This window comes from Phoenix dactylifera, chromosome 14 (genome assembly GCF_009389715.1).
Source record: "Phoenix dactylifera cultivar Barhee BC4 chromosome 14, palm_55x_up_171113_PBpolish2nd_filt_p, whole genome shotgun sequence".
Taxonomy (NCBI): domain Eukaryota; kingdom Viridiplantae; phylum Streptophyta; class Magnoliopsida; order Arecales; family Arecaceae; genus Phoenix; species Phoenix dactylifera.
Window position 1 is genome coordinate 14,182,973 of NC_052405.1, and position 101,508 is coordinate 14,284,480.

A 101,508-nucleotide genomic window follows, 5' to 3' on the forward strand; every position below is an offset into this window, starting at 1 on the left:
AATAATTGATACATTCTTAATATATAACTTTACAAACTCTAATTTTAGTTGAATAAATAATTAATAAACAGGAGATCATTCTGAATAAGATTCATCAAAACAACAAATGAATGCTTAAATACAATAAAGCGATATTCCTATATAATACATATATCATAATGACAAATGATGTAGATACTCCCGACCCAAAAAGATGAAAATTGTTACATCTAAATCAAAAGTGGTTGCCATGATTTTGGTTACTGGCAGTTCTTGTTGCAGTTTATGAAGACAATGCAACCGATCCGTCTACAACAGTGCATGCTTATCGAGTAGAAGTTGGGTTTGTATTGTCATCATCAGCATTTGAATCTTCAGATTCCATGTTTCTGCATCAGATCTTTACATTCCATCTCATGGGTAGCTGTGAGCCATCCTTTGTGTAGATCCTCCTTTAATGGTGATATTTTCAGTGGCTTTAAAATTACAGTCACTTTTATGATAAAAAAGACATCCTTTGGTGACCATCTCTGAAGAAAGTATGGAAAAAAAAGACCAACAGAAGAGAGTGCGTTGTATTGTTGTTGGTTTATACTAGGAGAAAGACTAGAGGCAAAATTTAAAAGAACAAGAGCATTACTTGGAATCCAGAAAGCAAGAACATTCTCTTTTCCATTTAAATCTTACTTTCTGAAGTTTTCATGTCCTAAGCCCCATCAAAAGGCACAAATTCCACATTTTTGCTGTGTTTGGAATCTCTCCTAGCTGAACTATTACCAGATATGAAACTTCTGATAAAGCATTTAAATTATAACACACTGTGTTCCAAATTTTGTATATGCATACATACAGAATGGCTACCCTAATGGTTTTTACAAAATTGCAGATGATTTGAAGTCTCTCAACCAACATGGACTAGCGAAAGAACACTAAGTTTCCTACTCATGTCACATTAAATATTTCACCATGTACGGTCCTTCAAGTTCATAGCCCAATTTTCTGTAGTAATGACGGGTCCCAACACCTGAAATTACAGCTAATTTTGTAGACCGGTGCTCCCTTCTAGCAATTCTCTCTGCTTCTTCCATCAGAAGTGTGCCATAACCCTGCATGACGAGAAACAAGCAAACTCACTTTGTAAGCAGACATCATAAAGCACGTGCCGTCATGTAAAAGCTTAATTTCTGTCTGTGAGGCGGTTACATACTTCAACTAAATTATAGATATGGTAGTTCAACTCTTGGCACAAAAGATTGCTACTGAAGTGTGATAGAAACCAATGAAAATGGATTGTGGAGGCAAGAAGTTGATTCTGCATGTGGTCAAGGAATGCCTGAATTCACTTCTCGAGGGTCATTCTGATGATATTAGCTATCTTTCTTCTATTAGTCTTTCCTATTTTTACTGCTCAAATAATTTCTCCCCAATGACAGACCAATTAAACCATTGATTATTTGAGTTATTCAAATTAGAATCTTCCATAACTCTATGGAAATATTTCCTCTAAAGATTCTCCTCTCTCACTCTCTACCCCCCCTCCCCACTCTCAAAAATCCATTTAATATAATTCTTATTCAAATACATTATTTTTCTATAATTTGCATGGAATGCAATTTTTTTTTTTTAAAAAATTATAATCATAAAGTCTCCCCTCAAATGTGCATTGCAAGTGCCCGTTTGTTATTAATTCTAGAATATACAGCATGAATCAAACATTGCAGTCACCTGGTGCTGCAGTTTGTCAGCATCACGTCCATGCACAGGAACTGCAGTTCCATATACATGAAGTTCACGAACAATTGAGCACCTCCCCATAAGTTCAGGGCATGTTGTGTTGTGGCCACATTTACGCAAGCGTAGAAGTCCAACAAGAATATCCTGTTACCGATGCAAAGATTTATTAGATACATTGCAGTCCAAACCCATATTTCTCAGAACTTAAGTAACACAAGGATAAAAGCAACTAGACCTCAACCATAAATATAAGTAAACATAATTTACCAGCCAGAAAGATATTAGCACGCCTCAGAGTAATGTAACTCCAAGAATGAAAGCCCCCCCCCCACACACACAGGTGAAACTTCTCATCAGAAATCTAATACAAATCATTATCCATATGTCTATCATACCCAAGCCTACTAACAATATTGCACTAAGAACAAGATCATATTTAGCTTCAGGCCGTAGGATCTGTGTGAACAAAAATTGAGTTTTGATGCCTTCAATATAGAAAAGACAGTGTAAAAGGAGAACATGTAGATAGACAATGAGAAAAAGAAAATCTATCAACTTACAGCTAATTTTCTTAAGTTTTCATATTATCAACTCCATATATTTTGCATAAAACGATATGGTATTTCAACATAGCCAATCCAGTCTATTTCATTCCTTTCATCACAGCTTATGTTAGTGACCCGATGATTGACAGTCCTTGTAATCCAATGACTTTAATGGATGTGCATGAAGCATGGCCATGCCAGTGTCTAGCATGCTTGGTTAACATGTGTCCATGTCGTATAGCAACGCTATGACACTTAGATACTTATATATATCTATACATACCTAAGTAATCCTACAAGATTTGCTGGACATGCGCTAAACAGTGCCCATGTTGCAGTGTCTTGCACAATTACTTAAAACGTATCCATATTGCAGTGCCTAGTGTGCCTGTTTAACATGCGTCAATGCCATACAACAACACTACAGCACTAGCATTAGTCTATATCTGTGCATATGGACATATAGACCCTCCCCATGTCACCATATTTGGGGCATGAGCTCAACCTAGATGAACAACTTTTCCTTGTCACAGATGATAGTAGCATATATGTCAACAATATCATTCTCTCCAAAGCATGGTTTAAGTTTCAGACAAATTATTTCTTAATTTCAAAAAGACCAATCGGAAGCAGACACCAGAATAAATGACCTTGTTTTTAATTTTTTAAGTTCATTTTTGTTAGATGTTTATTGTTTCCATAATAAAATAGATCAAAACATGACATTATTTGCCTAAACAGATTCTCAATCCAATCATGATACTTTGGCAAATTGCATAAGATTATGAAATATGCAATTGCTCACTTGCTCCATTTTTTAGATAATCTAAATAAATTTATTATGGTTGTTATTTTTTTGACTTTCATTCATTATTATGATACTTTTTGTCAAGTCACCTAACCCCAAAAACAAGCACACTCTCTCGAAGATCTTTCATATTGCATATTAACGCTTTGATTCTCTAAATTGGTACATGAATCCTAATCCCTGAAATTACATTAGTCTTTGCATATAAGTCCCTCGGGTTTGCTTAGCCAGAGGTGAAAAAAATATTCTATTCATATAACAGTGTTGATTTACCAAAAGTTTCTATTAGCTTGATCATTTTGCCCTTAGTAGGATAGCTCAATAGGTTTTATGCTTTCTGATCTTCATTCTCCCTCACTGGTTGCTGATCTCCCAATTTTGAACCTCCCCCCAATTGTCAAAAATATTACAGTTGGGAGTAATTTCATCTCCCAACCTTCTCCAATGTTCCATCATGTAGTTATTTGAGCAAGTTAAAGGCCAATTTGAGAAGAGCAAGGCCGTCAAATCGCCTTGGCAGTCCTACTTGTTGGCCCTTTTAAAGGATTAGGAGGAATGACTAGGAGGCCAAGCAGGCACTTAAGTTTCAAAAAAAAAAGGCTAAAAAATTAGCATAAATTGTACGTTTTTGTTCAGAATGGATGTATAGTTCATAGAAAGCACATCAAGGATCATATTATTAAACAGTAACACTGTACACTACTTTATTTATTTAAGAATGATTTGACCTATTTACTCTAGTTTACTTAATAACATTTTGTGAAGTGATTTAAAGTATTTAAACCTTCTTACAAGCACAACATGCTCAAGCATCAATTAGTATCTAACGGACCAGATCATAGACGGAATCGACTTCTCTCCCTTGAACTAAATATTTAAGGAGAAAACTCGTTAAAAAATTTTATGCCTTCAACAAATCAATGAGCCAGGTGCCAGCCTGAGACAAAGGTGGCCCTAGGTGGTGAGGTGCCCCACCAAACAAGGCACTTGGGTGACCATCTTGTTCGAAGGCTTGGAAAGCACCAAAGGCCTAGGCGGTGGCTGTCCAAGCACCCAGGCGGGATCCCTAGGCGGCCACCTGTGACAACCTTGGAGGAGAGAGTGACTTTTATCTCCTTAGGTGAAACCCCCATGTTAGTTCTACCGAGGAGCAGAGAAATTGGTAAACTTTCTCTTGCTTCATAGTTAGTGTTCTTTGGGTTTTCACTTCTTTGAGCTTTGCATTTTTATTTGTGTTTTCCTTCTTTTACGAATTGAATCTTAAAAAACTTGTTTGGATTGAAATCACAACTCTCATGTGAAGTGACAAACATGATGCAGACCTTGGTGGTGCAACCCCTAGAGCCGCACAACTCCAAGCTCAAGGTGGACAACAGGATGGAGAGTAATAGAGCAAATGAGAAGGAGAAGAAGAGACTTTAAAAAACCCTAGATCCCTTATCTCTGATAGCTTTAGCCCACTTAAACGGCGTTTTTGTCTTGCAAAATTTGTAACCCTTTAACGGTTTAACCACACTTTGGCCGACAAAACAAGCATAATGACTTATATGCATAATGGAGTAGATTTCAAGGATTAATATGCAAATTCAGAGAATTGAGGGATTAATATGCAATATTTCAAGAACTAATAGAAAATATAAAATAAAACCCTCGTTTCAGTTGCTGCACCAACCTTAAGCATAACTTTTAGCGCCCACGCCCCTTCCATTATGCGAGAGTGGGGGTGGTTTATGCAACTTGTTTCCCCACATATGTCAACTCTTAAAGATAGATCATGAATCTAAAGCTTGTTAATTCATTTGGACAAGATTAACAGAATCATTGAAAAGAAAGAAGGGGAAAAGAACAAATCAAGGCTCACCTATTTACAATTTTAAAGAGAATTTATTTTTACTACTTTCACATAATGAACATCCAAACTGCCACTGACATTCCCACTAAAGTTAAAGGATTAACTGAAAGACAAGTGTTTATTAAACTACTTAGGCTCGTTATTCTTCTTTTGAGCTACAGAGATTTGCTGAAGACATCTCTAGAATTTATAGAATGGCGTCCGCTACAATTGTAAGAACTCACAACATCCTTGAAGAAGCCAACTCGAACTATCTCAAGCCAACATCTCAAAATTCCATGTGCAACAGGAGGTAAAACTTAATGGCACCAATTGTCGAATAAGGGCCTGTTTCGATATTCCTACAGGGTTGGACTGAAAATCCTGTAGGAATCCGGCTTGCTGGCCCATTTAGCTTTCATTTTCTAAGAACCTGTCTAAACCCAGCCCATATCCTACCATTTAGCATCCATTGTCTCTTTGTCTTTCTAAAGATCACAACTCATCCTTCTAAAGATCACAACTCATCCTTCTCCTCTTCCACTTCTACCATTTATGTTGCCTCTTGAGAAGATAATATTAAGAAATTTAGAAATTATGTGGTAGGTTGCAAAGGAAAAAATTGAATAACTATAAAAGGAAGTCTCAAAGAAGCTAAAACATCGTACATAAAGGTAGTTCAGTTAATTATTTGATATTCTTTTGCAACTAGGACAGATTTAGGAAAGTTTCCATCAACTTTTGCTGTCTTGAAATTTTACTGTCACATAAAAGCCATCCAATGTAGGAACTTACCATCAGCTTCATCTCATTCCTACTTAGACATCCTAATTTAATTTACATCTAACTAAATCAAATCAGCCACCAACCTGACCTGCCACAACCAAAACCCACCAAACTCAAGCCAAAGTAGATCATGCTCCTCATACCGATAGTCGTCTACCTTTGTTGCTCCGTCTGTGTCTGCAACCCCAGCCTAAAGTCTACCACCACCACTATAGCAGGTTTCTCGGCCAGGGAAAGGAATGGAAGTTGGGAGGGGGGATTTGTGGGATAAGAACGAGGATTCGGATTAAATGACTCCTGCAATTTTTTTTTAGTATTAATCATATTTTAAAATAGTTTATACGACCAAGCATATTTATTTGAACATTTCACCTTGAACATGTCAGTCTTCTAATAAGTTGTCAGCATAAAAAAGCTTTGTTGAGTAGTAGACATGATTTCATACCAAAAAATGGTGAAGCAATTTATGTTATATAATTTCCTTCTTTCAACCAGGTTGGAGAAATATCAGAACCAAAAGGTATTTGATTCGAAAACTTCAATTAAATGGTCCAGATGCTTGGCATTCAAACACATTCATAAACTCTTTCCACATCCATTAAAGGGCATATAAAGTGCTCATTTCATACAGTTCCTGACACTCTTGCACATGAAACTTTTCTTCAGAATGCTATTTCCGTTCATTGTTAGATTCTTATCTTCTTTTTTGTTCAATATATAAAATGCTTCCAAACATCACATGATCCTTTGATTGTTTGCTTCATGAGAACTGCTAGTTTAAGCAAAAAAATATTAGCAATTTTATGCTACTTGTAATTGTAGCAGTATGTTAAGCAATTATATTTGCATCATGCAGATAGCGGTTGTTGGCATAGTGATGAGCATAAAGTATCATATTAGATAACTATATTTTTTAATAACTTCTTCCAGTTAGTAAATCATTAAGGATGCTGAACATGCCATACAGTGATTATTGAAATCCATGGTCTCGCAACTTCAGCTTGTATAACTCCCCTATTTTCTCACCATACACACTTCTATAGTCTGTCAATGTATCATCTTAACAACATATATCTAGCTTTCTACAAACAAACATGCATCTAGTTGCCAAACCTCAAGTTAATAATGATAGTATGATTTCTATTTCAAAACCTAAAGCATGATAAATTACTACTAGTTCCTTCTTGACAAAGTGTTATAATGTCAAAAGCAAGGTCTATGTAACTGACCAGAACTGCTCAATTTGGGACATATCATACCGAATTGGCATGGAATCGGGTCAATTTTGCATGGGCAAATCCAGAACCAGTCAAAAGTGTCGGTCCAAACTGACTGGTTCAACCGCTCAACCAATTTCAGGTAGGGTATTGACCCAATTCGCCTGTGCCTACCTAGTGCCACATCTTAAAACTCCCCTCCCTTCTTTTGTCTTAATCCCAATACCTTAGCCTATCCCATTTCTCTCATCTCTCTCTCCCTCTCCTCGAATTCCCCAAATGCAACTTGAATCCGATAGCTCCACAGCAAGCCTCACCATTGACGAACACCTTGCCTCGATGCCCTTTGACAGCTTAGAACACCAGTAACAACCCCCACTGAACTTGCCTCTGCATCCCTAGTCGCACTCGACGCCCTTGATCTCCTAATCCTAGCAATCGGTAGCATGCCAACCTCATTGCCTCTTTCCCCCTCTCTCTTGGTAAAACCTCTCTCTTAAAATTTGTGTGAAACCCTAGACAGGTGAAGCCAATACCTGACTAACACCTTGTGGCATACCATTGTCAGTACGATACGTTACCCTACCAACCCGATACGTAACATTATGGGTTAGGTACCACAAAAAATAAAAACTATAACCATAAGAATTTGGGAAAAACAATTACCATATATCCAACCATTTCAAAGTACTAAAAACATGATAGACTACATGAAGCATTTTGGAAGGCTTAAGGTTTACTAATGATAGAGATCTAATATTCAAAGGTTCAAGAATCATTTTACAAATAAAATAATTGTACAATGATTAGCACCATGACAAAGCACCATAAAGTTCATATAACCAAATGTCAGTCAAGTCGAAACTCCAGTATATAATATGCTGCAAAAATGCTTGAATTTTCAAAAATAAATAATATAAATTCAAGTTTATGTAGCTAAAATAGAAAAATGCTCCGACTTTTTTTGATATAAACAATGCCTTGGCTTAGTAGTTCATACTTTAAGAGAAATCTACGCAAAAATAAAATTTCATTGTACTATTTAAGCTCCTACCTGACGTGTATCTTCGTATGAGAGAAAGGTCTCCCAACCCTCATTTGCTACATAGTCACGCCGCACTAGCTCTACCTCTTCTGGCTTGATTTTATGGTGAATGTCCTGAAAATAGTTCACAAAGGAAAGAGAAAAAATCAAACGAGGTATAGAGCTCATATCTTCAGCAATAACAGCAAGAGATGATTAACATCTAAAGACCTGAATCCCAGCTTCACGTGTTCTAACATCACGACATTTTAAGCCTAAATCTTCCATGCGAGCCAAAGCAAGCTCACGGAGATTTCCCTTTTCAACTCCTGAAGTAACGAGGGGCATAGGAATATCCCTTTGGACTCTATAAACACGTGTCCATGGTGGTACCATGGAAAGAATCCTGGCAACAATGTCTACCAAGAGCTCTGGTGGGTAATTTCTATACCTGCAACAAATAAGCAAGTATATTAGTCGAATATTATTGCTAGATAGTTTACAAAGTGACTAGTTCAATCAAGGTTTTAAAAATTGTAGGGACAAGAGCTGCCCCTATTTTCCATGGAACTTGGACACCATGCATCCCAACACTCAAGATGGTGGATGTCGCATCCCAACATTCAAGATGGTGGATGTCGCATCCCATCCTGGTCCACTGCTAACTCATCCCATCCCAAAACTCGAGCAGTGCCTAGTCTTGACACTAGGGATGGTGGGATGACAATTACCAAGAATGGACATGCTCCTTGGAAGAAAATTACCTTTTTTCTAATACTAAATAAAAATCACTATCAAAAGTCAAAAGAAAAATAAACCACAAGTCAACATGCAACAATGATCCCTAGTTCAATTTGCGCTCAATTTGCAGGACAAATAACTACAACAGAGAAGACTTGGACAATTTGCATGCATTTCTATGAAAGTATGGAATTTGGCAAGACATTCCAACATAAATTGTACCTGCCAGTTTTCCACAACTCGTAAAGACCAGTTCCACGGATAACGAGTGTTGGGTAGATTTTAAGGCCATCTGCCCTAAAAGCAGGGTTTTCAAAGAATTCTCGAAAACTTTCCAAATCTCTTTCAACTCCAACATTTGGAAGATCAGGCATCATGTGTGCAACAACCTAGAATATGAGCAAGGCAATTAATGAAAAAGGGAAAAAGAATTTAAAAAGCATCATATATTCAGCATGATATTATACAATGACATAAAAATATCTAATTCACAAGTTTTAAGTACCAGATATCCATAAAAACAATAGCAATTGATATAGAAGTAATGATTATCTATGTAAAAATAGGTAAAATGAGTTCCCAAAATATATATCAGGCCTATCTTACAGCCAATGCTCACAAATAATACTAAAAATTGCAATTAATATAAAAAAATCTCTCAGTGGTAAGGAATACCTCCTATTTTTCTCCTCAAAATAGCATTCCTATCAAGTGCTTTTGAGGACTCCCAGCTTTTGACCCAACATCTATCCAAAACATACATGTAGTTCGTGTTGCCTTCATCTAACATGCTACTTTTACTACTAGAAAACATGCTCCATGTAGCTTTACTATTCAGCTCACTCATAGACTACCATGTTACTGACACCATATCTCCATGTTTCTTAGTTATCTTGGTCCTGCCTGATGCTCAAGACCTCTAGACATGTTTGGATGTCTACAAACTTCATCACCGACAACTTTCAGACTTGAATTATGGCAACCACTTATCTAATATTTCACATACTACTATTTCAAAAATAATGAACTTGCCTTTTTCCTTAGTTGATGTGTGTATTATATACCTAATAGTCAAAACATCTTTGTCTTCAAAGGAGTATGATCCGTAGTATGATCCAGAGTCTGAAGTAGGAATTAGACAAGGCGTTAAACTTCAAAATTGTAGATTTGTATGAAATGCATTGTATATTTCTAAGAAATATATGTGATGAACAAGCTGTCTCTTATGCTTTTCCATCTTCCCTACAAGTATGGTCATGAGTTCAGTATTAGAGACACAATGTGTACATGCAACAATTATCCTGTTATTTTTCAAACCCAACTTTAGTTTGAGGTCAATGTTAGTCCAAGTGCAATAATCCTCTTTCAAGCAAGCATACGTCTTAAGTGCATGTGCTATGAAAACTTCATGTAAAATGTGTTTTAACATGTCTCCTTTAATCCTTCTACAAGCATGTACATGCTGACATGAATGATATATGGAAGCATCAATATGGCATCTTTCTTTAGGCAGCGAATCCATATGAGATTTATACTTGGCCCTTGACCATGTAAAATTCATCTAGTCCAACTATACTCCTCAAATTCTAGAATTGAAACGAAAAACAAAGATGGATATGCCATGTGCTCCTATCAAATAAGATCTAGAAAGCCCTAAAAAATGCACCAACAAAAGCTACATGACAAACCAAAATAAATGCATCATTAGTTAGAAGTACTAAACCTTTAGCTGAAGTGTTTTACCCTCCTACTATCATATTGGATGTTATACTTTCTAGAAATTGTCATAAAGTGCTAAGTATCTTCCAATAAAATCTGCTTTTATCTTATAGATTCTCATCAGATAAACACTTCCACAACCAGACTTGTAAGATTTTGTCGTCCTATTTTGATGCTTTGGTAACTATTTTACATGAGCTACTCTCCTTATCACCATTGAATATGCAAATCATTATAGTCTGATATAATAATTTACCAACCTGATTAGTAGAGCCTCCAATCTGATCATGTGATCTAGCTCTGCATTACATATTAGGATATATAGTAGTGCTTCAAATAAGCAGTCAAAAGCAACAGTGCAAAATAGATTCTTACTGGCAGATGTAGGGATTGTTCCCTCTCTTACCATGGAGATGGTGTCTCAACTATCGCACACCTTATGTATGAAATATAAGTATTCTATGTACTTCCTAGCAAGGATACTAATACTTGATATCCCTGGCTATTCAAGATTTGAGTGTGTCTCTGTGTCTGTGTAATTGGTATGATCTTACAAACAAAAGGGAAAGCCAATGATTGGTTTTAGGTAAAATGTTACATGAGTGCCCTTTCCTTTCTCCTGAAGTGCTTCCTGAAATGAGCATTTCCAGTGAATAGTCATTTGAATTTATTTCTATAATGTTTCTGCTTCCGACATATTATGTCGGATAATTACCAATATAAAATTGACAGTAAACAGAATGATGCAGCAACATGCTTCTGTTAGAGCTTAGGTGGAGCCAGCGAAATGGACACTTAATATACTTTTGACGAAATTATTATTTTTATCCATTCACTCATCAAAAAACAAATCAACTTTAAGGTCTATCCACGGAAGGCAAGTATAATAATATACAAGATCAAGGTAAAACAGAGTTACTATTTTATTACTTTTGAAAAATAACAGCAGAATATAAAAGCTCAGGTCTATCTCATAGCACTAAACCATCATTGGTTTAAAATAAAATGGTAGCGTAGAATAGTGTATTATTAAAGAACACTTTGCCACAATCCAATTGATATGTAAGATAAAACAGTTTGCACCTTAAAACCAGCATCTTTTGCTAAACAAAAGCAATCAGCTACAGCAGCTACTGTGTGACCTCTGTTTGTGTCACGAGCAACATCTTCATATGTGCTCTGAACTCCTATCTCCAGTCGGGTACAACCATATGACAGCATCTGACGTAAATGAGGCCCTAGACAGTAATCAGGTCTCCTGATTGTCAACAAGCAAACAGTAGCTTTAGCTGATTCACAGAAAGCTTACAAAAACAGCTTGAAATTTTAGCAATGTTAAATGAAGTCACAAAACAAAGTGATCTTATAGTGGTTCTATTTATTAAAATATTTATAAGAGACATTTCTATTTCATCTTTGAATTTACTTCAGCATTTCTAAAAAGGAATATGCAGAACCTGCAAATTTAGATGGTCACTCACGTTTCAATTGTCATGCCAATACATTTGATTGCACTGTGCTCCGAATAACAGACAGCCTCCTCAACATTTGCAGAAGTGTGTCCTGATAGAGCATCATGAAGATTTCTTATAAAGTAATCTCGATAATCAGCTGGCAAAGACATGAATGTTCCCCCCATTAGGATGAACTCAACCTGCAAAGAGTTTGGAAGTTACAATATGAACATAACTCCTAAAGGATATAGACGATCTCAACAGATCAAGATCAAGAGCCTAATGATATAAATATTGACTGCAATGTAATCGCAAACCTTATCCACACTATGACCTAGCCTTTTCAGTTGATCTATACGGCTTCTAGCTTGGACATATGGGTTATATCTGAAATGATTAAATACATTAAAGAATTAGTACATTAGTGGCAGAATAGATATAGGAAATTCACAAAATTGGGGTAAAGAGAGAACACATGGCATAGTATTCTAAATGCACATGCTCATATATCAAAGAGCCAATTAACTGCAAACATTTCACAAAGCCATAACATTCAAGACATAACAACTGGCTGTATTTTGAGTATGTCAAAACAAATTTCCCTTTTTTAACCTAAACAGAGATGATAAGGTTCACACGGATATGGATGACAGGCATTCAGACCACAATAGTGGTATTAAAAGATCAGACATGCAATGCCATAGCACATCCCAAACAAATGAAATTCATGGACATTGCTCAATCTTCTAAGATGCACATTCAGGGGCCCTGACTTTGCAAATCCATCAGCTTATTTCATTGCTGGAGTTTTCCAATGATGAGAAGGCATATTTTGTTCATCTTCATTTTGTCTTAAGAAGGTTAAGCTTGCAGAAATCTTATATGGAAAGAAAGAGGTAATCAATGTTTCATAATTAAAGTTACTAAGAGATGGAATCTTGAAGGCATTGCATATTGTATGCATATCAACCTTGATAAATAGCGTTAAGGAGGCAGGAGGGTTACATGCTTATTTTATTAGAAAAAAGTATACTAAAAGAATCAGATTTAGAATTCAGTGATGGTGTATCAGGTAGTTATCTGCAGCTTTTACTAGCTTCAGTGGTATCAGAGATGTATAACTATAGCTAGATATTATAAATGTGTCAATAATGATAATATGGTCGTCACCATAAGGGCAGTTATTAAAGTGTATAAACATATGTTAATGCCTATAATTAAAGGGCAATGACTTTGTTTATAACTATTCTTCATTATGCATAAAATTCAGCAGCTTCACTTCTCAAACTGAACCAAATTTGAGGTCATGTCTCCACAAACTGGCAGCGAACAATTGCACATGTTTAATTTTATTAAAGAGCACATATATCACATGCTTCAAAAATGTCATTTTTGCCCGTAATTCATCAAAAAAAGACTTCATTTTTCATGAATGAAGGGTTTCCAGCCAACAAACAGTTTCCAAATCAAAAGAAGACAAGAACTAAACTCAAGAACCACAAACAGAAAATTTCTCAAGTAAAAAAAAAAAACGAGCAAAAGAATGACCTAGCTCGGATGGCTCTCATGCTGGTGGGCTCGTAGCCGGTGTACGACTGAGTACTGTACTCGAAATCGGAATCGGGCCCACCAGGGCAATAGACGCAGATGTTCCCGGTGGTGGCGATGTGAGGGCAGCGGTGGGGCTTGGACATGACGGCGACGACGGCGATGCCGGAGGCGGTGCGGACGGGCTTGGCGCGGAGCTTGGGGAGGAGAGCGTCGCGGTCGGACTCGGGGACGGCGGCAATCATCTCGACGAGTTTGGGGGCGCGGGAGAGGCCGTACTTGCGGCAGGCGGCGGACTTGAGGGCGTTGAGGTCGACGGTCTCGCCGCGGCGGGAGCGCTCGGCCATGGCGGAGACGATCTCGGCGATGGCGCGGACGCGGGCCTCCTCGTCGGAGAGGCCCGGCGGGATCGCCACCCCACCCCGGCCGGGCGTCGGCTTCTTCCGGGGCTCCGCCGCGGCCATCGGCGGCGGCGAAAGCAAGACAGGGGGAGAGAGCTGGGTAGAGATTAGAGAATAAAGGAGAGAGGGTTTTCGAGAGCAATTGCAACTTGCAACAGGAACTGGAAACCGAAATTGAAGTTGGCACAGCCAGTGGCATGTATACCGTATCTGGGTTATGACTCAACGACTCACGAGCTATATCCGGGTTTTGCTTTCGAGTGATTGGCACGTGCGAGACAGAATGCGCGTGGGCTGACCCATCTCATCAGGCCAGTTTTATATATATATATATATATATATATATATATATATGGATTTTTTTTTATGTATATCTTTCAAAATATATATAATTATCTAAATATTTTGGGTGTACATCCTTCTTTTACTTTTTTTTTTTTTTATGTACCATTCTATCTAACGTCGTTAAAAAAAATAAACAATTTAAAATTGAAATCACTGAAATATCCTTACAAGTAGATATGTAAAAAAAAAAAAAACTTTATATGAATATACATACAAATAACAACTTTGTGAGGGTATTCATATAATTACGCATATTTAAGAGGGTATACACTTAAAAAGAATCCAATAAAAAAGATCAAAATCCAGTAAAGTTAATTTATTAATTAAAAAAGATAATAAAAAATTAAATTATCACTTATAGAATAAAACATGTTGACTTACGGGAATGGCGATGCGGCTAGTTGGTGGAGTCATTTGCCATAGAGTATCTCAAAGGCGTCAATTGGTGGAGTCCTTGGTGACAATGGAGCCTTATTAGTAACAAGGCAAGAAGCTACTAGTTATTCCTTTCCTGTCTTTTAATTTATGCATTTAGATCACTTTGCCTTTTAGTTTTTAAATTGATGATTGCTTTCAAAATTCTAAGCTTAGATTTACCTTCTTGCATGGGCTGTTTTAGTTTTACATTAGGTAACTCTGAAGCTCGTCTAGGCTTTGCAGCCTGCTTCAAAGGGTATGGGAGTGATGTTTTTGATGGATTACTTTAGCTATGTTACACCCTTTTGTAACATCCATGAAGCAATCATCAACCTTGCATTCAGTTGGAAAATGAGGAACCAATTTGTCAAGGTTTGATTAATCACATCGTGAGATGAGTTCCAGTTTCAACAATTTCAGAAGTTCTCACTATCTGGTTCTTTGTATTAACCAAAATAAAAGTACTAGAAATGTCAAAAGTAGGTAATATCATACTTAAATGTCTTTTATTGTTTGAAAGGGGTTTGTTCTTTGATACTTAGAAACTGTCAAATATTTCAACTAAAAAGGAAGAAAAGAAGAAGAAAAAAAAATCTTGTTTCACATGATTTTAGATGCATTTAATTTTGACAATCTAACACATGATGGTAAACATGTCACAAGATTTAAACTTTAGAATAACCAAATATAAATCTAGTTACGATTGCATCTGCTGTGACCTAATTTGCTCATTTTTTACGTCTCATTATCTACGAGGTGGCTAATCATCATTATCTATACTGCTCTTTGATTGCTCGAGCAAGTGATCTAGGTATTAAGGATTGGTTCTTGGTAGGGCCGGCTCGAGCCTTAGGCGACTGTGGCGGTCGCTTAAGGCTCCGGCTCAAGGAAGGCCCCGTTTTGCCACCTGCACAGCTACAGCTTTCACATTCGAAAGCTAGGAGTAGGAGGATGTCTGTCCCGCCTGGCAATGTCGCTATAGTGGGTTTCCGTCGACAGACTACAGCTATAGGTGAGTCAGTGACTGAGGTTAGCTACGAGCCTACAACAAGAACCACCAACGGACATTTCCTCCCCCCTTCTATTCTCTCCCCCCCCTCTTCTCTCCTAGTGCTTTTTTTTTGTTTTCTGAGCCTTCTAGGCTTCTTTAGTTTCTTAGAATCTCAGTGACTCAGTCCTCTCTGGCTCTACCCCCCAGACTCCAGTTCTTCTCCAGTTTCTCGACGACTTGACCGTCGACGGCTTCTTCAGTTCTTGGGCCGCCGGCCGCCCCTGCTCAGAGTCCGGACCTCCTCTCTAGCTCTTCTCGGCTCCTCCGACCTCTGGCCTCTGCTCTAATCCTCCTCGGCTCCTCGCCGCTGGCCACCCCTGCTCCGGAGTCCAAAGACCGGAGTCTGGATGACTGGACCTCCTCTCCAGACTCCAGCTCTCCTCGGCTCCTCCGGCCTCCGCTCCTCGCCTTCCTCGGCTCCTCGCTGTCCTCGGCTTCTCGCCATCCTCATTAGTGGTGAGCGGTCCACTGTCCACGGTCCACCGACCACCATCCTCTGTCTCCAAGAGGTAGGAACTTAAGGTTCGTTTGCCAAAGTCCACCGTCCACGGCCCCTTACTTTTTAACTAGCTTTAGGAAGACATCAGACATGTTAGCATAATGTTTTTTTTCTTCTTTCGAATAAATTATGTTTTTATTTTTTTTTAAGTAGGTTTTCACTAACGGGTAACAAATCTATGATGTTTTATACATTCATCTCAATCAAAAAGTGGCACATAACATAGTATTCCTGAATAAGATAGTGTTTTGCAGACTATAGTTATCTTTCATTATTTTTCATCAAATGTACTTCATCAAAAAAGAAAACTATGATTAATGTACTTCATCAAATGGTATATACTGATTAGTGATTACTGAACAAAGGGATTTTTGGTCCAATTGTAGGTTGGTTGTGACTTCGGCGGTTTGGCCTCTTCTCGATAGAATTAAGTTCAACACTACTAGTCGGGACCTGAGTTTGTTTTTCTTGCCACAATCAAGTTTTATCATTTTTAATTTTTTTAATATTTGATTTGGTGTTTTTTTAATTGCTTTGTTTGATAATATTATTTTTAGATTAAAATGTTCAATAGAAAATATGACTGTGGGTATGAAAAACTCAAAAAGAAAAAAAAAAAATCGATAAACTCATTCAATCTCAAAAAGAAGCTCTGGCTAGATTTGTTGTCACGAATAAACAAAATACCACATCAAATTTAACTTAGGAATTAACAATAGAACATGCACCCAAAGTAGAGTTAGAAAATGAGATTGCTAGTGAAACAATATCTAGTGAAGAGCACAATGAAGAATCATATGGAGATAGGATAAACAAGAAAAAAGATTGTAAAACTAGTTCTATTCCTACAAATTTATTTGATCATGGTCAATGAAAAAAGATTGATACAAAGTTTAGAGATCTAATAGTGGAAAGAGGTCCAATTAGAGATTATGATTTTCATTTTCCTAAGGATGAAAACAATAGACACTTCTCTACGATATATTACATTCGTAAGTTACCTAATGGTGAAAAACATGATAGAAAATGGTTAGTGTATTCGAAAGATTTGGATAGGGTGTATTATTTTTTGTAAATTATTTGATTCAAAGCCTAGCAGTCAATTAGTCAATGAAGGAAGCAGGGATTGGAAAAATCTAGGTATCAAGCTCAAAAGTCATGAAACAACAATGAACATATTATTAGCATGAATAGATGGATTGATTTAGAAGTGAGATTGCTAAAAAATAAGACAATTGATAAAAGTCTCCAAGAACAAATAAACCAAGAGAAGGATCATTAGAAAAAAGTTCTATTGAGAATTATTGCTGTCGTAAAAAATCTTGCAAAAAATAATTTAGCATTTCGAGAAAAGAATGAAAAGATCTATTAAAGTATTAACGGAAATTTTCTAAGTTTTATTGAAATGATTGCAGAATTTGGTCCAGTAATGTAAGAACATGTTCGACGCATTCAACAATGGTGAAATTCACAATCATTATTTAGGTCATAATATTCAAAATGAATTGATTCAAATTTTAGCATCTGAAATTAAAGCTACAATAATTAAAAAGATTAAAGAAGCAAAATACTTTTCTGTAATACTTGATTGCACTCCTGATGTAAGCCATTAGGAACAAATGACCCCAGTTTTAAGATGTGTAGATACTTCAACAAGTCCATTAAAAGTAGAAGAATTTTTTTTAGAATTTTTAGAAGTAGATGATACCTCTGGAAAAGGCCTTTTTAGTGAACTTATAAATATAATAGAAAAATATAAACTTGAGATTAACGATATATGAGGATGATAATGTTATTTTGATGATTAACACAACCATTGAGGCCATATCAAATTAGAAATGCAAATTAACTCAATACATCATTGATAAATGGCACACCCTTGATACACTCATGATACATTAGGACTATATGGTCAAAACCACTCTCAAGAATTGATAAACGAGATAAAATTTGTAATAGAAAATGGTAGAAAGCTCAAGAATCCATTTTGGCAAAGTTTCACGTTAAAAATACCTAAAAGGGCAATTCGGTAATTTCAACTGTTAAGGGTATGAAACTCTATTATGCCATGCATCGTAATTTGCTTGGAATATCATATTGTTGTTTCAATGTGCATAACTAACCTTCAAAGTGCAGAAAAACATGGTTAGAGTCGACCCCAATTAGTTTGGAGTCGACCCCGATACATTTGGCACGCCTTGGAACGAAGTGGCACGCCTTTGGAACACTTGGCACAGAGTAGGAGTCGACCCTAGAAGAGATGGAGTCGACCCTAGCACGTTTTAGAAACATTCTAGCACATTGTAGCACTTATGGCATGGATGAACAGCACTTGGGTCGACCCAAGTGAAAGTTGGGTCGACCCAAGTGAAAGTTGAGTCGACCCCATCTTCAAGCTTCAAGAAAACAAGTCTCTGGAATCTCTGAGAGGGTCGACCCCAATGGAACTTGAGTCGACCCCACCTTGAGTCGACCCAACCTTGAGTCGACCCAACTTTGAGTCGACCCAAACAGAGTTGAGTCGACCCAAGTGAAAGAAGGTTGAAATACAAGGTTCTGTATTTTCTGAGAGGGCCGACCCAAGAAAAGCTTGAGCTGACCCAAGTCTGATGAACAGTGGTTTGGGTCGACCCAAGAAAAGTTTGGGTCGACCCAAGCACGGGCAGAAGCATAACGGCTAGTTGTGCAGAAGTGGTTTTTGGACTCCCAACGGCTATAAACGGCTAGTTTCTTCAATCCAACGGTCAGGAAGAATTATTTGGAGGTTGGAGAAGTATTTAAGAGGGAGTATTCATCAGAGGAAGCAAGCTTTGGAAAAGACATCAAGTGCATTCAAGAAAAAACCCTAGCAAGGCAAGCTTCATTCAATTGCTTCATTCAAAGAGCCAAAAGGAAGTGGTTGAGCAGATTCCAAAAGACATTAAGAGCTCCACCAACCCTTGAAGAGTGAAGCAATCTTGACAAGGAAGAGAAGAGCCTTATTAAAGGGATAACTATATTCTAAACTCTTCTTTGTAGCTCATAATTGTTTTATTTGCTCATTTAGGAGCTTTAGTTCCTTGTTATTTATTCTTGTTGTAAGGTTTGTTAGTAAGCCCGTAAAACCAATAGTTAGGTTTGTTGGTGATCCCGAAAAACCAATTATAAAGGTTTTGGATTGTGAGCCCGGAAAACAATCCTACTGTAATCCGAAGGGTTATAGTAAAATTCCCAAGGAAACGCTTGGGGAGTGGACGTAGGTGCCTTGGGGTGCACCGAACCACTATATATCGTTGTGTTTGTGTTGTGCTCGTTCTTATGCTTATTCTTGCATTATCTTTCATCTTTGCTCTAGTTTAATTCATTCAAATAATTTAAGAAAGCATCCACCGCACTTAACTAAGAAAACTTTTAAAACACCAAAAATTTAGAATAACCCAATTCACCCCCCCTCTTGGGTTGTCACCTTGGGCAACAAGTGGTATCAGAGCAGGTGCTCTCTTGTCATTTATAGTCTTAACCGACTAGAGCCAATGATCATGGCAACCCCGCATAATATGTTATTCACCAAGGGACTTTCCATAAACAGACCTCCACTGTTTGATGAAAATAACTATATCCAATGGAAAGCTAGAATGAAAATCTTTGTTCAATCACAAAACTATGAGTTATGGAATGTCATAACAAATGGCCCTCACTCACTCTCTCACACTATTAATGAAAAAGACTTAGCACAATTGAATGCTAATGCTATGAACATACTATATTGTGCTATCCATGAACTGAATTTAATAAAATCTCTGCATGCTTATCTGCTAAGGAAATCTGGGATACTTTAGAAAATATTTATGACAAAATTCAGATTAGCTCACATGTGCTTCAATTACATACTAACAGTGAGCCTGCAGAAAAAGATGTTGAATCTCCCAATTCGGAAGAAAGAACAACAAATGAAGAATTCGGTGATGAAAACAAGGATCCATATCCAAACACCGAAAAATTCAAAAGCTTCCTAAAGACAAAGAAGAAGAGGAAGCAAGAAGAAAGGAAGAAAGAGATAAAAAGCAAGAAAGCCTTGACCAAAGAAGAGTCAAGCAAAAAAATGAAAGTTAGGAGCAATAATAATGATACTAGCTCCAAAGAACTACAAGAGGTAACTAACTTATGCTTTATGGCACAAGAAGATAAGGTAAAATTTGAATCTGATTTTACACCTAATGAATTTCAAGAAGAATTCTCTTATGATGAACTATTAAATGCTTTTCATGATTTGTATGGTGAATGTAGAAAATTAGCTACGAAAAATAAAAATCTTAAAAAGCTAAATCTGAAAATGTCAGAAGAAAGAAATTCTTCCGCTGAAATGAAAGACAAATTAAATTCTGAGAATGAACGCTTAAGATTAAATTCAGAAGAATTGATTCAGAAAAATCAGAATTTAATTAAAGAAAATCAAAACTTAAGTGAAGAAGTTAACCAATTGAAATCTTTTATTAACAAATTCACTGTAAGTTCAGAAAGATTAAAAACGATGTTTGAAAGCCAATATGCTGTTTTTGATAAATCAAGAGTTGGCTGGATTCCTTTGCTCAACAATAAACTCCTAAAGAAAAAGGTTATCAATTCGCCAAGCAAACCATCAAATAAGATAACTTATTTCAAACATAAAAAGATTGGGCATAAAAACTTTACCTATGGTTCTAATACGAATAAATCAAATGGTAAAGTTATTACGATTAAACAGATTTGGATTCCAAAAGGAACCATATGCACTAACCCTCAAGGACCCAAGCAAGCTTGGGTACCCAAAATGAAAATATGAGGGTGTAGATGTAGGTGTGCCAAGCTATCCATGGAACAAATGAAACTTTCATACAAATGGGTGCGTTGACACATAATTAAAGATAAGTCTCAATTTATTCATTAAATCTAGTATAAGATTTAACATTCTACATCGTGTACCGAAATTATCTTTTTATGAAATTACGATACTCTCTGCATCAAAGTTTTTAAATGCCTCATATGTTAAATCTTATCTCAACGATTTTTGCATGAAACTTTCTAGTGCTTGCATCATGATAAGAAAACAATGAATGGATATATATATATATATATATATATATATATATATATATATATATATATATAACCTTCTTCTTCAAGTTTACAAAATCTAAATTCCCTCTCTAGTATAAATATTTGATGCTGATTTCATGCCTTCATGTTAAAACTTCATTGAGCATAATCAGTGTATTCTTGATTGAATGATTAATACCCTCTCCTAAAATGATCTCAAATTCCACTGATTAATTTTAACTCATCATGTTTAATCTGAGTATAAAAATCTGTTAAAGCATGAATATTAATTTTCTTGAACTATCTCTTATAAGTCAAAAATATTTCTTATTTGTTCTAAAAGAAGATTGCTTGTCTTCCTGAAACAAGAGTATCTGTGTTGAAAGCTAAATCATAATCAGAATTTTGATAGAAACAACTACTTAAGATAATCTGATTAAAATTCAACTTGTATATTTTATTGATAATTATCTTATGCAAATAGAATCTAAGTTAAACTGATTCTGAAAACAAAAAAAATTGATTTAACTTTAATGAATCTTTCTATTGCCTCACATGCTTGTTCTTGAACCATTTTACTTAATGAAGTTATCTCTTTAGTTCAAGTGACTTATGCTTGCTTATATTTAGGCAATCTCTTGAGTAAAGTGACTCAAATTCAATTATTGTCATGTCTCATGTTGAGTCATCTAATTAAGAAATATGTTGTATGAATGTTTTTGTATCCTAGAGAACCTAATGAATTGCCTTCAAGAAAAGAAAAAGATTTTGCTAATGATACAGGATTTATGAGCAAGAAATTTCAACTTGAAGGACACCTCGATGAAAGATACAATAAACATTCCCTTGCAAAAAAAAAAAGAGAGATTTTCTTCAGCCAAGGGTGTAAAGAATCTAAAAGGTATTTGGCTTGAAGAATGCTAAATGCACTGGTAATCTAAACTCTTCTCTTGTGAGTTAGTTGAGCAAAATCAATAGTCTGAAATTATATGGTAGCATGATTAAACCTTTAATTGCTGATCATCTTGATATCATGCTTCATTCTCATGCTAGTGATAATTGTTTCATGGTGTGATTAAATTAAAGTTTACTTTTTCCTATATAATGCATAACCATGAAATACACAAGTTTATGCCTCAAATCTCTAATTCAAAATAATTTGTGATAAGCTATGAATCATTGGGCATAATGAAAATGCTGTTTGCATGATATACATTTATATGCAGCATATTAGATTAATTTTTTATTCTGCTCTTTTATGTAATTACTTGAAAATAACAAAAAGAGAGAGAGATAAAGAAAAAGAAAATGAACATTATTCAAAGGAAGTAAAAGCAAATACTCCAATCTTAAGGAAAAGCAAAACAAGCATAATATATTCGGCACATTTGTGAGACTTGTGTGAGCATTCTTTTGGAAGGGATAAAATCCGTAATTAATTACATTTAAACAGGAGAAGTTTGAAGTGAACATTTTAACCTTTCTATATTGCTCATCACAAGGATGGTGCCAATGGGGAGGCTAGTGGTAGTACCCGGCACTATTTGACCCAACTATTCGGTGTAGGGTATATTAGGGACGGCACAAGAGGGAGGCTAGTGGTAGTACCTCGTGCCCCTTCCAACTCCATCAGATAGGAAGCAAATAGAATATAGAGCATAGAAAAGTTCAACCGAAAAACAAATGAAGATAATCAAAATGTTCATTAAGTGGTTAAAGAAAGAAATTAAAAAAATTAGGCAGAATGAATTGATTATAATTTATCTTTCAACTTGCCTAACATTAGTACATAATGTCCTCCAATTTGTACCAAAACTCAATATGAATTACAAAGATTCTGGATGTGCTCTAAGGTTTTTGAAATATATGTTTTCAATCTTAATAATTTAAGATGAGCTACAATGTAGAAGATGCATATCTCAAATTATAATCCTAAAAGCTTCCTTGAAAATTTTTATGAAATTCAGAATCTGATTTTGTATAAAAGCTTAAACTTAATTTAAAAATGCTTCTATCGTTGCATCGTTGTAACTTTCATTATATGCTTCAATGATTGCATCATTTTGGAGAATAACTCAATATGATTCCTAGATGAAAACTACAGTTTAAGAAAAATAGAATTAATTTTGATGCCTTGATTATTTGCTCCGATACGCATCTGAAACACATCATTTTCTATCTTATAAGCTTATTAAAATTGGCCTAAATGATGTATTTTTCAATAATCTTAATTGCGTACAAATGTTTCTAAACATATGATTTTATTTTGATATTAAAAAGATTTATTGTGCTTCATGTATACATTGCTGAGAAACTATGACTAAGAAATTGAAATTTATAAATATACACTTGAGTGATCTTCTATATATTTTTCTTGCATAGTTAATTGCTTCTATCATTAAAAGAAAAAGCTATTTTTAAGAAGAGAGTAAATGATCCTAAAGCTTGAAATATTTCATCTTACTCAAATAATTTTTAAAGGAAAGAAAATATAATTACTTTTGAAAGAAATTTGAGCTTCAAAAGAATTATTTTCTGATTAATATTTCAGTGTATATTCTCAAAAATTAAGAGGAAGCATAATTTGTTCTTGAAAGTTTAAATGGAGTGATTGCTATATATTTTGAAAAACCCTACATTCTTGATATCACAAAATTTCAGTTTTATTCACGCTTATCATTAAAATCTGAAATTCAATAAAAGAAAAGAATGTTTAAAGAAGAATGCATCTTTTGAGGGGGAGCTTTAGATATTCTACATCTTTGCATGCTGTATCTTATTCAAAAGTCACTTACATTTGATGCATACCTTGAAATGTTTCATATTTGATTCATGATCATTCTTGTTAATTTCTGAATTTAACTGTTTTACTTACAAAGCATGAATTGATATCAAGAGCCTTATATACAAGAAAGAGACATGAATTTCTTAAAGCTAAATCATTAAAGATTACTCTATGTAAATTTGGCAAAGGACTTTTAGCATGCTTTTAATGTCTAATTGGTTTCAAACTGATATCAATTTAAACATATTTTGGTATTAGACTTTGTGCTTCATTGAATATCTTTTGAAAGTTGGATTTTCATCTGTACTTAATTGGTAAATCACTTGTTTTGAAAACTAAGTGAAAAAGATTCCATTTGTCTTAGTATTGAAAATTTACTTTGGAATCTACTAATGAGCTCTTATTGGCTTGCACTTTAGTGTTTCAATCTTGAACCAATTCATTTTAATTGATTTTGATGCTATGATCTTTAAAGGAGTAAAAGAAAGTCGTTAAGAGAGCTTTAAAAGAACTTTCAAAGCCCTGAATTTTATGTATCCTACATTGCATAAATTCATGTTTTGGTATCTATGCCCCAATACTTTTATATCATGAAAAAACTTTAAAGTCATTAAGAATTAAGGATTCAACATAATCTTATGTTTTTCGAGTATATAAGTTTTAATCTTTATCTGCTCTTATACTATACTCTGAAAATTAATTAGATTGCTCTCATGTTGCTATATACTTAATATATTAAAAAAAAAGGGTGTTGGATTTCCATTCGTGCTTTTTTTGAATATTATTCTTGATACTCTTTGAAATAACTTGAAAAAGATTCTATCTACACCTGATTTGAAAACTATCTTTGGAATCTACATTTAGAGATCACTTCTGGCTCACATCCTAAATGTCTCATTCTTAAAGCCAAACTTTTCATCCTTGGTTTTGATGATATCTGTTACCCCTGAAATTGTTTCAGGTTTACTCTTTTTGAAAGAAAGGTAAAAGAACTTTAAAAGAATGTTAAAATCATCAAATTTGATGTGATCTCATCATAATTTTGAAACTATCTTAATTGGCACTGATCTATACTCATTATCTTGTCATGATATTATTGCCTTGAGTTACGTGATTCATATGCTTGCAATAATTTGACATACATTGAATGAAATATTGCCTTGTGCTTAATGTTTCACTATTTTGCAATCTTTTTGATATTGTCAAAAAAAAAAGAAATATCTGAGTATATGCTCATAATGCATCATGTTTTGAATTGAATATCAATCAGCTTAAATTGAAATATGTTCATTATGTTAAAGCTGATTAACTCTAAAGCATTATCATGAAGTATGTTCTTAAAGTATCTCCCAGACTTTGTATTTGTTTTGACTTACATTTGCTCTTTGTGGTAGTTTGTATTTCTTCTCTAAAACATAGTGCTTTTGGCATAGACAATGTTTCTCTTGAGTTATGATCTTTGTGATTGTCATTACAATGCTATCCATTTCATTGTTATTCATTCTTTTTGATGATAACAAAAAGGGGGAGAAAATATAAGGGAGAAACTAGAAGCAAATTCTACAAGAAAAACAGTATAGGGGAGAAAATATAATAGGGGAGAAAATATAAAAGGTATATATTGCATACTTAAGGGGGAGACATGTATTATACACTTAAGGGGGAGACATTTGACAAAGAGAAAATCTGAATCTGGCACATAATCATAGAGATTTTTCTTGCCTCGATACATAGCTTGAAACTCTTGCTTTAAGGGGAAGCAAAGCTAAAATTCATTAGGCATTCTACTTGGATAAGATAGGGGGAGTTTTTGGTTCATTTATACAAACTCTAAATAAGACTATTTTGAAACTCTTGAACCAAAAGTACTTTATGAATGTTAAATCTAACTTTTCATATGAATGCCAATTTGCTTGCACTCAATATTTTGTAATCATCAAAAAGGGGGAGATTGAGGATGATAATGTTATTTTGATGATTAACACAACCATTGAGGCCATATCAAATTAGAAATGCAAATTAACTCAATACATCATTGATAAATGGCACACCCTTGATACACTCATGATACATTAGGACTATATGGTCAAAACCACTCTCAAGAATTGATAAACGAGATAAAATTTGTAATAGAAAATGGTAGAAAGCTCAAGAATCCATTTTGGCAAAGTTTCACGTTAAAAATACCTAAAAGGGCAATTCGGTAATTTCAACTGTTAAGGGTATGAAACTCTATTGTGCCATGCATCGTAATTTGCTTGGAATATCATATTGTTGTTTCAATGTGCATAACTAACCTTCAAAGTGCAGAAAAATATGGTTAGAGTCGACCCCAATTAGTTTGGAGTCGACCCCGATACATTTGGCACGCCTTGGAACGAAGTGGCACGCCTTTGGAACACTTGGCACAGAGTAGGAGTCGACCCTAAAAGAGATGGAGTCGACCCTAGCACGTTTTAGAAACATTCTAGCACATTGTAGCACTTATGGCATGGATGAACAGCACTTGGGTCGACCCAAGTGAAAGTTGGGTCGACCCAAGTGAAAGTTGAGTCGACCCCATCTTCAAGCTTCAAGAAAACAAGTCTCTGGAATCTCTGAGAGGGTCGACCCCAATGGAACTTGAGTCGACCCCACCTTGAGTCGACCCAACCTTGAGTCGACCCAACCTTGAGTCGACCCAAACAGAGTTGAGTCGACCCAAGTGAAGGAAGGTTGAAATACAAGGTTCTGTATTTTCTGAGAGGGCCGACCCAAGAAAAGCTTGAGCTGACCCAAGTCTGATGAACAGTGGTTTGGGTCGACCCAAGAAAAGTTTGGGTCGACCCAAGCACGGGCAGAAGCATAACGACTAGTTGTGCAGAAGTGGTTTTTGGACTCCCAACGGCTATAAACGGCTAGTTTCTTCAATCCAACGGTCAGGAAGAATTATTTGGAGGTTGGAGAAGTATTTAAGAGGGAGTATTCATCAGAGGAAGCAAGCTTTGGAAAAGACATCAAGTGCATTCAAGAGAAAACCCTAGCAAGGCAAGCTTCATTCAATTGCTTCATTCAAAGAGCCAAAAGGAAGTGGTTGAGCAGATTCCAAGAGACATTAAGAGCTCCACCAACCCTTGAAGAGTGAAGCAATCTTGACAAAGAAGAGAAGAGCCTTATTAAAGGGATAACTATATTCTAAACTCTTCTTTGTAGCTCATAATTGTTTTATTTGCTCATTTAGGAGCTTTAGTTCCTTGTTATTTATTCTTGTTGTAAGGTTTGTTAGTAAGCCCGTTAAACCATTAGTTAGGTTTGTTGGTGATCCCGGAAAACCAATTGTAAAGGTTTTGGATTGTGAGCCCGGAAAACAATCCTACTGTAATCCGAGGAGTTATAGTAAAATTCCCAAGGGAACGCTTGGAGAGTGGACGTAGGTGCCTTGGGGTGCACCGAACCACTATATATCGTTGTGTTTGTGTTGTGCTCGTTCTTATGCTTATTCTTGCATTATCTTTCATCTTTGCTCTAGTTTAATTCATTCAAATAATTTAAGAAAGCATCCACCACACTTAACTAAGAAAACTTTTAAAACACCAAAAACTTAGAATAACCCAATTCACCCCCCCTCTTGGGTTGTCACCTTGGGCAACAATATAAAAGGACAAGAGTATGACAACGGATCTAATATGAAAGTAAAACATCAAGATGTACAAAGAAGATTATTAGATATAAATTCTAGAGTGTTTTATACACCATGTGGATGTCATAACTTGAATTTAGTACTATGTGATACTGCTAACTTATGTCCTAAGGCTATAATTTTTTTTAGAGTGATACAACAAATTTATACCTTATTTTCTTCTTCTATAAAATGATGAAAAATTTAATAAAATAATATATCCATATTGACTCTTAAACCCTTGTCACAGACACGTTGAGAAAGTCGCATTGAAAGTGTCAAAGCAATTAAAAACTAAGCTTCTAAATAAGATATGCCTTAGTTAAATTAGCGAAAACTAGTGAAAATCCTAAAATAAAAAGTAAAGCCACATGCTGAGCTACATATGAGATTGAGAATTTTGAATACTTATTAGGCATGAATATTTGGCATGATATATTGTTTGCTGTTAACTCGGTTAGTAAAATTTTACAATCTGAAGACATGCATATTGAAGTTGCTATAGATCAATTAAAATGTCTCTTTCTTATTTGAAAAGTTATAGAAAAAATGGATTCATGAATGCTTTGAATTCATCTAAAGAAATTGCAAATGAAATGAAAATAGAACCTATATTTCGTGAAAAACATGTGATCCGTAGAAAAAAATATTTTGATGAAAATAGTAATGATGAGACAACAAGATCAGCTGAAAATCTTTTAGAATTGATTACTTTTATATATAGTAGATCGAGCTATTTCTTCAATTCAAAATAGGTTTGAATAATTTACCATATATGATAATATTTTTGATTTTTTGTTTAATTTTAGAAAGTTAAAATATTTGAATAAAGATGATTTGAAAAAGTGTTGTTTTAATCTTAAAAACTTTTTAAAGTATGGTGAATATTCTGATATTAATGGTATTAATATGTTTTCAGAGTTAAAAGTTTAAATTTTTTTTTTTATAAATAGAAACTAGTACTCCTATTGATATTTTATGTTTTATAAAAAAACAGATTCTTTTCCAAATGCATATATTGCTTATAGGATATTGTTAATAATATCTGTAACAGTTGCTTCTGCTGAAAGAAGTTTTTCAAAATTAAAGTTGATAAAATCTTATTTGCGGTCAACTATGTCACAAGAAAGATTAAATGGATTAGCTATATTATCGATTGAAAATAGTATCTTAATGGATCTTGAGTATAAAAGTTTAATTAGTAATTTAGCTTCTCAAAAAGCTAGACGAATTATTTTTTAATAAAATTTAAAAGTATTTTATACTTATTAAAATTTTTTTATCATTTAAATAATAATAGAAAAAAGCCTCTTCTAGTGAGTTCGCCTTAGGCCCTCAAATATATTGGGCCGCCCCTGGTTCTTGGATGGTCATCGAGGGAGATCAAAAGCTTATTTAAGATCATGCTATCTTTAATATGATTTTACCCAATTCCTCCTCCCTTTTCTCACTTTTCATATTTCTTCCAAACTGGTAGTTGGTAGTCTTTCCTTTACAGTTGGTAAGGAGGTCCGGTAACAATTACTACTGCCACCATAAACGAGCGACTAGGAATCCTAACTCGAAAATACCATAAACTTAAATTTCTCATATCCATCTGATGTACAGTCACAGACTTATCCACCTGTTTGGTTATTATAAAAGAAAAGGAAGGGAAACAAAAAGGAAATAGTTCCTTATTTTTTGTCACTGAAAAAAGGTAAAAGATATTGAACAATCTTTAAAACTCCTTTGCTATTATGGCAGAAAGCAGATCCGTTATCTTTTATGCTTGGACAACCATGTAGCCTAGAAAGGGTCCATTTAAAGCCTAAGGCCCATTTCTTGGTTCTCTGGAAGCTGGTTGCATCACCTTTGCATTTGATTTTTTCCCCTAGGTATTAGGATTGGCCTTACATAAGCTTTATCTGTCTTAGAAAGTTTTTTGTGTCAATTGTGGTGAGTATGGGACATCTCACTTGGCTACTTGTCAAGTGTGTACTCACTCTCTCATTCACTTCCAGACACACAGAAAATACTGCACACAATTTGACCATAGGATCTAGCTTTACAAATGTCTGCAGAAACATAAGCAATTTGCAAACATTGACAAACACTTCTGGGCCTGTGGCACCAATGAATGTGAAAAACCAAATCAGGGTAATTGCCAAAGACATTTTTCTGGAGTAATCCTACATGCCACCATCCCTGTCTGATATCGAACCTTCTGTTTTGAGGAATCTTTGCAGAAAGTTTGGTGCAATAGCTTAAGAATACGTAGTGTGATGTTACAAGAGACCATGGTTCATTCTCTATAAGAAACTGACCTTTTGGACATTCGAAAGTGCACACAAAATCTTTAGCTGTCTAATTGCTAGATCTTACAGTGTGTTTTTGATAACCTGGTTCTGCCCAATTATTTTACCTTCCTGAATTAGACCTTGGCATTACTTTATTCATCCACTACGATGTACTGTCAGAAATAACATTATTTTATCTTTGTGAAGGATTGCTGATGCTGAAGAAATTCTAGGAGAAAGTGAAGTTTGTGAAGCTCATTTGGCTAAGTCCTTGTTTTACATTTGGATCGGTGATAAGGTATGTCTGTAGTCCTTGTATCAACTTATACTGTCGTATTAGCGAAATTGCTTACATTGAATATTGTTGTTTGCTTACAATCATTTCTCGATGCAGGAGAAAGCATTGGAGCAGCTCAAAATAACTGAAGGGAAAACAGTTGCTGTGGGTCAAAAGATGGACTAGGTGTTCTACACATTAAAGCTCAGATTCTTTTACATGGACAATGATCTCATTTCCAAATCTATTGACAAGGCTAAGAAGTAAGATTGTAATTTAAAAGTTCTATGCTGAAATCTACTCCGCACCATTTTGTCATTGGTGAAGCATGATTGCAAACCTTTCTTTTGTTGTCTGTATGATGATGGCAGCTTGTTTGAGGAGGGAGGTGAGTGGGAGAGGAAGAACTGTTTAAAAGTGCATGAAGGCCTATATTGCATGAACTTTAAGAAAGCAGCAAATTTTTTTTTGGATTCCATATCAACCTTTACAACTTATGAGCTCCTCTTATGTCACATTCATCTTCTATACTGTCCTCTCAAGCATTATATCACTGGATAGAGTCTTACGTAAACAAAAGGTATTCTACCACTTTTTTATATGTATTTGGTTCTTTGAAATTTTGAGTTGAAATACATTTCTGACACAAGATATGACAGGTGGTGGATGCACCAGACTGTAATCAGCAAGATTTCTTATCTGTCCAAGTTTGTTAACTCCCTTTATAGCTGCCAGTACGAGTCATTTTTCTCAGCATTCTGTAAGTATTGAATGTCACTGTGCATATCTTAATTCTGAACTGCAATCCATTCTATTTGTTGGTATTGGCTTAATGCATAAATAACAGCAGTGGATGTCTTACTAGAGGTTGTCATGGATCCTATGGTTTTCCATCATTAACTTCATTTTGGGGCATTTACATCGATTCAACTCTAAGTCATCTTAATTGGTTCTATATCGTTCTATTAGTGATAGCACATGATGAATGCTTCATCTTATTATTCAAGCTTAATCTCTTGGTCCTGCATCAGCTGCTCATTTACCTCAGCATCTTTTTTACTGTAGCATCTACCTCCCATCTTCCGGTATCTTTCTGATTATAAAAATCCAAACAATGATGATAATTCTCAAGAAATTCGCAGTATAGGCCTATCATCTTTTAGTGGTATCATCTATCAAACAGCAACCATTGCACACATCTCCACATAACTCGCCCTGTTCAATTCTTTTGTAAATATCTTCATCCTTCAGCCCCTTTCGGGTCTGTTTACTGGAATGATTTGTTTGATGTCTCTGATTTGGTAGAACCAAATTCCCTTGCATATTTCTTGAACAAAATTGCATGAAAATATTCCTAAAATTCTATATAATATGCTGTTATCAGACATGATGCTGACTGTGGTATTTTCCGCAAAATTCTTCTCAGCTAGCTTGACTGAGTAGATAAAATTAGATTGCTATCTACAACCTCATTCTTGGTACTACATGAGGGAAGTTTTCACTGTAGTTTATTCTCAGTTCCTTGAATTGTAAGTGTAACAATGGAAGTAACAGCAATGGCATTTGGAGTAACTGTGGATTTTAGAGATCTGTAAGTATGTTTGCTGGAGACTTGTATGCCAGAAAAGGGACTTTATGTTAAGCCTTTCTAGGCTCTTCATGTTTTTACCCGTTGCTACTATCTGATAATGCTATGAGAACCTAAAAAAAAGGGAAAAAGTTTCATATCGCAGATGTGCATATCCTCTCCATTGGACTTCTCAAGCTCTCTTCCTGCCAGAAAGTTTCTTATCGGGCGGATAATAACTCCTGGCATCCCGGCAGGGCATATGAGGGAATGATTGCAAAGAGTACGATCATCTCGAAACAAATGATGAAGAAGATTTATCATAATTTTTGTTAAATAATGGGTTCCAAAATGCTGTCTAAGAGCGAGTAAGAAGTGGTCTGAATGTCTAGACTTTGTTCATGTTTCTTAACTCCGAAGGTCAAAACTTGATGCAGGTCAACAGAAAAGATCATAGGTTGTGCAGTCAAGTAAATTTTCCATTATGCAGTGGCATCTGAATCAAGAAATGTGGTCAACAGCTCAGATGCGCTCCTCCAAAGAGCATTCAGGTTGTAGATTAAACTATCAGGAGTCAATTTGTGGAGATCATGCTTATTAGATTAATGTTTCGAGGATACTCCACGACGAGCAGCTAAATGTCCAAGAGGTTAATGAGATTATCAGTGTTGATTATCTTTAACATTGTACTCTCCCTCTTTTTTTTTTGTGGTAGAAAATGACATTCAAATTGCTCTTACATGAGTACAACCTGCCAAATCAGAAGCAACCACATTGTACACTTCCTTTAAGATAGCCCTCAAGGAGGCAAGAAGAAAGATGCCCCTCAAGAGGGGCAGCCCTCAAAGATTTCAGAGTTTTATATGGAGTCCAGAGAAACTAGTGAGATGCTTCTGTTAACAAACTGTGGACCAATGTGCCAAAAGGGCCAGTACAATAGCAAGAGTATAACTCTTAAGTTGCACATGTTTTAAAGAAGATCCGAGCATTTCTTTTTTTCACAAATGCTCCAAATTGCTAAGGCTAATTGGTTGAAAGTTGGCCAAGAAATTTAGGGTAAAATAGATATTTAGGAAGTTGGTAAAGCTGCCTTTACACTTAATTCAGATTTAACTCTTTGCCCATATGAAGTAGATAGTTTACTCCAAACATTAAACCATTTATTCTTGGTCTACTCACCCAACAGCTATTTATTTAGGAATAAAGTCAATGCATTTACTATGGGTCTACTTAGCAACCAAATGCATAGCGTCTATCACAAGGTTCAGACTATAGAGAATTAGTTCAAATAATTTGAGAAAATTCCTCTTTGACTGCATTTTGTTAGAGAAGATGACAAGGCTTTATTGAGAGACAAATATGAATTTTTTCGGAAATGATAGAACGAAAAATGTCTTTGTACACGACAAAAAAATTATCCCATGAAGACCTGTATAATTATTGGGTTTATACCAATGAACAAAAAAAATATAACTCAAGCAATGAATTAATAAGTCAAATAAAAGTTCTAGAAAAAGAAAAAAAAGGAAAGAGATTTTTATTATGTTTATGTTGGAGCACGGTGGGGACAAAGGGCTAAATAGTAAATATGCAAGCCATGGCCACAAATTCTAGTTAGGGAAGCTCTTATGAATCTCAAAGATATAGGCCCTGTTTGGGGGAGCTTTTGGAGGGCCAGAAAGCACTTTCTGGCCCTCCAAAAGTACTTTTAGATGAAAAACTATGTTTGGTAAATTTTTCAAAAAGCTGTTTCAGCTTTTGCGGGAAGCTGAAAACAGCTTTTGGGAGGAAGCTCCAATTTGGAGCTTTTGGGAGGAAGCTGTTTCAGCTTTTTCGGAAAGCTATATTTTTGACAAAAATGCCCATATTAAAATAACATAATTACATAGTTTATCCCTGTATAAACCTAAAAATCTGCTGGAGCCAAGAACCCAAGCCGTCAGACTCCCTTCCGTAAGAAAAGGTATTTTTCTTTTCAATTTTTGTATGCATCTCTTGAACCACATTTTAGAAGAAAAAAAATTTTAATCCTTTTCTATACCTTCCAAAATCAATCTATTGTTTTTTTTTTATCATCAACCTCGCGGCCCACGCTGAGGTCCTCCTCGAGCGTGGACCATGAAGAAGAGCCCCTGGACCGCGAAAAATTATTTTATGAAAAATTATGAAAAATTATTATGAAAAATTATTTTATACTAATAATTATAATATTTTATATCTTTATTTTTGTATTATACTATAAATATAATATCATATTATATTATATCATAATACATTAATATGTTATGTTAAATAATTTAATATTATATTATATTATGAAAAATTAATTTATACTAATAATTATAATATTTTATACCTTTATTTTTGTATTATACTATAAATATAATATCATATTATATTATATCATAATACATTAATATGTTATGTTAAATAATTTAATATTATGTTATATTATGAAAAATTAATTTATACTAATAATTATAATATTTTATACCTTTATTATTGTATTATACTATAAATATTGTATTATATTACATTACATTATAATACATTAATATGTTATTTTAAATAATTTAATATTATGGTATATTATGGAAAATTAATTTATAATATTAATTATAATATTTTATACCTTTATTTTTTATTAAACTATAAATATAATATCATATTATATTATATCATAATACATTAATATGTTATGTTAAATAATTTAATATTATGTTATATTATGAAAAATTAATTTATACTAATAATTATAATATTTTATACCTTTATTTTTGTATTATACCATAAATATAATATCATATTATATTATATCATAATACATTAATATGGTATGTTAAATAATTTAATATTATGTTGTATTATGAAAAATTAATTTATACTAATAATTATAATATTTTATACCTTTATTTTTGTATTATACCATAAATATAATATCATATTATATTATATCATAATACATTAATATGGTATGTTAAATAATTTAATATTATGTTGTATTATGAAAAATTAATTTATACTAATAATTATAATATTTTATACCTTTATTATTGTATTATACTATATATTACATTACATTATAATACATTAATATGTTATTTTAAATAATTTAATATTATGTTATATTATGAAAAATTAATTTATAATATTAATTATAATATTTTATACCTTTATTATTGTATTATACTATAAATATTGTATTATATTACATTACATTATAATACATTAATATGTTATTTTAAATAATTTAATATTATGTTATATTATGAGAAATTAATTTATACTAATAATTATAATATTTTATACTTTTATTATTGTATTATATTATAAATATAATATATATTACATTATATCATAATACATTAATATGTTATGTTAAATAATTTAATATTATGTTATATTATCAAATATTAATTTACTCTAATAATTATATTACTATTATGCTATATTAACATAATATTATTTTATATTACAATAATATTATACTATATCATATATTTATGTATTAATTTATGTTATGTTTTATTATGTTGTGTTGTATAATACTATGCAATGTCCTTTATGGTAATTTTGTTATGTAAAAGTACTTTCTCAGTTTGTTTACCAAACACAAAACAAAGTACCACAGCACTTTACGAATGTAGTTACCAAACAGCAAACAGCTTTTTATAACAGCTCTACTTCAGACAGCTCTACTTCCAACAGCTCTACTTCCAACAGCTCTACTGCCAACAGCTCCCCCAAACAGGGGGGGAGCTTTTGGAGGGCCAGAAAGCACTTTCTGGCCCTCCAAAAGTACTTTTAGATGAAAAACTATGTTTGGTAAATTTTTCAAAAAGCTGTTTCAGCTTTTGCGGGAAGCTGAAAACAGCTTTTGGGAGGAAGCTCCAATTTGGAGCTTTTGGGAGGAAGCTGTTTCAGCTTTTTCGGAAAGTTATATTTTTGACAAAAATGCCCATATTAAAATAACATAATTACATAGTTTATCCCTGTATAAACCTAAAAATCTGCTGGAGCCAAGAACCCAAGCCGTCAGACTCCCTTCCGTAAGAAAAGGTATTTTTCTTTTCAATTTTTGTATGCATCTCTTGAACCACATTTTAGAAGAAAAAAAATTTTAATCCTTTTCTATACCTTCCAAAATCAATCTATTGTTTTTTTTTATCATCAACCTCGCGGCCCACGCTGAGGTCCTCCTCGAGCGTGGACCATGAAGAAGAGCCCCTGGACCGCGAAAAATTATTTTATGAAAAATTATGAAAAATTATTATGAAAAATTATTTTATACTAATAATTATAATATTTTATATCTTTATTTTTGTATTATACTATAAATATAATATCATATTATATTATATCATAATACATTAATATGTTATGTTAAATAATTTAATATTATATTATATTATGAAAAATTAATTTATACTAATAATTATAATATTTTATACCTTTATTTTTGTATTATACTATAAATATAATATCATATTATATTATATCATAATACATTAATATGTTATGTTAAATAATTTAATATTATGTTATATTATGAAAAATTAATTTATACTAATAATTATAATATTTTATACCTTTATTATTGTATTATACTATAAATATTGTATTATATTACATTACATTATAATACATTAATATGTTATTTTAAATAATTTAATATTATGGTATATTATGGAAAATTAATTTATAATATTAATTATAATATTTTATACCTTTATTTTTTATTAAACTATAAATATAATATCATATTATATTATATCATAATACATTAATATGTTATGTTAAATAATTTAATATTATGTTATATTATGAAAAATTAATTTATACTAATAATTATAATATTTTATACCTTTATTTTTGTATTATACCATAAATATAATATCATATTATATTATATCATAATACATTAATATGGTATGTTAAATAATTTAATATTATGTTGTATTATGAAAAATTAATTTATACTAATAATTATAATATTTTATACCTTTATTTTTGTATTATACCATAAATATAATATCATATTATATTATATCATAATACATTAATATGGTATGTTAAATAATTTAATATTATGTTGTATTTACTAATAATTATAATATTTTATACCTTTATTATTGTATTATACTATATATTACATTACATTATAATACATTAATATGTTATTTTAAATAATTTAATATTATGTTATATTATGAAAAATTAATTTATAATATTAATTATAATATTTTATACCTTTATTATTGTATTATACTATAAATATTGTATTATATTACATTACATTATAATACATTAATATGTTATTTTAAATAATTTAATATTATGTTATATTATGAGAAATTAATTTATACTAATAATTATAATATTTTATACTTTTATTATTGTATTATATTATAAATATAATATATATTACATTATATCATAATACATTAATATGTTATGTTAAATAATTTAATATTATGTTATATTATCAAATATTAATTTACTCTAATAATTATATTACTATTATGCTATATTAACATAATATTATTTTATATTACAATAATATTATACTATATCGTATATTTATGTATTAATTTATGTTATGTTTTATTATGTTGTGTTGTATAATACTATGCAATGTCCTTTATGGTAATTTTGTTATGTAAAAGTACTTTCTCAGTTTGTTTACCAAACACAAAACAAAGTACCACAGCACTTTACGAATGTAGTTACCAAACAGCAAACAGCTTTTTATAACAGCTCTACTTCAGACAGCTCTACTTCCAACAGCTCTACTTCCAACAGCTCCCCCAAACAGGGCCATAATAGTTAGCAAACAGATTGACCACTTAATTTATGTTGCTTCATGGTCCTAAGCCAGATCGAGTTCTATGCATTTGCAGAATCTTAGTGAATCAAATGATTCGGCCTAATTTGACTGATCCATGCATGAAGTATGTGAATTACCCAATCCTTACCAACTCAAAATTGAATTAGCCAATTCACATATATTCATTTAATCACATTAATATAATAAAAATTGTAGGTATACCTTTGCAGATACAAATGAGGTTTAGCAACTACATTACATCGGGCAGATGTCGTATCCATATGCAGTCGAGCCATATAGAGAACAAAAATAATTATTTGGTTTAGTATTGTTGAATTAAAAAAAAGATCATTTGCCCCAATAGGGCTGATTCAAGCATGGTGTAATGTGAGATTCAAGTCGTACTTATTCAAAGTCGAAATAGCATTTCTTATCTTTTATTTGATGGCATAAAATTAACAAAAATTAAGTGCATTATTTTAAAATATGGTCTAGGTGGTCATGTGTACCTCAAGATATCTAGATGTGGTCTTCTGATCAAATTGTACTAGGTGTATTCAGTCTCCAAATGCAGCCTAGTCTTGTAGCAGTTTAAAAAATATACGCTTAAATTTTCTTATTTTTATAAATCTTATTTATTTTTATTTTTTACTTATTTTTATTTTTTTTTATGTTTCTTGTATTTTAAAATAAAAATAATATATGTTAATGGCATGTGGAATATGGACCATGCGGTACCCCAAAAACCAGTATGGTATGGCTTCTTTTTAAAAACCTTGTAAGTAGACTAAGTTTGCTGGTCCTTCATTATGTTGCAACAACCTAGCTATAAGGTTTAGAGGTCTGGGATTTCTTAAAATCACTGTGCATTTATTGCTTGGTTGTTCTTTTTTTTTTTCCATCTTTTTTCTTTATGGAAGACTTGATTCCTAAATGTATGACAAAAAAAAATAATTTATCATTTAACAACTGCGCAACTAAACGCATTATAAACTATAAGCAGCCCAGAAGATCGATCTTGATAGGATTCCTTTCCCTTGATTCAATGAAGGAAGGAAAGTTTGCATGTGATTAAACATATGTTAATCCTCTTGCGCGCTTCCACTACGAACCCTAGCATTTGCAAGCCCTTAATTTTAGGCTTGAGAGCTCCTTTTAGTTTAGACTTGGCATTGGTATTGCTATTGTTTATGTTATAGTTTATGCATATACCTGGATGTTATAGTTTATGCATGTTCTTTGTTTTTCAAACAATGTGTATTAAAGATGACTTCCAACCAACATGTTAACCACCAATAGTAGAGGCTGAACTATCAAAGTACAGTGAATCCAGCATTAAACAGCAGCACATATCAATGATTGGTGAGAGAAGATAAGTTTATTCAACAAGATGGAGATTGAGGGGAACAGAGAAGAAAAGAAAGGATTGAGCTATGCACCATTTCTCAGAGAAGAACAAGGAATCAGGAAGAGAAAAAGAAAGGAAAGGATTGAGAAATCCACCCTGAAAGTGATAACTATGAAGTCAAGCAGGAAAGATGATCTGAATTCGGTTCAGCGGTCCATTTCTTTCTCTCTTTTTCTTTTTCCTACATGCATAAAAAAATTCAATCCTAAAGATCTCAAATTTATTTTAATTCATTGACCTTGAACAAATTAGATCTAGAATTGCTTAACAAGAAACTTCGAGCTAATAATGAAGAACACTATTAACAACTACAATAACAACATGTGGATTGTGAAAAATATTCTAATTGCAAACTTACACAATATCAGAAGCAACACACCTACTTGAAAAGAAACACCCCAACACCCTTGAAAAAAGTTGGTAAGCTCTATTTTTTGAAATATAAATGGTTAACCGACATCTGACATACAGTGCTTCTCAAAAGGATGCATATATTGTATATGCCCTCTAGAAAGAAAAGGCATGTCAGATCTCGTCATACACATTCATCTGCCCTCTCCTGTCCAATGTTTTTGAAACTTCAAAATGTTATCGAGGAGAACATTAACTCATAAACCATAGCTTTGGGGATAATTTAGCTTTATAAGTATGTCCTTTTCATTATATTAATATACAAAACTGTAGAATTGAAATTGTTTGGGAAAAGAGAATCTAAAAACATAATTTAAAATGAAAGAAAGGTAAACCACACTCAAACACCTTTTCTTTATAAAATCAATATTTATATAAATAATATTCAAGATCATTAATTTTGTGATAGTTCATAATATCAAACTCCTATGTAGTACACTTAGAGACCGCGGGGGGGTGGTTAAAACTGTTAAATTATATGCTGTTTTTAGAATATATGCAATCTGGTTCTGCAACATCTTCAGCTACTTAGCCATTTATATTAATTAGCAAATTTAACCGACAAATTCTGGTTTTCTCCATCACAGTGGCAGATCTACCTAATGCATTGACATCTATGCCATGCATGATTGTGGATGCCATCATCATATCACAAGTATTTATAGATTAAGACAAATTTGACATTCTGATATTTTTCCATGTGTCTGAACTTGTCGGCACGACGGTGTGAGGATGTATCTGTGCTTGGGGTTTAATTCAAATTTCTTTTTCTTCAATTCAAGTGCGATCATGTATATGTCTGGCATGCAACAATGGTGTCATTATGATTTTAACAAGATATGCCATATTACCAATATGTTAACCACAAAAGCCTTGTAAATGCATAAATACTTCAAAACTATTAAAAGTTTAGATCTTTGATTCATCGTTTTTTGTTTTAATTGCAGTCAAATGTAAAAATTCAGAGAAATCTGTTTTGCATGAATGCTGAGAGTAATGCAAAAAGGAATTTGGACATTGTGATTATATTGCAGGGCCAGATATTACTAAAAGAAAGGAGCAATTTCACATTGTTGAGACTCCTCATCATACAAGATATAGCAGAATTTCCATTGAAATATGTTTCTGTGTATTATTTCCCTTTTCCTCTTCTTCCCTTTTATTGACTAATTACAAGCCTGACATGGACTCTTACATGGAAAAAATGATGGGAATTATGGGAAATTCCCAAATGGAAAGATATCTTCAAGAGGATACAATGCTTCCCATGAAGGAAAAGAATCAGTAGTATCAAACCAGCATAGGTTGGAGCCCCCAAGACTGGAGTCTCTTTGTACAGAAGAAGGGTGGAGAGTGTCATCCATCGAGAATGAGGCGCCGGAGCTGCTCGAAGGGTCGGGCCGAGGCTTCATCTCTTCAATATCCAAGTTTTCCCATGACATCACATCCCCATGCAAAAGAGCTTCAGTGCCATTGGAGTCAAATTGGACCTCCTTTTGTTTCTCATTTTTCACCAGAAGTTCTTCTTGGCTACCAGAGACCACCAAGTCCATAATCTCTATGCTTTTGCCTTGGACTTGTGGGGGATTAGATTCTGAATCAGAGTCACTCTTTAGGCCGCCACCTTTTGCAGGCTGTTTGAGGGGCATGTGGGTCACAGGATCCAATCCCAGGAGCTTCAATCTCTTCTTGATTCGAGTGTTCCAATGGTTCTTGATTTCATTATCGGTGCGGCCTGGGAAATAAGAAGCTATCTTGGACCACCTGCCATGCATATATAGGAGAAAATCTCAAGTCACGCGGAGAAGATTAATGGCTAAAATGCTTCATTCCTTACTGCTATGTTTAATGAAATGATTATTAGCCCCTCAAGGATAATATGATGATTGATCTTGAAGGAGGAGACCTGTTACCGAGGCGCGAATGGAGTTGGATGATTTGGTTCTCTTCATCCTCAGAGAGTGCTCCTCTCTTAAGATCAGGCCGAAGGTAATTTGTCCATCGTAGCCTGCAGCTCTTCCCACATCTCATCAAGCCTCCGTAGAGTGTAGCAACAACAAAAGCATATCCACATCATCTTGTTAGCTAATTCTGAACCAAACTCAACTCAAAATTAAGCTCAGGCTAGGAGAGGTTTGCACATGTATGAAGAATAGTGATCCTAAATCCTCATTTCAGGCATAAAGATTTTCCCGAAAAGGAGAGCTAATTTTTCGAAACAAAAAGCTCCATTCTTCAGGTTCTATAAGCTATATATCTTCTTCAAAATGGAATTAACAAAAAGCAACATCTCACTCATTTTAGTCTCGTGTGGGCTTGCTTTCATAAAACTTAATCTCTAACAAAAAAGAGAGAGAGATACCAGCAAGCTTTGGAACAAGACGCCAACAAGGTATCCCATTATTGACGATGAAGTTGGTGAGCTTCTGATCTTCCTCCATTGTCCATGGACCTCTCTTCAATCCAATCTTATCGCAGCACGGCTGTCTCCCCATATCCAACAAGAGAGAAGAGAGAGAGACAGAGGGAGAGAGAGAAGAGCAAGTAGAACAAGAAGGACACAAGCTTTGGGTGGAAAGCTAGTGCATGAGGACCACCCTATCGAAGGAGTTATAACCCAAGGCCCAAAGATTCTTGCCAGTTCATGCCCGGCTTAAAGAAATGGTTGTGTTTGAGGGCCACATGATTGAAGAAGGGCAGGCACAAGAAGTCGAGTCAGTCCACAGAACTCGCAGGACAAACAGAAATGGAGGACCGTCCAAATTAACAAAAAGTGGCTCGGAGCAAATCACCTTCGAAAATATCGCTGAAAGATTCTTTTGATGAGCATAAAAAATAAAGAAAAGGAGGTGGTTGACGAGCACGCAGACATGCAGCCAGGTCCATTTAATCCCATGCCCTTTCTTTGGAGGAAAAACCCGGACGTGGAGTGGATTCCGTGGTCCCCATGAAGCTTGCCTTGCCTTTTGTCTTCAAGGAGTGGCCTCCCATTTGTGTCCCAAAGTAGGGATGGAGGGAGGGAGGGTTTCCGGAGGCTGTGTCCTCAAAGGACAGCATCCATGATGCTGTTCTTTAGATACTGCTACCCATTTTGAGATTCCATTTGATTGGGTGAGCCAATTGCCAAATTCTTGGTTTGATTTGGTTTGGGTTGGGTTGGTGGTTCTTGAAGCACAAATGCTTTTTTTAATCCCTTTGATGTTCTGAGTGTGAATGCATCTGCTTAATTAAGGTTGGATTGATAGTTTTTCTAATAAGCTAAGATTATGGTATGGATCAACACAAGCAAGTTTATGTCACTCAACTAAATTGGCTGTTGGGTGCGATGATACTAGCACTACCGCATCGGATCCCATCAGAGCTATATGAACTATGTTTGTTTGGCTCTTCCAACCACGTGACATCTTTTTTTGGAATGACATTAGCAGCAGCTGACCTTAGAGATAGGAGCCCCCAAAAGGTTGTGGAGAGGTTCATTTCCTTTAGATTGGCTTGTTCATGCGTAGAGATATAATAGTTGATAAACCAATTGGCTTGGACACATAGAATAACAAACACTGTTATTGCCATCCTCAAACTCAGGCGGGAGTTTAAGGGTTGGCAAGACATTGATTATCAGTTGCAGAAAGGGTGTTCCTCTTCCTCTTGATCGACTCCTCTTCCTCTTTGTCTCGACCGAGTACTCTTCCTCTCGTGGGAGGAGAAGACTTCGCCACTAGCCTGCAGCGGCCGCCGCCGGCTGCGGCCCGGCCCCCACGGCCCAGCCTCCTTTCAGCGTTGATAGCCTTGAGGGAGGAGAAGAAAGGAAAAGAAGGGAAGAAGAGAAGAAAAAAGAAAAGAAAAGAAAAAGGAAAAAAAAAAAGAAAAGAAAAGAAAAGGAAGAAAAGAAAGGAAGAAAAGAAAAAAAAGAAAAAAATAAATAAATAAATATACACACACACACATATATATATATATATATATATATATATATGAATGAACAATAAATAAATAAATAAGATAATAATAAAATATATTGTAATGAAATAAAATAATAAATAAATAAATAAATAAATAAAGCCGTCGCGGTCGCCATGGCCCGGCCCCCTTCTGGCGCCGTTGGCCTCGCGAGAGAAGAAGAAAGAAGAAAGAAAAGAAAAGAAAAGAAAAGAAAAGAAAAGAAAAAAAAAGAAAATAAATAAATAAATAAATGTATATATATATATATGAATGAATGAATGAATAAATAAAAAAAATAATAAATAAATATATTTCAATGAAATAAAATAATAAATAAATAAATAAACAAAAAAGAAAATAATGAGTGAGTGACAAATAATCTGATCTTAATGATATTGATAGGTATAATAGATTTCTCACTATTGAAATTAGTTAAGTAAGTTTGGAACTCAGTTCATATAGCCTCGAATATAGTTAACTCACCATTGTAATTAGGTTAGTAAGCTTGGTACCCAGGTAATACAATATGGCACATATTTAAGTAAGCTTGGCACACAGTTAATCGATGTTGGAACACTTAATCTAGCCCGGCATCTAGTTAAATCTTCTCGGTACACAATTAAGTAAGCTTGGAACACACTTAATTTAGCATGGCATACAATTAAATCATCTCAGAACACAGTTAAATCTTCTTTACACAATTAAGTTAAGATGGCTCAATATTGCAAAAACTTTGAAATCAGTTAACTCTTTTTTGAATAGTTAACTTTTAACTTAACTGTGTACAGAGAAGATTTAACTGTATGCAGAGAACATTTAATTATATACAGAGAAGACTTAAGTGTGTTTCGGGCTAAATTAAGTGTGTTCCAAGATTTCTTAACTTTGTGCCATTCTAGATTAAGTGTGTTCCAAGCTTACTTAACTGTGTGCCGAGTAGACTTAACTGTGTGCTAGGCTAGATTAAGTGTTCAAACATCGATTAATTGCATGCCAAGCTTACTTAAATGTGTGTCATGCTATATTACCCGTGTACCAAGCTTACTAACATAATTATAGAGAAGACTTAACTATGTGCAGAGAAGATTTAAGTGTGTTTCAAGTTAAATTAAGTGTGTTCCAAGATTTTGTGTTATGCTCGATTAAGTGTTTTCCAAGCTTACTTACTGTGTATCTAGAAGACTTAACTGTGTCCCAGGCTAGATTAAGTGTTCAACATTGATTAACTGCATGCCAAGCTTATTTAAATGTGTGCCATGCTATATTACCTGTATACCAACCTTGCTAACCTAATTGCAATGGTGAGTTAACTGTGTTTGAGGCTATATGAACTGAGTTCCAAGCTTACTTAACTAATTGAAATGGTGACAAATCCATTGTACCTATCACTATCATAAAGATCAAATTATTTGCTACTAACTCATTATTTTTCTTTTTATTTATTTATTTATTTATTATTTTATTTCATTGAAATATATTTATTTATGCATTTATTTATTTATTTATTTGTTCATTCATATATATATATATATATATTTATATTTATGCATTTATTTATTTACTTTCTCTTTTCTTTTCTTTTCTTTTCTTCTTTTCTTTCTTTTTCCTTCCTTTTCTTCTTTTTTCTTTCTTTTCTTTTTTTTCTTTTTTTATCTCTTCTTTCCTTCTTCTTCTTTCTCCTTTCTTCTCATTCCGCGAGGCTGGCGGCGCTGGAAAGGGGCTGGGCTGTGGCGACGACGGGAGGGGGCTCGGGAGGGGGCCCAGGAGGGGGCCGGGCCGTGGATGGCGGCGGCTGCAGCGGGATAGCGACAGTCGCACTTCCCCTCCTTTCTTCTCCTCGCGAGGCTGGCGACGCTAGCGGCAGCCGCGACGGCCGTGAAAGAGGGTCAGGCCATGGTCGGTGGCGCCTGCGGCAACTGCGGTGGAAGCGTCCAGCCTCCCTTCTTCTTCTCTTCTTCTTTTCTTCCCATTTTCTCTTTCCTTCACCTGCAACTCAAGGGAGAGCTTTCCTCGTCGGAGTGCCCGGTAGGGGCCGAGCCGTGGCCGGCGGCGACCACAGCCTGGCCGTTGCAACTAACCTCCTTTTTCTTTCTCTTCTTCGGTGGGAATGGGGGGATCAACACCTCCCCATCGTAGGGGCGGGGGCATTTTCGATATTTTTTAAAAAATAAATTGCTCTTGAGGATCGGAAATTAAACTTAGTAAAGTTGTTGGACCGAAGATTTTAGTTATGGTCAATGGAGACTTTTTGTTATACCACGGTCTTTTGGAGGGTGGGAAATTAATTACCCATATATATTATGCCCGCATGTGTTTATGTATGAGAAAATCAAAATAGAGATATAGTACTATATTAGTTTGCTAAGAACCTAGCTAAACTATCTAGCAAGAGATTTGCAAGGAACCTAGTCCATAATTCATGTTAAAGGATGGAATTGAGACCTATTAGTTAGTCATCCGTCATGGTAGCCCAACGTAATTGAGTGGAGATCCCATGAGATAAGACTCAATGTGGATAGTAAATTGATACAGAAAAATCCTTCTTCTATACCTTTTTAGAATATAAATGCCCAATTACAACAATTAGATGAGAAGCATTTATTTTGAATATGTTCAAGTTTTAAAGGCTAGGGCTTATGCTGCTAACACCCTTGGAGAGCATAATTATATTAGCATGGTTATGGAATAGCAATATATGAGAACTAAGGCTTTCTCTAGTCTATTTATGAAATCTAGAATATTAGTGCATGACCATAATGTGTCATCGAGACAAACCTGACTTTAAAACACTGGTACTTTGCACAAGGTTCTAAGTTTAACATTTCATTTACTTTTCAGATGAACATGCGTTGAAGCTTGCTTGTGCTGGATGATTATTCAAGCCCAAAGGACATTTTTCAATACCAAAAGACATATTTCATTGAAAAACACAGTATATAATATTACCTAGTTTTCTATTCTCTAAAATTCTAAAAGCATGGGGCATTGTTAGAAATCCTTCACATTTTTAGTGATTTTATGCAATGTTTTATTAGATATTTCTTTCATGTGTTGTTGAATTATTTGTGTTATTAGGTTAGGTTAGAGACGTAGTGGATATATCTATGATTTGGCATGGCACAAGTGGGCATGTACTCTTTTTATGATATGAAACATATTACTATTTTGCTTCTGTTGCCTTTTAATATTTTAATATATTTATTGCATTGATTCTTCATTTCTTTGTACAATTTTTGCTATATGAGATTCCATTGTATTTGTTGTTTGACTACTATGATTTGATTGGCTCTGTCTTGCTCTCGCTCTCTATAAAAAAGAGAGGTCATGATTGGATTGGCTTAATCAACTAGCTATTTATTCTACATTGGGTATTCATTTTTAATTGAAGAACTAAGATCAAGAAATAATTATAGAAAAAATATTTATTTAAAATGGCCATCACTGAAACCCAATCTATGTTTTTGAGCTATTTTTCTTCTTCTCTACCTCCCTACTATCTTTGAGTTCTACATCCCTTTTTTTTGCGCTAAAACAGGTATTTCATATATTACGAGAACGAATACATCCAGTAGAATCAACAAACAATAAGTTACATAGTGCCCTAGGCAATTCCTCCTCTCCTCCCTACAGAGTGTCTCTTGAGTGGCTCGCCATATACGCTGCCACCCAGTCCGCTGCCCCATTGGCCTCTCGGTACACATGTGGAGCCTGAAAGGCCACTGTATCATACACCATGTCCCAAATGTCTCGAAGTAAGAGGTGTACCCCTCCCTCTCCCTCTCCCTCTCCCTCTCCGTTCGGGTTCTTTTGGACCCAACTGATGACGGTGGCTGAGTCACCCTTCAATATGATCGAGATAGCCTGGAGCGCTCGTCTAGCGTGGCATAATTTGGTCCAGGCCACCCTCAGATCTACTTCCAGCACGGAGGTGTCAATCCATTTATATATCTTGAGTTCTAGTTCTAGTTGTAGGTTGTTTTTCCGTGGTTAAGCAATCCATTTATATTGGCAGGGATAAATCTTTCTTTAAAGGCAATACTCAGAGTATGTCTTGATTAGTAAACTTTTCCTCTCTCTTTTTTGCATTTTTTAATTATGATTCTAGCTAGGCTTTTACTCATGTATCTTGTATTTTTATAACACTTTTTTGAGGATAAATGTTCAGCTTATATGAACAATAAACTATATTTTGTTATTTTATAATATATGATCTTTTTTATTGGTGTTTTGATACTAGTTGGTAAAGCTTTTAGAAGTAATTAAACATATAATATACCTTACGCAATTTAAGTTCTAAAGACATCACTTGTCACTAACTATTTTCTAAAATTTCTACCAATCTAGCTGTGCATGTATTTTTGTCTTTCCATTCCATATATCATCACTGAGACCTACTATCTTAATTTTTATTAAGTGTTTTTCTTTTCTTTAAATATTTACTTCAAGCAATCTTATAAACTTAATATTTGAAGAGCTCACCTGATTTATTACTGGATTTCATATTCCTTTTTTCTAGCTAATTAATTAAAAGGGAATTATAGTGCACAAGACTCCTACCATATAGTGGGATATGGGATGGTCATATGCACGTATGGCCTTATCTCTACGTACAAAAAGGCTATATTCGTATTTTGAACCTGTGATATTTAGGCCATAATGAAGTAATTTTATCTTTACCCCAAGGCCCACTTTTTTTTATGCAGCTAATTTATTAATTACCAAAAATGACAAATGAATTATGATTGACTCTCTTAGAAAAAATAAAGATTCTAATATTTTGCTGCCCGTAACTGTTCTTTTAAAGCTAAATATGTTCGAAGATATGTCTTTTTATGTGTTGGATAAAGAGGATAAAGCTGATGTTATTTCATTGAGGCAATGAAAACAACTATACTAACAAATAACTTAGTGGCTCCAGAGCACCAACATGGCTGTTCAATCAACTCCCTACATACTAAGCAATTTCCATTTCATAGACACAAAGTTCTCTCTCCATTTTGCACGAATAAAGCCTTGAAAGATCATCTCACATAATTACAGCTTCAAGCATTCAATTGACTTTAGTGATGGGGAAAAGAAATGGACATTCCTTTCCCTTGAATCAAATTAATCTCAAACATAGTAGTAAGAGGGGTGAAAAAAAAAACAATCAGCACCCTACCATCTAAACAATTTCCATTTTGTAGATACAAAGGTTCTCCTTTTTGCTTGAATAAAACCTAAAAAGATTGTCTCATAGAATTACAACGTATGCATTTGAAAGACTATCACGTCTCCAACCCGTGATCGCGAGCTGGGGGGTTGTAGCAACCACCACACACTCATAGAAAACTCTTCCCATGAGCATGCAAGGCATCTCAACATGAAGTCATAAATATGCAATAGAATAATTTAAACTAATAATATGCAATCTTTATTTTATCAACTAACTCAACTTACAATGTCTCACAATTCTAATACTAGTCTAAGGTAATACATCAATTTAAATAAATTCTAATCCAAGATAACTTATGCTACAGTTCCTCTAGTTGCTCTTCCATATTGAAAAACTCCAATCGAGCTAATTCTTCGGATCTACGAAAATAGTAAGAAATCATATAAAAGCTATACAACCCACTAAGTAATGGATATCTTAACTAGACAATTCATTTAATAAAAATATTAGCAAGAATTTAATAGATAATTTAATAATAGTCTAAAAAATATTACTCTAATTTATATATCTATTTTTCATTCAAATCACTATCCTGTAAAATTTATAAATCACATATAAATTCATTAACAATTTATTCAATATAAAACTAATATTATATAAATGAAGAATTTAGAAAAGACAGATCATTACTTATCTTGCAAATGCAATCCAACTAATAAATTCAATTAATTTCAATTTTTTTTTCTCATAGCCTAATATTTCAAAATTTTACTTTTTATTAGAATTTCATCATAAAAACCCTAAATTCCAACACCCTCATAGGACTGACCAAGCAAGAGTGCCCGATATCTAGGTCAGCCTGATCAAGATGATTTCATCAAATCATGCTTAGACTAGGGCACATATGGTTTAATAGCGATTAAAACTAATAGTGTATAAAAAGAGGGGCTGGCACACTGTCTGATGACCTTAAATCAGGATCCTTCACCAAGGTTGATCCAGAAATCACTAAGAGTCATATTTGCGGGATTCAATCAACTCTAGAGAAAGAAAGTTTAGGTAGGCAGAGGAGAGAGAAAGAAGAGAGAGATAAAATAGAGGGAGGAGAGAGAACGAGAGAGAAAAGAGAGAAGGGGGAAGAAGAGAGAGAAACCTCTCTCTTCATGAATGGGGAAGTCACCTTCCCCTTCGCTTTTTTCTTTCCCCCCTTTCCCCAGCAGCACCAATGGAGTAGTGGCCATAGTGGCCCAGCCCCCACTCGAAGGCGCCCACAGGTGGCCGCAGCTCCGGCCAAAGCCGGCGGTTGGTGGCGGCAAAATCGCAGGAGAAGATGACCGAATTAGGGCACCCTTTTTTTGGACGATTTCTCGGTGATTTGCTAGCCCAAATCAGGGTGGTTCACGGCTAGGGGTGGCAATCAGGTCGGGCCGGAAATAAACAGATCGGATCAGATGCAGGTCGGATTAGAAAATCATAAACCTGAACCCGACCTATTTATTAAATATGTCACGAATTACAACCTGAACCTATCATATTTAATAAATAGGTAAAACGATCCGACCCGTTTAACCCGTTTAATAAACACAATTTCAAAACGCAATTGCCTAGACCTAGAGAGAAATCTAATTAACAAAAAAAAAGGAGGCAAGAAGAGGTGAACCTGCACTGGACAGGCCAAGATGATAAGCGTCGTGGGCCGCCAACAAATGTCTTTTGTAAGCATGAAATAATGCAAACGACTCGTAGAGCAGAGAGTGGGTTTGACAGATTCCTTTCACCTCCAGCATCTCGAAGAGTCTTTTGAAATCTTGAATCGCGTCACCCTAAACACCAACAAACAGAAGAAATAGAGCTTACATAGTTACATCGAGGAGATGGGAGGAGGGCTTACATAGTTACATCGAGGATTCAGATCTTGAGGAATCTGATGTCGTTGCTGTAGCGCTCGTCATCCGGAAAATTGTTGATGCAGTCTTCTTCCAAGAGATTCTTGAAGTGAGCGGCGGTGGCGCCGTCAGGATCTCTTCTGAAATCATCGAAAGCCTTGCAGATGGACCTGAGATGAGCTAGTTAAACCCATTAATGAGGAGAATGGGAATAGGTGTTGGAGAGAGGGGAAGAGAGGAGGCTCACTGGAGCCAGGCGAGAATGGGATCGGCAAGGGAACGGGCGAAGGAGGAAGGAAGAAGAGCTAGAAGAGTTTAATCTAAGTCACTGAGAAAGTCGAGAAGTCCTAAGGCTGTAACGATGGGCGATGGCCGCTCTGCTGACTGCCGCTCTAGTCCTCTGGATCTCTGGTTATCTGGTAAGCGGATGGAGAAGACCACTTAGACTAGCTATGGTCCTATGGATGATGGACGGGCAGTAGGATCGTGCCAAACAAGTTAAACGGATCAGATATCTAAAATATATGTCCAATCCAATTAATAAACAGGTTAAACAGATTAAGCTATTTACGATCCAAACTTGTTTATGATGGATCGAATATGGATTGAATCATATTTTGCTATCTCTATTCACGGCCGAAAGATCAGAAGAGAGAGAAGAAGGAGACGAAGCCTCAGCTTTCATAGAGATGGTCCAAGTAAGTGGAACCTGCCATGCTTGGGTTGCAAGTTAGTGCTACCTGACTCGGTAATGTGAGACTATACTAATATAGTTGACATTTTTGAACCAGTAGAAAATAATTTTGTAATTGTGAATGTGGGACTATACTAACATAGTTGATATTTTCCAACCAGAGATGTGCTGCTTAGCAAGCAAGCACTCAACCACTGAGCCACAATAATGTTCTTAACTTACATATATAGTTTTTTTGCCTTATTATAGCATTCAAGCCATTAAATAATCATCTTGTATATATTACAATATTTCATATTTTAATTATTATTTTCTATAAAAAATAGATTCTTTTTCTTTGATAAAAATGAAAAATTAAATTTATATATTTTCAAAACTTTATTACTAAAAAATATTTAGAAATATTATTAACTCTATGTACTACTATATTTATATATACTTTTCTTACAAGCCTTCTAAAAAATAAATAATTCATGATTAATTTTTATTCCTACTATAATTAAAGAGTAATAATAATATTTTATACAAAAATATAATATTTTTATATAATATTTTTATTTTAAATACTTTTAATTTTAAAATTTTAATGAGAATTTAGTCAAATGAGTAACTTAGACTCTTGAACAAATCACTCTCCATGTGAGTTTAAGGACCATACCTTAAATCTTTATTTATCTTATATTGCATGCAATTGTATAGTGAATTATGTTACTTCTTATAGAATTATATAATGAATATTAGTTTTCATTATTAAATTTTATAAAAAAATCCGATTTATATCCAAATGATATTCAACTTATATTTATATTTAGATAAAAAAATATGCATGTAACCAATATTAGACTTGTATCAATATTTATACATAACAAATATAGATATGTTTAATATCCGATTTATTTTCATATCCGTTTAGATCAAATATGGATACTAATTTTGGTATCCATTTAATATATGCGTCTATATTGCGTTGAAAAATATGGATACAAATATATATTTGTAGCTGCGAGCCAACTTTATTAATTGCCCACCATTTTGCTGGGCAAAAAAGTAAACCAAGTTCCTGCAAATATGCAATTAGAAAAAAAGGAGATCCAATTAATTAGCCACTAAGTTGCAAGATGGGAAATATAAATATCAGTATATGTATATATATTTAAAATTGAGTTAATTTGATTGAATCCTAAATATTTTTATACTTGGGATTATTTTGTTCTGAATAAAAAATTTAATCAATATTGAAATATGAACTAATTTATTTTTCAATTTGAATTATCCAACTCTTATGATACTCATTGTGAAAAGAGAAATCAAATTTTTTTGAACTTTTCTCATGATATATCATATAGAATAAAATAAAAGACTTTAATTTTTATTTTAATCAAATGGAAGTGGATTTATTTTTACAAAAATAATGATGGAAATGTAAAGTATCCTAGCATAAATCTAACTGTTATTAATTACTTGAACGCATATGAATAAAAAAAATAAACTATTAATATAAAAGTAAAAAATGTCGAAGATCACTGTCTTAGATTTCAGATTTCGAATCCAATCAGATTTGAAAATGGATGCGGTTGGATTATATCTTACCTCGCTGACTTCGCCTGTATTTGACTGTAACTTTTGCCATCCATCCCAACTCAAATGAATTATTTTACTCTTTTTTTATGACTTTCCAATCTCGCAATCATGGCAGATACAGCTTCCAGTCCAAATTTATCAGGTCCCAAATTATAGCCGTTGGAGGCAAATTGATGCCCATTTCAAAATTTCGACCGTTGCTCTTCCTCGAGTTACAGAGAGAGGGGAGGGTTTTCGTGTACTCCCACTAAGCCCTGGGCAAGAAGAAGAGCAAGAATGGCGGCTGAAGAAGACAACAGCCCAAACAATCCACAAAACCCACCCAGAAGATCTCCCCGGGCGACGATGAAAGAGAGCATTCTTAGCCCTGGCTTCCGGTCGGCCGCCGCCATGGCCGGCTGGGACGAGGAAGCCCTCCTGCTCGCCAGTCTCGTCGTCGAAGACACACCCGTGAGAGAATCCAGACGCAGGAAGCGCCCCAGTCCGCAGTACAAGACCCCTCCACCCACCAACTCCAACAGGTAGTAGAACAAGGAGGACGAATACCCATCCCGATCACACGTCCTCTGTCCTTTTCCATTTCTTTCCATCTTTCTTCTTGATTCTTTTGTTCACTTCTGACTTCTTTAAGGTGATAGAAGTCCTAATAAGTCCCTTTTAATGTTGCAGGAAGCGAAGATCTCGTAGGCAATCTCCCAATGCAATCCCCCCTGTTGTTCTTTGTCTCGATGATGATGAAGAACAGACTGTTGCAAAAAAAGGTATTCTTTCTTCAATTCCATCATTTTCCTTTTGTTTCATGCGATTTGAGTCTTCTTCATATTGGGTTTTTGATTCATGTTTGGTGTTTCATCTGCAGATCCTGGCGCTAAAAGGAAAGATCCGGAGATTGTTGTTGCTGCCGAAGAGAAGAAGACAGAGGGAGAAGGAGCTCCGGCTGAAAAGGCCTCGAGCAAAGGCCTTCCCTGCATGGATCGGCTGAGGGAAGAGCTCTCTTGTGCTGTGAGGAGCTATTCCACTACCTATTCTCTTGATTTGGTTTCTGGAATGATCTTTGTTAGAGTTTCCTTAGATTTTTTTTAAATATATATATATATACAAACGTGGTCTCTGTACATTTGCAGATTTGTTTGGACATTTGCTTTGAACCGAGTACAACTCCTTGTGGGCACAGGTAACACCCAAGCTCTAAATTTTTGTTGTTTTCCATTATCTTAATGAATTAGATTAGACTTTTGTCTAATCTCTCTATTTTTTTTAAAAAAAAACTACAAGCTGTAAAATAACTAGTTAATCCAACATTTTTGCTCTAAGGTATACATATATCAGCTTTCAATTGGATTTTATGTAACAACCCAGGACCTCACCCAAAATGGCTAGCCGGAAGGTATTATTTGGGTTCCTTGATCCTGTATAAGTACCCAAGATCTACCCAGCGAATAACCGATGTGGGACTAAACACACGCCCGCACGGATCCTCACATACTCCCCCCGTTCAAGCCCTGACGTCCTCGTCAGGCTAAGGGTTCAAATCCATTCAAATCTAATCATTAACACCACGATCGGTCCGTGGTCAACCCCAATGGATCCGTGCTGCAGTGTCCCCTAGTCCACATAAGTTATGGGCCGGGTCCACTCTGATACCATTAGTAACAACCCAGGACCTCACCCAAAATGGCTAGCCGGAAGGTATTATTTGGGTTCCTTGATCCTGTATAAGTACCCAAGATCTACCCAGCGAATAACCGATGTGGGACTAAACACACGCCCGCACGGATCCTCACATTTTAGGAGGAAAGAAACTGGTGAATTACTGTTACTATTCTCTAAAGTTGCATATCAATAAGGATACATTACCTTTTTTCCTTGACTGGTTCTATAAATCCTGAAAGAGCCTCTAGAATTGTGATTTTAGGAGCCATAAAAGCGTTAAAAGGCCCTCTTAAGGTGTTACCTTATGAAGAGCTTTAACATGGCTTAAAGCATTAGTTTTAATTCCTTGATTTTCCAATCATTGCTCCATCATATTAGTTCTTATATAGTTTTTATGTTTTGCAGCTTTTGTATAAAATGTTTGAAATGTGCTGCTGCTAAATGCGGAAAACGCTGTCCAAAATGCAGACAACTGATCAGGTGATCTTCACCTTCAGTAATAAGTTCTTACAGTTGACATACTATATTTGAGTAACTTTTATTTGCTAGAAAGAGAGGAAGGTCATGGGATCAAATGCAAACTTTTGATTTTGATTGCAGCAATGGGAGATCTTGCACGGTGAATACGGTACTTTGGAACACCATCCAACTCCTATTTCCTGAGGAAGTTGAGGCAAGGAAGAACTCAATTTCTGCGACCTCACGCAGCAGTACTGTCCAAAGTCCTGAAAAAAGCAGCAGTAGTAATATTAGAAATAGCCATGCAAGTAGTAACACTAGAAGCAGTCATCCAAGAAGCTCAACCCGGGTTTCTCAAGTGATGGATAGGGAAAGAATCATCAGACGAAGAGCCATCCCGAGCCAGTCTGAAGATGCTGCATTGGCTCTTAGACTGCAGAGGGAAGAATTTATGGTAGCCTTTCATGACAACCGTGAGCAGCAGAGGAGTACACTTCATTCTGCTCGAGCAAATTTGAGAGCTATGGCCTCCAGAGCTGTTCATTTTCGCACTAGGGGCTCGTCCACATAGCTTCACCAATATTTCTGTTCTTAATTTCCAAATTAAGGATGGACTAGGTCGCTGCACTACGATCTGAACAATGTTATTATCAGCACAATGCTTAAACCGTGGTTTGCTGCAATATATAGAGCAGTCCATTTGGTCTTCTTTCTTATATGTTACTAACATCAGTACCATGCTCTGTGGTCTGTGCTAATTAAAAAATGTTAGTTAAGTTGTTAAGGTGTTTGAGAAATTCATTATATTCTTGTCACTGCCTTATTATGAAATGTATCATGGAAAGGAATGAGTGTTTGTAACTGTTATATCTTTCTGTATATCAAGGTTTTGCAGCCTTGTTTCTCCACTTCTTGTAGAAGACTGCTTCATTTACAATAGAAGATCTTGCTTGCCAAAACTCTCTCCCTGGTATATCTATCAATTATCATGGAATTACAGTAGAAGGTACTGTGAGTATGTTACACCATTTCAACTGGAATCTTTTTCTTCTTTTTTTGAGTAAAATTTCGACTGGAAACTGCTTTAATGGTGCACAAGAGTTCTGCTCTTCACCTTGTGGCCTACTCGCATTATAAAATAGACTGCCTTCATCTTTTTTTTTTTCTTTCAAAGGGAAATAGACAAACTCCATAGTAGTTATAGAACCAGGGGAACAGTAGGGGTATAATATCTATGTTTTGTAGATATGATGACTAGAATTATAATGCTCTCTCCAAATAGACAAGAGCTTCTCTGCTTGGAATATGCATGTGCTGAGTTTTCAGCTATAAAATTTGAGAGGATGTTGTTTGAACTGACAAATTCTCCAGAGTGATTTGCTGATAGACACTAACATGCTTTATGTTGAAAGATCAACCATTGTGCAATAATGATGACCATATAATTTCCATACATGACTTTGTGTCTGTAGCCTTCTTCATAATATTCATTAGGTGGTTAAAAGCATGCATTTTAATTTTATATGTACCGCATGTTAGAATAATTTCAAAATATGAGCTTACACTGATTGCGTATTTTTGTTTTATAAAACGGGTTAGACGTATGGCTCAGAATGGTACTATGGTTAAGCCCAATATGATATGTGATCATTTTCGTTTATGGGTTTTGTGCACCTTGGATGTATAGGATTGAGTCCTATTTAATGTGGTAATTTTGGTATGTAGGCCAGGAAACCCAATTAGGGTTTTGGAGCCTTTAATGGGAAGGCTCCTCTATGTTTCCTATATATAGGCTAGGTCCCCCTCTCCTCTCCATATGGTTGATAGCTTGCCCCATTGACGGCTATCTTTTGTGAGGAGCAAGGAAGGGAAGATCCAGCCGCTATTATTCCAGGTGATTAAAGAACGTATTCAATATGTCTTCCGCAGGTATATTTCTCAAACTTGAATACAGTAATTATGTGATTGTAAATCTTAGCATGTTATTATTTTTACAATTAACAATTGGTATCAGAGCCTCCATGCTAGGATTAGAATCCTTCATATACAATTATTTTTTTTTTATCTGGATTTATGGATTTTATACATTGGTGAATGGATCTTCTGCATAAATCGGTCTTCCATTGATAATCAAATATCTGGTTTGATTTTATTTTAGTTTTGAATGAAATATGATTGTATATGATTTTCGGATTAAAAAAAAAAAAGGTTTTCACTGTTCATCTTCTTCCTTTTCTTTCCCGTGAGCTCTTCTTCCATGAAACAAAAAAAAAAAAAAAAAGGAAGGGGAACACCGAACAGCGGCGGCCAGAGGAAAAAAAAAAAAGTGATTTAGGGTTTTTCCTTTTGATTGGGCTTGGTCCTACTAAGCCTAACCTGAATAGGTCCATAATTGCAAGTTGGGCCCTTTTATTTAGTCAGCCCATGTTTATTTCATTTTGCATTTTAATGGACCAGAATGGGCCCATGGTTGCAGGTTGGGCTCTTTTATAAACCAGCCCAATTTTATTTAATGGACCATAATGGGTTTTGGGCCCGGCCTAAGAGTTAGTAACCCATTTAATTATTGTTTTAAATACTGAATAATTTGAATTCAGCCCTCATGCATATTAATTATTAACTTCTTAAATTTTGGACATTTCTTGCTGTCATATATGCCTTGAATTTTGTGATTAACATTTTTTATTTAAATCACATGTGATTTTGATTATGATTATAGCATGTTTAATGGTTATGATTTTGTCACATAACTATTATTTTGTGATTAAAATTTTTTGGGCATAAAAACAATCCTTATTTTCCCATTAAGAGAATATTTTGAAATTGAAGTGGGTGGTAGCCACCAAAGTAGCACATTCACTGATATTTATCTGATTTTCTCAAAAAAAAAAAGAGGGTAGCATTGCATTTTTCTAGATTATTGCATGCAATATCTTGCCCGAAGGTGTTATTGTGTATGATGATTTAGAAAAATGACATGAAGTGATTAACGGGATTGCATTAGCCTAGAATCATTCTTCTGCCCAAAGGCGATGGTGTTTCGAAAGCTGATGTGACTTTGTTAATTGGCTTCATGATATGTCTTAAGAGTACCTTATAGTGTGTTGTATTGTTAGCCCAAAGGTGACTTTACAATGATGCACCAAGGCTCTTACCGTAATTAGACTTATATGTTTTTCAAGTTGATTACGGACTATCTAATTAATAGCCCAAGTTGATTAGATAGATATGTTATCATCCATTGATTGCATGCATCATATTTGGATGATATTAAATAAAATATGTTGTTTTCGCAGTTTTGAATGCCTCTTCCTATCAAGCCAAATGTTTGCCGTTGAAACCTTGACTGGAAATAATTATGTGAGATGGAAACGAAGCATAGAAATAGCACTGGGTTTTCTTGGGTTTAGATTTTGCTTTAGAGAAGCAGCACCGAGCTACGACCTCTCTGATGCACTAGTAATTTCAGCACCTCTTCACTAATCTGCAGATCCTCTCAAGTCATGAGCTAGGCTTCGGTTTCAATTTTGATAGTCAAGTAATGGTTTAAGTTTTATGTAGGCAAACAGATAGATCCCAAGCTCATCTACTAGGTTTTATTGGGGAATTCTGAAAGTGTCGATAAGCATTAGGCTTTTCTAGGCAGAAGTTAATGAGGGTTTTCAAGTTAAAAAAAAAAAAACAAACAAATGATGATGGGTTTCTGGAATCAAACAACAGTTGAACTAATATGGAAAACAAACCGCCCGCTGATCACAGATCCATACTTAGCAGCAATGGATGGAGTGATGTGAGCAACAGACCAACTTGCTGATAAAAAATCTGCACTTAGTAGTAGACTGGTAACGGTTAGTAAGCTGAGGACTCTATAAGAGCTGAGTATTGAGACAGCATGTTTATAGACAATTAAGAGATTGATTTGAGCATCGGAAAGGGACTATAGGGGCTGCTTTAAAAGCAGACCGAGCCAGTATAATCAAATCTGAGCTAAGTTGGACCAGAAACCCTTATTCAGGCTGGTGGCTACTTCTGATAGTTGAGGCTATATGCATGTAGAACTTGAAGCAGATTTAGACTGGTTGGGTGCAGAAAAAGGGAAAAGAATAGAAAATATTTTGAAGAAAGAAGACTTGCTCCAGACTCCCCATCTTGGTCAAGCCTTTTACTGAAACAATAAAGCCCCTAAGTTGGTTCAAACTTGAAATTAATTTTAAGGAATCAAAACATTAGAGAAAGTAATATATGCATGTAGAACTTGAAGCAGATTTAGGCTGGTTGGGTGCAGAAAAAGGGAAAAGAATAGAAAATATTTTGAAGAAAGAAGACTTGCTCCAGACTCCCCATCTTGGTCAAGCCTTTTACTGAAACAATAAAGCCCCTAAGTTGGTTCAAACTTGAAATTAATTTTAAGGAATCAAAACATTAGAGAAAGTAATATGTGACCTTTCATAACCAATACAAAGGTCAACTCATCTCAATATTTTTGTCAAGATTCATCCAACATCTTTAATATGTCCTGAAATCATGGCAGACTCCATGAGGACTACTACAGCTAATTGATATGTCCTAAATATGTGGCGGACTCCACAGGTCTTACTACAGTTTATTGGCATGCCCTATCTCCTTTGGCAACCATGACATTCAATATGAACCTGCTAGCATGGTCGTTTTATGGTCCAATTTCATGATATAGTCACCTGCAATAAGGCCTGTACTATACCTACTATTAATGGCAAAATGCAATTTCCCCAATTGCTTGGAACGAAAGATCTGGTCATCGAGCCTTTGTTGGTTTTGATGCAACTGACATATTTTAAGCCATCAATAAACATCCATTTTCTGTGTTGTGGCATAAGCATTTATAGCACATTTCAAAGGAGCGAATGGAAAGATTGATGAAAGCTGACATTCTGCCCTCTCTGAATTTTTCAGATATTTACACTTACGTAGATTGTATTAGAAAAAAAAAACTGACTGAAACTATAAGGAAGATATACACTAGGAGCGATGGTTCTTTTGGATCTTTTCATATCGATATTAGTGGACCGTTACTTTCTACTATATGTGGGAACAAATATTTCAAAATCTTCATTGATGATTTCTCGCATTATAGTTATGTTTACTTGAGTAATGATAAATCTCTCGCTCTTGAGAAATTTAAAATATTTAAAATGGAAATAGAAAAGCAATGTGGGAAGAGTATTAAAATTGTAAAATCTGACCGTTGTGGTGAATACTATGGTAAGTATGATGAGTCCGGTCAGAACATGGGTGATTTTGCGAGATTTTTACAAGAATGTGGGATAGTTCCTTAATACATAATGCCAGAAATAGCTGAGCAAAATGGCATTTCTGAAAAGCATGATCAGACTCTGAAGGATAAGGTTAGCAGTATGATTAGTAAAACAAATTTGCCAGAATTCTTATGGGGTGAAGCATTAAAATCTGTCATATACATTTTGAAAAAGGTTCCTGGTAAAGCTGTTGAGAAAACTTCTTTTGAATTGTAGACAAGACGTGAACCCAATTTAGCCCATTTTAGAGTTTGAGGCTGCCCAGTTGAGGTTAGGATTTATAATCCTACTGAAAAAAAATTAGACTCCAAATCTACACCAGAATTTATAGATCAAAGGGCTATAAGTTCTATAGTCCTAATCATGGCACCAGAATTATTGAGTCCATTATGGAAAAATTTCTTTCTTGTACTTGGTACTAGTGGGAGTTCTGTATTAAGGAAAACTTTTACAGAACCGAGTCAAGTTGTGGTTTCAATTTTTTTTGTACAAGAAAGAGTTATTTTTCAACTGATTGCCACAGTTCATGAAGAACGTGGGCATCAAGAAGAGCCTCACGTTCCTCCTTCAACAGTGGTTGAGTTAGTTTTTTGAACCACAGGTTAGGAGACCACAAAAAGAAAGAATGTCTGCCCTGCCTAATGACTATATTGTCTATTTACTAGCGAGTGATTTTAATATTAGGCATAACATTGATTCCGTCCCTTTTAAAGAAGCATTAACAAGACCTGACTCAGATAAATAACTGAATGCCATAGAAGATAAAATGTTTTCTATGAAGAGAAATAGAGTTTGAAAACTTGTTGAGCTTCTACCATATGTTAACACCATAGGTTGCAAATGGGTTTACAAATCCAAGTTAGACTTAAAAGGAAAATTTGGTGTGTAAGTTGAACAAATCTATATATGGGCTCAAGCAAACATCCCGACAATGATATTTGAAATTTGATTAAGTTGTGACTTCTCTTGGTTTTGTTGAAAATACAGTGGACCAATGCATTTATCTCAAGATCAGTGGGAGAAAATTTATTTTTCTTGTTTTGTATGTGGATGATATTTTACTTGCTAGTAGTGACTTAGGGTTACTTCATGAGACAAGGAAAATATCATTGCTAATTTTAAAATGAAAGATCTTGGGGAAGCTTCTTTTATACTGTAAATTGAGATATAGCGTGATAGAGATCATGGCTTGTTGGGACTTTCGCAAAAGACATACATACGACGCATCCTAGAGAGGTTCAAAATGCAAAACTGTGCACCTGGTGATGTACCTATAGTAAAAGGGGATAAGTTTAGCAAAGCCCAGTGTCCAAGAAATGAACTTGAAAGAGAATCTTTGAAAAACATACCCTATGCAAGAGCTGTAAGGAGCCTGATGTATGCTAAGTTTGCACTAGAGCAGACATAGCCTATGCAGTGAGTGTCCTTAGTAGATTTTAATCGAATCTAGGATAAGAGCATTAGAAAGCAGCTAAGAAAGTTTTGAGATTATTGAAAACGACTGAAGGTTATATGCTTACCTTTCAGCATATAGATCATCTTGAGATGGTAGGCTACTCAGATTCTGATTTTGTCGGATGTCAAGATAATCTGAAGTCAACTTCAGGTTATATTTTTATGATGGCTGGTGGTGCTATTTCTTGGAAAAGTATTAAGCAAACTCTAGTGGCTTCTTCTACCATGCAGGCTGAATTTGTGGCATGTTATGGAGCTACAGTTCAAGCCATTTGGTTGAGCAATTTTATTTCAGGACTGAAAGTTATTGATTCCATCTCGAGACCAATTACTATCTATTGTGATAATAGTGTAGCAGTATTCTTTTCAAAGAATAACAAGAGTTCATGTGGCTCTAAGCATATAGATATCAAGTACTTGGTGGTCAGAGATAAAGTTAAAGAAGGGCAGACGAAAAAAAAATAGAGCATATAAATACAAAAACAATGATTGCAGACCCATTGATTAAGGGACTCGCAACGAAAGTCTTTAAGACAAATATTGCTAATATGGGCATTGTGGAAACCTTTGATGTTTTTGGTTAGTGGGAGTTATTTATGTAAAAGAACTATATTTTGGCTTGATCCTTTTTACAGGGTATGTAGGCAACCCATATGCTTCGGGTACAACCTCTTTCAATTATAAAAATATTTATCTTCCTATTTATAATTCTGTATTTTGTGCACAGAAATTATAATTATGTTTGAGCATGCATTGCACATATGTCTTTTATTATGATATCATTTTGATCTCGAGATATAATGCATAAAGACATGATGTGAGTCTCTTTTGAGACATGTGACTTCTTTTGAAGTATTTATGAGGACCAATATGAATTAGCACACCTTTGATCACATTTTGGTGCTAAGTTCATACTACATACTACCACATTGGTTGGAGGATGGGGATCCATGTCGATAAGGATGTTAGCATTTGTAGCTGTGGAGTGGTCTTACATCGATTAAATGGTGTAACGACTTCCATGTTCAATATTGATGTTCTTGTTGGACCGGATCATGTATCCAAGGTGATTATCATTTGAGCTATATATGTGGCCACTTTTGTAGTCTAACCTGAGAGTCGTTTTCAAAACAAAGTTTTTTAAATTAATATGACAATCCGTGTTCGCCCAAGTGGGAGAATGTTAGAATAATTTCAAAATATGAGCTTACACTGATTGCGTATTTTTGTTTTATAAAACGGGTTAGACGTATGGCTCAGAATGGTACTATGGTTAAGCCCAATATGATATGTGATCATTTTCGTTTATGGGCTTTGTGCACCTTGGATGTATAGGATTGAGTCCTATTTAATGTGGTAATTTTGGTATGTAGGCCAGAAAACCCAATTAGGGTTTTGGAGCGTTTAATGGGAAGGCTCCTCTATGTTTCCTATATATAGGCTAGGTCCCCCTCTCCTCTCCATATGGTTGATAGCTTGCCCCATTGACGGCTATCTTTTGTGAGGAGCAAGGAAGGAAGATCCAGCCGCTATTATTCCAGGTGATTAAAGAACGTATTCAATATGTCTTCCGCATGTATATCTCTCAAACTTGAATACAGTAATTATGTGATTCTAAATCTTAGCATGTTATTATTTTTACAATTAACACCGCAAGCAAATGATGTCCACAGTGCTCTCAAACATCCTGGGCTCCTACATTCTATTGAAAGGCCGCATTTGACATTAACATGGAAGAATCTTTCTGCCATACATTGTGCTATTTTCAGACATCATCTATATTAAGTAAGCTGGTTTCACTTGATAATTCATCCACTGCTTGTTTTCTAGATAGCCCACCCTCCTCTTCCTCATGGTCTATGCTATTCTTATGTTATACATTGGCTGCTGGACATACATGAATAAATCTCAAGATAGTGTCTCAAGCTTTATTCAACTATGTCTAATAGGCAGGGACACATACTTGGATGATGTACCCTCAAAGGTGCATTATATCACCCTCTTGTGAATCTTTGATTGCACATGTGAATAATGATAATGGATAATTTATCTGAATTCATTGTGGAATGAAATCATTAAATTGAAAATATGATACACACACATACATGCATATATATCCATTGGAACTACTAATACATGACACAAAAGTAGAGTTGCTATATATACATGTACATGTATATTGGTCTGTAATCAATATTTAATTGTTGGCATATGTATTTCACAATAGCAGTAATTTAGCTTTACTTGAGCAAGTTATATATGTTCGTTAAGAACTTTTAATCTATCTTTTTTGTTGGTGTGTGTGTGGGGAGGGGGGTGGGGGAAGAGAAACCCTCTCTCTTCTCTCTTCACGAATGGGGAAGTCCATCTTCCTTGTCTCCTTTCTCCATTCTCTCTCATCGGTAGCAGGTGGCAGTCGCGGTGGCCCAGCCTCTCACTCGACAAAGGCCATAGGCGGCTGAAACTCCAGCCAAAATTAGTGGTCGACAGTGGAAAAGCTCGATGGAAGAAGATTAAAATAGGGGTGCCCTATTTTGGATGAATTTCGGTAGTTGCCAGCTCAAATCAAAGTGAACGAAGGTCAAAACACCAGAGAAGAAAGGGAAGAAGATGAAGGAATCTTAACTCGGTCCTGCGAGGCGTTCCAACAACTCTTCCTGGCGGAAATTGGAGGAAGAACTTGGAAAGAAGAACTTGAAATTGCGGTGATTTCTTGCCTATTCTTTGATGGATCTCAAAGGAAGAGGATGAGTGGTCTTAAATAGGCGAGATTTGGTCTTTGGATCGCCTTAAAACTTCAGATATTTTGGCGTGACCGTGATCGGGGTGTTTGGAGTCCTCTTTTCCAATCGAATGCTAATGGCCTGGCAAATTTAGGCTGGCCCATTAGCCCCAAAAAGTAGGCTATTGCAACTTTATTACTAGCTTTTAATAGAATATTTTGGCAATCGTAATTTCTCATCTCCTATTATTAAGTAGTTTGATTCATATCATTAGGTCTTGTATACTCTCTTGGGATTACCACAAAGAGCATGTGATTGTGCCATGAACCCAACCAGAGTAGTGGGTTTAGGACGTTATAATAAGTAAAGCAAAGGGCCAACTTGGAATATCCAAGTGCCCAATCTATTCTTCAAACCGTCAATTTCTCCACTTCCATTGCAATTCGGTTTAGTTATTTATATGCTAATAGCTCTCTTTTTTTTTTTTTTTTTTTTCTAAAGAAAAAGGGGTAGGGGGGAGGAAGGGACAAGTCCACCCCCGCGTAGCAGCCCCACTGGGCCCCCGCCCCACCAGGAGAATGTTCGATGCGGGCAGAAATGACTGTGTGTTGGGCACGCCGACCGGTTTTACTCATACCCTCCCCACCCGTAGGCCCGGCTCAGCTACTCCTCTGAGCTCTGGCTCGAGTCCCACGTGTAAGTACGTCACACCCGGCACCACCCTGGCTACTAGCGTTTCAAGAGCGGTCCTACACCACAAGTCCAAGCAGTGGCCAAAGTAGTGAGCTCCGGTCCACAATTTAATCGTCGCCGCAGCGATTCGAATTTGGAACCTTGTGGTTAGAATTGCTGCCCAGTACCACTAGGCTACCACCTTGTGGCATGCTAATAGCTCTCTTCAGATTGGGCGGTGGTCCACCTACTCTTACTCACCTTGAGAAATTATATCCTATGTTTGGTGTACCAGCTTAGGAACATCGAGCCAATCCATTTCTACCATGTGGCCATTCTGGCCACCTCAGCATGAGGGAAGAAAACCCCTCTCGTGAGCAAATGGAACCCTAGCTACCCCCCTCTTCCAAGAGGATGAAAACACGCCGCCTGCATCCTGATCTTGACCCTACCCTCCCACTCGACTTGATTCATGAGCTTGGCGGTGAGGGAGACGCAACGAGCATCGTCCTTGGTGATGGAGCTAGGCCAAGAGGAGTTGCGGTTGGAGAGGAAACCACGAAGGTCGGTGGGTGAGGAGCTATTTGTTGGAGTTGTGAGAGCTGGCGATATTGGTTTTGGAGGAGGAGGAGGTGGAGGTAAAGGCGAGGAGGAGAGTCCTTACCATTGACAACCCCAACGAGAGGTGGGCTGGAAAGAGTTGCCCCTTGTACAATAGCTGCATCAGTGCGTTGGTGCTTCTTTCTTTTTTATTCCTAACAATAAGGTGGCCATAATGGCTACATAGCAAAAATGGATTGGTCCAATGTACCGTTGAACTAGTACTCCAGATGTAGGATATAATTTCTCTACTCGTCCATCCCAAAATCACACGTTAGGAGAGTGCCAGTCTCAAGTGCAGAGGGCTAAAGCCAGGAGGGCTCTGGGGAGGTCACCAATGGTGACGAGGTGACTTGGGGTGGGAGGCTAGTGGCCGATGGCGAGAGTCTGAAAGGACATGGCTGGTGGAGAAACCACATAAAAGGAAGAATAGGAGGGTGGGGAGGGATAGAAAGGAAGAAAGTAGTGCATAACTAAATGATAAGAACGAGCTGTAGCAGCCTTGCTGTGATTTAAACTTTTCTATCCTAGCTCTCTCTATAGTATTCTTTTAACTTTCTTATCTTATCCTCGAGAGAGTGAGAGTGAGAGGGAGGGATTGAAAAAAAAAAAGTAAAAAAAAAAACTCTTTTAAATTTTTGAAAGTAGAAAAACTTCTTTAAAATTAAATTCTATATTTGAATAAAATTACAAGCATGCTATCGAGTGACCTTTGACAGCTAAAATATTTTTTTCTTACTTTATTATTTATTAGCTGGTTAAAAATTTTTAGGTATCAAATCAGTCCTCAAAATTTACGGTCATGCTCTTTTTTTTTTTTTTTTTTGAGTGAAGCTGTTAAAATCTCTTGCAGCTATGGCACGTGGCAAGAGATAAATGGTCTATCTGTGAGAAACAAAAATATATTTTTTTCATATCCACAAACAAAAAATGTCCACATTTTATTTCCTCGCCCAGGTATAAACACGTCCGTGAGTACTCCCTCGCAGCTGATCTGTAGAGAATCCAAATTTGCTATCGAGGCCCAGCGATTGGATCAGAGAGAGAGAGCTGAAAAAAGATAAACAACAGAGGGCTGAGAGCGTGACCGGTCTCCAGACTGTAAGCTTTATCTTCTCCAACGAGCCGAGCTCTCTCTCCTTGTAGAGAGAGAGAGAGAGAGATGGAAGTGGCCATGTCCGTCCGAGGTCTGGCTCGCCTTCCGCTGTCCAATTCCAAAGTAATAGCCCACGAAAATGGCGTCTTTCTGGGGTCGCCTCTCCCTTTGCGAAATCCTACCAGCCGAAGGCAGTCCGAGAAGAAGCGGCAGCTGATGGTGGTGGAGGCCGAGGGGAAGAAAGGGATGATGGGCCGCCAGTTCCAGCGACCTCCCCCTCCGGCTCTCCCCAAGATCGAGGACGACGGCAACCCCCGATTCGTCATCTTCATCCGAACCACAAACGTCTCTCTCTCAATCCCTTCTCTTTTTCTTCATTCTCTCCTTTTATGGGCCCTTTTTTTTTTTTTTTTATGATAAATTCACCTTGTTTTGGTCATTAGTTTCTTCTTTGGGGATTTTTCATGCTTAAACAGTCGTTTTGCGGTTCTTGGTGCCATCTTGAATGATTAAAAATGCGTTGTTATTTATAAATTCTTTGTTTCTTTGTGCCGTTATTTACTTATAAAAATTGTACTCATGGTTGTTTGTGATAATTACTTGATATGATTGCGATAGAATGGTTGGTTCAGTTATAGAAGACAGGGAACTAAATGTGGAGAATGTTGTCCCTGTATCTGGGCGAGTTTGTGATGAGTAAATAGAATGCCATTTTCATGATGATAGTTTTGTGGGATATGTGAAATAAGGGTGGTTCTAAAATGGTTTAGTAACTCATAAACATGTCAGTAAAAAAAAAATGATCAGCTGATGCGGAACTTTTCTCTTATTTCTTTGTTGTTCGGTCCATACGATGCCAGTCTGAGGGGAGGATTAAGGGGACTCACTGGTTGAGTATTTGAGTGACATTTTTGAGTGATATTTCTGAACTATGCTAGCGTTTTTGATGGTGAGGCTTTTTTTATGGGTGATGCTTGTTCAAGGTTGTTTGATGACTATGCATCATAAGAGGACCAATGGTTTTGTTATATATACAACTTGGCAGGAAACAGTGGCATTAGTATAAGCGGTTTGTTAATGAAAAGCCACGTTTTCTTGGACTTGATCAGCTAGCTAAGCATTGGAAGTACAGGATACGGACGAGTGAATGAGATGTCGCGTTTGGAGCTACAATAGCAATGGAAGGCCTCAGAGTGTGAGCCTGCTTGCTGCACTCCTCATGTGCCTTCTAAATGGCCTAGGCATTTGAAAAATAATTACACCACTAATGCAGTGTTGGAAGGATCAAAACATGGTAAAGAAGTGACTATAATCACAACCTCAATAATAGTAGTAGCAATAGACTTTGAACAAGAGATTGGTTGTAGACAAAACAGTTGTTATTTATGTGGCTCAAACTTGGCTGCAGGCACATTTACAACCAATGCATTTGTTGGTGATCCTCAAAGTATGGTCACTAATCAAGGTAGGATGGAGTGACATACAAGCCCATCTATATAACATAGTTCCCATCTATATAAAGTTGCTCACAAATATACTTTAGTTTGTAGAACTCCCTGATTGACTGGACATTCTGTTAAGAGGGCTGAAGATTATGCTTGGGGGCACAAAACCACTCCATTTAAATGTCAGAGAGACATGCCTATTGTTAAGAAGTTGGCAATGTGAGGAATGACAGCTGGAAATGGTTTTGTCAGGTGATCTGATCTCATCTTAAGTTGCACAAAGATGAGGCAAAAATGGAGCTCAATGACTTGGAGGTCAAAGATGAGTTGGCAGATGATGTGGGCTGCAACTCAAAGCCATCAAGTCAATCCCACATGATTTGTTTGTGAAATGTGCACAAGCAATGATGGATCATACCAAGGTACGCCATACTGTACCGAAGCGATATGGAGTGTACCGTACTAGTTCGGTAGTAGTATGTGGTACGGAAGGCGTACCAGCACTCAGTATGCCAAACTGGCTCCTATACCAAGCATACCGACATAGGGTGACGCCAGTACAGGACTCGGTACTGAAATGGCGTACTTGGATATACCATACAATTGTCTGCGCCAATGAGATTGAGATTCATGTTCTAAATTAAACATGCCTTCATGATTGTGGTAAGTAACCATGTATGCAAGAAGCTTCTAATTATATAAAAGGGCTAACCTTGGAAAGAATATGCTCAAAGACATCAACTGTTGAAGTGATAGTTCATGAAGGGGTCTCTCATGGAAGGAAAACTCTTAAAAGAAATGATGACATTTTAAAAAAGTGGAAGGCAAGGTTGCAACAAGCACCCCGTACACGATGAAGTTTCAAAGAGAAAACAAAACAGATTGATGACAAAAAGACTAACAAAATGGGCCAAAAATTTAAGAAATCATATCAAAAGTTACAGAATATCCAGATATTTCAAATGAAGGGTTGAATAGTTCTTGAGGAGGAAAATACAAGATTACTTGAGTATTAGTTAGCAGGTTGTAAATTTAGCAATGGATTTTTGTATGTAATATGCATGCATGGTAGAACTTTAATTAGATGCCTTATCCAGTTACTCTTATTGATTCCCTTCCCCCTTTCTACAGTCATTATGCACTTATATGACATTGTAAAATAAAGTCTGAATGTTTTCTATAAATTAACTATAACATCACACAGTTTTGATGTTCTATTATAAATTATGTATGAATTTGGTGATTTTGCAGGTGTATCTTTGGTACCCTCTTAGTCTAATAACAGGTGGCACAACTGCAAAGATTATGGTTGCTGCTAAAGATAACTTTCTTGGAAAATATATCTATAAAGATACTATTGCCAGAAACCTGGCAGCTGTGATTTACAGAGTAATGCTTTCTCTCGGTACTTTTAAAAGGTTTTGGCTTTTTTTGCTCCTCTATGGTTAGAAGCATGCTTTTATTGATTTTAGTCCATTTAATATATCTAGCATCTCTAGGGCTTGCAAAATTTGTTTGTAATTTTGTAGCAACTCCTAATTAGTCTGAGTAGGTTAGCAGGATTTTATTTACTTAAAGGGTAAAAGTTTGTTTTCTGTTGTAAGGACAACTTCTTATATGTTACCTTGAACTTTTTCTTAACATATATTTGTTTTAATGTTGGGATATTGATGTTGATCTTGCATACTTATTTGTTTATGTTTGTTACATCCATATTTGTATGTTTCTTCACATAAAAAAGTTAAACATGTTCTGAAGAAAAATTTATGATGACTAATGCACTGGAATCAAATCAGCAATGCCAAAAATGTTATGCATGGCATAATCTGCAGTAATGCTAGTGCCTTATTGCACAAGTCTCCGATGCAATGCTGCTGCACACTAATGCTAGACATGCCACTATGCCAGTGCAAGCCAAGAACTGGCACAGCAAGGCAAATTGCTTCTTGTGCTAGTGCTAAGCCGATATCTTACCGACATGAAAATATTTTAATCCTTGTTATCACCAATCTCCAGTAATCTTAGGACAAAAAGGAAAAATTAAAGCAATAATATTTAGAAAAAAGTCAAAAAATTTGAACCTTCATGACAACCCTTGTTTTTTTGTGTGGTGATTTATGGAACGAGCAAGGTTTTAATCTACTAGTTTTTTTAATCAAATATGGCAATTGAAACTGGCTATCATGAATATGATTTGTTACAACAGTAACCATCTAAAAGAAAGATTGCATGGTCATCTCATATCAGCATATGGGCATTTTCTTAAATGTCAATGGCATTATTAGAATTCTTGCCAAATCTTTTCTTCATCATTGCTTTGATTATTTTACCTTGCAAGAAGTTTTTATGAAATTTTCACTTCCACCCTTTCAGAAATCTACCTTAGAGTCAAACATAGTATGACTAATTTACTTCAAGAAGTTTATTACCATCAAAGATAAGCTTTTTCCATTTGTCTTAAAGCCAACCTACTCATATGACCTGTACAGCTGTTAGAGTGGGCGGAACTGTTCAGTTCTTAAAGAAGAGGAGAGATGCAGTAATATTCATTAAATGATGAGTGAATCAAACATTGACTGCAATGGATGAGGACTCTTAAAGTAGCCATTTGATCACAAAAGCTTAATCTGACATAGAATAGGTCAACAATGTATATCAGGCTCCACAACCCCTCCTTCTGGATCATGTATATAGAGGATAAAATAGTCAAGAAACAAGTAAAATGAATCAAGGCGACAACCATGTAAATTAGATAAATAGCTGACCTAGAGGGAATTGGATTTATGATCTCCAACAACATAAAATCTGATACTATGTTAACTAACCGCTTGATGCCAAAAGCTTAATTAGGGAATGAGTTCGATGATGTATATCAAAGTCAACACCACTCCTCTCATATGGTGCAGACAACAAATGTGGAGGGATAAACAAATCAAGACAACAACTCAAGCAATTTAAGGTGACAACTGGGCTATGTTACATGAACTTAGGTTTGTGTGCTGGGTGCAGGTGTGCATCAAAGTATTGGATCCTTTCAATGTCTAAGAATTTCTTTTACTGATCTGTGTCCATGTATCATGACAATTTCCATGCTTAAGTACCAGTTGCAGGTAGTTCGGGCTAAATTGAAGGGTCTGGGTAACGTAGCAACCAGGTTAATTAAATAAATAATTGCTCGATACAATCACAAATTATCTGAATGCGCAGAAAATCCTCACCTGTGCTGTCTTTTTTCCAATTAGGTTTTGTTTCTAGTTTTAGTGGGGAATGGAGGGAGATTTGATTGTTGTCCAAGCACAGAACAGCTAGTGCTTTGAACAATGAATTACTATCATTATCCAAGAGTGCTATGGATGATGATATTGTTGCAAGGTTCACAACATGAGTGGAAAGTCTTGAAGTTATTTGTGACCCTTCTGTCTGAAGTACTTTTTCTTACCTGGACAACACAAACATAATTTTGTAGCTATTCTGAATGCTGTGAGAGTTGCAAATCTGATTCCCATGATATTATTATGTATTTTTCTTCTTGAATTTAATGCTTCAATGATCTGTCTTACTTTTCTCCTGAAAAAATGTATAAGTACAAATATTGACCTATCTCAGTGGATCCTTATTTGTATTTATAAAGGTAAAGCTATCTTACTAGTTAAGCAACTGGTATTTTACATACAAAGATAGTGAGGACTAAAATACTCTGTCGTCTGATAAATAGGACTGGAGAAGATGTACGTACGGTAAAAAATTATCTGATACGGTGATGCTATATTGAAAATTTGGTGTGCCATGATTCATACATGATGATCAGAATGCCATGTCTCGTGAAATTATGCTATGATTATCCGCAAGAAAGACTGTTATAGAAAAAGAATTTCTTTTGCCGTTATTATTTATTATCCCATCTGGATGTGGAATGTTTCATTATTTTGTGCAGTAATTTGTAGAATTATTTTGTGTGCAGCCTCTTTTTTTCAAGTGCAACTAACTTTATCATCCATTGCAAATAAAACAGGATGAGAAGGAGATACAAAAGACAGCATTCAAGCAATATCGTGTGTTGCGCTCTGCTACTGCATTTAGATATGGCTACAAACTTGTTGTAATGTCTCCTTATTCCGACTAGATGAAATTTTGGTGTTGGTGGCCTCAGAGTGAACAGGACATTGTTACCCTTACTTTTACTATTACTATTCTACATTCTTCAGCTTATTTCTTGTCACATGCAGGAAAATAACAATTTGAGAGCTGCCCTTTCTACGAATGATGTTATTGAAGTATGTTTGTCATTTTTATTTTGTCTTAGTTCCTGCACTTTTTTATAAGAATTGTATATATATATATATATATATATATATATATATATATATATATATTTATATTAACTATATGCATTACAAATTTACTTTTGGTCTGTATGATAATCTGTGAACTGCAAATCCAATTTGCTCTCCCCTCCACAGAGAGTAAATGATGGAGCAAGTGTTCCTTCTATTCTCTATCAGGGCTAAGCTGGGTACACATTTATAAAGGTTATGATAAACAGATGGTGAGCATGCCATCCAAAGGGAATAATCCATAATTACAAAATACAATATATAGGTACATCTTACACTGTTACTCAAGCTCAAGGTCAGTCCTACATGTTGAGTCTGGAAAGTTGGGAAGAATGCTGAGCTTTGAACTTTAGTAAGAAGATCAACAGATTGAACCGCAGATGGAATATAGTGAAGAGGTGCTCGGTAAGCTGATGATGTTGAGCAAAGAAAGCATCTATTCAAAAGTGCTTGGTCACTCATGCTTAGTAGGATTGGAGGCAATTTGAAGAGCAATTATATGCTTAAGACACAGAGCTACAATTCTATTAAGAAGCTCAAATAAAGCTGAAACTAAGGTGAAAATAGAATTGTAAAAGTTTAATCTAGCGGCCTAAACCTAGCTCCTTAGAATCAAGGGATGAGAGCAGGAGCAAAATTTCATGTGAAAACTGATATGTTTTATGTTGCTCATGGCCAATGTTACTTGGACATGTGACATGGGTGTCAAGTGCCCAAGTGTTAAAAAGAATCAGACACAGGAATCTTCTAAAAATCAGACATGAGGATATGTCTGCATCTTATATACATATATCTTTATATGTATTGATGTATCATGTAGGCATATAATGAATAAAGAACCAGGTCCATGTTCCTTAAGTTCCAAAAATTTGATAGAATCGTTGGTAAGTATTATCTTAGAAATAAAAACTTTCTTTTTGAAGTGCCACAAGTGGACATATAATGATGATGGCTAAGGAGTGTCATGAAGTGTCCCAAGTGTCCGAGTGTCAGACATGTCAAAACACCCAACGTTTGAAGCGTCCAGATAACACTACTCATGTCTCAAAGTGGCATAAGGAGTAGAAATTAAAGTACAAGAGGTATATGGTTCTTGAAGGCATACTTTCAGTAATTCCTACTGCAATGTTCTGGTAAGGATGTCATGAAGATTAGTACATATGCCAATGATTCCCAAAGCCACTCAACGGAAATGCAAGCACATGCTATCAGTAATGAAGTAAGATGATATTTCTGAATTGTTTGTTTGTCATCATGTGTAGAAAGGTTTCTTTGGATTGGATAGTGCTTTCATGATGAATTAACTGAACATTTTATTAGTCTAGTCTTCTACCAAGGTAACAAAAAATATCCTCTTATTCTTGAAGTAGAAGACATGTGAGATTCAACATGTCAGACTGTATGAGCATTGGCTGAACTCAAGTGAAAAGTGGGATGGTTTGGACTATTTGATGGTCAAGAATTTGAAGAAAGAAAAACTTGTACATTTAAGGATAATGTCACCTTAATATACTTGTCAAATAGGGAGTTTGGTTGCTTATACATATTGATTCTTTAAACACTCCCCTACCTGCCAGTTGGATGTTTTTTGCTTTTATCATACTTGAATATGATACTAAATTGTCATACGATGCGTTCAGCTTTTGCCATATCAGTTTACCATCTGTTCTAAAAGATCCTTTTCCCTCATCACAACTCTACATATTGCATTGTAAATATTGCATCATGCAACTACAATTTCAAAGATTTAAAATGGTCTCATCAAGTTTGATGACAATATCAACTAGAACATTTGAGGTCATTGAGAGAGGGAAGAAAAAAGGTAAGAATTACTCCTTGGATCGGTATAGGAAAAGTGAGATATGGTAGCAAGAACAAAGGAGCAGCCAATGAAGCTTCGCAAATACAAAGAGGATGAATCTTGAAAGGTGGATGAACCTAGAAAAAATTGGTGGCTATTGCCTTGCATAGAAAAGGAGAAAGAAAAAGAGCCTGTTCTTTCATTCAATCATTTACAAGCAAGGAGAATCTGGAAACTCTGGGTGATTTAGCTCAAATAGGTTTGTTAGCTAGTTTTGACCTTTTAATGAGCTCAATTCGCTAGCATAAAATGATATATTTGACATAATTATTGTATTGGTAGGGATGCTAATGAGTGGTGAACGTATGCATAAATTGGCTCTGGCTCTTTACTTTTGGAGCTAGGTCAGCCTTGGTTGGTCAAATTGTATAAGCATAAATTGTATATGCATACGTTGGCCCCAGACGAGGCTTTATTAGATATATGTATAAGCATTATGGTTTGTCAAATTGCCCCGATCTATCTAGACTAGTGTGTACCTTATCGTCCTAGAATGGTTCCTAGGTTTGATTTGGTACATGAACCAAATCGGTCTATACCGGTCTGAATTGAGTAGAATTGCCCTACACTGCTAGGTACCAACACATACTGCTAGTTTTGGGCGGTACTATGGCTGGTGGTGAGAAAAGTGTTGGAAGCCGACATCCTTGCAAGGTGTATATTGTATTGTGTCAACCAAATCGTACCGAACTACTAATATACAAATAAGATTTCTGGTACTGGTTTTCCGAACCTTGATGAGCACAATGTCAATATTACGAAAATAAAACAATATTAAAGTTTTTAAATTCTGAAGTAAATCTATCATTTTAATTTATAAGCTTTTTGAGTATTTTTTTTACTATGATAAAACAGGCTTACTAATGTATGTAGCTTACTAATAGACATTCAACAAATATATGCTACTTAGCAATATGAGACACTATCGGGGACCCTATGTAGTTCACTTGTGCTAATCTATTAATGGAGCCATATTTGATCTCAATTAACAAGCCTTGCTAATTCAGCTGTTCAACGCCCCTAACTATGCATGAAGTATCCCTTCAAGTGGATATCTGGACACAGAATTCCAGCAGCAAAGTGGCCAAGACATAATTTGACAGTAGTCAGGAAAGTTATTTCTACCAGTAACCCAGCCTTTAAGTAACGATCAGTGAACAATGGGAAGCCCTGGTCGTTGAAGCCTGCCAACACTGCTAAAATTGGCTGTGCTACATCAGCCTAACAAGGCCTCTTTAATGACACCAATAAAGGCAATTGTGCAGGAGAATTCATGATTTGGGACAGTGAAATATTCGGGTAGTGGTACCATATTAAAGAAACAAAATGGAAGAAATGAATGCTCCGTTAATTTAGGACTATACCAAGATACATAAGGTATGATACTGTAAGTAGTAAGGAATAATATGTGAAAGTATAGAATTAGTCAGGCAGTGTATTTGGTTGCTTGATATAACCATCAATTCCTAAATGTATTTGTATTCGTATTGTTTGGGGATGTAGTTAAAGTACAATCATGTGGAGTATCTTCAGCTGTAAACTCACGACTGCCTTCTTTTTTCCATTGGACGAGTTTAGGCATAAAAAATTTGCCTTTTAGGAACACTCTTGAAAATTTATATGCAACCACTTTTTTCATTATTTACTGAAAAATGCAGAATTTAGCTCTGTGACAATGAAATTTAAGTTACATGCCGCATGTGCTGAATTGTAGTTTACCATTCTCTGAATATTTGTTCTAATAGAGTCAACATGTGGGTGCATTGATTGTGTGACTACACAGTTTGCTTATACATCAATTTTTCTTGGATTAAATTTGTATTTTCAATTTAATTTGCATTTTATGCTTTTCATTTCCCCAGATATTATTAAGATATGTAGGACGATTTCCAATAAAGCTATTTCCTTTTCAGCTTCCAACACAGGAAGAGCTTAAAACTGTTCTTGATAAGGTGAAGGACTTTTTTGGCGATGCTGCCAGTGGTGCCAAAGAATCATTTGGGAAGCTTACTACATTGAATTCACTGACAAATGAAGAAAAGGAGTCGAGATCTGAGTGAGTTTCAGTGCAAATTGAAAGAAATGCTCTCTTTTTTCTTGAAAAGACAAGCAAATTAGTTTGATTACTTTTTTTCTGTTGGAAAACCTAGTAACTGCCAGCATATAGTGCATGGTACTCTTGCCTATGGGTAGACTGCTACCATGCTGAGAATTGAGAAACCATAGTATTCTTACAATATTTTTTTACTACATTTAGCATTGTAAAAATGCTGATCATAAGCTCTTTCCAGTATGATCCTTTTGTAACCATGAGCAGTTTCATCCATCAGGCTTGCCATTTGCTTGGAGCATTAGAAGTATGTATAGAATGATCAGTAACATTCTTACTTTTGTGCTGTTGCAGGGTAAAGAGCTGATGTTATGGTCTTCTCAGTAGCAGGAATGCAGGAGAACCAAGGTCTCTGATTAAGTAGCTGTTTTAGATTTGTTAAGACTTACAAAATTGTCTGTATAGTACTTGCAGTAAGGAGGGGGGGGGGGGGGGGGGGGGGGGGACCGGAGAACTGTGTAAGCTTTTGTCTATTTCTTGATCTTCAAATGGAATTTGCAGATCTTTTCCATCTTTTGCTTTCTCATCAGAATGTTTATGGTGTGGCTTGTGTGGTTATGCTGCTAGAGAATTCAAAAAAATCTAGGTCTGATGGAAGTATAGCTGAGGAGTCATATGTTGATTCGTTGTATCATTTCTATTGAGCAGTTTGCTTGTATTTGTGACAAACACTGAATACCATAATATGATGGCTTGGGAATTACTGCCTTTCCTAGAAACTGAAAAAAAAAAACCCCTAGAGGACTATAATAGGAGTAGGAGCATTACGGCAAGCAAAATATATTGGAGAGTAGAATGGAGTCTTCATTATTCTTCAATTTCATGTCAACTATTCTATTTTTTCAAGCAGAAAAACTTTCTGAACATATGGTGGTTATTAATTGCCACTTATCTTCAAACCTGCAACATCTTAATTGGAGAGATGGATGCCAATCAGCTGACCTACCAGTTGGTGGTCTTTAAGGTAGAAAAATAAGTTTGTACTTTCTGTTGAAAGGAATCTTTTCATTCATAGCCGCAATAAGATGACTTAGATAGGGAAAATGGAGTAAAGTCTTTGAAACAATCATCTTTGCTAGCCGATAAGCTCAATAACCTTGAGTGCCAGGTATGCTCTTAAAATAAGGTGAGATTACTAACATTACAATCATTGTAGTCGGGGCTCATCCAATATAGAAAATCTGTCACTTCTAGTGGCACTTTTAGGTTAAGTTCCAATGGAAATCTTAGCAGTTTTAAAGGTTTAACTATATTTGAGTAGATATTTTATTGAGATTAGCTATTCAATTCATGCAACATGGCTATGATCTAAGTATATTTTGATAAACATGGCTTTGTTATAGACTTATAGTGCATACTTTAATAAATATAACTATGTTAAAATGGTGAAATCCAGTTGAGCAATGCATTGAGGTTCCTGGGTAAGGAAATTGATTAGGAGGCCGGGCAAGCAGCAGTTCTTTGGTTTGTGTGACTTTTTAGATAGTTGAATTATTTCTTTGGAAGGTTTATTAACTATTCTTAAAGCTTTACAAACTAATTAATACCCAGATTCTAATAAGCTGATATTTGCAATGACTGAACCAGACTTTGCAAGAAAGCAGGCAAAGTAAACCTGTCAGACTTCGCTTTTACAGAGACACAATAGCTGTGGAGGCTGTTCTGGTGGAGAGGCTTTCTTTGTTCTAAGACATAGCTGAATGAACTACATTGTAGGTTTTCTTCAAGTCTTCTCGCCGATGACAAGATTATATCCGGCGAAGCAAATTTTGCACAATAAAAGGAAAAGAATAAAACCAGTGATGTAAATTGTATTATTGATCATATGCATGAACATGCAAATATCCAGGGAACAATTTGCTTTCAAGTTAGAGGGTTGCAAAATTGCGATCTGGGCAAAAGCAGAGAAGACTGTTGTCCACCTCTCATCAGATGTAAGTTGCATGTATTATAACTGAGATAAGTTTTTTTTATTTTAAGGGAAACAGGAAGTAAATCAAAATTAAGAACATAAAAAGAATCATCATACAAAAGATCCTCTGAATTGCACCATAAAATATACTTTGAACTTCTATCCTTGAACACCCCTGTTTTGGTGCTAGAGTACCTGCTGGTCCTCTTTTATCAATTCGGTGTGATTAGTACCTTAAACTAATTATTGAAATATTCTGAAATTATAGTAGAAAACAATACCAGAGCTTCAAAGATTCTTAGATCCATGGAAAGAAAAATTTTCATAAACCAAAAAAGTATGCCTGAAGAATCTCGAACAACACATTTCCACAATAATCAAAGCAAAATCAAGATGCATTTAATAGTTAAAGTTTGAAGTATCCAAATGAAAGTAATTGAAATTTTACTATCAAGCTTCACTTTGTTCATCCTCCTTGAACTCATAACCTTGACTAGTTCTTGCAATTAGGATCAATGGTTCTCGCTTCCTCGTAGCAAGTCCAAAAATCTCACTCATGTCAACATCTTCAGCACCAACACCAGGTGGCAACTCCCAATCAAAATGATACAGAAGCTTAGAGAGTGCAGTTTCTATAGTGGCCAACCCAAAAGAATAACCAGGACAGCCTCTCCTCCCTCCTCCAAATGGCAACAGCTTGAAATCCTGCTGCCCCTTAAAGTCGATATCGATGTCGTCAAACCTTTCTGGGTTGAACCCCAGAGGATTCTGCCATGTCCGAGTGTCCCTCCCAATTGCATAAGTATTAATCAATACTCTTGTTTTGGCAGGGATTTCATAGCCATCAATGACACATGCCTTGATGGATTCTCGCGGAACTAGAAGAGGAGCTGGCGGGTGCAATCGCAGGGTCTCCTTTATTACAGCCCTCATGCAGTGAAATTGATCAATGTCACTCTCCTCTACAATTCCTTTGCTTCCTACAATCCCTCTCACCTCCTCTTGTGCTTTCTTCATTACTTGAGGGTGCCTGGCTAGCTCTGTCATCACCCATTCAAGAGTTGCTGAGGTTGTATCAGTTCCAGCAACAAACATATCCTGATTTGAAAGTTCAAGAGTGAAATAAGCTGCAGCTTTAAATTTGGATATTTGCCATTGTCACAAAATGAAATAAAGGAACTAGTTGATGGGAAGTGGCATCAATCTTATGATGGTAAATATAGACATCAAGTATTTTGCAAATTCTGCAGAAGAGAATGACTACTTGCTGTAAATACGATGTCTTACTGTTAGAGGTGAGCTTTTGATGCATATGAGTGAGCACACAAGAACTACATGAAGACTGGGGCATTGCAGATGCAACAAGCTTAAGCCAAGTCACAAAATCAGCATCATAATCCTAAATCAAGGTGGAAGAACACCTAGAACTGCTTATATGAAAGGCATCAGCTAATCACTTGGTCAAAGCTCTAGTCTTCATTTAATAGAAAATTAGTGAACTAAATTATTATAAAACTAGAATAGCATAATTCGGTTTAAGGTTCTTGAGGTCCAATTTCTCTAGATCACAGTAATTCATGTACGGTGCAATTATCATAACAGAATAAGACAATATTAAATCTTGATCTGAAACAATACCAAATCTTGGTTTGTTTTTGTGTATGTATGTATAAGACAAGTTTCTACAAGTTTTTCCTTCTACCACGTGGCATAAGAATATCGGGCAATTCACATGTGTGATTCATGATAAAAGCACCAATCTTTTTGGACTCCCCTGGTTCATGGAGAAAGAAAGAGAGAAAATATGGTCAACAAAAAAATAAATAAATATCTCATGTTTGGTTAGAGTTTTTAAAAGAGAGATATTAGACTTTGCACTATCTCGGGGTACTGATTACTAGGCGGCAGCTACACAGGGGGGGAGCATGTCCATGGAGATGAGCACCAGGCGGAGGCTGGAGGGTTGGCAGACGGGTGCCGTGTCTATAATGGGCAGGGTCACACTTGTTCGGTCAGTCCTGAGCTCCATCCCTCTTTATCTATTGTCCAACACCCTGGTGCCTATTGCAGCGTTACGTTGTATGAAGTGATTGTTCGGAAGCTGTGGAGTGATTGATTAAAACCCCATTTGATTTTGATGAGCTCAAAGCAATTGAGTATATCTTGTGATTACTAATGAATTCAATTGAGTGTTTCAGTGAAAATCCTGTCCAAGTGTTTCTAGACTTGGTTCATAGTATTTTGGATAAGTTAAGAAGTCTGCATGAACCAATGTCTGAGACTCGAGTCGACTCCCGAGTATCACGAGTCGACTCCAAGCGTATCAAGTTCACTGGCACGAGCTCGAGTCGACTCCAGATTAGTACGAGTCGACTCCGACTGAGAACAGAAAGAAGAACAGAAAGCTTCATCTCAGAACCTGTCAACGAGTCGACTTCTGAAGTGCGTGAGTCGACTCCAATGTTCACCGAGTCAACTCCAGGGAAGTAAGAGTCGACTCCAAGCAGTCACAGGCAGAAAAGTCAGAGAGCAGTTTTCGGGTCTGAGATTCGAGTCGACTCCAGTGGAACGCGAGTCGACTCCGATGGTTGGCAGGTCGACTCCAAAGAAGATAAGAGTCGACTCTCAGAGGAACACAAGGAAAAAGTCAGAGAACGATTTTCGGACTCTGAGATTCGAGTCGACTCCCGCAGTACACGAGTCGACTCCGAGACTGAGTGACCATCAACAGACAGAAGACCATGTTACTGCCTCTGAGATTCGAGTCGACTCACAGACAGCTCGAGTCGACTCCAAGACAAGCTACACGTCAAAAGGCAGAAGACCAACTTTCGGAAACTGAGAGCCGAGTCGACTCCAAGGAGGTTCGAGTCGACTCCAAGACTGGATGAGCCAAACGACAGAGAATCGAGAGTTCGGGCTCTGAGATTCGAGTCGACTCCCAGGACAGTCGAGTCGACTCGAGTGGACAAAATTCAAATTTGGATCCACGGACTTCAGTGGATGAGCCGACTCCAAAAATTGCCAGGTCAACTCCAGAAGTTGGCGAGTCGACTCCAGGTCAAGACGAGTCGACTCCCAGTCAAGACGGCAACTTTAATTCAAATTTGGAACAGTTGCCGAGTCGACTCCGGAAAAGCGTGAGTCGACTCCTGCTACAGCCGAGTCGACTCCTGATCGCGCGAGTCGACTCCAACCCACCAACGGTCATATTGTCAGGCTGCGCAGAGTATGCAGAACGGCCAGAAAAAGCAGAGTAACGGCTAGTTTCCGTGGGGATTGGCTTAAATAGCCACAGAGGACTGTAGCAAAGCAGAGAACAGACATTCCACTCCAAGCATTCAAGTTTTCAAGCTCTCCAAGTGCTCTTAAACGAAAAAGGGGAGATCTGCATTTACTGCTCCAACAACTTCTTCCCAACAATCAAAGCTTCCTCCTCCTGCATTCAAGTGGACCACTCTTTCAAGAGGAGACCGGAGTTCCAGAAGCCATACCTCTTCACCAGCTTAAAAGCGTTTGAGGGCTTCTAACTCCTTTACGATTATATTGTCTTAAATCTGCTTTTTGAGAAGCTATTTTCTGTTTTCTTCTATCTCTTGTATTTACTTGATTCAATCGGGGGATTGAATCAAGGGGTTTAAGATTGGTTGGTGAGCCAAGTTAAAACCAACGTGTGTAAGGGTTTGATTGTGAGCCCGGGAAAACAATCGGGGTTGGTTCTAGTCGGTGAGCCTGGAAAAACCGACCGAGTTCGTTGTGAGCTCGTAAAACAACAAGTTTGGTTGTGAGCTTGCAAAACAACCGGCTGTAATCCAAGGGGGTTATAGTGAAATTCCCAAGTGAGACTTGGGGAGTGGACGTAGGAGCAAGGGTTAGCTTCGAACCACTATAAAACTTTGTGTTTGTAGTGCATTGTCTCTCATCTTCTTCCCCGCACATTACTCACAGCACTAGGCGTTAATTAAATAACTTGCTATAGTTTTTAATTAATCATCCACAAAGTTTTAAATTAGCCAAATTATATTAAAAACCCAATTCACCCCCCCTCTTGGGTTGTCTATCTGGGCAACAAGTGGTATCAGAGCCAAAAACTCTTCCACTCAAGAGTTAAAAGATCAAAATGACAACCCCATTTGGATCTTCTCACATTGAGGGTCAGTCCACCCAAAGACCCCCTTTCTTCAATGGATCTGACTACTCATACTGGAAGGCTAGGATGAGAATATTCATCCAAGCCCAAGACTATGAGATGTGGTCCATTGTAGTAAATGGGCCATACATCCCATCCATATACGTAGATGGTGTTAAGGTACCTAAACTAGAAATGGACTGGGATGAACATGACATGAGGAAGGCACAATTAAACTCTAAAGCTATGAATGTGTTTGATTGTGCCTTAGACCGTAATGAATTCAATAGGGTCTCTACTTGCAATTCTGCAAAAGAGATTTGGGACAGACTTGAAGTGACCCATGAGGGCACGAATCAAGTGAAAGAGTCCAAAATAAATATTTTGGTTCATAAATATGAACTATTTAAAATGGACTCTAACGAAACATTACATGCATGTTCACTAGGTTTACTGATATTGTCAATGGCCTAAAAAGCCTTGGCAAGAACTATACTAACAGTGAACTTGTCAGGAAAATCCTTCGGTGTCTACCAAGGTCGTGGGAAGCTAAAGTGACGGCAATCCAAGAAGCTAAAGACTTGAACAAGCTTCCACTTGAAGAGCTCCTTGGATCCCTTATGACGCATGAGCTTACCATGAAACAACACAACGAGGAAGAGTCCTCCCATAAGAAAAAGGTAATAGCTTTAAAATCTACTTCTTCTAACAAGGACTTGTCTTGCAGCAGCAGCAGTGAAGAAGAAGAAGATGAGGAAGATGGTGGTGAGGCTCTTCTTGTGCGCAAGTTCAAGAAATTCATCAACCACAAGAAGTCCTATCATCAAAGGAGAGGCCCCTCAAATTCCTACCGCAAGGACAAAGGTAAGGGAAGGGAAAGTGAGGGGATCGGCTGCTATGAGTGGCAAAAAGCCGGGACACATCCGAGCTGAGTGTCCCTTACTAAAGAAGAGCAGCAAGTACAAGAAGAAGAAGAAAGCCCTTGTCACCACCCTATCGGACTCCGACGCATCATCTTCATCATCGGATGAAGAACAAGAAGAGAAGGCCAATTTTTTTTCATGGCCAACGAAATGAGGTAACTTCCGATACGCACTATGATTTTTCATTTGATGAACTTTATGATGCATTTAATGAATTAATGGTAGAATATAAGGCTATAAATCTTAAGAATAAAGAACTGAAAATACCAATCAATCATACCTACTAAATACGATAAATTAGTTAAGGATAAGGATTTAATCACCAAAGAAAATATAGAACTTAAAACAAGCAACCAACTTTTAACTCAAAAGACCAACACCTTAACTAAAGAAAATGAAAAACTAACTAAGGAATTTTCAGAACTTAAAAAATATAAACAAACCTTAGATAAGGATCTTACTAAAGAACTTAATGATCTAAAAGCCGAAAATCAGACACTAACTAAAGAACTTAACAAATACAAACCCTTAGTTGAAAGATTTACCTATAGTTCTGAAAAATTAAACATGATACTAAATAGTCAACGTGCAGTGTTTAATAAAGCCGGTTTAGGATATAAACCAAGGAATAAGCAAAAACTTCTTAGTAACTTCTTTGTTAAAGCTGGGGGAAACAAAAAACTAAGAAAATAACCTGCTTTTGTTGTGGTACAGTAGGCCATAAAGCAAATGTATGTAATTTTAGAAAAGTAAAACTAAAAGAAAAATTAAAAGGGTATGGGTTCCAAAAGGAAACCAACTTGACTAACCATGAAGGACCAAGAAAACTTGGTACCTAAGATGACATGATTTGCTTGTGTAGGAGTGTCTTGCAGCCAAGGTCAACAAAAATTGCTGGTATTTGGATAGTGGCTGCTCAAGGCACATGACGGGTGATAAAGACCAATTTTTCACCCTTGAAGCTAAGAAGGAGTGCTGTGACGTTTGGAGACAACAACCAAGGTCACATCATTGGTATTGGTAAAGTTTCAAATCACCCCTTCTACTTTTATAGATAATGTTAGATATGTTGATGGTCTTAAGCATAACTTGTTAAGCATTAGTCAATTATGTGACAAAGATATGATGTTATGTTTAAACCATCACTGTGCTTATAACAAATACTAATGATAATAGTTTAGTTTTTAAAGGATTAGACGTGGAAATGTATATGTGGTAGACCTAGAGACCTTGCAAAATATAACCAATGTTTAGTTGTTAATGAAACTAAAGATAATAATGCTAGTTGGTTATGGCACCGTAAGTTAGGTCATGCAAGCATGGACACAATAACTAAATTAGTTAAAAGAGATTCCGTGATAGGTTTGCCAAAGTTAAAATTTGAAAAGAACAAAATCTGTGAAGCATGTCAATTTGGCAATAATCTAGGAATTCTTTTAACTCATAAAATGTGTCTCTACCTCTAGGCCTCTAGAATTATTACACATGGACCTATTTGGTCCAACTAGAACAACAAGCCTAGGTGGAAATAAATATGGTCTAGTCATAGTAGATGATTACTCTAGGTACACATGGGTCATGTTTCTAGCACATAAGGACCAAGCATTTTCCATGTTTAAAAAGTTCCATAAGGAAGTAACAAATGCTAGAGAGTCTTCAGTCATAGCCATTAGAAGTGACCATGGTACCGAATTCGAAAATCAATTATTTGATGAATTTTGTAGTAAAAAGGGGATAACCCATAATTTTTCTGCACCTAGGACACCACAACAAAATGGAGTTGTGGAAAGGAAAATAGAACACTAGAGGAAATGGCTAGAACGATGTTATGTGAAAGTAACCTCCCTAAGTACTTTTGGGGAGAAGCCATTAATACTTCTTGCCATATATTAAATAGAGTTTATTAAGACCCATTATAAAGAAAACACCTTATGAACTGTGGAAAAACAGAAAACCAAAGTTAATTATTTTCATGTTTTTGGATGTAGGTGTTTTGTACATAATAATGGGAAAGATAATCTAGGAAATTTGACCCTAAATCTGATGAAGGAATATTCTTAGGTTATTCTACAACTAGTAAAGCCTATAGAGTCTTTAATAAAAGAACCTAGTTATAGAAGAATCTATACATGTTGTTTTTGATGACTCTAGTGACATCTCTCTAGTAAGAAGTTAATTTTGATGATGATATTGAAATACTTGAAGAAAAGATAGATGAGATGGGATTACAAGATGATAATCAAAAGTTGATTGAAGGAGAATCATCAAGCCAAGAGCTATTAGTGGATCATGGGCTAACTAAAGCTTGGAGGTATGCTCACGGGCATCCTAAGGAACTAATTCTAGATGATCCATCACAACCGGTTAGGACTAGAGCATCCTTAGAAATTTGAATAACCATCTAGCTTTTGTTTCACACTTTGAGCCCAAACATATAGAAGAAGCCGAAAATGATGTAAATTGGATAAATGCAATGCAAGAAGAACTAAACCAATTTACTAGAAACAAAGTGTGGGATCTAGTAGAGAGACCTTCTGAATATCCAATTATAGGTACAAAATGGATATATAAAAATAACTAGATGAAAATGGAATTGTTATAAGGAATAAGGCTAGACTAGTAGCAAAGGGTTATAATCAAGAAGAAGGCATAGATTTTGATGAAACCTTTGCTCCCGTAGCTAGACTTGAGGCGATTAGACTTCTATTAGCATATGCATGCTCTAAGGACTTCAAACTATATCAAATGGATGTAAAAAGTGCTTTTTAAATGGGTATTAATGAGGAGTGTATGTAGAACAACCTCCTGGTTTTGAAAATCATCAATACCCTAATCATGTGTATAAACTGAACAAAGCACTTTATGGACTAAAACAAGCACCTAGAGCATGGTATGAGAGACTTAGTAAATTCCTATTAGAACATGAATTCTCTAGGGAAATGTAGATACAACATTATTTCTGAAAAAGAAAAATAAGGATATGTTATTAGTACAGATTTATGTTGATGATATCATTTTCGGTGCTACTAACAATCGCCTCTGCGAGGAATTTGCTGATTTGATGCAGAGTGAGTTTGAGATGAGCATGATGGGAGAGCTGAACTACTTCCTCGGGCTTCAAATCAAACAATCTGAAGGAGGCATCTTCATCAATCAAGCAAAATATATCAAGGAGATGCTCAAGAAGTTTGATATGGAGGGAAACAAGTCAATCAGCACCCCCATGAGCTCATCATGCAAAGTTAGACCAAGATGAATCAGGTAAATCTGTAGATCAAAAACTTTATAGAGGTATGATAGGATCTTTACTGTATCTTACTGCAAGTAGCCTGATATTATGTTTAGTGTGTGCATGTGTGCTAGATATCAGGCTAATCCTAAAGAATCACACCTAGCTGCAGTTAAGAGAATTTTAAATACTTAATGGAACTAAGAACATAGGGCTATGGTACTCTAAAGAATCTAGCCTAAACTTAATAGGGTACACAGATTCAGACTTCGCTGGATGTAAGCTTGATAGAAAAAGTACCAGCGGGTCGTGTCAATTTCTAGGAGAAAACCTAATCTCATGGTTTAGCAAGAAACAAAACTCGGTTGCATTATCCACTGCAGAAGCTGAATATGTTGCAGCCGGGAGTTGTTGTGCTCAAATCTTATGGATTAAACAACAATTAGAAGATTATGGCATTAAACAAGATAAAATTCCCATTAATTGTGATAACACAAGTGCCATAAATCTAACTAAAAATCCAATTCAACATTCAAGAACTAAACACATTGAGATAAGACATCACTTCATAAGAGATCATGTATTGAATGGTGATGTGTCACTCCAATTTGTGTACTGATAATCAATTAGCAGATATTTTTACAAAACCCCTAAGTGAAGAGAGGTTTAGTGTGCTTAGGAGGGGATTAGGAGTGATTGATCCATCCTAGTGGGAGTTTTCACTAGATTAATTGATTTTGATGATTAGAATGAGGTTAAAATAGAGTTTCTATCAATGATCATCAAATCAGATCCTTAATTAGGTGATTTTCCCTCATTTGGCACGATTATAGCATGGTTTTAGGTGCGTGCCAAGGTTAGAGACGACTCGAGTAAGTTTCAGAGCCGGCTCCTAAGGGGGAGTCGACTCGCGCATTGCGGGAGTCGACTCGCAAAGATGGCAGCTGAGGGGGAGTCGACTCGCACACTGTCGGGAGTCGACTCGAAGTCTACAGGCGCATAAGAGAGTCGACTCGCGCATATTCTGGAGTCGACTCGAGGTCGAGTCGACTCGCGACTCAGGGAGTCGACTCGCAGTCGGGATCCGACTTTTTAACCCTAGGTTTGTCGTTTCGCAAACACTTTTCTCAAGCCGCCACTGTTCAGCCCTAGAGCCGACTCCTAGGTCGTCCCCGATCGTCTCCAAGCCTTTTCCGTCGATTCTTCGCCGGACATTGAGTTTCCGTCCGTTCCTAGGTCATTTCCGGTCCGTCCCGAGCTTCCTCGTCGGTCCTTCACCGTCCTCTAGGTTTTTCTTCCCGTTTAGGTCAAGATGCCTCGTAAGACCGTCGTTAGGAAGAGGTCCCGTCCCGAGGCCGGTCCCGAGCGGCGCTCCAAGGCGCGGCACGATCCCGCGAGGCAACCACCTCCGGCTCGTTCCCCGCCTAGGGCGGTTCCGAGGCCGTTGGCCGGGAAGGCCGTCACCTCCGGGAGGTATGTCGATTTCGACTATCTCTCCCGGGGGGTTCACCATAGGTGATAGGCTTAGAGCCCAGGGCCTAGAGTACTTCCTCACTTGGACCTTCCCACTATCCTGGCCTAGTTCAAGAGTTTTACAGTACCGTCCATCGGGGAGATGGAGGTATCGAGGGCACGGTAGTAGGTGTCCCTTGCGTGTCACGGAGGATCATTGCCCATCCTCACCTTCCATTAGTAGGGGTGGCTCCCGCACACCCTGAGGATAGAGTTGAGGCCCTTACGGTCGTCTTAGGGCATCCACCTCAGTCCCCCCTAGACGAGGTATCTGCTAGCTCACTTCCTATTGAAGTGAGAATCCTTTTGAGCATTCTGTCCAGGTCCATCTTCCCTAAGACAGGGAGATTTGATTTTGTAAATGAGAGGGACTAGCTATTATGTCTTATATCCTTCAGGACACCCCGATCAACTTCCCAAAGCTCATTATAGGTATATGTGTGAGCCCCTAGATAGACCTAGGCTCTCACTCCCATACGGATGTTTTCACTCTTCTTTTAGGAGTACGAGATTCCCATTCCTGAGAGGGAACCCTCTCGTGCCTTGCGATGGACTGATCGCTTGTGTACGGGGACTATGCACAGGATGGGGTTTCGGAAGAGAGAAGGGATCTGGGTTAGGAAGTCTACCCTCACGCTCAGACCACCAGACCTTCACCCAGTCCTGAGCCGATTCAGACTACCCAGACCTTCCAGACCATCCAGACCTTCCATCCACTCCTCCTGCTCCTACCACCTTTGCCGGACCTTCCTCCTCGGCTCCACCATCTATGGAGGTCCGGATTGATCCAGAGCAGCTCCGGGAGCTGCGCAGGAGATCGTCGAGATGAGGGATGAGCTGCTTCGGGAGCTCCGAGGTGCGGTGCCTGCTCCCACTCCTGCACCCGTATCTTCTCAGTTGGTCCCTTCCTTGACAGCCGTGACTGACATGACGGCTCATGTACGGGAAGAGATCTACAATATCCGGAGTTTGGTCCAGGCCAGTTCCACAGCATGAGTGAGGTCACGAGCTCCACTCGACAGATGCGAGAGGAGATAGGTCGTGACATGCACACCACACCGAGGGGGCCGAGCGCTTGTCGAATGTACTCATCGACAAGCTGGACGCACTTCAGACATCGGTGACTGGGCTTCAGGCGTCGGTGACAGAGCTCTCCACTACACATAGCAGAGCCACCACGTCTATCATCGCACAGCTTGGCCATGTGATAGATGCAGTCACCCTCCTCATGGAGCAGAGCCGATTGAGAGGAGGAGCCACATCCTCGAGAGGAGGAGCCACATCCTCCAGAGGAGGAGATGCATCCTCGAGAGGGGGAGCCTCATCCTCGAGGAGGCCATAGATGTTTTTGTGTTTTGTCTTGTTTTGCTTACTTATTGTATTCTCAAATGTATTCACATTCATATCAATACAATGAGTAGACATTTTATCTTCAATTATGTGCCATTTGATGTGCCATTTGTTGATTGCTGCCATTGATTGTGTGTGATTACCTCCTTTTGGTTATGATGACAAAAAGGGGGAGAGATATGTATAAAATATGGTAAAAATATGTAAAAGGGGAGAAATATTAAAAAAATATGTAAAAAAAATCAAATGTAACGATAAACTCTTAAAAACACATACAAATTTGTTCTAAGTGGATTCGGTACCTCGAGGCTCATTATCTCTCTTTTGGGGCTCCTAATGGAGTAATCTCCAGAATCTATTCAAAGGGATATTCGGAGATTAGCTGAATCCTACTCAAGAACAAATTGACAGATTTTCCCTCTAAAAAGATAAATTCAGTTCAAAAACTTCAAAGCATTAAAAGAAAATTCAGAGAATCGAAACATTAGTTGAATGCATATGTTGAGGGGAGAATCTGAATTTTAATTCAAGCTAAATCATTAATGACATATAAGCCAAACAATTGATTGCATAATATGTAGGCTTATATAATTCCAAATGAAAGGGGGAGCTTTAACTCCGAAATTTAATGTTTCACTCCTTTCAAACTTGGATAAATTAAATTATCAGACATTTGAATTCATTTATGGTTTTTACTTCATTATTTTATGAGCAATTCATTTTACATATACTCAAAGTTTTGTCATCATCAAAAGGGGGGAGATTGTGGAGCGATTGATTAAAACCCCATTTGATTTTGATGAGCTCAAAGCAATTGAGTATATCTTGTGATTACTAATGAATTCAATTGAGTGTTTTCAGTGAAAATCCTGTCCAAGTGTTTCTAGACTTGGTTCATAGTATTTTGGATAAGTTAAGAAGTCTGCATGAACCAATGTCTGAGACTCGAGTCGACTCCCGAGTATCACGAGTCGACTCCAAGCGTATCAAGTTTCACTGGCACGAGCTCGAGTCGACTCCAGATTAGTACGAGTCGACTCCGACTGAGAACAGAAAGAAGAACAGAAAGCTTCATCTCAGAACCTGTCAACGAGTCGACTCCTGAAGTGCGCGAGTCAACTCCAATGTTCACCGAGTCGACTCCAGAGAAGTAAGAGTCGACTCCAAGCAGTCACAGGCCAGAAAAGTCAGAGAGCAGTTTTCGGGTCTGAGATTCGAGTCGACTCCAGTGGAACGCGAGTCGACTCCGATGGTTGGCAGGTCGACTCCAAAGAAGGTAAGAGTCGACTCTCAGAGGAACACAAGGAAAAAGTCAGAGAACGATTTTTCGGACTCTGAGATTCGAGTCGACTCCCGCAGTACACGAGTCGACTCCGAGACTGAGTGACCATCAACAGACAGAAGACCATGTTACTGCCTCTGAGATTCGAGTCGACTCACAGACAGCTCGAGTCGACTCCAAGACAAGCTACACGTCAAAAGGCAGAAGACCAACTTTCGGAAACTGAGAGCCGAGTCGACTCCAAGGAGGTTCGAGTCGACTCCAAGACTGGATGAGCCAAACGACAGAGAATCGAGAGTTCGGGCTCTGAGATTCGAGTCGACTCCCAGGACAGTCGAGTCGACTCGAGTGGACAAAATTCAAATTTGGATCCACGGACTTCAGTGGATGAGCCGACTCCAAAAATTGCCAGGTCAACTCCAGAAGTTGGCGAGTCGACTCCAGGTCAAGACGAGTCGACTCCCAGTCAAGACGGCAACTTTAATTCAAATTTGGAACAGTTGCCGAGTCGACTCCGGAAAAGCATGAGTCGACTCCTGCTACAGCCGAGTCGACTCCTGATCGCGCGAGTCGACTCCAACCCACCAACGGTCATATTGTCAGGCTGCGCAGAGTATGCAGAACGGCCAGAAAAAGCAGAGTAACGGCTAGTTTCCGTGGGGATTGGCTTAAATAGCCACAGAGGACTGTAGCAAAGCAGAGAACAGACATTCCACTCCAAGCATTCAAGTTTTCAAGCTCTCCAAGTGCTCTTAAACGAAAAGGGGAGATCTGCATTTACTGCTCCAACAACTTCTTCCCAACAATCAAAGCTTCCTCCTCCTGCATTCAAGTCGACCACTCTTTCAAGAGGAGACCGGAGTTCCAGAAGCCATACCTCTTCACCAGCTTAAAAGCGTTTGAGGGCTTCTAACTCCTTTACGATTATATTGTCTTAAATCTGCTTTTTGAGAAGCTATTTTCTGTTTTCTTCTATCTCTTGTATTTACTTGATTCAATCGGGGGATTGAATCAAGGGGTTTAAGGTTGGTTGGTGAGCCAAGTTAAAACCAACGTGTGTAAGGGTTTGATTGTGAGTCCGGGAAAACAATCGGGGTTGGTTCTAGTCGGTGAGCCTGGGAAAACCGATCGAGTTCGTTGTGAGCTCGTAAAACAACAAGTTTGGTTGTGAGCTTGCAAAACAACCGGCTGTAATCCAAGGGGGTTATAGTGAAATTCCCAAGTGAGACTTGGGGAGTGGACGTAGGAGCAAGGGTTAGCTCCGAACCACTATAAAACTTTGTGTTTGTAGTGCATTGTCTCTCATCTTCTTCCCCGCACATTACTCACAGCACTAGGCGTTAATTAAATAACTTGCTATAGTTTTTAATTAATCATCCACAAAGTTTTAATTAGCCAAATTATATTAAAAACCCAATTCACCCCCCCTCTTGGGTTGTCTATCTGGGCAACAGAAGCTTTATTTGGGGACGACGGGGGTAGCAGAGGGGGTGTCCACCTTTTGGCCTAGGAGACTATATGCCAACTGACCAGCAGAGGCGGATTGTTGGTCCATTTATTAGTAAAGCGCCGGGAGATACTAGCGACTATACTAGCTGCTAGGTTCCTCCTAGAGTCGGAGAGTTTATGAGGGGCGCTACTGAGGGCAAAGTATGGAGCTCCGACGTGTCCGGTTGCAGTCCGAGTTGGGCGTGGGTGCTCTTTCATATGGCGAGAGATTTGTGTCCATGCCCTGGCGATGCTACTGGCGATCAGATGGGAGATCGAGGACGGACGAGCGGTCAGTGTCTTGGAGGATAAGTGTCTTTATGAGATCCCATTGCAGGGCTGGCCCACTATGATCGACCACAGAGGGCAAGAGGGATGCAGAATCTATGATCTCTTCATTTTGGAGGAACGGAGATGGGACGAGGCCTCGTCAGGTTGTTGTTTGGGGAGCAGCTTGCTGAGTGGGTCCTGTCGGTACCGATCCCATCAGGAGAGATAGCGAACAAAAGGGTCTGAAGCTTGACCGGGAGGTCAGTGGTGTGAGCCTGGATGTCTCCAGGCAAGTTGGGAGGCCTTTGGCGTGGTAGATTGATGGTGGATGAATCTGAAGGATGCGCATCCACCCCCATGTTGCTTTGTTTCTTTAGAAAGTGGCATGGGGGTGCTTGCCCATCAGAGGCGTGCTGGTCAAATGAGGAGTGTGAATCCCTAAAGCTTGTGTGGACTTTCCGAAGGTGGAGGAGTTCATCTACCATGCACTCATTGAGTGTTCGTGTGCCAGTCAGATTTGGAAGTGTGCTGCAACCCACATTAACCATCAACAGGTGTGGTCGTCCATTGAGGACTTCCTGGACTTCTTGGAGGCTTTGGTGGGGGGACCTGGACTCAAGGAGAGGGGGTCATGGGTTGCCTATCTAGCTTACCATTGCTGACTGGATAGGAACGCCTCAATCTTCGAGGATGATGTTTCTCACCCGAGGTCAGTGGCAGACATAGCACTATTGCATGCAGCAAAGTTCGTCGGCATCACTGAGGTTTCATCTGTAGGGTTACTTAGGAAAACCTGGGGCTCCAACTCAGCTACTACAACCCTCAGGACTGTGTTTATTTTCTGGGTGCCCCCACCTCCTAGCTTCCTCAAGGTAAACTTTGACGACAGTATGGTCGAGAGAGGAAGATGCGGAGGCATGAAATTTGTCATCCAAGATCATGACGTCAGTGTGGTCTATGTCGGAGCCTCTTTGTAGCCACTTGTTCTCTAATTTTGTTGGCCGTATTCATACCCGATCGATGTGAACCACCGTTTTACCAAAAAAAAAAGAAAGAGAGAGAGAGATGAGAAAATAGTTTTCTATAGAAATAAAATTTTTTCATTTTTTGGAATAAAAATTATGTGAAACATGAGAAAGTTCAATTTCCATCCGTTGAAAATTGAAGTATTTTTTTTAAAAAATGCCTTTAAGTTTTTAGATAGCATCGGATAACTGGTATGTTACATAATTTTTTTAAAAAAAGTACATGGTCAACCAAATATAAATCATTCTAAAATATACCACTTTTTATAGTTAATCAAATATATAAAAATTATGTTCTAAAAAATATTATATATTCAGCAAACAAAAATTATTTCCGTCAACCCTCTTTGTGCTCGGGAGTTGCTTTCTCCAAGGAAAACCCGCCAAAACGACATTATCACTGTAAATAAAAACATGAAACACGGCCATACGTCGCTACGTGCCAAACATCTACCAATCAACACCCGCTTTCGTGTTCCGCATGACACGGACCAGCGACCACAGCACGACTCCAAATCTGTGACTTTAAGCCACTGTAGACCCCACCAAGTAGTTACGTCGACGCAATGGCATTCAGATGAACGACAAATCCCAGACCATAACAAACAAACGGTCTAGATTGTTCGAGATCAACATGTGAACGCTGGATGCAGCTACCGCATATAAATTAGATAAGGATAGACGTACCTAATTTTTTCGATGGGTCTCAATAAATTATCTGGTATTCTTACCGCCTACTTGAAATGAGAGAGGGGACGAACCAGGACGAGGGCTTTGAGATTATCGTCAGTGATGGGAACCTCCAGATCTGGGGACTTCTGGATCCGGAGCAGGACATCCAAGAAGTCCTCCTCCTCGCGATCCGGCCCGCCGATTCGACGTTGGTGGTCGGCGATTATTTCGTCGCAGACGGCGCTCAAGTCGTCGCGGTTCTTCTCCAGCCGCCGCCGCAGCCCCGTCACCGAGTTCACCCACTCCAACCCGGGGAAGAAATCGCCCAACGTGAACCCCGCGAACAGCGCCTGCCACCAAAGTAACGGCCGTTATAACGACGTCCGCGGGCTCTACCTTTTTTTTTTTAAATAAAAGGTTTTTTTTGGCACAAATACCCTTCAAAAAAATTTAAATTTATGTAAATACTCTTTTAAAATTTATTTTTATTTCTATACCCTCATAAAGTATTATTTTTGCACAAATGCTCATAATATAATGGTTCTTCTAACGCGATTGAAAAACCATATTTATTTTAATTAAAAATCAAATAGAATTTTGAAATTACTTTTTTGTCCTTCATCGTAATCTATTAAAGATATTTTAGTCATTTTAATTTGAAACCGTTAATTTTGTAATGACGTTAGGGGACATAGGTGCATATACAAAAATAAGAATAAAAAAAAATAGAATAGCAAATCAAGTATTTTATATTTATGAGAATATTCATGCAAATTTTTTTTAAAATAAATATAGATAATGGCCATTTGAATAGCAGCCGTTATTTTACCGTTTGCCCGTTATAATGGTTTATGTCCTCTTTGTTTATACTCGTAGACTACTTGTTATTAATTTAAACATGCATCCTAGCCTAAAAGTAATACATTATTTAGTAAACAGCGGTCTAAGTCAAATAATGTTCCTTTAATACACTAACAATCGTTATTTTGACCATAAATTTCTTTTGTAAACATCTAATGTTGAACATTACGATATTTTTATTAACAATCATTATTCTTAATTTGGCAATTAGTTGTTGTATAATTGACATAACACGGTTACTGAATATTTCAGGAGTTATGAAAATAACATAATTTTTACATAAGAAACATTTCACACAAGCTGCAAAATATAATTTTTAATCGAATAAAGAGTTTTTGGAAACAAAATCCAATAAAGAGTTGAAAAAACATGCACTTCAAAGTCTAGGCATTCTAGCCGTTGCAACGGGCCGGATAAATAACGGCCGGTATGTCCGTTACAACGGAAAAATACTGTTTCGGAAGGGGTTATATAGGCCTTGCCTGCGATTCCGCAAGCACCTCCGGCAGCCGGGAACCCGGCGGCGGAGAAGCGCCGACCAAAGGCGACGCGGCAGAGCACGTCGTTAGCGAGGTTGAAGAACCGGGCGCTGAGATCGACGGCGCAACCCCCACTGCCGCCGGCGGTGGCGGAGGAAGCGACGGAGCGGAGGAGGCGATGGACCTCCTGTCGGCGGACGAGGCCGTAGGCGGCGACGCGGTGGGGAGAGAGGAGCTCGGAGACGCAGAGGCGGCGGGCCTGGCGCCAGTAGGGACCGGCGGGCGAGAAGGTGACGTCGGAGCAGCCGAAGGAGAGGTATCGGGCGGAGAGGAGGGCGGGGCGGGAGGCGAGGGCGGCGTCGTGGGTCTTGAGGACCTCGCGGGCGAGCCGCGGAGAGGCGACGACGACGAACGGGACGCGGCCGAGGCGGAGGGAGAGGATGGGGCCCAGGTGGCTGGAGAGGCGAGCGAGGGCGTGGTGGGGCATGGAGGTCAGGAGGTGGAGGTGGCCGATGAGGGGAAGGGCCGGCGGCGATGGCGGAAGGCGGTCGCGCCGGCGGTGGTGGTGGAGGTGGTAGGAGAGATAGAGGGTGGCGAGCAGGAGGAGGAGGAGGGAGAGGAAGGTGACGGGATCCACTTCCATTCTATCTTTGATTGTTCTTTGATTTGTTTTGGAGAGGGAGGGTGATAAAATAAGAGGGAGCGTCACAGAGCTGAAGTCTCGTAGTGCGCTCTCAAATGCACGCTCATGAATCACATCAACGCCGCGCGTCGAACATTGTCCTAACAGGATGGGAATCTAGTGAGGGCTGCTATGCGGGGTGGGTTTATCCCTTCCTCCCCCCCCCCCCTCCCTTTTTGTGTACCAAAAAAAAAAATATCACATCAACGTCGTTGAATTATTCCAATCCCTCGTAACGTGCTAGATTGGTACATAACTCGTAACTTACATAGTAGCAGTAGAAATAAAAATAGCAGCAATACTAACACTACTACTACTACTACTACTATTACTAATAATAATAATAATAATAATAATAATAATAATAATAATAATAATAATTCGAGTTTGAAATATCAAAAAGAGTTATGAATGTTTAGGCGCATACAAGCTTGATATATATAACATATTGATCTTTATTTCTTCAAACTTCTAATACCAGAGGGAACTCCATAGGTATCTACTAATGCAAGCCCTTTAAAATGGAACAAATAATAAAATGGTGAAGTCATTTAAACATGGAACAACAAAAAGCAAAATAAAAAAGAAAATGAAAGAGTTTGCTTCCCCCTTAAGTCTCACTATAAAAAATCACTCTGACCAAAATCACGAACATGCTACGTATCCACAAACATGCCCTTTTTTGGAGACTACAAAATATCTCAAAAACAAAAAAATCATTTAGCTCAACCCTCTTGATAACATCCAGCCCCTTATTTGCTATAAACTATCTAAACGTTTCCAAGGAGAGTAAGATATGAGATCATGCAGGCGCTTTAGATCCCTTAGGCCAATTTCTTGGAGATTAATTTCTTTGATGAAGATAACACATAGCTGGTTTTACTTGATAAGTTAGGTAGGGATAAGAAGAGAGCATCTACTAAGATTTGAAGGGTCTTTATCAATCTTTTTTCAATAAACTGGATTCTTGTTAGAGAGTCTTAAGGGAGTGAAACTACTCTCTCAAAATTAGAATCTAGCCACTAAGATCAATAGGAGGGGCACTTGGATAGCAACAATGGAAGAGGATCCTCCCCTCCCTCTCTTGTATTATATTTTATTGCTAAATGAATTGTTGATGCTTTCAATTCTCAAAAGAGAGCCTTTCTACCTTCTATGGAATGCATATCAATAGAGAAGGGAATGAGCCAACTAGTTGATTGGCTGGCTAAGGTACAACCAAAAATAATGCTACATATTATAACAATCATATCCTAGCTAAGCTTGCTTATCTTGTAAACACAAGCACCTTTGGTTGTACCTTTATTAGAAATAAATAAATTCGAGGCTTGCCTTCAACAAAAAAAGGTAATCTAAATTCGACTATCTTATCTTATAAGTTTTGAAATTATAGCTCTATAGGTTGTATCAACCTAGGTCCTCATCCAAAAAGATTAGCCAGGAGATCTAATTCGGATTCTTTAACTTTGTATATGTATTAAAGATATATTCTGTACATAATCGTTGTGGTACTAAATGTATGCTTAAACAGGTCCCTACATACTCCCTTCTTCTAGATCCCAACGTCCTTGCTAGACTAAAGGTCCAAATCCAATCAAATTCAATTACAAACACTATGGTCAATCTATGGTTATTCTCAAATAGACCCATGCTGCAGTATTCTCTAATCCGCATATACCATAAATTACAAACACTATGGTTTACCCGTAGTTGTCCTCAAATGGACCTGTATGGTAATATCCCCTAATCTATATGGGCCATGGGCTAGCTTCATTCGGATACTATTAGTAACAACCTATGATCTCATCTAAAAAATTAATCAAAAGTTATTCTTTAGGTTCCTTAAAGCTTTATATATGGGTTTTTTGAATGAATATCCTCTTAAATATTGAATTTTGCATGAATACCTTTTTCAAATTGATATTTGTATGTATACCCTCGTAAAATACTTGTTTTGCTATTTTACCCTTTTTTATCAGTATTTTTACATATGTACCCATACCATCTAACGTCATTAAAAAATTAACGGCTTGAAATTAAAATGACTAAAATACCCTTTATGGGTAGATGTGCAAAAACATATAAGGCGATCACGATGGAAAAAAGGTAATTTCAAAATTTTATTTTTTAATTAAAATAAATATGGTTTTTGTTAATAGTGTTAGAAGAACCATTATATTAGGAGTATTTGTGCAAAAATAATATTTTATGAGGATACAGAAATAAATATAAATTTTAAGAAGGTATTCATGCAAATTTGAATTTTCAGAAGGGTATTCATGTAAAAAATCCTACATATAACCTACTTAGTGTATAATTGATATGGAACTAAAACCACGCCAACACGAGTCCTCAATTAGGTTAGACAAAAGAAATTATCAACCAACTTGCTTGTAACTCCAATTACATGTAACTCCATCCACACCGCTAATCTCCACATACTTCCTACAAACTCTTACTCAAAATAAAACTTGTTGAAGATCCTCCCTTTTCTTCTAGCTTAAACCAACAAAACCTCTCCTCTCTCCTCCATCTCTATGGGATTGACATCCAATCATTAAATATCCCGACAAGAGAAACAAGTGAGTGATTCTCTCTCTCTCTCTCTCTGTCACGACCCCCGCCCCGATCCGGCAGGCCGCCACGACGGTCCTAGGGTGCGGGTAGGCATAAGGCCACCAGCCACCACGTAGAACCCTACTAACCTAACACAAACATTCTTAAACCTTCGAAACATTTTGGCATGATATATGCACAAAATGAGCACTTTTGATCTATGTTAACCTATCAGGATATATCAAAACATACGACCACTCTACCTGTCAGAGCAGCAATCACATAACCTGTTGCATAATAAACCTAGACAATATATAGCAATACATTATCACAGGCACACAACTGATCTGTATAAAACCTGGTTCCCAATCCATTCAGGGCCGAACCATATCCACAACAGGATCTATGTCTATAACTGTACACTATATACAACTGAAAGGTTTATAATACACCAAAAATATATAAACTTCTATTCTACATTATACTATGGAGCAGCATAGCTAGCAGGCAACCTCTAGTCCTGCACCTCTCTATACGGCACCTGCCCTGCAACAAGGATATCAACTAGAGAGTGAGTATATGAATACTCAGTTAGTGGAGTAGAGAGTACTATGCACATGAGACAAGATATAATCATGGTTCGAGGTGAAATCTCAAGAGCATATGAGCAGTCATCGATAACAGGGTGCACAAAACTCAACATAAGAAATATGGAGTAAATCATCACAGTATCACTGCAATCACAATCAATTCATCTGGAGCATATATAGAATAATCAAATAAACATGAATGATACATCATGAATATGCTCAACAGATTATAACACTGAAATATGCAAATCAGGGTGTCAATATGCGAAGTCATTATTAGACAGTTATTGGAAGGTGGGTCTTACGCCCCAGGCGAACCACAACAACTTCTTACTATCACATGCATATGCAGGATAAGCACCATACTGATAATGTAAATGCTGGCTAGTATCCAAAATAGAAATTCATAGAAACATCTCACATCTGCATACTAAACGGCACCTCGCGGAGTCTTACTTTGTCCGGCAGCAAGCCATACTACACCTCGCGGAGTCTTACTATGCCCGGCGGCAAGCAGATATATGTCGCAGGACTGACCGATCCTATGCCTAGGGCCGTGTCCCTCCTAGGAAAGGACTGGGTTCCGCCCACCCAGAAGGCTACTATGTGCACACAGGCCGATGTCTAACCCTACCGACTATGGATGTCCTGTAGATACTGCCAAGCCGTGCATGAATACCATAATGCACCCTCCCAATACTCTACTGAAAAGGAGTATAATCAAGACTACCACTTATTCGACCACGAACCAATCATAACTAGACATCAGGGTTGGGAGTGAGGAGTCGGGGAATGCAATGTAACTCAACATATTACTCTTTTTTCTTCTGTAATTCCTCTCAATTTTTTGCAAATGCATGTACAGAATAATCAAGCATGGAGAACAAAACGAGAAATCTACCACAGCAATCAATCAATAAGCTCAAGTGGAATCAAGTCACACTTGGCAACATTCATGAAAATGAATAAGGAATGTGCTCATGGTGCAAAGTACAAACTTTCACTCACCTGCCAATCCAACACGGTCCCGATACGCCTCCGAAACTCTATAGAACGCAGTAGGGGACTTCTTCCTCTTAATCTTTGGCTCCTTGCCCAACTAAAACATGCATTAATAACACATATATTCTTGTATCAAGGCCCAATAACCTACGTATCACTTGTAAGCATAAAAGTTTCAGTTGACCCAACTCCCCCCCTTAATTAACATTTTTTCTTTTTTCCTTATTCTTATTAATTAATCCTCAATTTACATGAATCATGATGCAAGAGTATCCCACACACACCTTGGACCAATGCTATAGGGTCAAGGTGTGCGAAAGGATCGAATCCTTTCTAATCCAAAATTTTACTGAACCTTGGGTCGACCCTGCTTGGGTCGACCCCTGCTTTCCTTGAGTCGACCCAACATCATCTTTTTTCATCTTCTTCATCCGGATGAACAGTAACCCGGATTGACATCCGGTTACTTCATCCCGGATTCGATCCTCATACCAAACTCCAAACTCTATAAAATTTTTACCCAATGTTTTACACTCATAGGGGTTTCTAAAATGGTAAGATACATCATCATCGAAGGCCGATTGACCCCCGAAATAATTTACCGAAGTTGTAACTTCGACACAGTTTTTTTGCAATCTCGAAAAAACTTTGTTGAAGCCCAACCTCCTCACTTTGGATCCCTATCAAAGACCCTATTTACCCCTTTTTTATCTTCAGATCTCTAAACATTAGATAGAATGAGTTACTTACCTCTTTTCCTCAGAAAAATTGAAGTTCTTGCACCGAGGAAAAGAGATCACACTCCTTCCTTCTTCTTTCTTTCAGCCGACAGCACAACCGGCTCCTTTGTACCTCCGAATTCTCCTCTGTGCTTTCTCCTCCTTCTTCTCCTTCTCCTTCTCTTCTTCTCTCTTTTCCTTCTCTTCTTCTGTTTTCGGTGTTCTTTCCTCCTCACCGCTGAAGGCTAAGTTCTTTGGTTTTTCTTCCCTACTACGTATCTCCCCCTGATCAATCCCCAACATACGTGTCTTCATCAAACCAATTCTCACTGCCAGCAATTCATTTCATCTTTTATATATATTTTTTTGTTTAAACTTATCAGATTCCCATTTTGCCCTTATCATATCAATGCATCTTCAATCATGCCATTAGATCCTAATTTCCAATATTACCCCTCTCTAATTACTTAATGATTATTCTATTCTTTTTATATAAATTTTTTT

General features: G+C 36.8%; 5 protein-coding genes and 1 pseudogene across 5 annotated transcripts; 3 read left to right on the forward strand and 3 right to left on the reverse strand.

Moving 5' to 3' along the window:
• Positions 1-615: 615 nt before the first annotated feature.
• Positions 616-13,980, reverse strand: LOC103719644 (elongator complex protein 3). The gene is made up of 9 exons (XM_008808983.4): positions 13,387-13,980; positions 12,156-12,225; positions 11,866-12,038; positions 11,468-11,642; positions 8,888-9,054; positions 8,156-8,375; positions 7,955-8,059; positions 1,705-1,857; positions 616-1,085 (listed from the first exon to the last, which is right to left on the reverse strand). The coding sequence occupies exons 1-9, from the start codon at positions 13,848-13,850 to the stop codon at positions 927-929; spliced, it is 1,686 nt and encodes a 561-aa protein (XP_008807205.2). The 5' UTR covers positions 13,851-13,980; the 3' UTR covers positions 616-926.
• A 1,967-nt stretch (positions 13,981-15,947) lies between these two features.
• Positions 15,948-31,748, forward strand: LOC103719652 (annotated as a pseudogene).
• Positions 31,749-40,476: 8,728 nt separating this feature from the next.
• LOC103719651 (MYB-like transcription factor ODO1) lies at positions 40,477-43,137 on the reverse strand. The gene is made up of 3 exons (XM_008808992.4): positions 41,729-43,137; positions 41,273-41,402; positions 40,477-41,130 (listed from the first exon to the last, which is right to left on the reverse strand). The coding sequence occupies exons 1-3, from the start codon at positions 41,859-41,861 to the stop codon at positions 40,581-40,583; spliced, it is 813 nt and encodes a 270-aa protein (XP_008807214.1). The 5' UTR covers positions 41,862-43,137; the 3' UTR covers positions 40,477-40,580.
• Positions 43,138-52,365: 9,228 nt separating this feature from the next.
• LOC103719650 (E3 ubiquitin-protein ligase ORTHRUS 2-like) lies at positions 52,366-55,685 on the forward strand. The gene is made up of 6 exons (XM_008808991.4): positions 52,366-53,142; positions 53,291-53,382; positions 53,481-53,623; positions 53,746-53,795; positions 54,680-54,754; positions 54,875-55,685. The coding sequence occupies exons 1-6, from the start codon at positions 52,898-52,900 to the stop codon at positions 55,302-55,304; spliced, it is 1,035 nt and encodes a 344-aa protein (XP_008807213.3). The 5' UTR covers positions 52,366-52,897; the 3' UTR covers positions 55,305-55,685.
• Positions 55,686-66,478: 10,793 nt separating this feature from the next.
• LOC103719642 (protein HHL1, chloroplastic) lies at positions 66,479-76,837 on the forward strand. Its single transcript, XM_008808981.4, has 6 exons — positions 66,479-66,918; positions 69,270-69,407; positions 72,031-72,117; positions 72,245-72,292; positions 76,127-76,269; positions 76,618-76,837. The coding sequence occupies exons 1-6, from the start codon at positions 66,640-66,642 to the stop codon at positions 76,628-76,630; spliced, it is 708 nt and encodes a 235-aa protein (XP_008807203.2). The 5' UTR covers positions 66,479-66,639; the 3' UTR covers positions 76,631-76,837.
• Positions 76,838-78,538: 1,701 nt separating this feature from the next.
• LOC103719641 (tryptamine 5-hydroxylase-like) lies at positions 78,539-96,269 on the reverse strand. The gene is given in 4 exon segments (XM_008808980.3): positions 78,539-79,333; positions 94,205-94,465; positions 95,459-95,495; positions 95,497-96,269. Coding segments are annotated over 4 exon segments (1,548 nt in total). The 5' UTR covers positions 96,099-96,269; the 3' UTR covers positions 78,539-78,685.
• Positions 96,270-101,508: the final 5,239 nt, after the last annotated feature.

Excerpts from the sequence above, each read along its gene's own strand:
- LOC103719650 (XM_008808991.4), top strand. The coding sequence starts at position 52,898 with ATGGCGGCTGAAGAAGACAACAGCCCAAACAATCCACAAAACCCACCC. Across the intron at positions 53,143-53,290 it reads CCACCCACCAACTCCAACAG|GAAGCGAAGATCTCGTAGGC; the intron begins GTAGTAGAACAA and ends TTAATGTTGCAG. Across the intron at positions 53,383-53,480 it reads ACAGACTGTTGCAAAAAAAG|ATCCTGGCGCTAAAAGGAAA; the intron begins GTATTCTTTCTT and ends TTTCATCTGCAG.
- LOC103719644 (XM_008808983.4), bottom strand. The coding sequence starts at position 13,850 with ATGGCCGCGGCGGAGCCCCGGAAGAAGCCGACGCCCGGCCGGGGTGGG. Across the intron at positions 11,643-11,865 it reads ATTGGCATGACAATTGAAAC|GAGACCTGATTACTGTCTAG; the intron begins GTGAGTGACCAT and ends GTTGACAATCAG. Across the intron at positions 9,055-11,467 it reads CAAAAGATGCTGGTTTTAAG|GTTGTTGCACACATGATGCC; the intron begins GTGCAAACTGTT and ends CTCATATTCTAG.
- LOC103719651 (XM_008808992.4), bottom strand. The coding sequence starts at position 41,861 with ATGGGGAGACAGCCGTGCTGCGATAAGATTGGATTGAAGAGAGGTCCA. Across the intron at positions 41,403-41,728 it reads TCTTGTTCCAAAGCTTGCTG|GCTTGATGAGATGTGGGAAG; the intron begins GTATCTCTCTCT and ends CACTCTACGGAG. Across the intron at positions 41,131-41,272 it reads CATTCGCGCCTCGGTAACAG|GTGGTCCAAGATAGCTTCTT; the intron begins GTCTCCTCCTTC and ends TATGCATGGCAG.
- LOC103719642 (XM_008808981.4), top strand. The coding sequence starts at position 66,640 with ATGGAAGTGGCCATGTCCGTCCGAGGTCTGGCTCGCCTTCCGCTGTCC. Across the intron at positions 72,118-72,244 it reads GATATGGCTACAAACTTGTT|GAAAATAACAATTTGAGAGC; the intron begins GTAATGTCTCCT and ends TGTCACATGCAG. Across the intron at positions 72,293-76,126 it reads CTACGAATGATGTTATTGAA|CTTCCAACACAGGAAGAGCT; the intron begins GTATGTTTGTCA and ends TTTCCTTTTCAG.